Below are 144,179 nucleotides of genomic sequence, written 5' to 3' on the forward strand. Positions count from 1 at the left end.
CCAAGTGACCAGATGAGATCCCTCGGGAGAGAGTAGAAATAGAGACAAAAATGTCGAGTACACTGAGGTCCTCCAAGACTTAACAGTCAGGAGGAGGAGGAAGAGCCACCAGAAAAGACTATTGAAAAGATGCTGATATTATCTGGGGGCTTCCCTGAGTGATGACTGGGTTAGAGGCAGAGGAGTCAAAAGAGCAAGTGGACACTTTCTAGAAGCCCACAGGGCAGGACTGTTGTATCTCTAGCACTTAACACGGTGCCTGGCAGATGAAAGGTAGCCATCACTGTTGAATGAATAAGTGAATTTTTCTGAGGCTCTCCAGTACGTTCTGGCCCATTTCTAGGTATGGGAATACGAGGTGAACATTTGCATTGGCTGGTTGCCAGTGGCCCAACATCACACAACTTTTCAGCCTGCTTCATGAATTTCTGGCCCACCTTTAATAGAATTTAGGGAATTTGCTAAAGCCATTCCTTAAGTTTAAACTTGGAAACAAACAGAGATCACCAGCTTGCATTTTCCAAATCATTCAAGATAAAAATACTCAGTAAAATAAATAAATAATGAATAAACAAGCAAACAAACAAAATTGAACTTCTACAGAAAACCCAAACAGCCCCCTAAGAACCCTTGGAATTCTTTTCTTACTGCCAAAGAGATCAATCTTTTACTAAATTCTTGGTGGGTCGGGGGGTTGTGTGGTTATGAGCCACTTTTTAATCTCCTGTTACTTCCAGAAACACATAACTAGATCAGAAATTCTTACTACTGGAGCTTCCCTGGTGGTCCAGTGGCTAACACTTCGCCTTCCAATGCAGGGGGTGTGGGTTCCATCCCTGGTCAGGGAGCTAAGATCCCACATGCCTTGCGGCCAAAAAACCAAAACATAAAACAGAAGAAATATTGTAACAAATTCAGTAAAAGAGTTTAAATTTTAAAAATTAAAAAAAAAAAGAAAAATTCTCAGTACTCTTGGAATTTAATACTGCTGTGTTTGACTATGATGATGCAGCCCTGTTTGGAAGAAAAAAGTTTTGTGTGAGACTGAAGCTCAGAAGGTTAATTAAATTGCCCAATAGTCTCAAAGTATTTAAACCAGTTCTAAAGGACTCCAAAGGCCAGATCTCTTCCCCCACCCTTTGCTGACCCCAAGAAGCTTAAATGACATGGGGGTTAGAGGTGGCTAAGATTTTCAGTTTACTAGTTTTAAAGGTAAACTTCATTAAAAAAAAAACTTAACAATGTGAAGAAAATTAAAGGGGCATTTTAAGCCCTCTGAATAGTATTGGTTCTGGTATTTTCTGAATGCATTTAACATGAATGAATTTGTCTTCTTTTACAAGGAAAAATACAGAGGTGTATTCCAGAGTTGACTGTTCATGGCACATACAGTTAACGGGTGCTCATTGGCACTTATTTTTATCATCATGTGGCTGTTAGTTAAAGCAAAAATAGGTAAGATATTTCTGTAATCTAATCTGTGGAGGGATTTTTGGTTTAAATTCTCAGTTATAGATGAAATATGCGTTTGTGGTAAATGTTCTGGTAGTTGGTCTTTTGTAGTCAATCTTCTGTCAAGTTTAAGTGGATAAGTCTGGTTCTATGTCTGTTACTAATATGTATTTTATTTCATTAATACTAATGATTAAGAGTCCAATGATATCTTTTCCTCTTAACGAAATGACTAGGTATCAAGCTAGGCATCATGAATGAATGTTTTACATTATAGTGCATTTTAACAGAGGGTATTCATGGATGGATTCAGCTCTGCTAAAAAAAATAATGGCTGGCATTTTCTTTGCTGTTTTTATTGGCATCTTATTTTTCACTTTCTGGCCCATTAGGATCAAAGAAGCAGAAAACAAAAATATAAGTAAGATAAGAGAGAGAAAGAGACTTAGTTCTGAAAATAAAAATGGAAACTTTTCAGAATTCAGTATTTCCTTTATTTGATTTGAATAACTTTTTTACCAATTTGTTTATGGTAGTTGATCCAAGCAATTTTATAATTACCAAAAAAGGCTTTCAGTGGAGGCTTTATATCACACCTGAAAATTTAAGGTGAGTGTATAATTCTAAGGGTTTTTTCTTTTTTTCATCAGCAGTACTGAGTACTACCCAAAACTGCTAATTTCTGATTAGTTGTTGTATTTACATATACAAAAAGGCCCTATCCTGGAGAGTAAGAATGACCTCTCTTTAAGAGTTTATTGTCGGACCTGGCATATAGAAAATAATATGGAGAACTCTTTAAAAGAAGAATACATTCATGTGATTTCGTATTAGCTGTATTGGGCAATGGTTCATCCTACCTAGGGTCTTACATCTTGAAGGAATACCGTGGTAAGACCTAATTTCTATCCTTGATGCAAACTACACATACAGAGCACCTAAATATTTTCTCTTTGTTATAAAATAATAGATTACACATACTTTATACCTCTAAAATAGCAAGATAAGGAATTATTCCCAAATCTGCCCTTTAACATTTGTAATAGCCTTTTAAACATTTCTAATAGCTTGTTAATCATTTTGGTATGAGTATTGAAGTAAGTGTTATAAATCATAAATGGGGATGGAAACAAATGTGATTTATTCTGGGAAGTAATTTTTAGTAGTCTGTTGAATAATTTGCATATAAGAGAGATTGGTTTTTCCTAGAACTGTGCTCCTGAATGTTCTTCCAACCCTATTTTCTCACCACTTTCCTATATATTGTTCTGGTTATAGTATTACTGTTTTGAGAAGGATGTATATTTTAATTCAAATACAGTTAGACTTTAATACGGTTGCCTTCTCTCCTCATTGTGCTTCACCAATACAGCCAGAGCAATGTAGCTTATGTATATTTCCATCATTTGACAGGGTTAGTTTTATCCAGCTTTGGGGAATTACACAAACCCTCCATCTTGCAATGGGTTTCTTATATGCCATCTTAGGTCTTTTGCATTTGTGTCTTATTGCAGATGTGTGCAAGAGAGGGGATGTGACTGTGCAGCCTTCCCATGTAATTTCACTTGGGTCAGCTGTCAACATTTCGTGCTCTTTGAAGACCAAACAAGGCTGCCTGCAATTCTCCAGTTTTAACAAGTTAATCCTCTACAAGTTTGACAGAAGAATCTATTTTCAGCATGGTCGCTCCCTCAGCTCGCAAGTCACAGGTCTCCCCCTGGGTACAACCCTGTTTGTCTGCAAACTGGCCTGTAGCAGTAATGACGAGATTCGAATATGTGGGGCAGAGATCTCCGTTGGTGGTGAGCATTCCATCCTGAGTTCCTAAAAATTGGTGATCTTCTGGTATTTGTCATGATTAAGCAGAAATCCAAGTAGAAGACAGTGTTCTTTCTTCTCCCACCACAAGGATATATTTAATCTTTTTTTAAAATATGAATTTATTTATTTATTTATTTATGGCTGCATTGGGTCTTTGTTGCTGCGCGCGGGCTTTCTCTAGTTGTGGCGAGTGGGGGCTACTCTTCGTTGTGGTGCGTGGGCTTCTCATTGCGGTGGCTTCTCTTGTTGTGGAGCACGGGCTCTAGGCACGTGGGCTTCAGTAATTGTGGCACATGGGCTCAGTAGTTGTGGCACACGGGCTTAGTTGCTCCATGGCATGTGAGATCTTCCCGGACCAGGGCTCAAACCCATGTCCCCTGCATTGGCAGGCAGATTCTTAACCACTGCGCCACCAGGGAAGTCCCGGATATATTTAATCTTGATGGTAACATGAGCACCTCAATGTAAGAAGTCCAGAAATCAGTAGAACTGGGATCACATTTAGTAAGTCTCTTCTTCCTTCTCCTCTTCTCTCTTTTCCACCCCTCTCCTCCCCTCTCTCTTCCTCTCCTCTTTTTGGCCATTAAGACCATTTACCTATTGCCCGTGGGCTCCAATGGCTCTCCACAGCTGAGTCTTCATGCCTTCTTGACTTATGAGAATTGTTCAAAGCCACTGCCCCCTAAAAAGAAGAGAGATGTCTCTTTTGACTTATGCAGCCCAGGCTGATACCCAAGGCTGAGCACTTCTCCTCTCTCTGACTTAATGCACAAAAAATAGTTCTTCCATCCACCTCACTCCTGACCACTGGTTATCAGACTTAGCAGAGGTTAAGAGAGAACTATCATCATACTTAGTATCTTTTCCTGGGTTTTCTAGAAAACTGCCTGAGACAAAACTGACGTGCTAAGACTTCATGGGGGGAGGGGAGTTGTACAATTCTAGAGAAGCAAGAGTGAGGGAGTGAACTAGGAAAGGAGCAGAGCAAACATGAGGTGGTTAAGTTACTGAGCTGGCCTTGGCATCAACAGAAGATACAGCTGGTTTCTTGGTCACTAGCGACATCCCCAGAAAGAACATATGGAAATAGAGGGACAGGTGAAAGAATTAACAGTCTGCCATCGGTCAAAGTTCACCCACAGAGCACCAACTCCCCGGCACTGCTGGCTTGCACTGTGGGTCCCTCCACGCAGCCGTGGGGAGTAAGAACTAAGATGTCAGAGTTGGTGTCTGCAGCTTGAGCCACAGTGCTCAGGGTGAGCCAACAGCACGCCTTCCTGCAGCCTGCAGCCTGCAGCCTTAAAGGCTCAGCCCAGCAAGCCAGTGAGCATACATAGGCCCTGAGCAATCCCACGGCACTCTGTGCCTCTGTAGATCCAGGGAAGCTCCGAAGGGGCAGGTGAGAGGCGTAAGAAGAGTGGGAGGAATTGCTGCAGCAGGCTGACTGACCAAGATGCAAGGACAGGGTCCCTCTCATAAAGAGAGTGATATAGAGCTCAATGAGACTCTTCAGGATGGAAAGAGTCTCTTTCCCTCTTCTAGGGAAGAGGCTTCCATCCTCTTCTCTGTGACCTATAAGGAGGTGGTCGGTGCCAGGCGGTCTTCCTGGAAGTCAACCACAAGCATTGAGCAGAACACCAAGCAAATGTCTAAGCAAATCATTTGTGGGTACGGAGGCATAAACTAGGTCCTGTACTCCTCTTCCAGCTCAGGGGCTCCTGTTCACACCACTTATGGGTCACGTACTCTCAGCTCTGATAGCCTGTGGTGTAGTAAAAGGTGCCTGGGCTTTGAATCTCAACACTGCCACTAGCAGTGGACTCTTAGACAATTTCAATTCTCTGAGCCTCAGTTTCTCCATCTGTGTGATGAAGATACTAACACCGACCTCATAAGATGGTTGTAGTGATTAGATGACACCTTGTATGCAAAGTGCTTAATCTAGTACCGGTCACATAGGAGGCACTTAAGTGATGAGCGCTAGGGTTGCAGTTCCATCGGTTTTACTCTTTTCTTCATGTGTGCAGCATGCCGAGCGGCTGGGCATGTTTTGCTTGAAAGGAAGTATAAGCATTGGTTATAGACAAAATGAAAATTTTTTCTTAAAAACACCATTAGTCCTCACCTCCCTTGTCCTCAGAACACCTGAATATTTCATCCAGGTAATTCACCATCTTACAGAGCAACACACCATATTGGTATCAGACATTCTCAGCCCTGTGATGTCAGTTCCAGGTGTCCACAGTGCTGCAGGTGTTTTCTTCTTTATTAGGGGGCTAACAATGGCCTTGAAAGTCAGTATCTTTGCAGATGTCCTTAAGCCATTCCATTCCATTTCCTATCTTTGCTCAGGTGCATGAGAGTGATGCAACCCCTTTTCATCTGTTTACTTTTCCATCCAGAGATTGTGGATGCATCTGTGACAGTTGGCAGCATCAGGAGATCTAGGGAGATGGTGAGGAGTATCTGCCCCAGTGCAGCTCAGTTGGGCGACGCTGCTGGAATGTTGCTTGTGCAGCGTGCTCAGGTGGTAACCACACTATCAAATGGCTGCTCTTTGAACAAGTTTAGCACCTTTGAGGTGAAGGACTGACTGGAAGCAACACCTTTTTCTGAGTATGGCTAGTCATTCCAAGAAAAGACACAATGAACGTTGGTTTCACCCAGTGTAGTAAGCTTAAACCTATCTAGTGAGGGAGTGAGCAGCCCATTTTCTTCTTTGTGATAAGCGGTAGCCCATAGTGCCATTGCATACCCTGAGTGGGCCTGTCATAAAGTTGACTGGTTCTTCAGAACTGGAAATGGGTAAATGGCCTTTAAGCCTTCTCTTTCTGGCCCTTTCTTGGGCTTGTGCTGCTCTGCTGCCCGGAGCTCATCCAAATTGTGCGGTAACTAAACAACCAGTGCTCTACGTAACCTCAGAGGATTGGGCCACAAACTATTTGGACAATCAAGGAAATAAATGAAAGACAATAGATCCTTGCTTAGTTGTTTTCAATATATGTTTAGCTGTTGATATTTCTGAAAGCTGTTTTTCTAAGACTTTTTATTTCACATAGTAAGTAAGGCTTTTAAAAATAATAACAAGCATAATACATGTAACAATTCATTACATGGTAAACCATTTTAATTTTCAGAGACTTTGATTTCTGACCTTTCCTTAGCATCGGCTATTATATATTTGTATTGAAGAGAATCACATCTGGTTTCTCCTGGGACAGACAGTCTCTGCCCAAACCAAGTCCTGGGCTGAAGTAGACACCTTGATTTCATGGTCCAGGGAACTCACACCGAGAAAGTTGACTTGATTTGTGGGTAAGAGTTGTGGTCTTTAAAATGAGATGCTCTGCAAACTTTTAGGAGTAAAGGTGAGGGTGAGACTAACTTTTTCATTAAGCAAAAGTGCCAGGTACTTTATCTCATTTGGTCATCAAAAGACCGTATGAAGCGTTAGGGTAATGATGGTGGTTTGAACACATGCATTTACTTTCATTCCTTGTGAAATAAAGCCAAGATGCAGTAAAAAAAAATTTTTCTAGAGGCACAAACCCTAAAGGGCAAAAGGAATGGGCAGGGAGACACAGCAACAAAGTTTTGGAAGCTGGAAAACAGGTGGGCCAGTGATAATTGGCTTAGCCTACAGCTGGCAGTGAGAAACTTCAAGATGCAACCTGATTTAATGCAGAAGCTCCCACCCCAGACAGATAGAAATTGGTGATACCATATACTGCTGGGAGTGAGGGTAGCAGTGGGGATGAAAATGGGAGATTTTGATTGAAAAATCTATTTAAAAAGCAGATTCTCAGATTCCCTTCCCAATTTCATGTATCCAGTTACTTGCTGCTTTTCTACACTGGCATAGCCCTGGACGCCTGGTATCAGAGGGCCACTGAGCTAGTTTCAGCCCATTCAGTTGAGATTGGTAGTATGTACTGAAAAACAGAGGGATGAAAAGGACATTGGCATATGGCTCCCTTCAGACCTGTACCCTCCTCCTGGCAGATTAGAAAATCCTTTTCTGGAAATCAGACCAGGCTAAGAGGAAACGCCTAAAATTATTTGCAATAGAGGTTCCTAAGACACCCTAGTCAGATCACCCTGGAGTGAAACCCAGAGTCAACAAATGTCCCTGAACTGACATACCTGCAGAGCTCCAATCTATAATGTAGCGTTCCCCCTCCTATATATGAGTAAAAATACAAGCATCCGGGAATTCCCTGGCGGCCCAGTGGTTAGGACTCAGCGCTTTCACTGCCAAGGGCCTGGGTTCAATCCCTGGTTGGGGAACTAAGATCGCACAAGCCACACAGGGTGGCCAAAAAGAAAAAAATAAAACAAAACAAAAAAAACAAGGATCTGAGGAAAATGCCTAACATGGAGAACAGAAACCAAAACAAACATGTGGAACAAAGCATAGAAGCAAAGTGGAAGAAACAGATTTATTCAGGGAGAAGAAATGTTAAGAAACAAAATCTATCTTTGATACACTTAGGAATTAAGAGCAAATATTGCATGTAGAACAAAAATAGGATGCTATACGAAGGAAATATTCAGAGAATAAAAAACATCCCCCCCCCCAAAAAGAATAAGTGAAAATGAAAAACTAATAGGAGGGAAGAAAAGTAAACTGAGGAGGGTTTTTTCCTCATGTTAGAGCAAAAGGATCAAGAGTTTTAAAATATAGGAGATAAAATACAAAATTAGAGAGGAAGGTCCAACCTATGAAACTAGGGATTTTTAGAAAGAAAAAACAGATAAGAATTATCAGAGAAATAACTCAAAAATGTTTCCCAAAATAAAAAAGTTCCCAGAAGTTATGAACTCTTTGAGAATCCATAAGAATGAAAGAAAAGAGACCCCATTAAGCACAGTCTATACTCAGCCAAAGTATCAGTCAAGTGTGAGGGTAGAATAATGACATTTTTAGCCATGTTCAAAATATTTCCTCTCTTGCAACCTTTCCCAGGGAACTACTGGAGGATATACTCCACCAACACAAGTAATTAAATCAAGAAAGAAGAAAGCATTAGATCTAAGAAACAGGAGATCCAACACAGGGAAAAAAAAGAGAAGGAATTTCCAGGACACTGAGGGCTGGCAGTTCCAGAAAGATAGCTGTGTACAGGCATAAAGGCAAACCCATCTTACTGGAAAGTTCACAAGGCTCCAGGAAACTGGTCTCCAAGCAGATGAAACTAATAGAATTCTCAGTGCTTCTGAGTATGTTGAACAGTGATTCAGATAATTGACTTGAAAGTTTGGAATTATATTAATAATAAGGAAACTAAACAAATGGAAAAACAAGAAAATGACTACCTCCAAGATAAACAAGAAATTGTACATAAAATGAAAAGTTAACATAGTATTAGTCATAAGTGGTTGTATATACAGATGTATAAAGTATACATACAAACGTATACATGTATATATGTATATCTATATATACACATATGAGTCTATTATCCTAGGAAAAGAAAGAGTTTATTATTCCATTAAACAAAACTCTATGAGCTACATATTGTTATACTCACTTTATAGATGAAGAAACTGAAGCTCTGAGAAGCTCATCTGGGCAAGATCACACAGTGGGTAGTCCCCAGATCTGTCCCCAGATCTATGGTGTGTGCTAAGGACAAAAAAAACTTTTATTCTATCAATTACAGCTTTTTTTTTTTTCTGAGCAGACAGTGTCTAGGGCTTCGGTGGTACCCTTGTTTTATCTCACCCAAAGGAAGCCTCTGTCTACATCTGGGTCTCAGTAGTAGGGTAGAATGAGATGACCCAGTAACAGAGTATTTTCTCTTATCTCCATTAAATCTGAGAAACTCCTAGCTTTGAGTTCTGTCTTTGACTATAAAATGGCTTCATTTAAAAATACACACCTTATGATAGAAGGAACTATGCCTGCCTTGTTCACCTCTGCATTTCCACAGCTAACACTGCCTAGCCCGTGGAAGGTTCTCAGTGTCTGTGTACATAAAGAATTAATTTATGCATGTTCATTAAGTGCTCAAAGTGATGCTGCAGAAATTAGATTTAGGTGGTACAGCCCAGGAAGACATGACTAAGGGCCAGTGGGTAAAAGTGCCTTGGCAACAAATCTCAGGTCAATGGAGAAAGAAAGCCCCTCAGTTTTAAAGGTTTCTAATATTTGAATGGGCTTCATTCTAAAAAAGTAAACTCATCATCACCTGGGGTAATGGAGCTAGCACTGGATGTTCATCTGTCAGGGAGAACAGTAAAATATGGTGGTGAAAGGCTTGGATTCAAGTCAGCCACTCCTGGGCTAGAGACCTGATTCTGCCACTTCATCGTTTTGTAATCTTGGGCAAGATACTTCATCTCTAAGTCTTAGTTTCTTCTTTGATAAAATGAGGATAATAATAGTAGGTACTTGATGTAGCTGCTATGATTTCCAGTTGAGAAAAACCACACAGAAAACACTGAGCATAGGACTTGGCATATAGTAATTGTTTGATCCATATTCACTATTATTGCCATTGTTATTAGAAGAAATTCATGCCTAGGAGGCAAATTTGAACTTCATGGGATCTGAAATAGCTCCCAGCTCCTCTGGGTATAGGAGACATAGGGGGAGTATTGTTATCTTGTTGGCAAATAATAACAATGTAATTGAAGTATCACCTGTGTGCTATTTAAAATAGGTGGTTTTGTTATTTATTTTTAAAGTTGTTCCAGAACAGCCTCAAAACTTATCTTGTATACAGAAGGGAGAACGTGGGACCGTGGGCTGCACCTGGGATAGAGGACAAGACACCCACCTGTATACTGCCTATACTTTACAGTGAGTGAGACTGAATTTTTGCAGCTTTTTTGATAGGTCTTCTCTTAGATGACATTTAGAAGTATCGAACAGTTCTAGTTTTACCAGAGAGAAGAAGCAATAAACACCTCTAGATAATTAGATGCTTAAAGAAAAATTCTAGTGTTCATCAAGTAAAACTGGTTTATTCATCTAAAGTGTGACTAACTCAGAGTTCTCTTCAGGGCATCCAAGGCCCACGTTGTAGACGTTCTTCCCTGCTCTATAGGATTAAACTGGCTGCATTATATCCCTTCCCTTTTCTGCAGTTGTGGACTCTTAGGGTCATGGTATAGACTCTTAGAGTCTATAAATAGACTCTTTTTTGTGGTAGCTTTCCATTAGTCTTGGAGGAGTTTCTTTTTAAAGCACCTTTGCCTGACCTGAGAGTTCACAAAAAGAGAGAGTCTGGGTGATTCTTTTCCTTGGAGTTGATTCTGTAATCCTCTCCAAAGATCCCGCTGGTAGCACTATGCCTAAGTGAGTAGGAGATAAGGAAAAGGCAGTGGGGCTCAGGGTTCTGGTCTGTACTAACATCTGGCATTTCTGTGCAGTAAATGCCAAGGTGGCCATGGATCCTTTGGATGATTGGATCTGTCCTGAGGAGCTAAGATGTCAGCCAGGGTTTTGGGAATTCAGGCAGTGTAGAGATGGTTACTCATCCATACGAATGTCAAAAAGTCTCAGTCCTACCAAAAAAAAAGAGAGGGGTGAAGTATGGTCCTATTTACGACCACAGAATACAAATATTCCCATTGTGTATCCCCTAGTAGTAAAACTGACCTTAAAAATGTGAGGAATTTTAAATATATGAACATTTTGTTCCTTTGTGCTAAGAAGGCAACAGCACATAAAGTATCTTGCTAAACACAATTGTCTTTCATTTACAGGTTAAATGGACCAAAAAATTTAACTTGGCAGAAACAATGTAATGATCACTATTGTGATCATTTGGACCTTGGAATTAACCTAACCCCTGAATCACCTGAATCTAGTTACACAGCCAAGGTTACTGCTATCAATAGTCTTGGGAGTGCTTCTTCATTTCCATCCTCATTCACATTGTTGGACATAGGTATGTATTATTTCACTTTTTGTAGGTGTCAATCTTTAGCACGTGAATATTATTTTTAAAATCACTTGAATGTTCTATGTGTGATTGTTTCAAAAGGGACAGTGGTTCATGGAAAGTGGCCAGTAGGCATAGGCAAAGGATAGATGTTTCTTTGATGCAAGCAAAAGGATGTATGTCTCTAGAGCTATAGAGAGATGTTCAAAATGGGATATTCAACATTATTCTCTCTGTTGGAGAAATAAGAGTCCCCTGGCCTCAAATCCCATGAAGGCACTGGCTGCCAGTGATACCATCTGACTGAGGCAAGGGTCATGTGAGGTTATTCAGGAAGCGCAGTGTAAGCCCTTCCTGGTGGAGGTGTCTTTTCACCCCCATGGCTACTCCATTGTTCTGAGATAGGCTGCAGGTGGGCCTGCAGGGCTAGAGCAGCCAAGTGCCACCTGTAAAGAAAGTGTATCATTGTACCAATCCATCTTCCTCAGAGAATACCTACCTCCACCCCTCTCATCAGCTTGGGAGCTGGAGTGAGCCAGTCCCAGCACATTTCTGAGCAAATGTAATTGGCCCAGTTGAATCAGAGGCCAATCCCAGGCATTCCCAAGGTCTGAACATCCCATGTAGGACTGGGCTTCAGGCCTGCCTGAAGTTCTGGCCTCATACTATGTGTCTCTCTTCTCTCTTCCCAAAGCACCTCTTTGCACACATACTGCTAACTGTGAGTCTGAACACTGGTATCTACTCTACATTTTCCTGTCAAAGTTCTGCCCATTCTACCTTCCATCTCTTTACATTGATCATCTCTAGCCACCTTCTTTCCCTCTTATTCTTCTCTTTTATTCCTCTGTTGCTCTCTTTCCTATGGCTTTTCCTACCAATATTTCTTCTCCTTCTGAGGTGATCACCACTAGCCACACCTCTACCTTCTCAGCCACTGGAACTCCTGGGTTTTGGCACATTGGTTTTCTTTAAATCATTGAATTAAATGGAATCGAGATTATTACTGATGTTCATCGTAGTTTATTTAGTAAAAATGAGGGTAGATTAAAGGGAATTACTTTAATGATTTAGAAGTGAATCCAACTTTTTCTTCTTTCTAAAAGCCAGGGACTACTCTCTTGTCTATTTCACCAAGTTTAGTGGCCATGCATCTTAGAAATGAGATTTGTTCAACTCTTTATAAGCCCATGTCAATACGTAAGACAATTTCCAATTATGGAGCCTGAATCACACTTTTTTTTTGTCCTGGTTACCAGTGAAGCCTCTTCCTCCGTGGGACATCAGAATCAAATTTGTAAACGCTTCCGTGAGCAGGTGTACCCTTCAGTGGAGAGATGAGGGGCTGGTGCTGCTTAATCGACTCAGATATCGGCCCATTCACAGCAGGTCCTGGAATATGGTAATGGTCTCTAGAGTGAAGGGGAAACCAGGGAGGGGTTCTTAGTAGCAACGCCCAGATCTCTCTTTTCATACCAGCAAAATATGGAGTTTAAGAATATTTAGCCCAAAAGTACACATACACATTTGAGACATACCAGTCACTTACACTTCTGTTTATTAAGAAATATCTTAAAATTTGATCACTGATTCCGAAATTTTTTAAGCCACAGGCTTCTGTAAATCCACATTAATTTTCTACAGTTTATTTCTAGTGAGTCATTTTTCCGTGTTATTTTACCCCCCTACCCCATTATTACTTCCATTATTACTTTTTAGTAATTTTTTTAACATATTGGAAAGAGAAATATTAGGGAATGTTCAAAGAGGGGCTTATCTGAATTGAATATTCCAAAGATAAAGCTTCACACTTTGATGTAATAGTAAACATTAATTTTTTTTTTTTTTTTTTGCCATGCCACGTGGCTTGTGAGATCTTAGTTCCCCTACCAGGGATTGAGCCCAGGCCCTCGGCAGTGAAAGCACGGAGTCCTAACCACTGGACCACCAGGGATTTCCCTAAACATTAAATTTTTTACAATAAAAAATGTAAGATTATAATTCCTTCCAGTATTTTTGTAAAATATAATGGCTTCTAATAATAACAAAGGATCAGTTCCACATGTAGAGAGGTATAATAATTAAATTTTTCACTTATAATTTTTCCTATATAATTTTCTTATATACTTAAATTTTTCTGTTTGGAACCAGTTTTATGTCTGTGTTAAAACATTCATCACCTTCTAGTTGTAACCAAATAAAGAATAATCTCTAGTGTAGAAACAAGCTTCTTCAAGGCCCTTTTGAAAACTGGTAGTTTTCAATCTTGTTTTTCAGCTGGTTTCGGGATCCCCCTTGGAATCCATATAGATGGATTCTTAGACCCAGGAGTTTTTTGTTTTATTAATGAGAAGCTATTGTTTCAGATTAACATCACGTGTATTCAGTAACCCAGTCATTGATATTTCTTCTTATTGAATGACAGATTTGAAAAGTAAAAAGCGTTATCTGGTCTGGTTTTCCTACCTTTATTTAAATTAATTTAGTATTAACAGGCACTTTTTAAAATCTTGTTGGATTCAAGGTTAATGCCACAAATGCCAAAGGAAGACATGATTTGCTGGATCTGAAACCCTTTACAGAATATGAATTTCAGGTTTCCTCTAAGTTACATCTTTATAAAGGTAGTTGGAGTGATTGGAGTGAATCATTGAGAACACAAACACCAGAAGAAGGTATGTGTCTAAAAAAAAAAACGGAGGGGAGGGAGGTGGATAGAGCGGAAGAAAGACAGGAGAGTGAGAGGAAGATGTAATGATTTCCTTGGAATAGAATCTCTAAAGTACTGATACTGAATCAAAGAGTATGAGTGCATGAATTAACAAGCTCATTTTGACGTTGACTTAAGTATTGAAGCTGTCCAGGGAGATATGTTTATATTGCTAAAAATTTTTTAACATTAGGTAAGTCCTACTCCTGTTTGCCACACGTTATCACGTTGGTTACAAGTTTATGCCTCAGTAATGTTTGATTATATCTCTTATTTCTATTTCACTTACTTTCTCAGTTACTTTCTCTTATTCCACAAAGCTGCAACCAGTAATTAATTTCATTCCTTTATCATTAAACGTTGATACATTTTACCCTTTGGATTCTATGAAAATTAATATGGCTTTATAAGCCATACTAAAAGCTTGAGAAAAGGTAGACTCTGGAGACAACATTTTAAAATAAAGTTTAACATCTGGCAATCTTCTCTCCTCCCAATGTTACAGCACTGCACTTCTTCAAACCTTTGATACTCACTGCTCACATGAGTACCAGTAGACTGCCCATGGCTATAAAGAGGAGATCAAATATATTTTTAAGTCTGATGGACTTTTCTTTTTGGTAATTATTGGGAAGACAATTTTATTGAAGTATAATTGAAAAAGCAAAAATGCTTATATGAACTTTATGACAATACTAAATCTTTGGAGACATAAGAAATAGCCATCTGAATATTAGTTTTCAAAAGCACTCAGTTAGTGATACAGTATACAGCTTCATAATTTATGTAAATTTGTTTCAGAGGAAAAATAATTGACATATAATCCGTTGCTTTATTATCTGGAGATTTTGAAGCATTAATGTCAGAAAAGCTAAATCCTTATTTGTGAAACTTATAGATATGTGTGCATGTAAACTAGCCTAATGATGAAGTTACATTCATTTTCTGTGAGCTACTAGTGATTTTTGGTAACTGATGACACTTATCAGTGATACTCCAGTGACTTTCAAGGATGTAAACTATTAATAAAATAAATAATATATAAATTGTAGAATAATTGTATACTCTTCCTTTCTTCTGACAATAATTGCATTTCGCTATTTTAAAAAAATATTTTTAAATGAATTCATTCAGCAAATTATAATTTATTCCTCTCATTTTATGATAAAAATTTCTTAAATTAATGTTGAGCCACTTTTTCTCTGTTTAAATATGTGTCATTTTTATAATCCGGAGCTTACTCTTATTATCCTTTTATTACAATGTCAAAGTAATGCATTTTTAAAATACCTCATAGATTTTTAGACTTTATTTATACATAGTACAGATAAAATTCTTGGAAATAGGCCATATTTTATGTCCAAGTCCAAGGTAGTAAATAGGCTGAAAATTTTTAAGTTATATCACATTAAGCTAAAGTATAAACTAGGGAAACTCTGGGCTTGTAAATTCTTGTCATTTTTACTCACACTTGATAATGACCCATTTAGAGATGTGTGAAAAGGTTTTTCTTTCTTTCTTTTTTTTCAAGTGTTTATCTGTTGCATTAAAAACCCATCAAGGCAGGATGGTAACTTTCTCATATCCTATAAAATAAACCACCATCATAACAATGAGTGCAGCAACTTGTTACAGTTATGAACTCGTGGATGGTTATGAATTGAACCAAGGAAGCTGGCTTATTCAGAGTAATTGCAAACATTCATAAAGAGAGAAACCCATTCTCTGAGATACACCACGCTACCAAGCTCTGCTGGTTTCCTTTCAGTGTCTGAATGTCCCTTTTTTGTGTTTGATCTTTCTGCGGGTTGTTGTAGGATCTCTTTTCTCTTACTCTAAGCTTCACGGTTTTCACCTCTTACCGCTGTTCCTGTCATCAGTTTCTGTCTGAAACACCAACTGATGTAAACTTAAAAGGTGTGAATTTTTTTTTAACACTTCTTCCTTTTAACCCCTGAGATGTGTATGCATATATAACTTGGCATTTAAAAAAAAATACTAGTAAGCTTTTTTCTTTTTTTTTTTTAGTTACTGTCTAAAACTGAATGATCTTATGATAGAGCTTTTTCTTTGCAGCCTTGGCTACTCAAAATAGAGCAATATGTTATCTCCTGGTGGATTGGGCACCGTTATTTATAGCACTCCAGCAGAGAATGAGGGTATTATTCACTCCATATGGCCCTTTCCCATGTCATTAAATTCAACTCTTGTCATGGTCCTCCATGAAAAACACTTTTAAAATGACCACTAAGTAAGGGGTGGAAGGAAAGAGATTACTTTCTTATGTTTAGGAGGACAGTCCAGCAATCAGTAACCATCAGTGGGCCTGATACTGGGAAACAAGCAATCATATTTTACTTCTAGTGGGAAACAGTCTGAATTTGGGCTGCATAGTGTCCAAACATGCCTGAGAATATGCCCAGGTGTTGGGGGGAAGGCACTCCCTCATCATTTTGAACGCCCAGGAGGAGACTCCAAAATAAAGATGAATGAGCTATCCCTTAGAGTTGTATTATCAGTTAGATGTTTCTGTCTGTTCATTCACCATTTTTCAGTCTTATTTATATGTTTGGTCTTGCTAAATGTGACTGTGGACAATTAATAAAGGAAGTGTTAAATGCTCATACTAGTGCCAGAGCAGCAAAGGAGGAGTCCTCCCCCACTGTGGTGATGGCACAGGTGATTGGTGAGAGATCCCAAAGAGGGAGAAAATGCAGGGCTATCAGCTGCAGCCACCCATCTTCACATTAAGAAGCTAGACAATTATTCATTCATTTGTGATTTTGAACTATTGCTAGGATAGGTTAGGTGTGAACAATTAAATACTAGAGGTTATTTTACCATCTTAGTTAGCAAGCAAGATGGTAAGTCTAGCTTAGGAGTCAGCAAACATTTTCTATAAAGGTCCATATAGTAAATATTTTCAGCTTTGCAGACCATATGATCTTTGTCACAACTACTAAAATCTACTGTTATCACAGGCAAGCAGCCATTGACAGTATACAAATACATAGACAAAGCTGTGTCCAAAATTTTATTTTTGCACACTGAAAATTGAATTTTATAAAATTTTCATGTCACTAAAAATGATTCTTCTTTTGACTTGTTTTCAACCATTTAAAAATGTGAAAACCATTATTATTAGTTCACTGGCTATACCAAAACAGGGAATCAGGAATCAGCCAGATTTGGTCCATGGGCCATAGTTTGCTGACTCCTAAACTAGCTAAACTTGAAACTATTATACTTGCATCTTTTTGCCTAAGGCTTCAGGAAATGAGAATGAATGGTTCTTTACCTTCTAAAGGGATTTACCTACAAACATTTTCATTAGAGGGAAAATGTTATGTTTTAGATCCAGTGAGTGTCCCTACCCTTTTTTCTTCTTCTTGTGGTCTCTTCTAAGCCCAACACCTATCCTGGAAGAAGTAAGTGCCTGAGCTTAACTATTTGACAAGGTAGTGATCACCCAAATGGGAAGAACTGTTTTCCATGAAGCCCTCCAAAAGAAGCCACTGGGGGAAAAAAATACTTCTCTGGATGATCTGTGAGGAATGTGTGTATATCAGGAACTATGCCAGGTGCTCAGACATAATGGTAACCAGTCAGATCCTCAGACTCAAGAGCTTATAGTCTATCTTGGAACATCAGGGAAAGATTCCTGGAAGAGATGACACCAAGAAAAACCTGCAAAGTCCAAAGGGAATCTTGTGGCCCTCCTCCTTCTGGAACATGTGGTCTCCAAGGTTATTGCAGTAGAAGAAAAGAGCTATTTCCTCCTGGAAGTACTTGATTCTCTTGAATTCTGTGAAATCCCTCATTCCTGGTTTTTACGCTACCATGTTGGTCAGTTCTTCTTGGTCTCTTTTGCTGGCCATCTTTCTGTTTTTAATCTCCATCTGTAGGGCTTTATATTGGACCCCCTTCTTTTCCCAGCTGACCTCATTCAGTCTCATGGCTCTAAAACTAGATAGGTAGGTAAAGAGAGAGAGAGAAAGATAGAACATAGTTTCTGTCCTGGACTCTTTCCAGAACTTCAGGTTTGTGTTCCAATCACCTATTCCATATCTTCACTTAGATGTCAACAGACATTCTAAACCTCACATAGCCTAAACAGACACTTTTATTTTTTTCTCCAAAGCAAAATGTTTCCAAAATGCCTCTGTTTCAATCTTTCCTATCATGGTAATTGACACCACCATCTTCCTAGCTACTCAAGTCAAAAATGCAGAAATCATCCTTAACTTCTCCTTTTCTCCTATCCCCTCATACCAGCAGTTGACTCTTCTAAAACATATTCAAAATGCATTCATTCTTTACATTGCTACTGTGACTATCCTAGTTTAAGCTACTTTCTCATACAAAGCGTAACAATAAAATGAACACTTAGAAACCCACCATTCAGCTTAAATGCTATAAAATTACCAATATATTCTTACCGTGTCACGCTTCCCTATACGTAACCACTATTCTGGACTGTGTGTTTATATCATCCTCATACTTTTTCTCGTAGCTTTCAGAAATGTATGTATTTCTGAGCAGTGATTAGTTTTGCTTATTTTTGAGCTTAATCAAAGTTATATGTGTATGTAATCTTTTGCAACTCACTTTTTTCCCTTGGCACTCTAACGTGAGGCCTCCATTGACTTTAGTATGGATGCAACGTTTCTGCTTCTATTAAGAAACAAGCTCTTCACTTGTGATCTGGATGTTGAAAGGTTATGTTTCTTTAAAAAAAAAAAAGATGGTGGAGTATTCAGCTATGTCGAATGCTGCCAATAAATCCAATGAAATGAGAATAGAGAAGCGATCGTTAGATTTGGCAAAGTAGCATTCATTGCCGACCAGGAGCAGCAGCAGTAGTGTGATGGGGACAGAATCCGTTGGCATTGCTTGAGAGTGACTGTTAGGTGAGGGAATAAAGACAGTGACAATTCACAACTCTTCAAGAAGTTCTGTGAAGGAGGGCGGAGATGTTGGGCAGTAGCTGGAGCAGGATGTGGTATTAAGAAATTCCCTATTTGTTTTTGCTTTTAGGATCACAGATAATGCAGTATATTTGCAAGGTGATGACAAGGGCCCAGCAGAGAGGGAGACATTAATGATACAGGAAGGAGGATAATGGTGGGAGAGAGATCCTTGATGAAGCAAGAGGATGGGATCCAGAACTCAAGGGGTTGGTCTTTGATGGAAGTGGGGATGCTTCATCCACAGTAAAATCAGTAGGGGTGCTGTGTTAGGGAATTGATGGGGAAGTTTGAAAGTTTCCAGGGTGGAAAGATTAGGGAATCCCTGTCTGCTTGCTTCCTTTTGCTCAGTGAAGAAGTTGAGAGAATCAGATCATTGGAAGTGAGCAGGTGGAGGGAGGGACAGTACCAGCCATTGGGAAGGAACACCAGGGTGGATGATGAACCACCAAAAATAGTGACAGAAAGGAGTGGAAAGAGAGTGAACCAAGTGTTGAAAGTTATCAAAGAGGAGGAAGGGCAGGGGCATCTGTGTAGGGCTTCCCATGGAGACATAGCAGGTGGTAACATATAAAGGCAAGAGTATACCACTAAAAAATTGTTTAATCAAATGGGTGTTTGTAAATCTGTTTGAGTTATTTGAAACTAGATTTTAGAGAAATGTATCACAGCCCAAAGAGTGGACATGGAGGAACCAAGATGGCAAATGACTTATCTCTATCTTGTCCTGCTTGGAGCACGGTTTGGACCAAAATATTCTCATGGGTTCAATTTAGCCCACTACCTGAAATCTCTCAAGATATTCCTTTTTCATATTTGCTTTGTGTTAAATTCTCCATTTTCACTGTTCTTAGAGATCTTTCTACTCCACTCCACTGCCTGCTAAAATCTCTGTGGAGGGATCACTTTCCACTTGCAATTCAGTTGCTCTTGTTCACGCCCTTGCACTTGCCTTGGCTTCAGAGACAGATGCTAACCTCAGAAGCAGCACATGGCTTGGCCCTGATTTACTTACCACATGTACTGTTTCATAGAATCCTAGAATCTTGGGATTTAGAGTTGAAAGAACCCTCGAGGTCAGTTAGGTCAGTTAAGCTGATCTTCTGCTTAATTTAGGATGTCCTCCTTTATTCATATTGGTGATTCCCTCCTCTTTAACCTTATGGTTTTTTCCTTTACCGTGAAGGTACATTCATCTCAGGAGAACTGACTTCCATTTCTCAATATTCATATTTTTAATCATTTGTACCCATCTTTTTTTGGTCACTTGGACATATGGGCCTTTGACTTTCCTTTTCTCGTCTACCCATAAAAGTTTTATCTGTCTTTTGTTAGATAACACTGAGGTTAGGACTTTAAGTGATTTTATGACAGTTGAATGTCAAAGATTCTCTCTAATATTAGCCCTTAGGTTGCTCTAAGCAGCAGTGGTTTGACATTCCTGGTCATGAAATTTTACACTTGACACTCATACAGATTTGGCTAATGATCTCTCTCCCATAGAAGCTCACACTGCAAGTGGGCACCATTAAAATTTCAGCTTCACTTGCAATTTATCCTTTGAAGAAAATATGACTCTAGAATTTGATTCTTAGCTCTGTAATAATCTGGTAGGTTGTAGAAGCAATGAGTGACAATGAGAGGTGATGAGGCAATGAGTATTCCCTTTAAATTTCTTACCAATATGTAATTTACTGAAGACATTTAGCACCATGGAACACGTCCACTGGCTTTGACACTGAGCACACCCAAGTTTCTAAATCCTGATTATGTAGTCAATGTCTGGATTATATAGTTTGTGGAGTGTTCAGATCTTTGCTCAACACGGTGGACTGTAATGGACGAGCGGGGTCTTTGGAGACATTGAGACCTGGGCTTGGCTCTTAGCTTTGCCATTACCAGCTCCATGGTTTTTGTAAATCACGTAGCATTTGTCAACCTCCTTGTCCTCAGCTGCAAAACGGGTATAATCACATGTACCCTCTGCCTTGTGTGAGGATTAAGTGAGATCATGCATATAAAGTGTCCAAAGATTACCTGGCACATGGTAGGTGGTTAATAAATGTCAGGACCCCTTTCCTTCTGTTGCCTGTGCTTTTTTCCTTTTATGCATCTGGACTAGCAGAAAATAAGTTCTGAGCTTGACTCCTGGGTCCCTGTAATCCTGAACGATTGAGAGCACTTTCAGAATGTCTTCCGTACACATTTCCTACTTCTAATTCCCGGCTGCAAGGGTAAATACTACCACTGGTGAGAAGAGAAGGGGAAGAAAAGAAGTGAATGTATAGAAATAAAAAAAGAGAGACAAAGGCGAGAGAGGCAGGAAGAGGAAGTGACAAAGGAAGAGAATAGAAAGGTGTACCTGATGGAGGATGTAAGTTTTATAGAGAAATCATAAGCCTTCACAGAGCCAGGCAACCGCATGATGCAGAGCAAAGAGCACAGGCTACATGATAAAACAGAGCTGTGTTCAAAGCCTGGCTTCTCCGATGATTAGTTCTGGAACGTTGATCAAGTTCCTTAACTTCTCAGTACTTCACTTCTCAAAGGAAGAAAACACAGCAGCAAAATTTACTGAGTACTTACCATGTGTCAGCACTCTTCCGTTCATTTACATTCTCACAACAGCCCCATCTGATGTGTAGAATTAATGTCCTCATTTGACAGATGAGGAACCTGGCTTGAGGACATGGTAAACATTTGTTCAAGATCACAGAGCTGGGATTTGCCCATAGACGGTCTGGCTCTGGAGCTCACACTTTAACCACTGCACTGAAGCTAGTGCATAACGGGGCTGAGGAGGACGGGAGATGTAATTGAATGGGCCCACAAAGGGCCTGCCCATAGTATGTGCTGGGACATGTGCTCCCTCCCTGTCCTTCTTTCTCTTCTCCCCTCTCTGGCTGTTTGTCTTCTGCTCTCCAGATGGGACTTAGTTTCTGGAAATTTCCATCTGGTTAAATGGAACTTGCTGCTCCAAAAGGAACCCCAAGATAGCCTCACTCTAATACACTCTGAATGTCACTGTTACACAAGCAAGGTTGGTGCAATTGAAGCCTGTTTTCAGGGATTGCTTCTGCTGATTCCACCCCGGCTGTAAATCAAAACAAATCTGACAGTGGGAGAAATAAAACTACTTCACCCATTCATACACACGCGTGCACACACACACACACACACACACACACACACACTCTTAGACACAGGAGTTGATTATTCAGTTTGTTTTCAAGTATGTTCGATTGACTTTCTCAAATTAAATTAGGTAATACTTGACCATCGTCTTATGGATTGGTGGTTATTTCTTCTATGAGTTCAGCCTGTGTTTCAGCATCAAGTAGATAATATTGCCTGGTTTGTTCATTTGCTTATTCATCATTTAACAAAGAGTAATTGGGAGTCTGTTACATTCTAAGCACTGTGCTAGGTATGAGGAGTATTAAGATGAATGAGATAGGCTTCCTTACAAATAGATTATTGTCTAGTGATCATAAAACCAAATAATTATACTCCAGCATAAGTTCAGGAACGGAGATGAACACAAAGTTCATCATTTGTATTTTGTATTTTTATGGGATCAAAAAAATGTTTCCCTTATGATTTATGTTTATTTTTCTGTTGAGAATTCTTTCTGCATTCCAATAAAAAAGAATTAACCACACGTACTTTCTTTGAGTTGTTTTACTAATACATTTTTTTTTTTTTTTTTTTTACTAATACATGTTTTAAGAGTAAGTTAAGAATCTAATTTCCTCGTCGTTTTTTAAAATTTGTCTTCAAGGTAGCCTTGTTTTTTCTGACTTCTGTAGTCAAAGATATATACATGTTCATTGTGTAACAACAGAAAAAGGAAGATACTGGGACACAAAGAAAACTGAAATTATCCTATAATCCTACTCCCCCAGAATTATTTTATGAATAACCAATTGACTTCTAAAGTCTTCATGTTGTATAGATATATATGTATATATGAAACTGGTTTTTTCCCCTTCAAAACAGAGCCTACTGGAACATTAGATGTCTGGTACATGAGACAGCACATTGACTACAATAGACAACAGATTTCTCTTTTCTGGAAGGTAAGTTTGCAGTGTCCACTTAAAATTCAGGAGAATTATAGATTTGGGCTTTTTGTTTTGTTTTTATTGAGATATAATTGACATATGAAGAGAATTACATATTTGAATGATAAGTTTCAAGGCCAGAAAAAGACCTTCTGTTTCCATAGTGGCTTTGGTATGAGCCTTCAGAGTCTGTGTTGGAGCTCATTTTCTTAGCCAGATCCTCATGATACTTGATTCTGTGTCATTTATTTTTCCCAAACAAGGGTGAGAACTCTGACTTCCTGCCTCCACACAATCACATCTTCCCGTCACCCACTTCCAGTCGGATCAAGGTTCCCTCCCATCCCCGAGCATGTCCACCCTTTGACCCCACTCACTACACCTTCTCTTCTAATTCATACAATATGCCCAACAGTGACCATGCAACCTCACTTATTCATCTGGGGGGAAATTAAAGCTGTGGATGTTTAAGAATATGGTTTATTGCAAATCAAAACTACAATGAGGTATCACCTCACACCAGTCAGAATGGCCATCATCAAAAAATCTACAAACAATAAATGCTGGAGAGGGTGTGGGGAAAAGGGAACCCTCTTGCACTGTTGGTGGGAATGTAAATTAATACAGCCACTATGGAGAACAGTATGGAGGTTCCTTAAAAAACTAAAAATAGAATTACCATATGACCCAGCAATCCCACTACTGGGCATATACCCTGAGAAAACCATAATTCAAAAAGAGTCACGTACCACAGTGTTCATTGCAGCCCAGGACATGGAAGCAACCTAAGTGTCCATCAACACTTAGATGAATGGATAAAGAAGATGTGGTACATATATACAATGGAATATTACTCAGCCATAAAAAGAAACGAAATTGAGTTATTTGTAGTGAGGTGGATGGACCTAGAGTCTGTCATACAGAGTGAAGTTAAGTCAGAAAGAGAAAAACAAATACCGTATGCTAACATATATATATGGAATCTAAAAAAAAAAGGTTCTGAAGAACCTAGGGGCAGAACAGGAATAAAGACGCAGACATAGAGAATGGACTTGAGGACACGAGGAGGGGGAAGGGTAAGCTGGGACGAAGTGAGAGAGTGGCATGGACATATATACACTACCAAATGTAAAATAGATAGCTAGTGGGAAGCAGCCGCATAGCACAGGGAGATCAACTCGGTGCTTTGTGACCACCTAGAGGGGTGGGATAGCGAGGATGGGAGGGAGACACAAGAGGGAGGATATATGGGGATATATGTATATGTATAGCTGATTCACTTTGTTATGAAGCAGAAACTAACACACCATTGTAAAGCAATTATACTCCAATAACGATGTTAAAAAAAAAATCAAATGGAAAAGAATATGTTTTCTATGGTCATTGAAAAGGGAAAGGATGGAAAAAAAGCTGCTCTACCTCAGGAATACTAATAATAGTAGAAAATAATAGGAATAGGAAAAGAAAGCAGCCCTTACGAATAGTAGTAAAACAGTAGTAAACTGAACAACCTTCCAGAAAACAATGAGGCCTAATGTTATTACAAAATGTAAAAGTTTTACAGAGTACTGAAAGCTGGCATTATCATTTCACTTAATCCTTACAAAAACTCTAAGAGGTACATACTAGTATCCCCACTAACACATGAAAAAACTGAGTCCAAGAAAGGAGGTTCTTCTCAAAGTCACCCACCTACTAAGTGCAGAGCTGGGACTGAAATCCATCCAGAGCTCTTTCTGCTACAGCATGACTCATCTTTGTCCAAAAAAATACTATTTGAATTGAGCTACTGATTGGCATGTTCATAAGAAGAGGTTTTATTTCCCAAAACCTACATCCCTTTTATGACAGTTCTTCTAGTTAAGGGTAAATGAAGAGTTTTGGAATTATGAAGCTGATGAGCATGAAACCAGAAGTCAGAGTAATAAAGTCCTCTGATGGGGTTAGCTTGATAGATTTCGATAATTGCAATCTTCTTCGGTTTTAAGAAATGAGCTCTTTCTCCCTCTTTCCCTTTCTCTCTCTCACACACAATGTCTGGCATAAGAGGAGTCTACTATAAATAGCTTGGTGAGTCATAATCAAGTTCTTCTCTTTGAAACTAAAACTGCAGCTTAAAATTTATCTTAAAGTAAAGCATTGTTAATAGCAAGATTATTCCTAAAGCAAGGCATTTAGAGCAGCCATAATTTGTAAATAGTATAGAAGAACCCAGCTCAATTCCTGGCTATTGGTTTTCGTTTTCAGAAGTAAGCAACTGGTTAAAACCAATATTCTTCCTCCCATAAAGATCCCTCCTCCCAAAATGTACTTTACAGTTATCTGAAAAGATGCTCTATTCTGGTCCCATTTCACTCCTCTCTACTCTAGGGTTTCTCTCGGTAGAATGAGGGTAATGATCCTGGTACCTGCAGAGCTGACAAGGCCATCGTAGGGCCCAGTAAATGAGAAGACACAAACCCAGAAAAATCACGGGGGCCACCAAGGAAAAATTAAATGGTACTGCATCATGATTTTTATCCTAACAGTGTAAGCAACATGCCTGGTGCTATATCTGTGTATACTGTCACAAAGAGAATTTAGAACAGGCATGAGCAGGGTACCCTGAAGCCAGCGTAAGAGCAAAGTCAGAATAACTATTTGTTAGCCAACAGGTAATGTTTAGCAAGCTTGCATATGCAAATTCCTCTCTGCAGCTCATCTTGATCCTGTCCCTATTCCTCACAAAGCTTGGATCCTAAAATGAAGTCTTGAAGTTCAAAGAGGCTTTAAAGCTCTTCTAGTCTACCCTTTCTCTCATAAACATTGCTCCCAGCCCAGTCAGGACAGACAGATGTCTGGGACCTTCTGGGACAGGGAGAATCGCTTTGGAGGAAGCCCATGCCTTGATGGCATCTCTTATTGATAAGTTAGAAAATCTTTCCTTTTGTGGAGCCAGAAATGTGGGCCCAAGAAGGATGCTTTGGACTGGAATCGATTTGAATAAGAAACCAAAAATGTAAATACTAGAAGCTTCTATAACTTTGTGCCAGATGGTAGTTGTGACAGGGCACCTTCAAAACCTTCAGTGATTGTCCAGCCTGAGAAAGGAAAGTTGGACCCAGTCTTCAGTTTTATAGGGTCATTACAGGATTTAGTCCTTCTCTGTCGAATCCTGGGCTTCTTCAATTGCCTCTGCACCCACCTGGGAGAGGCAATTAAACCCCGACTGGAGTTGCTGAGATGAGCAGTCCCGCTCTGGACCTCAGAACCACGAATCCCAGACCTCTAGAGCCAAAGGGCATCTAAGCAGCATGCAGTTCCTACACTCGTTTTACAAACATGGAAACTGAGGTCTAGGGAGGGGAAGTGATTTCCCATGAGAGGATTCCATGATGTGGTGCTTGTGCTGGAAGCCTTTCCTGGGCGGAAATACTGCCCTCTGGAAGCACCCCTCTCCCACTCATCCGCCTGGGGATTCCTCTTGCCCCCCTTAGGCAGGCTTGGGAGCCTCAGGCACGGGGCTGTACTAAGACACAAGGAACTCATCTAAACCCCAGGCTAGAAAGAAACACTGTAGCCAGATCAAGTGCTTTGTGGTGGGGCCTCAGTCAGAGGCTTTCCCACACTGGGGAAAGGAAGCAAAGACATGCGTGTGGTGGGTGATTTTTCTTTTTTCACTTTGATCAATACTGGGAAACCAGATAAGGGGGACACCCCGCCACTGCAATGGGGAATTTGGGGCTTTGGCACCAAAGGAAGCCCCAAGTAAAACCCCATCAGCCGGTGAACACAGAGAGAACACGTTTCTCTTGCAGATAGGGAAAAGTGAGATGACCTTTCGTTTTTGTAGGATGTTTACACTAGGGGAGAACAGCTTGGTGCTGAATGGGTACAGCCCCGGTGCGTGTGGAGGGAGTTGAAGATGTGTGCAGGTGCGTGTCTGGAGTGGTGTGTGTGCATGTGTGTTGTATACGTGAGTGAGTGCACATGTGTGTGAATGCGTGTGAGTTTTGTATGCGTGGGAGGGAGGTGAGTGTGGGGGTGTGTGTATGTGAGTACGTGTGTGAGTGCGCGGGCATGTATGTTGTGCATGTATGTGAGTGTCTTAGTATAATAAAATACCATAGACTGGGGGCTTATAAATAACAGAGATCAATTTCTCACAGTTCTGGAGGCTGGAAGTCTGAGATCCAGCTGCCAGCATGGTTGGGTGAGGTCCCTCTTCTGTGTCGCAGACTTCCGTTGTACCCTCACGTGGTGGAAGGGGCTAGACGGCATTCTGGGGTCTCTTAGGGAGTGCTGATCCCACCCATGGGGGCTCCACCCTCACGGCCTAATCAACTCGCAGAGGCCCCACCTCCTGACACCATCACATTAGGTGTTAAATTCCAACATGCGAATCACCCTCCATAGTGAGTGAGTGTGAAGGTGTGAGTGTGTGGATACATGTGGGTATGAGTGTGGGTGTATATGTGTGGGTGTGTGAGTGTGAATGTGTATGAATGTATCTATATGCATGTGTATTTATGAAGGTGGGTGTGGGAATATGTTGAGGGTAAAGGAGACCTTTGATGTTCTGGTTCCCACATAGTTATACATGTTCCCACACCTTGGTTTCTCCAAAAAACTCCATTTCCTCAAAAATATCCTGTACTATTTTTTGCCATAGTTGCTTTTTAAAAATTTTTTATTTTTAAATTTTTGGCCACACCACGTAGCTTGCAGGATCTTAGTTCCCCAACCAGGGATCGAACCCGCGCCCCTGGCAGTGCAAGTGCAGGGTCCTAACCACAGGACCGCCAGGGAGGTCCCCATGGTTGCTTTTAAGAGAAAAAATACTTTCTATGTTGAAGCCAAAAAGTAGAACCTAATCTATGAATCAAGCAAAAACACCTGGGTGTTGTTAAAACAGTAAATGCAATAACAGGTAGAAACTGTTGCTGTGTTACCAACAGCCCCAGTGTTGGGTTAGAGCCCTTTAAGGGGGGGGGGGGAGGAGTGTCACCGATTCTTTCCCTCAGATTCCCTCTATCATCTCCTTCTGCACAAACTTTCATACCGTTTCCTTTGCTTTGACAAAGCATTTCAATCCGTGATTCCAGCACACTTTTCCTTCAGTTAATACAGCTTCTATCCTTTAAGAAGGAAGTCACCTCGAATATATATGGGGATGACATATGAAAAGATATGACGGTGGGTTAAAGCCACATTAACCTTTCCAATTTCCTCTGTAAATTTCTTCAGCGTCCTCTCACTGTCTCGATCATAGCAAGTCACAAACTTTCTGGTGGTTTGGGCCATGGGTCTGGAAGAGAAATACCTGTGTGCAGATGGAGCTGAATTCACTCCTTCATTCACTCATTCATTTATTCATTCAAGCAAACAAATACATTAAAACCCCTCTTTAGGCCTAGAGCCCGAGCTGCATGTGGGGATATGGAAGTGAACAAGCCAGGTCCAGGCTCCATGTTCTTGAGTTCACAGTCCAGCAGGAGGACAGAAATAGCAAGGGGATGGTGAGGGCCCTCAGGTGTTAAGGAGGGGTTCAAGGTTCGGCTGGGGGGGATGATGGCTAGGCAGGGGAAGGGGTGAGGAGTCAGAGAGGACCTTTCAGAATGTAGTACTGCAGATTTCAGCATCTTCCACTCTCTATGCAGCTGACTAACTTTGTGAACCACAGAACAAAGTGGAGCTCAGGCAATGAGTGAGTCACTGCAGTTAAGAGATGGAACATCAGGAGGACAGAGGGGATAGGAGAGTCTGCACATCGAAAGATAGGCCTGGCAGTCAGAATCCTACGGGAGTTTCTGCTTTTTAGTTTCTTAATTGGTTGGAAGGATTTCCAGGTGTGGGTAAAGTGAGTCCACAGTCGAGTTGCTGAGGGTTAAATAGGGTGAAGTTTTTGTTTGCTTGTTTGTTTAAACTGAATTTTAAGGATAAAATCTTTTGGAATATTTAAAATCTTAGAAAATATCATGTATAAACTTCCCCTTAAATTGTTAGTATTGATTCTGTCCAGGTGTTATTAAAGTTTTCTGACCCTAAAAAAAAAAAAAGAAGTTAATACTGGAGCTCCCCAGAAGAACAAGTTAGTCAGGACAAGGGTGGGAGAACATTTGACAGGAGACCCCCTGGGGACACGACTTTGGCTTAAAGGATCACATTAGTGAAGCGCTATCCCATAGAAATATAAAGCAGACCACAGATGCAAGCCACATGCATAATTTAAAACTTTCTTTTAGCCATATTTTAGAAAATAAAAAGAAACAGGTGGACAATTCTAATAATATATTTTACTTACAGATATATCTGGAATGTTATCGTTTCAACATGTAATTGATTTAAAAAATATTAATGAGCTATTTTACATTCTTTTTTTCCTACTATGTCTTTGACAACTGGTGTGTCTACTAAGTGCCAGTATGGCACAGTGGCCAGGGGCTCACCCTCCAGATAGCAGCCCGTCTCGGGTCAGGATAGCCCCATTTTGAAGGCTGCATAGCTCCCTCCTGTAGTGGACGACAGCGAGTCTCCTGAGCCTTAACAAGCAAGACAGAAGAGAGATAGGGAGACGTCTGGTTCCAAAGGTGGGGAAAAGACTGGGTGTTTTATATTCACTTGTTCAATGAAGTAATTCATTTGAATAAACAGCTACCCTCAAACCATAGAAGTCAAGAAGAAAGAGAAAAGAGCCAGCCCCATACACCAGTTTACAGCACAGCCTCAGCCTGTTGAGACCAGGAGCGGCTTATTCAGTACATTCACTTGGTCTCTTTCTCCCTGTCTTTGTCTTCGGTGAAAGAAGAATATTCCAACCTGTATCACATTGCACTGAAGGGGTGAAATATGAAAGGGATTCAGTAAAAATAGAAAGTATTATTTGTAACCTGGTTTATATTGATGGAGGACAAAGGTCTATTGTAAATCCCCGGGGAAGATTGCCTGCCAGGAGCCTGAGGCCCTTATATAATTATAGGAGTTATCCAACCTCAGAATCAATGTTTAAATACAAAAGCAGCAGATGGGAAGATTAGTTTTGCTGCAGTATTCAACTCTCTCTCCTTCCCTTTCCCAACCCTGTCTCATCACAGGCTGGCACAGCATTTCTGGAGATATTTTCAGACAGAACAGGTTGCTTTCCCTTGCTTACTAGTCACACATACTGTACCAGATGCAACGCAGGGAATTTGGGTTGGGTAGCAGAATGCGGTCAGTGACAAAGGTAAGAATAATTAGCAGAGAATTAACAGAAGATAATAGCTTAGCTCATTGAATCCTCCAATAAGCCTATGCTGCATATAGAATTATCCTCATTTTACAGATGAGGAAATTGAGGCTCAGAGAGGTGAAATAACTTGCCCAAGGTCATGTGGCTGATAGGTGGTGGAGCAGAAAAGCAAAAGATCTTCCCGAATAACAAGAACCAAGTCAGCAGTGTTCCAAAACTAAAAAAAAACAAAAAAGTCTTCACAGATAAAGCTGTGACTAATAAGTGTTCAAACTGCCCAGCTTTCCAAGGGATCTTGATTACAGACTCTCTTCTCTGATACAGGCTAAGCTCTAACAGTTTTTTAAAAGTTATTATTTGCATCAGGGGAAGTAAAATATTGCTTTATTATAAGTACAGTAGTTTTTTTGAAGTCCTAAGAGGAAATGATTTATCAATTCACAGAAACACCTTTCCTATAATATACTTCAAAACACAAATGGGGCACGCATTCACAAATGCATCAGACTTTTGTCCTTTCTTGGATTACATTCACCAAGTTATTTTTGATGCTGAAAGCCTTTTCAGACAGCAGAATTCTTATAATGGTTTATGAGGGAGCTGTTCACTCTTTGCTTCTCAGACAAAGCGAAGTCAGAAAGGCTACATTCACTAAGTTTAGATCATTTTCCACAGGACAGAGCAGAAAGAAGACTGAAGGGAGAGAGGCAGTGGACAGCTTTTCCTTTTTAGTGTATTCTTACCAGTAGGAGAGGGTGACAACAGCAGGACCACTGGCTTGAAACCCACTCTCAGCACTGCCCAAGAAGGGACAAGAAGTACCCTGTCTTTGAGATGCTCCCAGGGACCCCAGACTCCGTCTGGGTATCGCCCTCCTCTCTCACATCCACCAGGGGGCGCACTAAAATCTCACATTACTTTTCTGTAGGGACTTTTTTTTTAATTTATTTTTTTAAACATCTTTATTGGAGTATAATTGCTTTACAATGGTGTGTTAGTTTCTGCTTTATAACAAAGTGAATCAGTTATACATATACATATGTCCCCATATCCCCTCCCTCTTGCGTCTCCCTCCCACCCTCCCTATCCCACCCCTCTAGGTGGTCAAAAAGCACCGAGCTGATCTCCCTGTGCTATGTGGCTGCTTCCCACTAGCTATCTGTTTTACATTTGGTAGTGTATATATGTCCATGCCACTCTCTCACTTCGTCCCAGCTTACCCTTCCCCCTCCCCGTGTCCTCAAGTCCGTTCTCTAAGTCTGCGTCTTTATTCCTGTCCTGCCCCTAGGTTCTTCAGAACCTTTTTTTTTTTGTAAAGGTTTTTTTTTTTTTAAATTATGTGTAACAGACAAAGTTATTTAAGTCAATAAATTTTTAAGGAATTTCACATGTTCTGATTCTTTCCACTGCCAATCACCTTAGTTCCTCCAAACTCATAGTCTTCAAGATAAAATAGCCCTTTCAGAAAGAAGTTATCATGTGAGTCAGCCCACAGTTCTTTTAGTTAGGCTTCTTTGATCTCCAGTGAAATATGGACACACTTCAAAATTCCCCACCTGTAACCTTTGGGATCCAATTTCCTCAAGCGATTTACTTTAGGACCATGTTCAGGAGATGGATCTACCTGCAGAACCTTTTTTTTTTTTTTTTAGATTTGTAGGGACTTCTTGAGTCAGTTTCTTAACCTCTCTAAGCTTTAGCACCCTCATCAGAATGGGGAGTTATAAGGAATAAATGTGACAATAGATGTAGAGCTCCTGACTCATGGTATGGCCCAATAAATGATAGATTCCCCCTTCTCACCAACCCAAATAAACAAACACTAGAGTAAAAATAAATTTATCTGAGAAGACCCAGCTGGCTCCTCAGGCCAAGGTTTTTTTCGGTTCAGAGCTTCTCTCCTTCTGACTCAGGGCTCGTTGGCTCTGGGAAAAAAGAATTCTGGATCTCTACCCTCCCCAAATTGCTGACCTCACGCCCACTGTTGATGTTCCAGGTGCTTTGCAGCTCTGGGCCAGAAGGGTGAATGGGGATCCAACTATGCAACATGGCGCTCATACTCACCAGTTCATTGTCTCAGGCTTGCCGATAGAGGGAGCAGTGAGTCAGAGTGGAGGGGTCACGAATCCAGAAGTCAGGAGCCCTGGATTCCACTCTCAGCCCCTCTGTCTGTCCCTTGAGTGGCCTTAAGCAAGTCATCTCTTGTCCCCAGAGCTTAGTTTCCCCATTGATAAAATGAAACACTGAATTAATTGTTTATCTGTAGAATCCCTTCCTGTTCTGGGATGATATTCCATTCCGTCAGGGCCAGGTGTCATCGAGGGGTGATGGATTATATACATGATTTGCAAACTTGATGTTACTGGGTTTTTTTAACCAACCTAATCAAACTCTTTTTAGTTGCTTCAGGAGACTGAGTGCCCCTCCAGCTAAATACCTGTTTTCCCACTGGCTCATTGAACTCATTGAATCTTTTATTCTATGGACCCTGCTGGACAAGTTAGACCCATTTTCCAGTTTGGTTAAGGAGACCAGTTATCTGAGAGATGTTAACCTTTATCACCAAACTGGAGCTTGACATTTTATACAAGCATAACTCAAGGGATACCATATTTATTTGTCTAACTCCTTGGCCCCATCCTCACCTTCTCACTGATACTTGCAACTCAAAAATAATGCAAGGTGGATCCAAGCCCTTCCCTGCCCTCTGGGAACATTTACTCATCTTTCCAACCCACAGGTCTGTTTACTAGATCACTGAGATCAGCTGGATTTCCACAGCGGTCTCTAGGTAGGTTCATTGGATCCAAGAGGACTTGATGTTTCCTCCCTTCTGTCAGCACTCTACACTGCATTGCATGAGATTGCTGAGGTGTCTGTGAAGGACAATGAGCTGGTGGTAATACAGGCTGTTTCCCTATTGTCCCTTGGGTCCCTGGCAAGAATGGGGAGCTTTGTGAGCCCAGTTAACTCTTGGGGAGTGCCTTTGGGTGGGGTGCCTGGGAAGGGGGTGACAGTCCTCCCTCTGGAGCTGCACAAGGGACAGGGAGGGAAGAATGGAGTGAGAGAGAGCTGAGGGAATGGTCTTCCCTAGCCAGCTTTTGCTTTAATTTATCTTGTTTTTTCTCCTATGACAAAGGGCATGTTTATTAATAACAGTTCAGAACATCACAATGTCAAAAGCACTCACTTGTTTTAATCCACACAATGGGCCTATGAGATCAGCTGTGATGGACATTTGCAGTGCTAACTTTCTTGGTTCTTGCCAGGACACAGGATGTCTTCTAGGGAACGGCTGAACATGCACCCAAAAATGCCCCCAACAGCATGGCACTCACCCAGTGTGTTGACCATGGTTTATGATCCAGTCTTAGGCCTTGTGGATACAGAAGGGTACATAGGACATGATCTGCATTATTCAAGCTCCTAGAGCCTGAAATATAAAAAGCTGGATGTTCATGCATTAATTTATAGTGAGAATTGCAGCTGTTGGGCCAACCAGAAGGCTTGAGTCAGCAGATAGGAACATCCTCTCCCAGCATGCTAATTATTTCAGAAGCCAAATTATAATCAGAAGGCCAATTTTTTCACTTTAAGTGAAAGATACAAATTTTAAGTGAACCAGATGTTCATGTTAGCCCAGCCTCTCCTGACACATAAAGGACGATAAATGACATAGGAAACCAAATTATTAAAAGATTGCTTAGGGAGCAGGGAACCAGAGAAAGGGGCATTTGCCAATCCTAAGGTGTGTCTTTCAGTGGCTTGAGGCCACCCCACACCTCGTGGAAGTGAGAGCCTTGTCAAGAAAACTGTGGTGCTTAAGTCTGGTGAGCAATGCCTTTCTCTCCCTGCACTAGGCATCGACAGACACTGCCAGCACAGGCCTTGGCAACTCCCCATTTCCAATGCTTCTGTTTCCCATGGTCCTTGTCCAAACAGGGTTACAGTACAAATAATTAGTTTTCTGCTTATTTTCTGGGGTTGTTCCCAAGCCATCTCAACTGGAATTCTTGCAGTTCCAAAACTTGTTAGTCACACATTTATAAACAGTGTCTTAGTTTCCTAGCACAGATGGCTAATCCAATTCACTAAGTATGGATTTTACTAGTTTAGCTCTTGAAAAGCTTGTTTTTGATTTCAGGAGCAGCATTGCACTTTCTTTATAAAAATACATACGTGTGTGTGTTTCACAAATTTGGAAATGGAGACTCAGAGGGTCTGAATGTCTTGCCCAGGGTCACACAGCTGGTGATTGGTAGAGCTGGAACTCAAACCCAGATCTTCTGAGTTCAGATCCCTCACTTGTTCCATTGAATGTAATTGAGTTTTCTCCTATTAGGAAGTGTCACTTTGAAGCAAGAAAGGAAAATCAATATGTTTTTAAGAATTAGCTTTAAAAAATGTTAACTGATTTTTTTTTCTAAGTGGGGGGGCTGGGTGGAGACATGAAAGTGTGCAGTGGAGGAGATGAGAAGATGTAAATAAAAAGGTCACTCCAATGTAGCCGCCTGCTGCTGGCAGTCATGAGGTCCTAGCATAGAGCATCCAGTGACCTTGTCTGAGAGTACATAGTAAGTAGATGTGTTTTGTTGCAGAATCTGAGTCTATCAGAGGCAAAAGGAAAAATCCTCCACTATCGAGTGACCTTGCAGGAGGTAGCAGCGGGGAAAGCCACACTACAGAACATCACAGAACACACCTCCTGGACCTGGGTCATTCCCAGAACTGGGAACTGGGCTGTGTCTGTGTCTGCAGCTAACTCGAAAGGCAGTTCCCTGCCCACTCATATTAACATAACGGACCTGTGTGGGGCAGGTAAGTACCACATTTTCTTTAATATTACTTGAAGGAAATTGTTTTACTAGTCTCTTATCTCCCTCAGGTCCAGCTCAGGGCCTGGTATGAGTAGCACAGGAGTTTAGAATTTGGAGTCAACAGCCTTCAGAGGCTATCTGAAATTTCCATTTAGCCAGTGAGTGTCCTTGGACAAGTGAATTAACACCTCTGAGCTTCAATTTCCCCCTCTCTAAACTAGGGATTTTATTACCTGAATTGCAGGTCATTGTGAGATTAAATACAGAGACTAATACATAGCAGGTGCTTAATAAATACTAGTTAAGGAAATATTCGTTACATTAAACTGAACACTAATATCTGGCTAATTTTTCCAGAAGCAAGAATAATATGTGGTGTCAAGTTCTAGAAAAAGCATACCTATAGTCAAAATATGTTTTAAAACCAATAGTATTAAAATGAAATTCTGGCTGTTATGGAACTATAGTACAATTTTGCTATAATACAGCTCTTTATTACACAAATTTGGATATGTATCCAATTATCTACACTGAAAACCTCCCAACTAGCTATACACATTTTATAGTTGCATCCCCTGAAAACTAACTTAGGATATAAGCCCGTAATTCATCAAAAAAAATAGATATTAAAGCTATTTCTCAAGATCTGTATAATAAAAGTATTTCAAGTCAAGATCATTGGCCTAACTTTTTCAAAAAATGCCTGATAGAATAAAACTCTGTAATTAGATCCTTCCTTAAAATTCAGTGTAACAGTTTATCCACATGTGAGTCTAGCAATTATCATTTTGAAGAAGCTTCTACCAAAAATGATTATCTTATAGACACTGTCGAATCTTGGTTATATGTCATTTCAGTCATACATCTGTAAACGTAGAGGTAATATAGTAGATAAAAATACAAATAAATATTGATATAACCTTGGGTTGGCATATGAGTTAGGAATCGCTCTTAGGAGTAAGAGTTGCTCTTACCAAAGGCCTGACTACAGTGACTTATTTATTCTCTTGTATAAAAGAAATTTGGAGGTGGACAGCCCAGGGCTAGTGTGACAGCTTCATAACATTGTGAGGACTCCAGGCTCCTTCCTTCTGTACCTGCTGCCAAGTTGACTTCCATCTGCAAGATGGAAGTGGTCCAGGATGGCTGCTGGAGCTCTAGCTGTTTCCTTCTAGGCAACAGAAAAGAAGAAGGGAGAAGCCTCAACTCTCACTCTTGAGGAGTTTTGCCCCAGGTCACACAACTCTTGCAGTCATTGACCCTAACTGGTCACCTGATCACACCCAACTGCAAAGGAGGCTCAGAAATACATTGTTCCCTTGCTAAAGAAGATGAGGAGAGGGTATTTGGTAGGTAACTGGTAATCTCTGCCTCATGTGGGGAAGGCATCTAAGGCAGAAACCTGAAGGAAAAGATGGATTAACTATGGGGAAAAAAAGCTTAAACTTTATGCATAGTAAAGTAAAAAATTTTAAAACACCATAAATAAGGCTTTAAAATGCAAAGAGCAATTTAAGAAAAGTGTATGCTACATTTTTGGCAAAAAGAGGATTGATTATCTATATATATAAGTTTTCAAATAATAAGAGATCATGGGATATGAACAGGCAACTCAAAACATAAATATAAAATAAAAATAATAATAAAGATATGAAAATGTTTAGCCTAGTTAGCAATCAATGAGATGCAAATTTTGAAAAAACATGAGAAATCAAATAAGACCGAGAAAGAGTAAGTAGAATTAGCATAACCTATATTGGTGAGAGTGTGGGGAAAAGATAACCTTGTATACTGCTGGCAGGTGTGTAAATTGGTACAACTTTCTGAAGATAAAGTTGGCAATTTGTAACACTAACAAACTTTAAATATGAACATATCTTTTGATCAAGAAATTTTGCCTTTAGAAATGTGTCCTCGGGACTTCCCTGGTGGCGCAGTGGTTAAGAATCCACACGCCAATGCAGGGGACATGGGTTCGAGCCCTGGTCCAACAAGATCCCACATGCTGCGGAGCAACTAAGCCCGTGCACCACAACTACTGAGTCTGCGTGCCACAACTACTGAACCCCACGTGCCTAGAGCCTGTGCTCCATAACAAGAGAAGCCACCGCAATGAGAAGACCGTGCACCTCAATGAAGAGTAGCCCCCGCTCAATGCAACTAGAGAAAGCCCGTGCACAGCAATGAAAACCCAATGCAACAACAACAACAACAAAAGAAATGTATCCTAGCAAATAATAAGGCATGAGCTTAAAAAAATGTCAGCACAAAAATGTTTGTTGAAATGTTTTTGAAATAATGAAACACCTCAAACAGCCTAAATATTTAATAATAGACGATGGATTGGTTAAATATATCATGACCCTCACCCATCTTAATCCCGCTCCAGCATTAAAGTGATATTGTAGCTATGTTTTTATTGGCGTGGAAAGATGCACATAATAAGTGAAAAAGTAGGCTTTCAAAAGTATACATGGTGTGATGTCATTTAAAATATATATTTACACAAATACACATTTTAGCATCGTAAAAAAAAATCTAGGATAATGTACATGGAAATATTAACAGAAACCATATCTACAATATGGTATTACAGGTGATTTTTATATTTAAAATTTTTTTCTTCAATGAATAAGTACTATGTATATAATTTTTAAAGGGGATTCTGTTGGGGGGAAATTGAGATCTTACCACTGTTTAGTATCCTGCTCTTGTTAAGATGTAGTATGTCAAAATACGTTACTTCTTTAAACCTCACTGCAGATGGGTCTTGAGGATATAAGCCTCTTGAATTTTCTGGGCCCATTCCAGCTTCTTTATTTAGATTTGGAAACAGCTTCTCAAAATGACACATTCATTATTTTAGAGTTGGCCTCTACATTATTGATTCAACAAAAATTTATTGAGATTACTATATAAGGTAACTGGAATTCAGCAAGAGGTAAAAAATACAGTCATGGTCCTACAGTTATATTTTGATATTTTGTCCAGTGGGAGGGGTAGACATATAAACAAGTAAACTGCAGTACAGGATAAGTGTAATATTAGAGGTGTGCACAGGGCACTCTAGGAACAGAGAAAAGCTGAAGCATGGGCTTGGAGACGAGGCTACGTGTGAACAGAAATGGAGAGACAAGATGGTGTTAGCCAGGCGAAGTAGTGCAGGTGTGCGGGCGTGAGGATTTGCTTTAAAGTGAGATCTGAACAGGCATATAAGTTGAAAAGGAGAAGTGGGGTGGGAAAGAGTTGAAGGTAAAGGGGAAAGGGGATCATTAATGGAATGAAGTTCCTGGGGAGCTGAAAGATGATGGGATCCAATAGCAAAAAAGATGTAAGAGACACACTTCTTCCTCTCAGAATGGAAGGTGTTAAGTAAGGGTGAGGCTCAATAAGGAGGAACATGGAGGGGTGGTAAAGTAGGATATTGAAACAGTTCTCTAGAACCGAGCTGTGGCTAAGAGGGTCCTAGTCCCAGAAATCTCAAGAGCCTATTGTCTCTCCTAAGGCCACACCTACACCATCCAATAAGAGTAGTTGTGCACCCCAGCGAGACCTGGAGGACAGATTTGCAAACCACATGGTCCCATCCTGGAGCCCTCTTGTCTTGTGCAAATTCTGCATGATCTGTAGGAATAGTGTACCATGATTTTTGTCTTCCTCTCTTTCAATATATGTTCACACTACTCACATAAATAGCTTTCCTTCTAGGAAGAGAAAAATAATGCCCCAAGAGGCAGAATTATGTTGATTTTGAGAAAGTAGGGACAACTTTGTTGTAAAAGGTATATGCCACAGCATTGCATATCAAGAAGCACTAGAATGATTTTGTTGGTTTATGATGAAAATTGAATGTGTGCTAAACCCACCAGTCAACAAGTAAAACATATTTAATATTTCAGACCAGTCCCTGAGCTCAAGAATTCTTGAAACTATGGCAAGAAACAGAAAGCAGTACAGCCATAAATAGAGGCCCACACAGATGTCAGAGACTGAGGCCCCAGGAGGTGACGTAACTTGGCCAAGATCATATACACAATTAGTGGCAGAGCTGGACTGAAAAACCAAGCCACCTGTCTCTTAGTTGGGCACTTTTTCCAAATACCTTATGACTTCATAACTCTATTTAGAAGTTCTCAGTGAAAATGGAGATGAGAAGTCGAATGATAGAGGCTAAAGGAATAATTTTGGAAGGTGTCAGAGAGGTGAGTTGTTAGCAGAGTTCTAAAGGAGAGAGCATGCCCTGGCTAACACGATGGGGAGGAAATTCAGGCTGGTTCCTGGCAAGTGTGGTGACTCAGAGGCTGGGCAATGCCAGGTTGATTTACTTAGCTAATTGCAAAGAGAGCAGTGGTTAGAAAGGCTCTTTGGCTATTTTAGCCCATCATCTGGCAAAGGGTCTTGCAAACCCTAGTTGCTCAATACATATTACTGAATGAATACATTTTATTCTCCAAAACAAAACAAAACAAAAGCAAACTTGTGACATAGCCAGAAAATAAGATACCAAGGCAAATGAAGATAAAGAACCAGGGCTGGGGAATTCCAGTTCCTGGCAAGGTAGCCAACACACAGGTTCCAGGCTCTCACCACCAAACCCGCCCTGAAGATGCCACAGGAGAGACAGGACAGGATGGCTGAACGCCTGTGGATGGGTAATAGTGATGAAGGGGGAGGGCTGAGGTGGCACTTGCTGGTTGTACTCCTTTTTCTTCCCCTTGTTGCCCCGAGATGTCCATCGCCTGGACATTTTTACTATGGGCAGGAAAGTCTGGAGGGCAGGGCAGAGTAACTGCAAGGAAGCCCTGGAACCTGACAAAGAGTGCCTGAGATTTTCTTCTGCCACCCACCCCATGGCCTGGCAATTATAGAAGAGAATAATAGCCCCACTCCCCCATGAAGAGCAGTGCCATCCACAGAGACATGGGTAGGTTCTGGAGCTGCCAGGTACAGCTACAGGGAACAGGAGACAGGCAGAGCTTAGGGTGAATCACTACAGGCTCCCTGGCTTTCCTCTCTGAAAAGCTCCTCCACCCCACCTAAACTTACCTGGGGGAGCATGAGCTCTGGCTAAACTTTCACTCCTACCCCCACAGAAAAATAAAGGCCAAGGCTGCTGATCAATCCAAGAAAATAAAACATGATCCCAAAGGAGAAAATTAGTAGAAATCTGAGGGGCACAAATTCTGAGAAAGAAAGGAAGCAAATGGGACTACCTGTATCATAGGAAGTATAACCAGCACAAGAGAAAGAGCAAGAGTTTAGAATAAGCATAATAAGTATCCTTAGAAAGATAAGAGAGGATGCTAGGAACATAAATCAGAAATAGGTGGTTGTGGAAAAGGCCCAAATAAAGAGATTCAGCATGGAAAGTTCAGTTGTTGACATAATGAACTCACCTAATGGGTTGGATTGCAGAAAGGACTCATCTGAAGATTGAAAGAGTATGTGGAAGATTGGATGAGAAACTCTTTGAAAAGTCATCAAAAGGGGAAAAGAATCTGAAAAATGAGAAGACTTAAAACACTGAAAGAATAAAAAGAGAAGTAATGACAACCATCTAAAAGGAGTCCCAATAAGAGAAACAAAGTAAATGAAAGGGGAAAAGTATTCTAAAATATTTATCAAGAATCTTATAGAATGTACTATTCTGATGCAGGATGTCAATAGTGGGGGAAGCGATGTGTGTATGGAGGCAGGGGTGTATGGAGGCAGGGGTGTGTGGAAAATCTCTGTGCCTCCCACTCAATTTTGCCGTGAACTTAAAACAGCTTTAAAAAATAAAGTCTATTAAAAAAGAAAGAAATAAGAAAAGAAAGGAATATGAGTGCAGAATGATCAAGCAGGTGTTGCTCCCAAAAATACAAAGATAGATCAGTATCAGAAAAATGCATCAATGTAATTCATTACTTTAATACTGAAAGAGAAAAAAAAGGATATGTTCTTAACAGATGTAGAAAAGTATTCAGTAAAACAAAGTTTTTAGTAAATAAATAGTATTTTATAAAAATCTATTTGAAAGCTATGAATAAAAGAAAACTTTTTAGCTTTGCTAAGACTTTCTACCAAAAATATGCAGCAAGCATCATCGTAATAAAGATATGTAGGAACATTCTCTTTAAAATTACAAGATAAAAGCAAAAAAAAAAAAGGAATAAGATGCAATTCAAAGATTGAAAAGAGAAGATATTTTAAGTGTACAGCTAATAAGATTATTATGAAATTTTAACAAAGGCAATAGACAAATTATTAGAACTAATTAGAGAGTTCAGCAGGTCTGCCAGAATAAGAATAACACACACAAATTAATACTGGAAAAAGCAGTAGAAAATAAGATGCCATTTAAGTAGCAAACTAATAGTATAAAGTGTCTAGAAATTAACCTAAAAAAGAATGCATTAAAACTTTAAGGAGGAATTTTTGAAACTCCATTAAAAGATATAAAAGGAGACCTAAATAATTTCAAATAGACAGCATACTTATAAATGGGACAATTTAACATTGTCTAAATTGAGCTATAAATTTAATATAATTCCAATAAAAGTACGAGCTGAAATTTTTGAGGACTCTGATAAACTGATTCTAAAAGCTATACGGAAGAATAAAGTTTCTTGAATACCCAAGACCACTTTGAAAAAAGGAGAGCAAAATGAGGAGGGACTTTACCCACCAGATAGTCAGGTGTCACAGAGCCTCGTAATGTAACCAGTGTGTTCTGGTGAAGAAGCTGACCTAGACACAAACCCATGAATGTGTGGAACTTGGTGTGGGACAGGGATGAAACCCCATTTGGAAAAATTGACTCACTGTGTGGAAAAAATAATAAAGTTTATTCCCTTAAAAAAAAAAACCATTTAGCTAGATTTGAATTAAAAACCTGAATGTGAAAGGTAAGACCAAAAGCCAATGGGCGGAAATGTAGTTTAGTATCTTTGTGACCCCAGAATGGAAGGATTTCATAAACAAGACTCAAAATACGCAAACTGTGGATAAATTTACCCACATCAAAGTATGTATGTGCAACAAACACATCAGAGATTGAAAGACTGGAGTGAGATATATTTAGTGTTGAAAACTAACAAGTGATTAATATCTAGAATATAAAAGCTATTTCTGCAAATCAGGAAGAAGACAGGAAACACAATAGAAAAAAATGAGTGAAGTATGAGAAGGGGAAAGTCAGACAGTTAGTAATATGGGAAGAAAAGCTCAGCCTCATAAGAAATCAGAAAATAAAAATAAAACCACAATTAAATACCACCTTACATGTACCAGATTGGCAAAATGAGAAAGTCAGAAAATACCAAGTGTTGGTGGAGAAATGAGAATTTCTTATGCTTTTCTTGTTGGAGTGTCAAATGATTGACTATTTTAGAGATCGACCTGGCTGTATTTAGTGAAATAGGTGAATTTAGTCTATAATCAAGAAATTCTGTGCATTTAGAGAGAGAGAGAGAGGCTTTTTTTTCTTTAATTGGAGTATAAAATAAATGCAGAGGAAATAGGCAAACTACCTGAAAAAGAATTCAGAGTAATGATAGTAAAGATGATCCAAAATCTTGGAAATAGAATAGAGACAATACAAGAAACATTTAACAAGGACCTAGAAGAACTAAAGAGCAAACAAACAGTAATGAACAACACAATAACTAAAATTAAAAACACTCTAGAAGGAATCAATAGCAGAATAACTGAGGCAGAAGAACGGATAAGTGAGCTGGAAGATAGAATGGTGGAAATAACTGCCACAGAGCAGAATAAAGAAAAAAGAATGAAAAGAATGGAGGACAGTCTCAGAGACCGCTGGGACAATACTAAGCACACCAATATTCGAATAATAGGCATCCCAGAAGACGAAGAAAAAAAGAAAGGTCTGAGAAAATATTTGAAGAGATTATAGTTGAAAACTTCCCCAACATGGGAAAGGAAATAGTCCATCAAGTCCAGGAAGCGCAGAGAGTCCCATACAGGATAAACCCAGGGAGAAACATGCCGAGACACATATTAATCAAACTAACAAAAATTGAACACAAAGAAAACATATTAAAAGCAGCAAGGGAAAAGCAACAAGTAACATACAAGGGAATCCCCATAAGGTTAACAGCTGATCTTTCAACAGAAGTTCTACAGGCCAGAAGGAAGTGGCAAAATATATTTAAAGTGATGAAAGGGAAAAACCTACAACCAAGATTACTCTACCCAGCAAGGATGTCATTCAGATTCGACAGAGAAATCAAAAGCTTTACAGACAAGCAAAAGTTAAGAGAATTCAGCACCACCAAACCAACTTTACAACAAATGCTAAAGGAACTTCTCTAGGCAGGAAACACAAGAGAAGGAAAAGACTTGCAAAAACAAACCCAAAACAAGAAAATGGTAATAGTAACATACATATCAATAGTTACCTTAAGTGTAAATAGATTAAATGCTGCAAACAAAAGACAGAGACTGGCTGAATGGATACAAAAACAAGACCCATATATGTGCTGTCTACAAAAGACCCACTTCAGACCTAGAGACACATACAGACTGAAAGTGAGGGGATGGAAAAAGATATTCCATGCAAATGGAAATCAAAAGAAAGCTGCAGTAGCAATACTTATATCAGACAAAATAGACTTTAAAATAAAGACTATCACAAGAGACAAGGAAGGACAATATATAATGATCAATGGATCAATCCAAAAGAAGATATAATAATTGTAAATATCTATGCATCCAACATAGGAGCACCTCAATACATAAGGCAAATGCTAACAGCCATAAAAGGGGAAATCGACAGTAACACAATCATAGTAGGGGACTTTAACACCCCACTTACACCAATGGACAGATCATCCAAACAGAAATAAATAAGGAAACACAAGCTTTAAATGACACATTATACCAGATGGACTTAATTGATATTTATAGGACAGTCCACCCAAAAACAACAGAATACACTTTCTTCTCAAGTGCACACAGAACATTCTCCAGGATAGATCACATCTTGTGTCACAAATCAAGCCTTGGTAAATTTAAGAAAATTGAAATTGTATCAAGCATCTGTTCCGACCACAACGCTATGAGACTAGGTATCAATTACAGGAATAAAAACTTTAAAAATGCAAACTCATGGAAGCTAAACAATATGCTACTAAACAACCAAGAGATCACTGAAGAAATCAAAGAGGAAATCAAAAAATACTGAGAAACAAGTGACAATGAAAACACGACAACCCAAAACCTATGGAATGCAGCAAAAGTAGTACTAAGAGGGAAGTTTATAGCAATACAATCCTACCTCAAGAAACAAGAAAAATCTCAAACAACCTAACCTTATACCTAAAGCAATTAGAGAAAGAAGAAGAACAACAACAAAAAACCCCAAAGTTAGTAGAAGGAAAGAAATCATAAAGATCAGATCAGAAATAAATGAAAAACAAATGAAGGACACAATAGCAAAGATCAAGAAAACTAAAAGCTGGTTCTTTGAGAAGATAAACAAAATTGATAAACCATTAGCCAGACTCATCAAGAGAAAAAGGGAGAAGACTCAAATTGACAGAATTAGAAGTGAAAAAGGAGAAGTAACAACTGACACTGCAGAAATACAAAGGATCATGAGAGATTACTACAAACAAATATATGCCAATAAAATGGACAACCTGGAAGAAATGGACAAATTCTTAGACAAGCACAACCTTCTGAGACTGAACCAGGAAGAAATAGAAAATATGAACAGACCACTCACAAGCACTGAAATTGAAACTGTGATTTAAAATCTTCCAACAACAAAAGCCCAGGACCAGATGGCTTCACAGGTGAATTCTATCAAACATTTAGAGAAGAGCTAACACCCATCCTTCTCAAACTCTTCCAAAATATAGCAGAGGAAGGAACACTCCCCAACTAATTCTACGAGGCCACCATCACCCTGATACCAAAACCAGACGAAGATGTCACAAAAAAAGAAAACTACAGGCCAATATCTCTGATGAACATAGATGCAAAAATCCTCAACAAAATACTAGCAAACAGAATCCAACAGCACATTAAAAGGATCATACACCATGATCAAGTGGGGTTTATCCCAGGAATGCAAGAATTCTTCAATATACACAAATCAATCAATGTGATACACCATATTAACAAATTGAAGGATAAAAACCATATGATAATCTCAATAGATGCAGAAAAAGCTTTCGACAAAATTCAACACCCATTTATGATAAAAACTCTCCAGAAAGTGGGCATAGAGGGAACTTACCTCAACATAATAAAGGCCATATATGACAAACCCACAGCCAACATTGTTCTCAATGGTGAAAAACTGAAACCACTTCCACTAAGATCAGGAACAAGACAAGGTTGCCCACTCTCACCACCATTATTCAACATAGTTTTGGAAGTCCTAGCCACAGCAATCAGAGAAGAAAAAGAAATAAAAGGAATCCAAATTGGAAAAGAAGAAGTAAAACTGTCACTGTTTGCAGATGACATGATACTATACATAAAGAACCCTAAAGATCCTACCAGAAAACTACTAGAGCTAATCAATGAATTTGGTAAAGTAGCAGGATACAAAGTTAATGCACAGAAATCTCTTGCATTCTTATACACCAATGATGAAAAATCTGAAAGAGAAATTAAGGAAACACTGCCATTGACAATTGCAACAAAAAGAATAAAATACCTAGGAATAAACCTACCTAAGGAGACAAAAGACCTGTATGCAGAAAACTATAAGACACTGATGAAAGAAATTAAAGATGATACAAACAGATGGAGAGATATACCATGTACTTGGATTGGAAGAATCAACATTGTGAAAATGACTATACTACCCAAAGCAATCTACAGATTCAATGCAATCCCTATCAGACTACCAATGATATTTTTCACAGAACTAGAACAAAAAATTTCACAATTTGTATGGAAACACAAAAGACCCCGAATAGCCAGAGCAATCTTGAGAAAGAAAAACGGAGCTGGAGGAATCAGGCTCCCTGACTTCAGACTCTACTACAAAGCTACAGTAATCAAGACAGTATGGTACTGGCACAAAAACAGAAATATAGATCTTTGGAACAGGATAGAAAGCCCAGAGATAAACCCATGCACATATGGTCACCTTATCTTTGACAAAGGAGGCAAGAATATACAATGGAGAAAAGAGAGCCTCTTCAATAAGTGGAGCTGGGAAACCTGGACAGCTACATGTAAAAGAATGAAATTAGAACACTCCCTAACACCATACACAAAAATAAACTCCAAATGGATTAAAGACCTAAATGTAAGGCCAGACACTATAAAACTCTTAGAGGAAAACATAGGCAGAACACTCTTTGACATAAATCACAGCAAGATCTTTTTTGACCCACCTCCTAGAGTAATGGGAATAAAATAAAAAATAAACAAATGGGACCTAATGAAACTTAAAAGCTTTTGTACAGCAAAGGAAACCATAAACAAGACGAAAAGACAACCCTCAGAATAGGAGAAAATATCTGCAAACAAAGCAACTGACAAAGGATTAATCTCCAAAATATACAAGCAGCTCATGCAGCTCAATATCAAAACAACAAACAACCCAATCTAAAAATGGGCAGAAGACCTAAATAGACGTTTCTCCAAAGAAGACATACAGATGCCAACCAACACGTGAAAAGATGCTCAACATCACTAATCATTAGAGAAATGCAAATCAAAACCACAATGAGGTATCACCTGACACCAGTCAGAATGGCCATCATCAAAAAGTCTACAAACAATAAATGCTGGAGAGGTTGTAGAGAAAAGGGAACCCTCCTGCACTGTTGGTGAGAATATAAATTGATACAGCCACTATGGAGAACAGTATGGAGGTTCCTTAAAAAACTAAAAATGGAACTATTATATGACCCAGCAATCCCACTACTGGGCATATAGCCTGAGAAAACCGTAATTCAAAAAGAGTCATGGACCACAATGTCATTGCAGCACTATTTACAATAACAAGGACATGGAAGCAACCTAAGTGTCTATAAACAGATGAATGGATAAAGAACATGTGGCACATATATACAATGGAATATTACTCAGCCATAAAAAGAAACGAAATTGAGTTATTTGTAGTGAGGTGGATGGACCTAGAGTCTGTCATACAGAGTGAAGTCAGAAAGAGAAAAACAAATACCGTATGCTAACGCACATATATGGAATCTAAAAAAGTAGTACTGATGAACCTAGTGGCAGCGCAGGAATAAAGACACAGACGTAGAGAACGGACTTGAGGACTCATGGGGGGAAGGGGAAGGTGGGACGAAGTGAGAGAGTAGCACTGGCATCTATACACTACCAAATGTAAAGTGGATGGCTAGTGGGAAGCAGCCACATAGCACAGGGAGATCAGCTCGGTGCTTTGTGACCACCTAGAGGGGTGGGATAGGGAGGGTGGGAGGGAGGGAGATGCAAGAGGGAAGAGATATGGGAACATATGTATATGTATAACTGATTCACTTTGTTGTACAACAGAAACTAACGCAACATTGTAAAGCAATTATACTCCAATAAAGATATTAAAAAGAATTTTTTTAATAAATTGGAGTATTGTTGCTTTACAGTATTGTGTTAGTTTCTCCTGTACAGCAAAGTGAGTCAGTTGTACATATACATATATGCACTCTTTTTTAGATTTCCTTCCCATTTAGGTCACCACAGAGCACTGAGTAGAGTTCCCTGTGCTATACAGCAGATTCTCATTAGTTATCTATTTTATGTATAGTAGTGTATATATGTCAATCCCAATCTCCCAGTTCATCCCACCTTTCCCTTCCCTCCTTGACAAACCATAAGTTTGTTTTCTAATCTGTGACTCAATTTCTGCCTTGCAGATAAATTCATCTGGACCATTTTTCTAGATTCCATATATAAATGATATATGATATTTGTCTTTCTCTTTCTGACTTAACTTCCTCTATATGACAATCTCTAGGTCCATCCACGTTGCTGCAAATGGCATTATTTCATTCCTTTTTATGGCTGAGTAATATTCCATTGTATTAATATATATGTACCACATCTTCTTTATCCGTTCCTCTGTCAATGGACATTTGGGTTGCTTCCATGTCCTGGCTATTGTAAACAGTGCTGCAATGAATATCGGGGTGCATGCATCCTTTCAAATCATGGTTTTCTCTGGATATATGCCCAGGAGTGGGATTGCTGGGTCACATGGTAGCTCTATTTTTAGTTTTTTAACAAACCTCCATACTGTTCTCCATAGTGACTTTACCAATTTACATTCCCATCAACAGTATAGGAGGGTGAGAGAGACACTCTTGCACAGGCACACACGAGGACATGCAAGAGAATGTTCATTGCATCCTTGTTTGTGTTGGCAAAAATTTGGAAGGAAGCTACTGCTTGTCACTTGGAGACTGGACAAAGACAGGGTTGAGGCAGCAGTCTGAAGGAATGAGCTGGATTTTCATATAGCAGCAGGATGGATGTATCCTGGAAACATAATGTTGGGTGAAATAAAAAGTTAGGAAATGCATTAGATATACTCCAAACATGTTTCATGAAAATGCAACACACCAGCACAAAGCAACACTAATTCTCAAGGACACATATATATGTAAATAAACATATGGGAGGTGGATTAGAAGGATGCATATTATATTCACTAGAGCAGGTACCTTTGGGGACACAGAAATGGGAAGTGAAATGGAAGATGAAGGGGAAAATAATTTCATAAATAACACTACATAGGGTCCTGGCACCGATGCCAGTTCTCCAAGATCTGAGAAGCTGGATGAACAAAATCTGTGAACCTGAAGTTCTTTACAAGAAATCGGTTCTTGCTACAACTTTGCTGGGTTGAGTTGTTGTTTTTTATGTCTTTATCCACTGTGATTTTATTTTTATCCTTCCCCCTCTTTCCCCATAAAGGGTTGCTGGCTCCTCAACAGGTCTCAGCAAACTCAGAGGGCGTGGACAACCTCGTGGTGACATGGACACCTCCGGGGAAAGCTGCCGCTGCTGTGCAGGAGTATGTGGTGGAATGGAGGGAACTCCATCCGGGGGCCAGCACGCAGCCCCCTCTAGGCTGGTTGCGGAGTCCCCCCTACAACCTGTCTGCTCTGATTTCAGGTACTTAATTATTCACCTTCCTTCTAGAGAGTTTCTAAGTTCACCTTTTTTGAGGAAATTGCAGGCGGGAACCCAGAGTCATGCCTTCAGTTACAGGCAGCTGCATGAGAAGAAGGATAGTGATGACCTAGAGCCCATCAGGATGCACCACTGCAGCCATAGAATATACTCACAGATTGACTAAAAACTCTAGAATTTATGGAAAACTCATGTGCCTGATACAGTGCCGTATAAGATGACTGAATAATGAACCCAACAAGTATGGCTGAGAGCTAAGTAGTAACCAGTCAGTGTGATGGACACCTTGAATTTGGGAGTTCATTTAATTTTGAGAACAGTCATGTGTAGCAAGACTTATTATACCCATTGTACAGATGAGGAAACCAGAAGATCTTTCATTTCCAATTCTGCTACTTATTATTTGTGTGATAACAAATCCAGAATTATCTATATGATAATTGGTGTCTCTAGTCCTCAAATTCTGAATCTGTCAGTGGTTAAAATCAAGTGATAGAAAGTGTCAGAAAATATATTCAAATAATTGGACAGAAGTTAATCAATGTCTTTTCTTTTTTTTTTTTACAATTTCATTTTACCCTTGGAGCACATCCTAAATTTCTGTATCATACAATATGAATTTAAACTAAAAAGAAATCTCACAAATAGTCAACCATTCAATCCTGAGCATAAACAACATTGGACAATGGGAAAACAAGGTAGCCAAAGGCTCGTTTCATCATTTTTATAAATGATTGCTGTGGTGCACATCTTCCTCCCATCAGAGTCTGACACTTGCCCTTTAGCTTTCATCACAGCAATCCCTAAATGGGGCTTGCTATTCCTCACCAGTGAAAAGAATCCTTAACCTCTTCTCTCAGAGGAGAGATCTAGTCCTAGTCACGCTGCAGGCAGTTGACATTTGCCAAGCAAACATTAAAAAGCAAGGTCTCAGGTTTATTTTTTTTCAAGTTCTTAATTCACGAACTCTGAAGTCTTACTCTGTCTGTTAGCCACAGTCAGCTTCTTCTTTTTTTTTAAAATTTATTTTATTTATTTTTATTTTTGGCTGTGTTGGGTCTTCATTGCTGCACACCGGCTTTCTCTAGTTGTGGTGAGCGGGGGCTACTCTTCGTTGCGGTACGCGGGCTTCACGTTGCGGTGGCTTCTCTTGTTGTGGAGCACGGGCTCTAGGCGTGTGGGCTTCAGTAGTTGCAGCACTGGAGCTCAGTAGTTGTGACTCGCGAGCTCTAGAGCGCAGGCTCAGTAGTTGTGGTGCACAGGCTTAGTTGCTCTGTGGCATGTGGGATCTTCCCGGACCAGGGCTCAAACCCGTGTCCCCTGCCTTGGCAGGTGGATTCTTAACCACTGCGCCACCAGGGAAGCCCCACAGTCAGCTTCTAAGATTGTTTTGTGTTTGAAGTACTCAGAGGCCTCCCTTACTTACCGATGAATATGTTACCAAAAACCTATTAGTAGAAATTTCTTCTTATTTTAATTTTCCCAGAGAGAAATGATATTATTTGCATATCAAAGTTAGGTTAGTTAGATGGTCAGTTGCTTGAAAATCTTCTTCCAGGATGAATTTCAATGAACAAGGCATGGGTACATGTGTGCATGTGTGTGTGTGTGTGCTGAAACATTCAGAACATTCAGAAGCCGAAACTACAGTATTGTGCTCCTTCTATTTTTCTCCTAACTGTTGTTCTATAATAATTCAAAATCATCATAAGATAATTAACGCTAATCAGCAGTATCACCCCAAATTAAAATGTTGATAAATGTATCTTCTGTATGGCAATGGACGTGTTAATTTAATGTGTTAAAAATGTCAATGTGATTTTTAAAGTATAAGTTCAGCATAGAGGTTAAAAGTTTTGCAGCCAGACTATCTGGGTTTGAGTCCTGGCTCTGTCACTTACTAAATTGTATGATCCAGGGCAAATTGCTTAACTTCTCTGTGCCTTGGTTTCCTAATCTGTAAAATGGGGGTAGTATCACCTACCTCACTGGATTACTGTGAAGACTAACTGAAAGAGAAAACGTTTTGAACAGTACCTAGCACATTTTAAGTGCTTAATAATTTAGCTATCATTATTATTATTATTATATGTGATGGAGCTAAGATTTTAATAGGTTTTCAAGCTCTAAATCCCATATTTTCATTACACCATGACAACTATTACACCTGACCAAAGGATACACACACCCTGCTTAAGGAGACAAGACTTCCACAAATGAAATAAACAGAGGGCGCTGCATGATAATACACGAGCCAGTCCTTAACTGTGTGCCTCTTTTAGAGTCTAGCTACTCAGACTTCTAGTGGGTTGTATTCAGTTTTAATCCCTGTACTTAAAAAGAGTGCTGCCTGGATAACCCAGTGAACATCAGAGGAAAGTGAGTAAGCCATTAGGGTTCTGGAACTTTTAATGTGGAAACCACTTAGCCCATAGAAGAGAATTCTGGATTGGGGCAGTGGGGGGTGGTTGACGGCCGTTACTGGCTTCGACATGTATATAAGAAAGAGTATGTGTCCTTTGTTGTTTTGGAGAGCATAACGAAGGCCCCCTGCATAAAAATTATAAGAAGACAGATGTCAGCTCAATTTTGAGAAAGAACTTTCCTTATACTTGATGGTCTCTAATAGGACAGTTGATTGCCCCTCAAGGCAGTGTGTTCTCTGTCCCTAGAGTTGTTGCAGTAGAACCATTTTTCCTTTAGGGCTGTTATGCCCATCAAATCAGATGAAACAGCGGATAGAAAAGGCATTTACTGAACTCTAAACTGCTATATAATTGTAAACACTTATTATAAACTGTATTAGGATTTACCCCTTTCGGATAGTTTCAACTATATAGTCCCTACAGTTCTTTCCTCTTAGAAATTCTATATTCTACACACAATGCATAAAATAGATGACAAGAGAGAATGTTTTCCATACTTAGGAAGCTAAAATGTTTCCTAAGTATGACATATTCATTTGAAGAAAATGAATAACACTGGGGAAGATAACTATTAATTCAAGTTGTTCTCCCACTTGAAAACACTTGATCAACTATGAGTCTGTGTTGAGGTTATGTTCTGGAAATAAACACTTAAAACTTAACTCATACTTATCGTGAATTCAACGTAACCCTCTCCAATAAGTAAGATGACTCATTGTCATCAGATCCTTACCAGTCTTTTCCCAGCATCTGGCTGGGGCCGAGTTGGGTGTTTTGGAGCAGACGACAGTAAAGTCCACCTCCTGGATTATAAGTTGGTGGGGTCTAGGCTAGAAACAGTCAGTCCCGTCTTGTCTTGCTGAAAACAGTTCTGACCTTATAGAGACACTCCTTTTACAAATATGTAGACATCACAGTGCCTAGAAAACCTTCCCTGATGCCTAGCTACTTGGGCCCCTCTTCCGTATGGTCCCATCATACTTGCTCTGTGATTACTCCTCATTGCTGATCATTTAATGTTTGCCTTCTCCCAGACTTAATAGGTGAATTTAGCTTTCTGCAGAAAAACCACCTAAGAGGTGGTTTATAAATGTGAAGACAGAGCCTTTGCCCAAGGGTGCCAGGTATATGTGTATGCATGGGGGTTTCAAGATATAAGCCTGGAAGTTGGGGCCAGACTGTAGAAAGAAATGAAAATGTTAAGAGTATGGGCTTCATCCACCAGTAGCAAAGGCTAAGGAATTTTTGAGGTAGGGAGCAGGCAATGATTAGGGGGTGTTCATGTAAGAATTAGCCAGTAAAACAGGAATTCTTAAGGTCAGAACTGGGGAACAAGCTTGCTAGGGCTCTGCTCTTCATAGAAAGGAAAATGTCAGCTAAGTTATGGAGCCACATTTTCCTCCCTCCTCCACTAAGGGTAGGCTGTTCATAAGAAGGAACCCACAGCTTCTGATGCAGCAGTTCCCCAAGGCCTCTGCCCTGAACTCACACTTTGCATGGCAAAATGCAATGAAACCATTTGCCTAATGAGCTCATCTGGAGCTCCCACATGGCACGGTGGTTGGTGGGTCCCTTCCAGAACTAGCGACAGAGCAGCCAGGAACCAGCCCCTCCCAAATGAAATGATTCTATATATTCCGTGTTGCCCTTTGAGCTTCTGGGTCTGGAGGCTACCCACAAAGCATCTTTGGATTACAGGACTAAGCTGATTGCAGCCTTGCTCCATTTCACTTGGTTCATGAATACGAGTTGGAACTCACCCATGGCATGAGTTTTGATTTCCTCATGGTCCCTTCTGACAGTACTGGTTGCACGTCTGAGCTTCATGTACTACCTACTTGCTGGAATATTTAAGGGACAATGGATTTTTATCTAACACACACACTAGTAAATTATTTTGTGATGTAAAATTCTTCTTCCCAAAAAAGAAAATGTTAAACCCTAATCAATTGTCAGTGTAGGGGACCAGACCTACCTATGGCAGGGCATTGAACAATATGGGAGAGAGTCCTTACCCTGACCACATGAGACTGTTAGGTACAGTTAGGTACCTAACAGAAATAGTCTTTTTCCTTTAAACTTTGATTGGGAGTTTAAAGATATGTCATGGGCAGTATCTATGAGAGGGGCCTTTTCTTTACAGGAAGTAGAAATCTGAGATTCATGGACATAGGGAGTTTGGGAAGGGAAGAGTGACTTGCCAATAAACTTCATGACTGACAGAAAACTGCCAAGTGTGGCACTGTAAAAGCTAGGAAGGAGTATTAACATTCCCAGGTATCTTCCTAATCTTCCAAGCTGTGAAGCAACTGAGATCTGAGTGGAACATGGCGCGAGGAGGGGGGGAAGGGGGGGAACAAGGGGGTAGATTGCACTGAGCGCGCCTTGATTAGTCACGCCTGAATGTGTCATCCCATGCTGCCCTGTCAGAGCCTAATAAGCATCTAGGGAATTAGAAGAGCCGTTCAGGTGCTATGCCTGCAAAACACCACGCTTACTTTTCTGTAAACAGCAAATAATTTATTTGTAAAAGTCAAAGTTTCTCCTTGAAGGTGAGTTTCGTTTCAAAAGCTGTCTGTGTGGTGTTCTTTAAATCCTTGTTTCACCTGGAATAGCGTCTGTCTTTATGTCTTGCAGAAAACATAAAACCCTACATCTGTTATGAAATCCACGTGCATGCACTTTCAGGGGACCAGGGAGGATGCAACTCCATCCGGGGTAACTCTAAGCACAAAGGTGAGTCTTGGGACCTTTTGCCCAATTTTGCTGTAGTTTAATGGTCTGGATTTGGAGGGTGACAAAAGCCTCCTGTGTTCTACTTCACAGCACCATTGAGTGGCCCCCACATTAATGCCATCTCAGAGGAAAAGGGGAGCATTTTAATTTCATGGAACGAGATTCCAGCCCAGGAGCAAATGGGCTGCATCCTCCATTACAGGATATATTGGAAGGAACGGGACTCCGATTCCCAGCCTCAGCTTTGCGGTATGTGTGAGAAACAAAGGCAGCAGGGTCTTTCTTGTTTAGATGTTGGGAAAACACAAGTGTGTGCAAGTGCTAGCACCATACCTGGCACTTAGTAGGTGCTCCATAAATATATGTGAAATTAATTGCATGAAGGAAAATAGACATCTAAACACACACACACACTCACACACACAAAGTTACTGAATATGTGTTACGTGCCAAGCAAATTGAAGAAATGAAGTTAATGGACGAGGCTCTCAAGGAGCTTACTCATATGGGGAGATAGCATTTCAAAAAGCAATAAGCGTACTTTGATACTATTATATAGACCCTTGAGGCTTGCAGGAAATGCATTTGGAGAATCTTCGAATCCCCACATTTGCAAATACCATCATAGCATATTATTTTCTCCTTAAATGGATAAAATACAATTTAAGTAACTCCTTATGACCCGTGATTATGCTGTAAGACTAAAGCAATTAAATTCTGGCTAGAGCATTATCTCAAATGATTTCATCACTCGTTCACCGAGCAGTTCCAAGTCACTTGCCAGATTTAATGTTCTAATCTTTGATTTACTCAGTTTTGTTTTGTTTTTCCTGGCTTGAGCTTCCCTTTAGTATTTCATAGGCAGCTGGCTTTCTTTCAGGAGCATTTATCATAAATAAGCAACCATTTTATTCCTTCATGAGAACTATTAGGTCCAAGAAGAATGTAACAAAGCCAGCCTGAGATGTAGGTGTCAGAGAGCTGCCTGCAGAGTGATTTTTACCTGGGAAACTTGAGGAATTGGTCCTCTCTCTTGACCTTAGATCTGCAGTACTGCTTTTCTAAAAGTTATGACTTTTAAAGCTAATTAATTTCTTATTATATAAATAATACTTGTATATAGTAAAAGCATTCAAATAGTTCAAAAAGATATAAAGTGGAAATTATCCCTTCCTCCATACTTAGGCTGTTAGCAGTTCTTCGTGTGTTCGTCCAGAAAAAAACTTAATGCATACACTAGCATATATTTGGGATAGCCATCTATATTCTGATCTGCACCTTACTTTTGCCTCTCAATAATACATACTGAGATCTTTCCACATCAATCCATGTGGACTTGTCTCTTTCTTTTTTTTAACAGCTTTATAGTATTCCACTATAAGATCTTACAATAATCAGCTTAATAATCCACCATTGTTAAATACAGCGGATCACTGAACAGAACTGCTCCCCACTGTCGGGGTAAGTCAGTTCTGAAATGCACCCCCAAAGGTGATGAATCAATTGATCTCGTCATGAGCCATTTGGAATACTTCATATGAAATTTGCTGCCCCCCAATTTTTCATTTTGACAGAATTTAAACCAAGATGCTTATTTACAACAAGATCAGCATGGTTAGATGATTCTTAAATCTGCTCTTGTAGATGTTGAAGAAATTACCTACCTTTTTTGCACCAAATCTGATGAATCTAAAGTCTGTGTAAGGGTATTTTAAAATAAGTTTAAAGGGGAGCAGGTGCAGATTCAAAGCCCTGTTTTGTACCAGCTTAGATGGTTTCCCTTTTAGCACTTATAGATGAACAAAGACCTGTTCCCTATCTTCAGAGAGCTCACAGTGCACCCAGGGAGATGGAAAAGTACACAAAAGTGATATGTAAGTGCTGTAATCAAGGACTGACACCTACCTATTGCATTTGGCAACCAGAAATCATTGGCAAATCTACAAGTGCCATTTCTAGAGAGTGGTAGAGGGCAGTAGGTTGAGGAGGAGGGAAAAAGAAAGCAGAAAAAGAAAGCTCCACATCAGCAAAAGGAGGATGGAGTTCCGAGGCGTCTTCTGTCACGGCCCCTAACAGCACAAGCAGGGTGCAGTAGGAACACTTCGCCTGCCTGGGCAGGAGAGCAGGGTAGCCCTGGGGCGGGGCATCTGCATTCCCCAGGTGATTTGGGTACACAGCCACTCCTCTGGAAGTTTGTTGATACCGCCATGTGCACTGCTCTACGGGCACACACATTCTACTTAATCACTTGGGTGTTTTTGCCAACATGAGGGCAGAAGCCATGGCAGTTAGCTCACCACTGTCTCCCCCTTACCTATAATACAGCCAAGCACCCAGTAGGTGCTTAATAAAAATAGTATTTTTTGAATAACAAATGGGTGAATACTGCCCTGGGCTTTGTCAAACCAATGCAGGTGTTTAGATAAAAGCTGATTTCCAGGAGCCATGCAGCTGTTTTGCCTGGTACCACTTGACCTTCTTACTGGTGACCTTTCAGATGATTGGCAACCATCACATCTCCCTAAACTGGTGCCTTTGTCATTTAACCACCTTAAACCTAAAGTTTCAGATCCAAGAACTGAATGGCCTCCTTTATCTCTGCCGGAGATCACAGCCCAGACAAGGCAGCAGAACCAGTATTTCCTGCATGACTTCTTTCTTCCTTTACTCAACTCAACCTATTTGTCAACCAAACTTCTGACACTATCACCCTCCTCTTGGCTTCCTCCATAGTTTCTATTTTTATTCTTCAAATATACACATGTGCATGTATCTGTGTTTGCGTGTAAACTTTTTTGGCCCAGCAAATCATTCAAACTCCTTCCCTTGTGTTCCAACGGCTCATTCACTCCTGGAGTTAAGGATGCCCTAATACAGTTGGACAACTGACTCCCTGATGCTCGCCTATGCTTTGCTGCAGCAAGATGAGCAGAAAGTCTCTCCCAAATTATTTTTTTAGTCCCCTGCCTTGGGAATAAGAGACATTTTAGTGTAATCATATAGCTGAAGTCTGTGCAAGCAATTTCATCAGGTTAAAGTAGGCTTGGGAATTTTCCACATGGTACTTTTTCTCAAAAGGATGTAAAATATAGAAATTGCTCTGATAGTCACAGCTGTTAAATGATCTGCTCAGGCCTCAGCTCCTTTGGGTGGAGTGGATGCAATAATACAGGGTTCCATCTTGCTGGTCACACATAGTAAGTAGGGGTGAGTGAGTGTAAGGGGTCTGTTTTCCCTACTAGATGGTGAACTCTTTGAGGCAGATTCTGTGCCTTGGTGCCTTGTCCAGGGCAGACACTCAATAAATATGTGTGACTGTTGAAATAAATTCAGCAAACAGGGTCAAAATCTGACTTGCCCTGGGGTTTGTGAGACAGTAAATAATGTTGAGGCACAAAGTGCTGAGTTCTAGTTTCCACTTTGATCACCAGCACACACACAAGTCTGCTGAGCAAACCAGTAGGCTACACCTGTAGAAGTTCTTGCCTCAATTTTACAGCCCCCCTCAGTTTTTGAGAGGTCACACCCAGCAGATCCCTGGAGGAGGAGACTGCCTATTTACTAAAGGCTACCGATATTCATATCTCTTGGAGGAAAAAAACAGCATAAACACATTGCTCAAAAACCAAAATCTTACCTGCTGAGAACCTGCAGGGGTGTTAAAAGCATAAAGAACTGACAGTCTAGCCTTAAACTACCAAAATAAATCTAAGTACCATTGCTCTCATTTTTTAGATTTTATGTCAAATTGAAGCAGATCAGTGATCAAACCCACTAAGACCAGTACCCAGAACTTACCAAAAAATAAAAAAGGAAGTCAGAATTAATAAATGTTATTAAATGTCTATTTCATTAATTGCTAAACTTAGCTTTCTTAAAAATTCCATTGAAAACAATTTGTACATTTAATTTCCTCCCCAGGAGTTCTCAAATATACCTGATAAATGTCAGAAACATTATAGTCGTAGGAAATAAAAGAAGTTACTACAGCTAAATAGTTTCAAAAGCAAAATAATAAAAATTCTTTGAAAAGATTTTACCACAGAAAAAAATGTAATTCTTCTGATAATGCTGTGAAGTGGTGCCTTCATAAATGACAGTGCCTAGGGCCTTTTAAAGTATTAAGTATTAATGAATTAGGACTACTTTAAAACAGCAATGTGCTTTTCTCTTTCAAATTAAATGAAGCATTAACAAATAAAAATGAGTAAGAGCCCACATTCAGATATTTCCTTTAATTTGTGCCTTAACCTTTATATTTATCTTCCTTTCAGAAATTCCCTATAGGGTCTCCCCAAATTCACATCCCATAGACAGCCTGCGGCCCAGAGTGACATACATTCTATGGATGACAGCTCTGACAGCTGCTGGTGAAAGCCCCCAAGGAAATGAAAGAGAATTCTGTCTGCAAGGTAAGAACCACCCTTAGAGAGGGCAAGTCCACTGTGAATTCCTATATAGGAGTATACTCCCACTACTTGATATGGAGATTATCAGATTTTCTGTAATTCACTAATTACTTTCTTGCTGCTATACCTTTGCACTTGCTATTTCCTCTAACCAGAGTGCCCTACCATTACATTGTCTGCTTGGAGACAGTGTCTACTCGTTTTTCTAAACTCAGCAAAAATGTTGCCCCCTCCAGAAAGCCTTCCCAAATGCACATCCATATTTCCTTCATAATGCGCTATACTTGACCCCTATTCAAAACTCTGAATCCAATAGGCAGGGACTAGTATCTGTTTAATCTCTACATCAAGGTCTAGAACGGCACCCAGCACATAGTACTTGTTAAATAAATATCTGTTCAATGAATGATGAGAATAATCCCAAAAATAATACAGCTACTGCATATCAGATAGTTATGTGCCAGGCATTGTGTTAAGCTCTTTGAATACTGTATTAGTTTGCTGGGGCTCTTGTAACAAAGTACCACAAACTGAGTGGCTTAAACAACAGAAATTCATTTCCTCACAGTTCTGGAGGCTGGAAGTCTGAGATCAAGGTGTCAACAGAGTTGGCTTCTTCCAAGGGCTGTGAGAGAATCTGTTCCACGCCTCTCACCTCGCGACTGGGGGCAATCTTTGGCATTCCTTGGTTTTGAGATCTCTACCTTCATCTCACTTAGAGTTTTCCTTGTGTGTTTCTCTTTGTTCAAAATTCCCCTTTTTACAAGGATACCAGTCATATCAGACTAGGGGCCACCCTACCCCAGCCTGACCTGTCTTAACTAATTACCTCTGCAATGACCCTATTTACAAATAAGGTCACTTTCTGAGGTACTGAAAGTTAGAACTTCAATATGTGAATTTTGGGGGTGGGAGGACACAGTTCAACACATGTAACACATACGTTTACTTGTTTAATCCTGACCACAACCTGACCAGCATGTAATGTGCATGCTTTACACGCCTGTACCTGGCCATACTACCAGGCACTCAATATGAAATGAATAAAAGAATGAGAGATTATGATGCCTTTTTACAGGTGTGAGGTACAAAAAGATTACCCAAGGTCTTAGAGGTGGCAAGTGGCAGAACTACAAATCAGACACAGATTTGAGTTTCTTCAGTTAAGTTTGAGTATGTGAAGAAGTGACCCAGCTAACATGGGTTTCTCTCCACTGGCTAAATTATGCTGTTCTCTCTGGCAGCGCCCGTTTGCATCTGCTCTAAGCATAAAACAAGCCGTTCTTGCTTTGTGACATGGAGTATCAAGTTAATCATTCAGGACTTTGTTGTTCTATGCCAGATACTCCTCCACTGGGAAAAGTGACAAGCCCTCTTCTCAAGCACTCCCATGAAAGTTAACTTGTGAGCAATTAATTGGACTAAGGACTCAGCATCTTTCTACTCCAGACTTGTCCCATCTGCCCAGAAAGAAAGGCAGATGCTAAAAAAAAATGTCAGATTGTGCCGATTGTGTGGGGTGGTAACAAGGTTTCCTGCATTAACTCCCCTGTTCAGCCCTGGGAAAAGCCCCTCTCACAGGGGCTAGCAGGTCTCTGGCTGCTAGTGGCCCCTGGTCACCCTCCCTCCCACCCTGTTCTTCACTCTATCAGAAGAAGAATCTTTCTACAAGATCCCTGTTGCTGACATTCTACCTCCTGTTGCAACCCATCAGTGGTTCCCCACGGGCTTTCAAGCTAGAACTTAAACTGCTTTGTTACCAAGCCCTGCACGACCTGGTCCTGTTCATCCATCTAGCTTTGTCGTCTGCCGCACACTCATCATTCGTACTGGAAAGCAAGAGCAGACTATTTGTGGTTGCTGAAGCACTCGCTCTTTCCTCCTTCCGTGCTTGCTGTCTGTCTAGTCTGCACTTCCCTAACTTGTCCACTTAGCCAACTCCTAGCCATCCGACTCTAAACTTTTGACATCTTGCCTTTTGGGAAACCTTCCTGAGCTGCTCATGAAGCCATTTCCCATGCTGTTCTCTGTGACACTGCCTTGTTGTACATGCTGTTTTTATATGTATCCCGTGGCATCATGGTTTACTGTTTACATGTTTACACATGTCTCCTGGACTATCTTCAGAGCCCATGTCCCATTCATCTGTGTATTACAGCACCTAACCTGGCCTGTTACATGGTTTACACTCAATAAATGTTGGATGAATTAATGAAAAATTCCAACACATAGTGAAATATTTACATGTTTATAGGAAGGAATCAGAACAATTTCAAAGACCCTAGGTAGACAGAGGGCTTATCCAATGGTTTGGTAAAATTAATAGCTACCATTTCTTGAGGCCTCCTCTGTTCAGATACATGGCTGTGCCCTTTAAATACACCATCTCTAATGTTCACAACAACCTGCAAGGTAGATGTCATCGTTCACCTTTTATAGATCAAGAATCTGAGGTCCACACATCAGTCAGCGGCAGCGTTAGGACTAGAATCCAGGGCTCCCAGTTCACAACCAGTGCTTTGTATACCACACTCCCTTTCTTTCTGCACCTGTTAGAGGAAGAAGTTCTTGTAGGGCTGGAGCTCCTTCCTTGGAACCATAGTATTGGCCCCTTTGGGCCCTTTCTTCCTTCCTGAATGGGCAAAAGAGAGTTGGCCTTGTTCCTGAGTCCAGCTACCCAGGAGCTGTGGGTAAAGCCCAGCGGGTTCACACAACAGTCAGTATTTAGAAATGTTCATTGACGATAACTCAGTCACAGGGTTTGCTAACTTTTTGTTTCAGGTAAAGCCAATTGGAGCACCTATGTGGCACCAAGCATTTGCATGGGTGTCATCATGGTGGGCGTTCTCTCAGTGCGTTGCTTCCGGCAAAAGTAAGTTCATTACACCTGCCAACTTTGGTAAATTTTTTTTTTTTTTTCATATAATAGCTGTTGCTGCTGTGGGTCAAACAAATGGATACTCTCCTACATCGCTGGTAGCACACTAAATATATTCACCTTTTTGGGGTGACAGTATATGTTTAATTTGTAAAAATATTAAACATCTCACCTAGCAATTCCCAACTAGATTTATTCTAAGTATATCATAGGTATATACAGATATTTAGTGGCAACTATGTTCACTGAAGTATCATTCATAGAAGGAAAACAATTTGAAGCAACCTAAATGCCTAGCGATATGGGATTGGTTAAATAAATCACAGTATATTTCATGCTATACAGCATACTATGCATTCATTAAAGATGTAGAAGAAAATTAAATGATATGAATATTTGCTATATTGCATTTTAAAAAGCAGGTTGCAAAACATGTACTTTCATTTTTTAAAAATAGTGCATACACACTTGCACACAGACACGCAAGATATATTAGTTAGCATTAAATTTGGTTGTATGTAACATAAAAATAATATGACAAGTGAGCTAAGTTTCTCACCCAGGTAAAGTAAGTAAACTCAGGTAACGGCTGGTGTAGGAGCTCCGCAGTCGTCAGAGACCTAGGCTCCTTCTTTTTCTGCTTCACTATCCCGACACTGGCTTTCATCATCAAGTTCACCTGATGGTCCAACGGCTGCAGGAACTATGGCCATCATGCCTGCATTCTACAACTACAGGAAGAAGGGAGGTGCCCACACCCACCTTTTCAAGACACATGAAGAAGTCACACATGGCACTTTAGGTTACCTCTCATTGGCCAGAATTTGGTGAGGCAAGGGAGGCTTAAAACTGTGGCCCTTTAGCTGGGCTCATTGTTGTCCCAGTAAATCAGGGTCCCCTTTCTAAGAAAGAGGGGAAAATGGGTATTGGATGGCAGTTAATACTCTCTGCTCCAAGGACATACACTAAAATATTAATGGTGGTTATAACAGCGGATAGAATCATAGCGCTTTTAGTTCTTTTTAACTGTATTTCCTAAAATTTCTTTAAACATGTATTATTTGGTAAAGAGAATTTTTAAAATGAGTTAGTTATTCAATAGTTTTCTTCAGATGTTGTGTAATGTAGGCGAAAAGGTCAAAATAAAACTAGCTCAAAGTCATTCTACTAGTCATTGAACCTGTCTGAAAGGTTTTCCATTTATTGAAGCTCTCCCATATGTGATAGATACTTCAAAGCAGAGCTCTCTTTAGGTAAGACTTTGAAAAAGTTGAACTCAAAGAGTCAACTAGGATCACATGCATCCTCTTCAGGGAAATAGTATCAGTTAGGGTGGAGGCTTCTGCTGTTAAAGAAAAAAAAAGAGCCCCCAAATATAGTGGCTTTAATAAAATAGCTCATTTTTCTCCCGTATAATAGTTCTAAGGTATGTCATCCAGATTGGTTGGCAGCTCTGCTCCACACAGTCATTTAGGGATCCAATTGTCTTCCATTTTATTGGCCCACCATCCCTTGGGTACTTTCCTCGTCTGCATGATCTATACTAGGTCACAGGTACCTCTGCTCACGATTCTTTGGAAAAAACCTAGTCACATGGCCTCATCTCTTGTTTCAAAGGGTTGAACACGTCCCAGAAGCTTACGTTCCTTATTAAACAAAGTGTGTTAAAGCCAAATCTTTAAAAATGCTTCATATTGGTCTTGAATTTTTTTTTTAAAAACAGTCAAAATAGTTAAGTCATATGCATATGAGAAACATTTTTAGGATTTTTTCTTCCACATCATAAATCATTTTAAAATATTTTCAAAAACCCAGAAATGTGGAAAGAAGAAATAAAAAGACCCTCCGATCACCAAATACAACTACTTTTATAGTTTGGATATTTCCATATTGGTATTTTTTTCTTGGCATTTTTTTTTTTTACTTGGTTATGTCCAAGCTGTTTATAACCACCTGTATCCCGTTTTACTCTGTTTTCATTACAAGCTCTTTATAAACATTCTAATTTACTAAATATAAGTAGTAATCTCCCCAAGGGTATTGACCATATCCTCTTGTTTGCTGTTTTATCCCCAGCATGTGGCACTGTGCTGGTCATACATTAAGGATTCAATCAACGTTTGTTGAGTTAGTACTTGGCTGCTTAGTGATAGCTAAACATTACATCGAGCAAAAGTTCCATAGTTTATTTAGCAAACCCTAAGTGGTTGCACCACGAGTCTTTATCATCTATCCAAACTTCATAGAAAACTAGGCCAGACTTGGATGATGCACCATCTTTCTCCTGCAGTGTTTACGTTTTACTCATTTGCATACCCTTACACTGAAGTCACTGCGCTAAGAACCTGTGCTTCCTTGCCACCGTGTGCACACTTAACCAATGCCACTGTTTTCTTTACCTGCAGGGTGTTTGTTCTCCTTTTGGCCCTCAGACCTCAGTGGTGTAGCAAAGAAATTCCAGACCCAGCGAATAGCACTTGGGCCAAGAAATATCCCATTGTGGAGGTAAGGTATAAAGCCTTAGTGGTCAGTCGATGGGGTTCTGGTGATCGGTACATCTAAGTCTTTCGTTGTAGTTACAGGGAAACCTCAGTGTTTAGATCCTATGGATAAGCTGCTTATCACGAGTGCTAGGTTACCATCTGAGTCATCACTCCCATGCACAGGAATTTTCTGAAGCTTATGACCAAGACTAAAAGACCCGTAACTTTTCATTCCTCCTATGCCTTCTGTTCCTCTCCTCACCTCAGCTCACTTCAAAAGAAATTTAAAAAGCAAATATATTTGCCAAGCACTAGTCTGAGCATTGGCTCACCCAAATGGAAGAGCACTGAAGCTTTACTGTGATGTTACCCGTCCTGTGTGAGCACAGAACAGATAAATAGAGCCCAGACTATTTTGGTCTTGGCAGGAAGCCAGTAAGTCATTCCATTGTGCAAGGAAAAGGTTTGAAGGCAGGAGAGGTTGCTCAGCCGGCAGATGAGAGTGCTGGGAGTAAAGGACACGCAGGGAGCTGCTGCCACACAGTCCTAGGAGGGAGGAGCAGCTCACAGCGGGCAGGAGGGTCTGTCTCTGACGGAGGGTCTTGAAGTTGAAGGCATCTGAACGTGGAGCAAGACTGTGCACTGAAGGGGAGCAAAGGGGAGGAGAGGGGTGCCCACCTTCTTCCCATCACCCGGCGCCTCGGCAGCCCCGCACTCTCACATCGTATAGCCCTCCTCCTCCAAGATTCTCCTCTTCAGTCACCCATGCCTCATCCAGAAGCCAGTGGTACCAGCCGCCTCTCAGAGAAAGAGCTGGTCCCAGCCATGTCTGCCTCCGTAGGACGTTAAGTCACCGCAGTTTAATGCCTTTGAAATAAGGCCACCTCTGCCACTTACTATGTCAATGACCCTTGAGCGCTTGCCCGATGACATGAGCCTTAGTTTCATCCTCCGTAAAATAGGAATTGACAATATCTCTCATATATATTGTTGTGAAGACTAAGTAAGATGCCATGTAAAGCACATACAAAGTCATACAAGGCAAAGATCATTCATTTTCTTCCCAGGAAGATTTATACTTGAAGTCTCCTCTCTCTATTGAGGAGTTTTGTTGCTGTTAAGTTGCAGTAGCAAGAACAGTATAATAATAAATATGTATACACGTGTGTATGTCATATATATGATAGATGTTTGATATATATTTGATTATACATGACGTATAATTATATATGATATACAACAGTATTACATAATAATATATTTATGTTTATATATACACATAACATACATTACTTTCTATATGCCAGGCACTTTAAAAAAATTTTTCATGCATTAACACCTAATCTGTACAACAGCTTTATGAGATTGTAATATTATTATCCCCATTTTTCAGATGAGGAAAGTGAGGGACAGAGGAGTCAGTAACTTGCCCAATGTTAGTCAGCTAGTAGGTGGACCCTGGGTTCACATACAAGCAGGATGTGCTGTCCTCCATTATACTATACGTTCTAAAAGATCTTAAGCACAGGGTGAGAGGGGTGTTTCCAGCAGTCAACACCTCTGAGCTGAACAGACTAACTCAACAGGTGTTCACACACTGGGCCCTCACTTGGTGGCAATATTGTGAAGACCTATGGGAAGGCACTCAATAAGGATGCCACTGCTAGTATTAGAGGGGATTCAGGTACCAGGAATTGAATCAACTGAGCTCTAAGATCTCTCTCTTCCAATGCTGAGATTCCACAGTCCCATGTCCTAAAAGCCTGAAATAGCACAGTGAGAAGCAGCTCTGGGTCAGTCGCGGACACCTGGCTCCCAAGCTGGTAGCTGTGGCATCATGGTCTCTATTTGCCACTGCCTGGGCATGAGGGGATACAGAGGCATGCAGAGCCACTGAAGAGCCCATAAAAGCCTAGAAGAGATGCTGAGAAAGACAAAGAGTTAGAGAAAGTAACACATGGAAAAAATAACAGAAATTGCCATACACGTGCCCAAAGTTGTACAGTATGAGTGTGTTTATTGCAGCATTATAAATAGAAGCCATAACGTAACCTGCCACCAGGGGGCCAGGTTAAACATTTGGGTATATCTGTACAACAGGATGTCATGCAACTACTAAAAAAAAAATGAGATCTATATGTGTCTAACATCTCTAATATATTTAAAAGTGAAAAAAAGCAAAGTTTGTAGTAATTGTCTAAAGTGGGTTCTCATTTGTATAAAAAGATGATTTTATACACACACACACAGTCTCCAACATGTGCACAGGATATTTCTGGAAGCCTAAATATGAAACTGATAATGGTGGTTGCCTTTGGGGAGGCAGCTGTAGGCATGAAGCCCACTTAATTTTTATTACAAATTCCCTTTGAACTTAAAAAAAATTTTTTTACAAAACTATGTGCATATATTTCTTTTGCAAAAATAACCAGTAAATTAGAAAATTTAAAAAAAAAATTAAACATGCCATCTATGATGGCCTTGTGGCAGCCTCAGAACCCCATGTCACTTGACCCTTGAAGGGGTAGACTGTTTTTAAAGACCCAAACTGCTCTCCTGGTGACAGGCTGGGGCAGACATCAGAAACACAATAGTCTTTCACCTCCAACAAAATGTGCTTTAAGTTCTCAGACTTTACATCCCCCTACCATTTCTTAAAATGTGGCTAAAAAGCCATGGGTCTTAAAGCTCTAGAGGAGAAGGCGCAATCATAAAGGGGATCACTGGGATGTTATCCATTTTGAGCTTGTAAAAGCTTAAAATAGTTTCCATGATGTACCTGAGTTATTAGTGGTCCAAGACGCCTTGCCCCAGGACTTGTCAGCCAGGGGGGCTGCTTTGTAAAGCTCTGAGGAGCAGCCTCTATTGATACTGCCAAAGCTTTCAAGAAGGCAGAGCCTCGCCCTGTGAAAACAAGGTGATCCTCATCCAGTGAGATCTCTTCCATAGCAGTGGTCGCAGCACTTTGGCAGCTGCCAGTCATGTTCCAAGCCAGACCAATGTGCCAGGGCCAGTTTGCATAGCGATAGGAAAAGAGCAGGCTCCCGAAATAAAAGTACACACGTACCCTCTGGCTGCTCAGGGCCCTTTGCAGAAGTCTACCCTATGACAGCATTGTCATTCACTTTGGGGACAATTGCCATGCTCAAGGCAAGGGTGGGGACATCAGAGGCCAGTCCAGACCAAATCATTCTTGCACAACTTGGCATCTGACAGATGAGTGATCCAAAGGCCAGAGAGGTAGATTGAGTTTTCCCAAGCCGTAGAGTCTCAGAGTTGGGACGAGTCCTCAGGGTTTGCCCTGTCCTAATGCTATTTTCTGTTATCCTCCTCCTCCCTTAAGGCATGGTCCCTACTTGCAGATAGCTTACAGACATGTTAAAAAAAAAAAAAAAAAAGTGACAGTATAAAGCTTCTTGTGCTAAGAACCTAACAGGTGGCTTCTTTGCTGTTGTAGGAATCCAGTGGAGGGAACAGTCACTAGGGGCTTCATGAAAGCAGGCTTCAGAAAGATCTGCTTCAGAAAGATCAAGCAGTCAGCATAAAACATAGTTTCAAGGACGTAAAGAGAGCCCAATAAAGCCTGTAAAAAGAAATGTTAATAAAGTGCTTGAACTTGACTCAGGAATCAGTAATAAGTTTGGAAAGGAAAGATATGACACTGAAGAGCTAGTAACCAATTAGATGTTGAGAAAGACAAAGCAAGAAAAGTAACAGATGAAATTAGCTGTAGGGAAGACAGGATGAACGTCACTTCCAAAAAAGTTATTCCAGAGGGGTCTTTCTTAAGAGCATAACTGACAAGGATATTACCCTGCCAAAAAACCTTCAGTAGTGGTATCAAAGCCCAAACTCTTTAGCATCCCATAAAAGTCCCTTCATCATGTAACCTCCTTCTATTTCTGAAGCCTCAGTGTGCCTGTCCTAAGAAAGAACTAGCAGGTTCCAGAATAGACCAATTCTCCTTGCCCACCACCTCCTTACCTGGAAAATACTATACATCTCTCAGGATTCAGCTCTAGTGTGACCCTTTTAAAGTCTTCCGTGCCTCATCCCCAGACAGATGCAAGCTCAGCCCTTCCTTTGCACCCACCATACCCTCTCTGCTAGAGGAAAAGCAGCTAGGGCAGTTTGACTCACCAGAAACAAGTCTAGTTGAAGGCTGAGCAGGGTAGCGAATCACTCACTGGCTGGGGTTGAGAGGAGTCCACGGCTCCTGGCTGTCTGCCTCCCCAACAATGTTAACTGCTTCTCTTACCTCACAAAGTGAAGGCCCACAGTGTTCTGCCTCGAGCTGACTAGGCAGTGCAGCCTGCCAGGCCTTTTGGAACCGTGCAGAAGTCAGTCGTCAAGGCTACTTACTCAACATAGCCACATGAGCTTTTTCCTCCCCTTTCTCAGGAGAAGACGCAGCTGGCCTTGGATAGGCTCCTGACAGACTGGCCCACTCCCGAGGAACCTGAGCCCCTGGTCATCAACAAAGTCCTTCACCAAGTGAACCCAGCCTTCAGACGTCCCCATCACCCCAACTGGCCAGAAAAGGGACAAGGAGTCCAAGGTCACTATACCTCTGAGGAAGACACAGGATACAGTGCCTCGAGCCCCCCAACTCCGAGAGCTCTCACAGCAGAGATGGGACAAGGCGTGGATCTGTACAAGGTGCTGGGGAGCAAGGGCCCTGACTCAACACCGGGAAACCCAGCCAGCCCCTCGACAGTCCTCCCAGTGGACTACCTTCCTGCCCATGAGGGCTACTTACCCTCCAACATAGATTATCTCCCTTCACATGAGGCTCCCATAACTGACCCTCGGGAAGAACTGCCTCAGCACATCTCTCTTTCCATTTTCCCCTCGAGTTCCCTTCACCCACTCACCTTCTCCTGTGGTGAGAAGTTGACTCTGGATCAGTTAAAGATGGGGTGTGGTTCCCTCATGCTCTGAGTGGCAAAGCTTGAAGTTTGGAAAGTCGATGTGCCTCCAAGTGACACAGCGTGCCCCATCTCCCCAGCCACCTGCTCCAGTGGTCGTTACGTCTGGGTGCTACCATCAGGTCTGGTTGCAGCTAGAGGGCAGGCAAGCCAACTCAGGGTGAATCTCACCTCAAGATACCTCATCTTGACTTCTCCAGAGCCTTAAGATCACATCCTCTGCTGTGTGGACCTAGAGACTCCAATCTGGGTTCCTGCAACTTTCTTGGCTATGTTGGCCAGAAAGGAGAAAGGCAAGAGTGGAAACCAAAACTCTTACCAGCAATGGCAGATAGTCCAGAGGACCATTCATTCAACAACTATTTACTGTTGACCCTGAATAATAATGTGTTTGAGCTGCATGGGTCCACCTATATGCAGATTTTTTTAAATAATAAATTCTACAGTACTGCATGATCCATTGCTGGATGAACCCATGGATGCAGAACCACAGATAAGGAAGGCCAACTAGAAGTTATATGCAGATTCTCAACTGCACAGGGGAGTCGGCATCCCAACCCCCACATTGTTTAAGGGTCAACTTATAAAGCAGCTACTACAAACCAGGTCTTATGTCTAGATCAGTACCGTCCAACAGGCCTGAGATAGAAATGTTCCATGTATAGCTGCCCTGTTTGATCCAACAGATACTAACCACATTGGCCATTGATCACTTAGGGGTGTATCTCTAGTATGACTGAGGAACTGACTTTTTATTGTAATTAAAATAGTCACATATGACACTTGGCCACTGTATTGGAGAGCACAACTCTAAATGATGGACATATTAGTGACAATTACTGGGTACCTTCAAAACAGATAGACCTAGTTTTACATATGCAGGCATAAAGGACCCCGGTGAACGCCAATATAAAAGGGCTCCCAAGATGGTCATGGTTGTCCTTATTTGTAGAAGCCTAAGAATGTACCTTTTCCTTAGTTTTGCTCGTTTGTTTTATTTTGCCTTCACCCTTTTTCAGTGAAAGCAGCTTGATGGTGGAAAGCTACTGCTAAACCCACTGTAGGACCCTGGGCAAGCAGCCTCCCCTCTCTGAAATACAATGTCTTGTAAAAGAGTGGGCCAAAGCTTCTCTGACCCCTTGTGTTTCCTCTTCTTTCTGCTGCAGCTGATACTGCCTTTAGGACCAGGGCTACCTCAGGGTCTAAGACCAAACTGCCAAGATTGCACTCATAAAGTCATCCCTTCTGAAGGCATCCCGCTTTCCTTCCTCAGGAAAACTCTTGAGCTGGTCCTCAGTTCAAGTTGATCATGGAAGATAATTCTCTTTTCCCCAGCATGAACTTGGAAAACTTTAAAGATGTGGCCTCTGGCTTATCATCCTCCCTTCACCCATCACTGCCTCTATCCCTTAACTATAGGCACTTCTGCTAAGCTGACAGAGAAGAATCTTAGTCTAAATGCTAATAGTACTCTTTGCAAACGAATGGGATGAAAGGTCCAGGAACCATTTTCCTGTCAAGCCTGGGTCCTACACCCTACCACCATCCCACCCAAACACTGGAGCTGAGGCGGGTTTGGTTTACCAGATGTCCCTCAGAGCTCTAGAAATTAAAATGAGTATTTGCTCTGCTTGTTCATGTTTAACACTTCATCCATGCCTCCTGCTATTCCAGACTAACACGTTTAGTTCTTCCAAGCTTTATTTGAAAAGCTTAAGCTTCTTCCTTACATCTCCATTCTACTCTATTTAGCTGCTGTGTAGCACCCCCATACCATGGTGCCCTGCACCTCAGCAGCTTCAGTACTGGCTTGTCTGCACCCAGGATGTGGAGCCCCTTGACTGTTTGCAATGGGCCATGACAAAGCTGCCACCTTAGAAGCAGGCCAACCTATCGCCTCTTGACAATAAGAGCCAACTTTTCTTTCTTGCAATACCTGCTTTTCCTATTACTTTCCTTTTGATTACCTGATAGCCATCTTAGTCACTCTTCCCCTACCCCAGGGGTCCCCAACCCCCAGGCCATGGGCCGGTAGCGGCCCATGGCCTGTTAGGAACCGGGTCGCACAGCAGGTGGTGAGCAGGCGGGCAAGCAAGCAAAGCTTCATCTGTATTTACAGCCGCTCCCCATCACTCGCATTACCGCCTGAGCTCCGCCTCCTGTCAGATCAGTGGCAGCATTAGATTCTCATAGGAGCACAAACCCTACTGTGAACTGCGCATGCGAGGGATCTAGGTTGCATGCTCCTTATGAGAATCTAATGCCTGATGATCTGAGGTGGAGCTGAGGCAGTGATGCTAGCTCTGGGGAGCGTCTGCAAATACAGATTATCATTAGCAGAGAGGTTTGACTGCACAGAGACCATAATAAACCAATTGCTTGCAGACTCATATCAAAACCCCATCAGTGAGCGGCAAGTGAAAACAAGCTCTGGGCTCCCATTGATTCTGCATTATGGTGAGCTGTATAATTATTTCATTATTTATTACAATGTAATAATAATAGAAATAAAGTACACAATAAATGTAATGCACTTGAATCATCCCGAAACCATCCCCCCTCCCCGCACCCTACCCCCGTCCATGGAAAAACTGTCTTCCAGGAAACCAGTGCCTGGTGCCAAAAAGGTTGGGGACCGCTGACCTACCCCTTTGGCCTCAACACACAGGTCCCAGTCTCCCTTTTACCCCCTACACCTTTTCCCCTCCCTTAAAGCTCTAGGTGGTACTGCAGTCCTTACTTGCTTTCCTAAAAGGTGAAAAAAAATTTTTTTTTAAAGGGAGAGTTCCTTGACCCCTAAAGGCTCCTTCTAAGGATGCAGAGGCCTCCTCGGTGCTCCCCTAGCATGATGCACTTACTTCCTCTAGTGGACTGTAAATAGCTGGAAAGCAGGAACCATGGCAATCTCCAGCATCATGCCTGGTCCATAGTAGGCTATCAATAAAAAGTAAAAGATGTCTTCTGCTACCACTTCCACCTTGTTCCTTCTATTCCAGAAGCCAGCCCAGCTGTGCCTGCTTCCTCTTTATTGAGACAATTGCATTTGCTTGTAATCTCTTCATTCCCAACCCCCATTCTACCCTACCGTTTATTGACAGCACTACTGTAATACATGTAGCAGTTTCTTATATTAAAAACATATTTGAACATGCCTTTGGCTGCTCACTCTGCCAGATAAAATGTCCTCTTTCCGTGAATGACAGGATGGGTAACCTCATTCTGCCCTTGCCCCAAATAGTTTTTATAATCTCCCTTCCTGCCCACACACAGTCAAATTCCCAAATCAGATTGCCTAGTTTACCAGGACTAGGTAGAGCTCACTAATATTCATATAGCCAGGCTTTCATTCCTCAGGAAAATTAGCAACTCTTTAAATCCTCACTCCTGATATGTATCCAAAACCCAACCCAGAAATCTCTGCTCTATTGAAACACATCAAATTCCTTAATTCTCTGGGACCTAAATACTACAAATAGAGTCCAAGTTCATTCTCAATGAATTCATGGGAATCTCTACCAATTCCTGTGTACAGATCATTACCCTGAATTAAAAGGGCCCTCTTTTCCAGAAGCCAGAAATTCTATTTCCTGGGCCTCTGTTTTCCTTATAGGCAATAGGAAAGCCAAACTGGCGTTATCTGGTTCTTTCCCTTTAGTGCCTTTTCCCCTCCACCCTGTCCCAATTTCTCAGCTTCCATTAATAGCCTACAGCTGCAACTCTCCAATTCCCAGAGGCCAGTGAAAGAAATGCCAAACTAGGCACATTCTATTCTAGTCAACCCCCCGTGTTTGATTCTTGCTTTTCTCCATCAAGCTCTTTTTCTTTCACCTGACGTAGTTGTCATCTGTCCCAGTATCACTGCTCAGGCCCTCCAAAGGAGCCCTGTTTTTCTCTTCCTAGCCTGCAGGACACAAAGACATTCACATTATCCACCCTTATGAAAGGCTGATAGGTGAACCCTCAAATTAATCACTCTCTGGAATAAAAGAGATCAGAAAGGCCTCTTCTTCACCCTAAAAGAAAAAAAAAAAAGATAAGCAATTTAATCAATTGGCCAACTGATGATGGAAAGAAACAAGTCATATTTTTACATCACAGCCTACACGGGAATAAATTTCCAATTAAAACTTTGCAAAACACACACACCAAGTTAGATAAAAGTATTTGCAAGATATGCCAAGATAACTTACTTAATAAGGCACTCTTACAGATCAATATGAAAAAAGCCAACACTTCAAAGAAAAATGGAGTGAGCAACTCATAAAATACATATAAATGTCCAATAAGCATGAAAAAAACTCCAGCTGTAATCAAAGAAATAAAAATTAAGTACCATTTTTCCCTTACCAGATTAGCAACAGTAATGAAAAAATTAGCCACTATTAATCAGAGAACTGCGGTTGGCTACAGGAATGTTAGTTGGCTCTTTTCTGGAGGCACCTGGGCAATATTCAATAAAATTTGACTAGCAATGTAGACTAAAGAACAGTACAAATATCATAAACTCTATAAAAGATTTATCACAGCATTGATTATAATGGGGAGAGGAACCTAAATGCCCTTCAGTAGGGACCTGGTTAAATCACGCATACAATGAAACACTGAATTTCATGGAGTCTAAGACGCCACCAATTTTAGGGGACACCTCATTACTTTGCTATGAATAGGGAAAAAATGCAAATTAAACTGTAATATGCCATTGATTGCTATGGTGCACACTTCCCCGCCCCCTCCACATTTTAACATGCCTGAAATTGGGATGCATCTTAGAATTGATGCAAAGCATACTATGCAGCCTTTTAAAAACCATAAGAATGTTTGACATGGAAGTGGTTAAAATGGCTGAATAGAATCATCTCACTTTTATAAAGCAATGCAAAAAAAATCTAAATATACACCAAAATGCTAACAGTGACTACATCCAGCCACAGGTTTTTAAATTACTTTTGCATTCTTTTCATCACAAAGGCTTATTACTCTCAGAAGTGGGGAGTCAATGAAATATAAAATATTACCAATTTCTTTCCAAAGACCTGAGACAGTGGGTCCTAAAGACAGACACTAACCACTTTCTTTATGGCCCACGTCTCTTTCATCCTCCACCTCCTCTGTCTGGCACTTCCACCCTTAATACTCCTGTCAGAGGGTAGAAAAGACAAAGTAGCTTCCACACTAGGTGAGGGGGGGTGGGGATGTTAGAGTAATAACTGAAGCATGGGATCTTTGAAATACAAAGTTTATATAAAAAGCCAAATTTTGCCTTATTCCCATTCTAACAGGAATTGTTAATAATGATCAATGACCTCTAACACAGTACTTAATACATGCAGTTTTTAAGGGGTGTAAGGCGGTTCTCACCATGACTGGTTTAAGGTAGGTGTTATCTCCACTTTAGAGATGAGGAAACTGTGATACAAGTAACTTAACCAAAGTCACACAATTAGTACCTGATACCAGTCTGGTTTTAGAGCATAATTTTCAACTACTTTCTTTTCTGTGCAAGTGACTGCACAAAAAATTTGTATCGATTGGGGTTCCGACTGTAGTTGACTGTAACTGTGATTCCATAAAAATCTTTGAAGCTGTTACTAGGTAACCAAAACCTGGCATCTCTGTACTTCTAAAGTTCTAGAGCCTTCTTGGTTCTTGAGAAATCTACCCAAAAAGCATATGACACCAGGACAAATCTGGCACTCCTGAATTTGCTAACTTATCTACCCAACTAATCCAAATCCTACAATACAAGGCACACTGTGTAGGCCACAGAAGGGAAATAACACTCCAGAGAAAGTCCATTATTTTAAGGAAATTGGTAAGTATTTAAAACTATGAATCAAAACATTATGCCTTTCAAACAGAAAAGTAACCAGAGCAGTGTGTTCTCTCTTTTAATTAAAATAACTATAACCCCATCCAACTTACCTGATTTTTTCCAAACATGGCTATTTCTTAAGTAAAAAGGAAGTAGGGCTGCATTTGACTCAATTGTGTTGCTTGTATGAATTGCTGAAACATAAATGCCTTTCCTTCATTCTATGGTAATTAGCTCCACATTTTGTTAATGGTCCTTTCTTTTATTTACAAGTGGCAAAACCATTCTTAATTTGGCTCCGAGATTTCAATTGTATCTCCAAGAAACATACAAACCTATTATGTGCTACCTTGGGGTTCCTTTACATCAATTCTGGCCACTTTTCAATTTCCGCAACTGTAAGGAATTCTTCCACAAGAGACCCGGGCCTTGCCTAGGCAAGAGAATGTCAGGTGAGGCCCATAATACCTTCCCTTTTCCAATTTCAGATATTTTGCTACCCATAGGTAATTGGACCCAATGAAATACTATAAAAGCTGTTATGAGATTCTCACAGAGACTAAATTGTTTTCAAAGGCCCTGAATTTTCACCAGAAAGGTAGAACACCCACAAGCCGAACATTTTCACTAGTTCAGAAAACTGCAAAAACATTCTTCTGAAATTGGATAAAAATTGTAACAAAACACACTTGTTCCTTTAGGAAACAAAATCTAATTCACTTACTAAAATGTCAACTATGTATCTCCCTGCACATTAGCTGAGAATGTAGCCTGTGTTAACTAGAGGGTTTTTCCTGTGCTATCCAAAGCAAAGAGCCTGGAGACCCTCATCCCTAGCCAAAAAAATCTCTCAAGGTGAAAATAGGATGTCACAAGAGTTCATTTAGAAGCAGAAATCTTACTCTCCCCCATCACAAAGGGGGTTTGAAGACCATTTGCCTTTTCACAATACTGTAGAAAATACTAGTTTTCTAAGTTTTCTCTCTTTTCACTCCAACAACTGCATATGACTGGATTCCTTTGCATACCTATGAACACTCCCTTTAGACTCCCTCTGGTCTATGGCAGGATAGCTTTCAGAGCAGTTGTATAGATGGTTTTTAAAAGAAAAAAAAAAAAAACCACTTTCGACGTGCTTAAAATAGATAAAATAACTAGAAAGGATAATTCAGTCAGTAATTTCTCCAGCTACAGATACTCCTCAAACTTTTTCCTCTAAAAATCTGCAGTTATTTTTGAAGTTTAATAACTCTTAAGTAGCAAGAAACTGATATCCTGAAAAAAAGGTGGGGGGGGACATCCATGCTTTGCTGTAATTGAGGTGCTGGTTATTTAAGTTCTTCAAGTAAATATTTTCACCTGGCATTATACAGCCTCCAAAGCACTTCTCTATTTCTGTCAACGTGACTTCCAGCTCTACCATTTGACTCAAAATGCGGGCCTGAGTGGGGGTGGGCCAATCCAACTGTTCAACATTAAACACTTTTCATCTACTGGATTTTGTCGATACAGTGCCAAAGTGCCACTCAATCTTCAAGGGATACTGTTATGAACAAAACACAGTGGTCTGAAGCACACACAATATACGTGGCTGGGTATGCTGATTCTCTTCGTATAATTAGTGACCAATGAACACCTGTATTAAAAGTAGTTTTATCCAATCCAGTCTTCCATGGCATATTTAAGAAGCTACTACAACTGTAGCACCTAAGTGAAGCCTTGATAAACAAGTACACAAGATCAAGCTGAAACCAAATTATCTGTAGTTTTTAGGAAAAGGTCTTCCTCTTTTACTGGGAAAAAAAAATGTGGAAGCTTCACTGGAAATTCAGAATTTCCACAGAAAAGACAAACCACTGTATCTCTAAACAGAAAGGTTATCTGTGTTTAGTTCATTTTGCCAGTCATGTAAGCCTAAACATTTTCAGCTATGAAATAGTGTTGGGGGGGTGGGGAGGAATCTACCATCTTCGTTGATGTGTTTAGTCAACCCCTGGCAGCCTGAGCACTTTGACAAAATGTCTAAACATGTGCTCATCTAACTTTTGTCAGTATGGCTGCCAAACAAAGCAACATTTCACTATAGATTATTACACCCAAGATGTGAAACAACGAATTCAACATGTAAAAGTTCCCATAATTTCTGACATTACTCATCAGCTAATAAAAAACTTGAGATCCAATCTGACAAAATTCTGGGCAATGTCAAGAACCAAGTTCAACTGGATCACTTTACACAAAATCTCCATTCTAGGTAGATGAAAACCTGTGCCATTTCTTCAAATTGAAGCTCTTTTTAGGTCCTAAAATCTGTAAGAGAAATCAGCAACAATTGCAATTAAGGTGAGAGTGTAAACTATATACAGTGTATATTATACTATATATTGTATATAGTGTAAACAATACTGTCCAAACTACTTCCCAAATAACTTCTCAGTTCTCCAAATAACAAAATCCTAAATATTCACTAGCCCTTTGCTTTTCACATTTCCATACCAGTAACACTAAAGCAGCTATTTAAGGAATAAAGCCACGGCAAGATCAGTTCAGAGCAATTCTCATCACTTTAGGTACTGTCTGTAAATAGTTTTTAAAAATCCATAATGAACCAGAATTGTCAGATTAGTTATCAGCAAGTATCTCTTTTATGTTTTCCAAGCACAAGACTTAGAATACACATTCAAGTGCACCAGAACTGTCATACCCTCCCCAATGGGCAACAAAAGGGACAAATGTTACTGATTTAACACTACCTATGTAATTAACATCTCCAACAAAAACATAATTTGGTAAATTATTTTCTAACTTGAATAGGCCGTTTCTTACCTTTTCTTTCCTTCCATTTCAAAGCGAACTGACTTCCAGTTATTTTGTAAGACAGAAGCAAACAACTGACTCCCAGTTATTTAAGACAGAAGTAATGGCACAAAAGCTAGATTCTGCCCAGATAACCTCCTGATTTACGCTGAGAAATGCAGTCCTCAGAAGCCATTAATTCCCGCCCCAGTCAACCTATGGAGTTAGACATTGGTTTTCTTACCTATACAAAATATTCATAAGTCTCATCTTACAGAAAAGTCAAAATTAGCACAACAGAAGGATCTTAGCACTAAGTGCCACTAAATGTGAAAAACTATAATCAGGCACTAAATATACTATTTTAGCAAATTTATACTTTCCTTAACAGCTTTCAGAATTTGCAAGCTAAACAATTTTTTAAATAACAAGATTTTCTTTACTAAGAAGCTATCAAGTATCCTGCCCTTATTCTGATTAGAGGTAAGGGGTAAAAAAAAATTTTTTTAAATACTTCTAATTTCACAACTTCCCAGGAGGTAGGGTGATTTAATCTGTACCTGGAAGTAAACTTTTTTTTTTTTTTTAAGAATTTATATGTTGACCTGAGAGTGATGGCTTAGATCAGGGGTCAGCAAACATTTTCTGTAAAGGACCAGATGTTTTAAGCTTTGTGGGCTACACACATCTTTGTAGAATAATTTTTAATCCTTTTAAAATGCAGAAGCCATTCTTAGCTCAGGAGCCATACAAAAACAGGCGACATGCTGAAATCTGTTGACCCCTGGCTTTGACACAGCACTTATTTAAATGATACTCATTACTCATTTCCAATGTAGTAATGATTTCAATAATTTATATCCTAATCTCCTTCTGAAATTAAGCTTATCCTTTAGGTTACCTTTCCCTATATTACTGATCTAATGAATTCCTCTCAGCTTGACTTATTTCAATCACTTCTCCATATTTGTCTAACTTCGATCAAGTAAGATTCTGAAGCTGAGAGAACATGTCATAGGTAAACCCAGGCTGAGCAAAAAATCATTGAGCCCAAATTTCTGAAAGCTGCCACTTAACATACAGCTCAATGATAAAACCTGAAAGTTTTACAATGTTTACAGATTATCTCACTAATTACTAGATCTGAAAATTTGACTAGGGATTTTACTGCCTTGTTACTACTGTAAAGCATTCTAGTCATCATGTTCTGGGCTTTCACCAGTGAACCTGGAGATCTGGCTTGTAAGTGTTCCGACTCCCTAAACATTTATTTACACGTTAATCTCAGCAGAATTACAAATGTCTGCGTTAGAATCTATTTTCTAAGCCTTTATTTACTTTCTTTACAAAGCAGAACTACAGGCATCTGAGAGCCTGAAAATTTGCTTTACCAATCACTTCAACGTTGGGATACAGATGTCCATTAGTATACCTGATATGATCTTACCTTAAAGTCAAAATCATTCCGGTTCTAGTAGCTCCACAATTCTAAGTTTTTTTTAGCCCTTTACTATTTGTTGGTTCTTTCCATATAATGTTAGTGCTCTTAAAGATATATTTTAAAAATCCAATATACCGTATTCAGACTTTCTATGCAACTCCCTAACAGCATAACAAAATTTTTCTATTTCAGGACAACCATCTATAGCAATTCGAAAAATAACACAATCAAAATGAATACTTAATATTCTCCCTCCACACCCACACCAACAAGCCCCAAATGTATTTACGACTCGAGATATGTCCTGCCTCCACTTTTTAAATAAAATTGAGTAAACTTAGACATATAGTGCCTAGCAACACATTTTAAAATTTTTCATAACTCCGCACAGGTCTCAAAACATTATAAAAAAAGAGACCTTATCCCAATCATCAATGCAAACTGGAAACATGTTAATAAAAAATATAAGCTCTGGCATTATTTCCATTTAAAAGCATCAAAAGTTCATTAGAACATTCTATCAGCCACCAAAAAACAAACCCCCTGACATTCAGTATCGTTAACCTTCACACTCAAAAACATGGTTTGCTAAAAAGAAATGCCAATTGTCTTGTCAGTCCTTGAAATTCATTTTACAAGAACTTTCTTATAATAATTAAAATAGGTATCCGTCCCAAATGTTGACAGCCTAGTTTAATAAACACCCCACATAAACAAAACCTAAGTTTAAGGAGGAAAAATGAAATATGAGCATTACCCTTGGGGGTGCACACATAGGTCAGAAAACACATGACGATAAATGGGCTCCTATTGATTGTTTTTATGACTTTTAAGAAGTGAGCATGAAAATAAAATCTTTATTTTCAGTTATTACCCACCAATAAGAGAAAGTTAGGTTCACAGTTTTAGCTCTTGACACAAAGTGAACTAGGAGGCAAATTTACATCCATCAGATACAACTAATGGACCAACTTTTAAAATCCAGGCTATCTTGAAAGCTTGCAACATACCAGATATTGCTGTGTATTCTCTAGTGACAGAATGCCAGCAATGGCTGACAATGAGTAGAACTTGTGATGGGTTTTTAATAGCAGTGTTTTTTTATATGTTGCTAGAAATCAGGAGGTTTATAACACATTCATGTCCAGAAATGAGTTAAGATACTTCAAAGTCTAAACACACTTATGTATGAGTGTGTTTAGGAGTGTGTATGTTGCAATCTCAAGAGGGGTAATAGTCCATATGGACTAAATTAATACTTGCCTCTGGGTAGCAGGTATGTTTGTAAATATAAAATTATGTTAAACATTAGCACCAGTGCAGAACATGCTCAGCATCATAAGATCCAAAACACCAGCACAAGTTTATCCATCATTAAAAAAACACAATTACCTCCTTCCTAAGATGTCAAACTAGTAGGTAACTAGGTTAATAAATCTAATCCCAATGAACAACTCTTGTACTGTACAATTTCTCATTTAGAAGTATAGGGGAGAACTAATCAGCTAAACAGACATTTTATGATTTAAAGTCTTAAATCATAAAGTATTTTAAAAATTGGACATTACCATACATAGATAGAAAATTACTAATAATAGTGACAAAAAGATCTTCAAAACTGTAAATAAAACCCCTTTCCTGTTTATCAATAAATGTTGCAGAACACTTAAAAAAAAAAGATCCTAGAAAGCCTGTTTATTGATTATTCTCTCCATGTATGTTTTAGTCAGTGGTGATGCTCTCGATCAAGAAATCCATTATTAACCTAATTTTCTAACGGAGGAAGAGGTAAAAGATACTTATCACCTTCTGTGGAATCTATCAACTTAAGACCAAAATGAATAGCAATAGAGGAAATTCAGAAACAGTAAAATTTTTGGTTTGTATTTCATGGATGGTGCTGCTGTTCCAACCTTATAAAGTAAAGCTGTCTGCTTTCCAAATTCCAAAAATTAACATACCCCCCCTTACCATACTAACCAGTGCCCTTTGGTTTCTTTAGAACAAGGGTTGAAGGGTTGATTATGGATGTACAATTTTGATTTGGGACCTTTCACACATACAAATCATACTGAGCAGCCACTTACTTTACAGAGCAGTTTAAATATTACGCATTAGCCAAATTAACTTGTTCCACCCACCCTATTGGAGGAGGAAAAACCCAACACCCATAAAACTACTTCACTTGACAGTATGTGTCTATCAACAATAAGTAGCTTAAACAACTTTCACCAGTAAGGTGTCTAGATTGGTTTTTAAAACGGGAAAGTGACATATTTTAAAAGTAAATGTAATTGAAATTGTGAATCAATTATAAATTGAACCTAATGAACCATGCAGGAGCAAGGGTTAATAAATCAATGTGCTTTGAATTTGTTCAAGTACTGATATTTCTGTATATAAAGATTTAGCATATATAACAGCTATCATGAGAAGTGAAAAAAGACCTTATCCCCAGAAATGAAAATATTAAAACTAAGTTAAAATACATAAAGTAGTTAGTATTCCACACAGCATAAAATTTGACAATCAAAGTTTACATGTCCCAGTTGACCATGTGTGAAAATGCAAAGCAGGTATTAAAACTGCTATTATGTCCAATATTTAAAACCAGTTTGTAATAGGGGGAACATCTAAATCCTTAATTAAAAAACACAAATGAAGTGAAAGCTTTAAACTGGTACACACTGTTCACACCTATATTTCAAGTTTGGAAATGCATATTTGCAAGCAGCAATACAAAAGTATTCATGAAGAATGCATAATCTCTGAAAATTATGAAAACATCCCCGCTACCAATACATTTCCTAAATACAAAACTGACTACCATATTGTTACTTCTGTGTAGCAGGAGAAGTTCATTTTCAAAACAGATAAAATTCAGTCTTTAGGTGTGAATGGTATGAATGACAGTCTTTTTTTTTTTTTTTTTTTTTTTAAATTTCTTAGTCGTTTGGGATCCTTAAGCATGCAAGCCTCAAAGAGGAGGGTCCACAAGGAACCAGGGTTGTCTTATGGCATCCAGTTAAGCCAGAGCTGGGAATGCCTCTGGGTCATCCACATCAGGAGCAGAAGCACTTGACTGAAAAAGAAACAGAAGCAAAATTAAAGATTTTCAAATCTTATTAATATATTTCCAGTGTCTACATTTAGACACAGAATTCTAAAAAAAACTTAGTTTTATTACAATAAGTAAAATATGTCAAAGCTTTTACTTTTGAAAGGCAAAATTATGGATCAGAATAGGACTACAGTGGGGGAGAGATTGGGATTGACATATATACACTACTACATATAAAATAGATAACTAATAAGGACCTACTGTATAGCACAGGAAACTCTACTCAATACTCTGTAATGACCTACATGGGAAAAGAATCTAAAAATTAGTGGATATATGTATATGTATAACTGATTCACTTTGCTGTACACCAGAAGCACAACACTGTAAACCAACTATACGCCAATTAAAAAATAATAATAATCATAGGACTACAAATATTTGCAATGAGCCTTGTCCTGAATTTCTATCAAGATCTCAGAAAACTCCCTAGTAACAGCACGGGTTATTTCTCTAATAAATCACACAAGTAGATTCACACAAGGTATGTATATGGATTCTTACTTTGTTGTTCAGTATCCTTTTATTTTCCCCACTTGCTAAATAAGAATGGCATCAATGTGAAAGCAGGCTAAGAAACCAATTACAGTTATTTAAGCAGCACATTCTTGGCTATTTACAGTCAAAATACAAATTTTTACAAAACAAAAAAGTATTGAAAAGATCCATATACACAATGCCTTTAAAAAAGAACCCATGTCACAGAGAAAGAAATAAAAACAAAATATCACTACATTGTTATGGGTGACCATAAAATCTAGGATATTAAGTTACTACTATAATCAAACATTGGCAAACTCAATCAAGCAGATGGGTCCCCCAATTTGCCTATCAGGTGTTGAGAATTCAGGAGGACATTATGATTGTTTCCTAGGTAGACCGTAAGAGACAATAAACTAACCCAAGTTATCTCTAATACTTTAGTAATATCTAGTCATTAAAACCATGGACTTTGGCATCTGACAGATCATTTCAAATCTACCAATTACTAGGGCTTCTATCAAAATATTTCAGAAGAATTTGTTTTTTGTCACACTTAGTGCAAGGCAATGGAGATTACAGAAAATAGGACACAAATGAATCCCAACTTACAGAACAGCTCTCATGAACAAAAAACAATCAGTCAATGCCACAAAATTATACAAAGGACACAAAGGTTTTATTAAGCTGAGCTCTAAAAAGCAGTGAAGATTTGTCAAGGCAAAGTAAGTATTTGGCATTTCAGGCAGACCTTACCAAAGGCCAAGAATTACCTTGGTTCCCTTCACTTGAATTTCATCTTCTGTAAAATGGTGGGGTTTTTGTTTGTTTGTTTTTGTTTTTTTAGCACAGTACCATGACTGGCACCAGATAAGTACTCGATGAAGGGTGGTAAACTTAACTACTGGCAGCACTATTCAGTCATGTAAGTGCTTTAAACAAGAAATATAACCTAGGGCTTCCCTCGTGGCGCAGTGGTTGAGAATCTGCCTGCCAATGCAGGGAACACGGGTTCGAGCCCTGGTCTGGGAAGATCCCACATGCCGCGGAGCAGCTGGGCCCGTAGCCACAACTACTGAGCCTGCGCGTCTGGAGCCTGTGCTCCGCAACAAGAGAGGCTGCGATAGTGAGAGGCCCGCACACCGTGATGAAGAGTGGCCCCCGCTCGCCGCAACTAGAGAAAGCCCTCGCACAGAAACGAAGACCCAACACAGCCAAAAATAAATAAATAAATTTATATATATAAAAAAAATATATAACCTAAAATGCAGTTTCTTAAAGGCATGCATGTCAACCTTTTTCTTCTTCGACTTATGTCCCCAAAAGGACCTAGGGCAGTGATTTGTGGAAAGAGGTCCTCGAATTACTTAAAAGGGTAAAAGAAGCCTTAAAATTACCTTGTCAGTCCTGATGCCACGGTTTGGACGTCCACCACGCCCACGGCCACCTCGTCCTCCCCTGCCACCACGTCCTGGGCGGCCAAGGTCTCCAAAATTGATCTCCAGCTGAGATGTTATATCATTTGCTGGCTTCCGGAAATGGTGATCCATAACCGAGTCTTCAGCATGAGCCTAAAAATTTAAGTGAAAGCCACTGGGTGATTAATAGGAAAGTAATGTTGCACACTTCTAAATAATGAGTTTTCTCCTAAAAAGACCAAAAATGCAACCTGCACTTTGTGTGAAAAAATATAGTAACACCTCTACAGGTAATAAGTAAGCTTTGGGATCAGCTACAGTAATCTAGGAGGAATAACTCCTTTCACATTTCTCTATTTCATATTCCCTTAACTTTAAATTATAGATGATATTAGCAAGTCTTGATTAGAGATATAATCACAACTATTCAAGTGGCTGGGCCCCATCTCAAACCTATTGAATCATCATCTTTAGCAGTGAAGTATGAATAAGTACATTTAAAATATGCCCTGCAGATTAGCATTCCAATGTGAACCTCTGAGGAAGACTTGGATAGATGGTATATATTTCTATTAGAGATATTACTGAATATATAAGTTTTAAAGAGAACTTTTGCTCTATACTCTTCCAACTATGACTTGGGAAAGAAATTATATATAAACTTCTCAAAATGCTTTTCTGTTCATATTTAACTATGTGTTCTTCCATATAAATTGGAGAACTACAAATTCAAGTGAAACACAACATTACGTAAGAAAGGAACCTTGAAAAGCTGTGCACAAATAAAACCATGCCTTAAATTTACCACAGGAACCTTCTTAAAAATGAAGTCATATTTGTGAAACCCAGATCCTAAGCTACATAATGGACTCTGCAAAAAAAGGCCAGAGAATTTTACACTGCTTTATCTCTGATCTCTTTTGTATGCTTGGGGTGAATGGGTTTTAATCTTCTAGTTAGAAACTTCTTATACTAATTTGAAGTATGTTTTAATTTTTCTAAATACATGTATAATCCTCTTTTCTGAAGGGATATTTCACTCTTTCTAAATGGCTTATAATATTACAACTGTTAATAATTACCTTTTAAAGTACAAATAAAATTTGTATTTGTACACAGATTTTCATTCCTTTAATCATCCAATATCCAAATTAAATGTCATCACTTTATGTCTTCCTTTAGGTTAAATTTAAAGGCAATAGAAGATTCTTTTTAAAATATTAATTATAAAGGAGCATAAAACACAAATGCAAACCCACAAAATCACTAGCAAATTAAAGTCAATGATATATACTAAGTCTCTGATTTTAAACGTTAGCTATTGCAAAGCAATGATATCAATTTATCAATTAAAAGCATTTATAGATTTCCAGAGCACAGAAGCAAAAAAACTTAAGTTGATATACTACTGAAAACATCTTGAAGGTTTTACTATAATAATAAAGAGGAAGTCTGGATGTTCAGGTTACATCCCCAACCTTCAAGTTAACTAGTAGGATAAATTTCCAAAGTTTTTTTTTCTAGAGCACTGTATGACAATGAGGAAATAAGAGCTCTGGTCTCAGCTGTCAATAATTCAGTCCTCCATTTCTCAGTTTCTTTCTTTCCCTAACTACTTCATATTTGCTGTGAAGATGAAGGTAAGTAAAAGAGAAAGAGTACTTAAAGCATTGTATACAACAAACTTGAAGACCTATCATACCGATCTTCCTCAAATTACAATGGTGTTGCATCCTGATAAAGCCTGAATATCTTTAAGTCCAAAATACATTTAATACACCTAACTTACCAAACATCACGGCTTGGCCTACCCTACCTTAAATGTGCTCAGGACATTTACATTAGCCTACAGTTGAGCAAAATCATCTAACACAAAACCACAAAGCCTATTTTATAATAAACTGTTAAATATCTCACATAATTTATTAAATGCAGTATTGAAAGTGAAAAACAGAATGGTTTTTAGTGTATCAGTTGTTTACCCTCATGATCAGGAGGCTGACTGGGAACTGCAGCTCGCTGCCGCTGCCCAGCATCACAAAAGAGTAGCGAGTACTGCATATTCAGCCTGGGAGATCAAAATTCAAAACCTGAAGTATGGTTTCTACTATATGTGTATTGTTTTCACACCATTTTAAAATCAAAAAACCAAAAAGTTCTAAGTTGGGGTCAATCTGTATTCAAATGATGAGGCCATATGCCAGTAAGGCTGGATTTCATGTACACACATCACAAAGGCAGCATAACTATAAGGGTCCAAACATATAAAAGTGGCTTGATAATGAAAATGTCCTGATTTCAAGGTTATTCATCACTAATTTCACATTTTATAATTTTCTAAAATTTCTAATTATATACATCACCTTGTGTAATAGTTATTTCTTAAAAGCTCAATATAAAATAATACTTAAAGCTGTGACACCTAACCTGATGTCTAAAAAATGCATGAAGAGGCTTCAGGGTATTAATGATAATAATGATACAATATATCAAAACATTTTATATCTATGTGTCCTATTCTGGAGAAAAGTTCCGTCGGGACCCCAAAAAGGTCATGAATAATTGTCTCAAAGGTGCCAAAGTAAATCTCTTTCACATTAACCTAAACAGTTTAATAATTAGTTCAAATGAACAGTCTCCCCAAAGTGAACTTTCATGGTTCTTTAAATAAAGAATTCTGTTTTACACAGATACACAAAACAACTTTGTCTGCAAGAATTACAAAAAAATAACCAAAAGCATTCTAATGAAGATGTTTTTTCTTCCCTACAGAAACTGACACTTAAGATAATATCCTCATTTATACTACCTTCATGAAGTCAATGTTTAAAAAATCATCTCCAAACCTCTATTTTATTTAAAAATATTTCCAAGTTTGTTTCACAGCTATTTTCTTGTTTAGAAATTTAAAATGTGGATTTTTTTGAATCTTTTTATTACAGGTTGCCTTCATAACATTTCAATTTAACTTTGTGACTAAAATCTCATACTTACACAAACCCTAAAAGGATACAGCAGTGGGATTTTCCTCTAAGAATGTGCCCCAAGGCTTAAATAGAAGCTACCAAACCAAAAGTCACACACGTTTTTCTCAAATATTTTCATTAGTTTCCTTGTTTCCTAAGGAAAGGAAACTCATAAATTAATTCTCTGGTCTTTACAAGACATCACTCCTCAGGTAAAGAAGGATAATACCATTTACTAAAGATTCCTGGATATTATATATGGCATACGCAGACAGTTTCCCACATAAAAATGCCAACCGCCTAACCTAATACAAGTCTTAATGACTCCCAGTTAGGTAAGATTTTAAAAAATATTACACAAATTTGAAAGAATAATTTCTTAGACTATATGATAATGCAGTTTATTTTCCTCTTGGGGCAATTTATCTGCCTCAAATAATCCTATGTAAAACTTTTCTTTTTTATAAACAGATTACCCACGTGAAATTTTAACACAAAAATTGTAAATGCAATTCAAGACATCTGAACGTTTTCAAACACGACAAAACTTCATTTTACCTCTTCACTCTTTGACTTATGAAGAACAAATCCCTTCTTCCACTGCCCATCAGCACCTTCATTTGGTTTTCGGATATTAAATTCTACTTTTGCCCGGTCCTTATTTTGAATAGCCTTCCACTCATCCAAAGTCATTTCTTTTGGGCCTTCTTCCTTTACTTCTTCAACTTCATTCTCCCTGTGTGAAAACGTTTAAGTTTTACACGTGGTAAGGGGGCTTATAAAATCATATAACTTACAATTATAAGTAAGGAAGTTAATCTTGGCTGGTTGGTAGTCTTCTAGATTACCCAAGGACAGGAGAATCACAGTTTTCTTTGTAACCCAGTGGCTAACATGTGACTTGGCAGAGACCAGGAATCCAATGTTTGTTGAATTAGTGAAAGCGTGGATAACTAAGGAACATACAATTCATCTTCATAAACTCTTAAATGATCATCTATCAGTAACACAATCTTGAATAGGCTATATCAAACCTAGAACACATTTTTTAAAACCATACTACTGTTTTTAAAACTTACACTATGTGATTAAAATCGTTGACCTAACTTCTCCTAAAACACATTTTTTAATTTCTATAATTTTCCACAATACATAATTTATAACATATATGAAGGTAATCATCTAGGACATCCATAAGCAACCAAGTTTCATATTCTAGAATATAAAAGAACTGTTCCCCTATCCTTTATTTAACACTTAAGGCAAATCTCTAATTTCTAAAAATCCTAACTTTATATACTCCAACTTTCAAACCAATCGGTATATGAAAAGGGGACTACAGTTTCACTAGTGATGGAACTTTCTACAAAATACTGGTTTCAACGCTTAACACCAAATCAGTTATTTCTAAATATAATTCTCAGGCTATAACTATTACATATTATCCCTTTCCCTTTTTACAGAAACAAAGCATAGGTCTAGGAATCCACTATTTAATCTCAATTTCCAATTGTCACCAAACAAGTTGTTTGCTATTTTGGGAGCACTGCTTCTTTCCAAAGATAGCAGGTGATTCAGTTAGCCTTGCTCAAATATCTCCTGTCTGTGCTACTCTCTACTGTTTGACAAATCCCATCTTAAAACTTCCCAGACCAAGCTTACACTGAATTGATGAGATCTAGACTGTAAAGTCCAACCCTGTCAGTTTACAGATCAGAAAACTAAAGACTGAAAAAAGGTCCTAGCTATGCGTAAGCTGTAACACAGCCAAGAAAAGAACTCAGCATACCTTTATCATATCATGAAACCATGACAACTACCTTCAAGGGTTGTTATAAGGATATCAAATGAGACAAAACAGAAGCTCTAGAACTATACATAAGGGAGCTAATCAAATTCAGCCAAAGCTGTGTTTCTTAAATTTACACCTGCACATGCAAGACATAATACTATGTTCAGATTCTCCCCTATTCTGGAGTAAGACTAGAGGCTGCTCTAATGTCATCATCATGGTCTTTAGACCCAATACCCCCAATTTTAGTCCTGGGAACTGAGCTAAGGATTTGCTTCCAATACCCTATCAATAACATCCTTTCCTTCTGGTAAACAGTTATAATCTTGTCAGATTACTCTTAAAGTGAGTTAAACATGAACTCTTCATTAAGGGAACAACATTTATGTTGAGCTTTGTAAAGTACTTAATGTTACATAAGGTTCATCTATCTCACCTATCACAATTTCATTGTTTACCACACAAAATTAAGACTCCATAGTTTCGTATAAATGAATTTATATTACCAAGTTCAACACATCACTTAACACCATGTATTTTTATCTACTCTCTCCAACAGTAAATTCATTATTATTCCTTATTCAAACAAATCCACAAAATATGATTTTCCAATCATTAATAATGGTTCACTGTAAGAACAATTCTTTCTGGAGAAAAAGAAAAGTTTAGAAAAGCATCGCCTCCCTAAATGATTTGAATATGCCCTGGTTAAGAATTACTGACCTAAATAATCTGTAATGCAAGACTTTAAACCACATACTGAAAGAAATGCCTGGCATATAACTTTTGCTTGTATTGACGGAAACCAGAGGAAGGCATTAAATTATTTCTACTAGCATAACCTGAGTCTTTAAAACTCTCCCACACCCTTGAACAAAAAATTTCAAAACTGTCTTCTAGTGAACTGATAACATATTCTGGTGCTTGCTCTCCTCACACATTTTAAAACAAGCCAATAATGCTATGTTCCAAATTCTATGTTGATGGAAAAAAAAAACTTCAAGGAGATGGAGGAACTAATTTTAAAATGGTCATGTTTTCTCGTTTTAAACTGTATTAGAATAAAATCTGTACAGTTACATAGAGTCCAAAGTACTTTGAACTATGAGTTCCAAATATTTCTCAGGTTAAAACGGCTATTTTTGTGCTTAGGGTTAACAGGATTTACTGAAATACATATCTTTCGTATCTTTTTAAGATAACAATGGTAACTTCAAATAGAAATAACCATTTCTATTTGTCAAACCTTTAGAGACTAACATATACATTTGTAAAGCACTCCTCTAAATACTATTTGAGGGAATGGAGTACAATAAAGTCTCTCCTGTTAAAAAGCAAATAAATAACAGCATTAAGCCTATAGGTTGTTTTCTTGTTAAACCCCAAACATTTCAACGCTCGAGCATTACTGCTACTGTACACACAAATCACTTACTTATTTTCAGTGTCCGCAACTGGATGTTCTTCACCTTCAGGTGTTTCCTCAGTCACATTTGATTGCTCCAAGTCACTGCAATTATAAGATATTGGTTTCTGAATGTATTTGGGGGACTCTCTAAGGAAAGAAAGAAAAAAAAAGGCATCTAGGTCCATTTACATGTAGCTGAAAGTCTTCACAGAAATATTTTAAAATTCTCACATTCCCAATGTCTTTTCCTACTAAATTTACTCCCCAGTAGACCACTGAGAGAAAATAATTTAAAAATGTATACTGATCCAAGTTATAGCTCAAGTACATTACTCAAAAAGTAGTATGACAGCAGTTAGTTCTAAAATAAAGCCTTACTGGCTTTTCAAATTTTTGTCATCACCAAAGGGGTCAATAACTAGAATGAGAACTAGTAAATAAGAAACATACAATAACATAATGCCCAAATAACCTCAAAATAGGATTTCAATAAAAGCTATGTATCCATATGAAAAGAAAAATTAATACCACATATTTTTGAAACGTAGAAAAACTGGTCATTTGATACATTATAACCCAAACATATCCAAAAAAGCATTCATTATCTTATAAGGAAGTAGCTCTGAGATAAGAGCATCCATCCGTGTCCCAGGGACAAGTAAAAGTTTAATGGGCAAACCTCTAGTAAGGTATAAGATCAATTTTATTAGAAGTGTTTATTTAAAAAAAACAGAATACCAACGTTAATTCATCTTTGACAGTTCCCCAGTTGTGAGATCCGCTACCTCCACGCTTGTCCTCATGCTTCAGGCCACTGTAATGTGAAAAAGAACTAACAAAACTGAGTTAACATAATACTCTTTAGTTTTAGAAATTCAAATTTTGTTTTATTAAAGAAGTAGCTTCAAATATAAAAGTATAATAAAAACCAATATAAGACTTACGATCTATCGCTTCCACTATGCCTATCAAATTCACGTTTGCCACGAGAATCAAAGCCATCTCCCCGGCCCATTCCTCGTCCACGACCTCCTCGACCTCTTCCAAGACCACCACGGCCTCGGATAGGCCGGTCAATAATCGGTCTATAACAAATAAAAAAATATTATATACTTCTAAGGTTTCTGGTAAAAGGAAGAAGGGAAATTCAAAGGCTCAAAAATGCAGGAACATATTTACTGGCTCATATCCCAAAGGAAATCAAAACTAGGAAACTCCCCAACATAAGAAAATTACTTGGACATTCTCTAAAACTTTACTACTAATGCATATACTTCTTCATTGTTACTCATTTCACATTATAATCGAGTAAAACTGCTATTCACCAATATACATAAAAATTAAAATAAACACATGTAACCTTCATAACTGAAGTGTTTCATTACAAGAAATCTAAGTTTGAATACTGAAAACTGTTACCAAAATGTCCCAAGAATAACAACACACACTTATATGTTTCGCTAGAAAAACTGATAAAATTAACTAGCCACACTGCTTCCTGGCAATTACGCTCAATTTATCTGTGTTAAGATGTGACTCTGTAAACTGACAAAACATGAAGAGATTAAGAAACAATCTTGCCTATCAACTGAAAATTCTCCTCCTTCACCCTTTTCTTCAAGTGGCTTTTCAAATCGTCTTTCACGAGGTGGTCGCCTTTCTGGTCTCCTATCAATTATCTTCCCTTCACCCTGAAGCTGTTGATCAGGTCTTCTTCCAACGCGTCTTATTCCTAAAATGATTTTAAAAAACCCATGTAAGCAAATTATTTTTTGCAACACAAAAAATTTAGGCCTAGACTGTTAAAAGAAAAAAAAAAAACTACTCTCTAAGTCCACTAACTAGCACTTCCCACTGAAAAAGGCTAACGCTGGGCATCTCTAAAGTGTAACAAAGTACTTCAGAAAAATTCCTATTTAAATAAACTTGTTTCAAACTTCCATTCAGTTTGCCAAATAATTTTTTCCCCCAAAGCATTCTCTATAACTGACCTGGAAGTCATTTGGGTAGCCATTATTTCTCTCACTTTTCAAGATGCCAGTCTCTTAATTTAAAATTCTAAATTTAAAGAAATTTTAAGCAAATGATACATTTTGGTTTTACAGATACCAAAAATAACACCATTAGCCATTCATAAATAATAACCAAGCAAACCAACACAATCACCAGGTAAGGACCCTCAAAAAACCCCAGTGAAGACATTATTTTATTTTATATAATCTGGAGGGGGAAAAAAAGAACAACAGAGTAAAAAGACTGATGATTCTATAAAATTACAAAACTGAAAGGAAAACAAACGGCACTTAAGATTACATCTTTGATGGATAACAAGGTCTTACTGTAGAACATGGGGAACTACTGATATATTCACTATCCTGTGATAAACCATAATGGAAAAGAATATATTAGAAAAAAGAATGTATATATGTATAACCGATGAATCACTTCACTGTACAGCAGAAGTTGACACAACATTGTAAATCAACTATACTTCAATAAAAAATAAATTTTAAAAAATTTTCTCTATAGTTGAAAATAGCTATTTAACAGGAAAAAGGTACCATCTTCCTCTCCTGTTGCAGTCTACATACATATATATGTATACATATACATACATACCACACCTAACTTTTAAAACATACTGTTATGCAACCAACAGGAAATAGTCCACTTATTTTATTATTATGGAGATTTTTCTGGTTTGCCTTTTCAAGTATCTTCGTTTCCAAAGAATCTTTAAAAACCACATACACAAAAGGACCCCTTTTAAGCAAGACACAGAAATAGAAACTTGTGACACTAAGTGATGGCTGAAGCATTTACTGATTTCCCCCTTCATTCATTACTTTTTTCCTGTTAATGTCAGAGGCCAAAAAGGCAACCAATATGCGTTACTGGTAGCCTTAAAGATAGTTAAGTAGATTGATAGTTAAATTCATGACTAATATTTTAGGTATGCTCTAATTCCCAAACCACAATTTCTGACAAAGTCAAAAAGCACCTGAGGAATTGTTTTCACAAGAAATTAAGTTGGTTCACTCTGGTTCTTTCTAAGAAAGTGTAACACCACCAGGATGCCCCCAATTGTTCAGCTGCTTGTAGCCAAAGTCAAACGGTAAATGTCAAACTCTTCAGTGAAATTTTAAGGTCCATTCCACATACTCTCAGGACAGACCAGAAATCTTAGATCTTACACCAAGGCATTTAAAAAAAATTTCATCAGAGGTAGTGTATTAGGGTGGAGCTATGGAACCAGTCCTTATAATATCCAAGCCACACACCCAAATGAACAATGGCTTGCTTCCCCACCCCAATATCCAGTATCAGGCTTACAGAATCTAAAACACTTACAAATAAATCCACCCAATGATTGACATTTAAAAATGCAAGTGTCTCTTGATTTTCACTAGATTCCAGGCTTCTAACATTAAAAAAACAAATGAGTAGGTGGTGTCAATTCTCAAGTTCCTCAAATGGGCAAAAGACAAACTACAAAATTCGAAGAATATAAACATCAAACACACATCTAAGGCACGTCTAGGATTGTGCCAGGACCTCTATTCAAAGGCAAGGAACACATGATCAGGTTAACAATCCATCCCACTACAAGAGGCAGGGACTTTGTTTACAGGTCTATCCTTCCCCAATGCCCAGAACTGACTAAGTAGTAAGGCCTCAAAACGATTTTTTTTCATTCAATATTTTTATAAGCTTGTGTTTTATGCAATTTAAGGTTAAGTGTGCTCTGAAATGCTGACCTAAGGAAAATGTTGATAGCTAATAATGGAAGTTTTCCCAAGGAAAGACTACTGAATGTTGAACTCGGTCCTGGCTATAAATTTATGAAATAAATTTTTAACTTTGTAATTTAAAATACCAGGTTCCCGGTAAGAGCTTATTTCAAAAATGGGCTTTATGATCAAAACATATGAGGGGTTTAAACCATGCTTTATGTTTCGAACATTCAAAATGGGTGAACACACTTCAGATTCCATTTTTTCATGTACTTTCTTTGGATTAGTGTGATGCAGGAGGTAAACTTGAGCACAGTTTAAATAATACACAAGCCAGTGTTCCTTAACATAGAAATTAGATTTATTATTGTGCTACAGATTGCTATAAAACTTAGCTGAATGAATATTTAACCTAAACGATGTATATACATGCTTTCTAATACTCCAACTTGTGCTTCCCTCCCCAACCTGTAATTTTAATGCAACTGTTTTATTTACCAGCTAGGTTCTTCACCCCAAGCCTCACAAACCTCTCTGTATTTTCTAAAAGTTCTAAACCAAAACCTAACACAATTGTTTTGATTTTTTTAATTTAAAATAGTTGAATGTTATCAAATTCGACTAAAGCTAATGAGAACTCCTTTCAGAAGCACGTGGCAAAATTTCAATTTTCAACACATAAAGGAAACCTTTAAGCTTCAAAGCTTAAATCCTACACCTACTTACTACGGATCGTGTACACTTTTTCTAATCCCCCACACTGTTTTGCTTTTTCATCCATCACAAAAGACAAACCAGTAACGAGTGAGAGTGCAAAAACCAAGTTCATAACAATCCTGCGAAGTTTACAGTGACCTGGAAGCAACTACTACCCGCCAATGAAATCCTGACCATGCTTCACGCACATGGGGAGAAAAAGCTGCACTCCAAAAGGCTCTGCGGCGGCTAACGCTGTGACAGCCTCGACACTCTCTGCACCACGAGGCCCAGGCCAGGCCACGCCACATGAAACACTGCATGCGGGGGGCCCGGCCGGGGAAAAAGATCGTGACCCGAGGACAAGTTTCAAGATTTCCTGCCATCACCAATCTTCATTCAGAATTCCCGCTTCTGCTCAATCCAAGGTGGCCAAATTTCTCTCCCTCCCAACAGCTTGACGCACTCCAGCAAGTTATTAAGTTTGCAATAGTTGTGCGGGCGAGGGGATAACGATAAAGCACAGGGAGCACGTAAAAGGGCACCTTACTCCACAACATCCGATAGGCTCGAACGTAGGGGGGGGGGGCGTAGGTGGAAACTCCGACCCCCAGCTTTTCTCGGGGGTACCCCACGCCACCCTGGGACAAGACGGCAGGGCAGGAACCTAAAAGACACAACCGCACCTCAGAGCGGCGGGCTGAGAGAGAGCTCTGAGCAGGAAGAAGCCGCGGAGGCCCCACCATCCCGTTAACAACATAACGCTCCGAGAAGGAGCTCCCTTCCCCGAACCTCGGCCCATGCGCTCGCCCGCCAAGGAATCCGGCGGGAAGACAACAGCCTCCCAGGATCCCGATCACGCTCCTCCGCTCAGAACCTGAGGCGGGAAGGGGTGGCTCCAGGATCCTTGCAGGTGGCGGTTTGAACTTGGGGCTACCACGCTCCCAGCACCTTCGCAGAACCTGGCTTTTGTCAGGCGGGGGAAACGCGGGGAAATCGGCGGCCAAGTCTCCCGCGGACCCTCGGAGCCTCAGAAGCCAGTGGTAGCCGCCAGTACCCTCGTTCATTCCCTCCATCCCGGGTCTCCCCCACCTTCCACCACAGCTTTACCTTCTTTCTTAAGCGCCACGGGCGGCTGCGTCTCCTCCTTCTTGTCAACCACGCCGACGTTGGGGGGCAGCGGGTTCTTGCGCTCTTTCTGGGACTCTTTACGCAGCTGTTTGCCCGCCGCGTTGGAGTTTGTCTGGGCTGCGGCCTGAGCTGCGCTCTTGGCCCCAGGGCCCCCAACGCCGCCCCCGCCGGCTTCTTTTTTCTTGTTCTCTGCTGCCTTCAACACCTCGAAGGGGTCCGATTCGTCGTCAAATAACTGGTCGAATCGGTTGGTGACCACGCAGCCGAAGCCTTCCTGTAAGTGCCCAGGCATGATGGTGGCTCGGCGGCGCGTTCCTCCACGGATTGCAGCGGGCCGCGCCGAGCCAAGAGCGCCTGCTTCAGTTCTTCCCACAAGATGGCCGGGCCGAGAGAGGGGGGCCGTCTTCTCTTCCGGCGCCAGGCACACATCCGGGAGCGGCCAGCGCCGCGCGGCACCATGGGGTGTGTAGGCCGCAGTCGCCTCTCCCGAGGCGGCTCCCAGCGTTAGGACTACAATTCCCAGAACACACGGCGCGACAACTCTTCGCGCGCGCCTCAGAGGCGGGACCTCACCGAGGGAGTGGAGCAGCAAGCTGAGGGAGGAGAAGAGCGGTGGTGGGCGGAGTCCTGCCACCTGCTCTCGCCACCCTTAAATTCTCCGGGTCTCGAGCTGCGCTGAAAACAGGAAAACGTGACGGCGTGTTTTGCTCGGGAAAGTTCTGAGCCTTCGGTTTTACGTCCCGCCTCCGGCCCAGGGCTAACTTTCCCCACCTGTCCGGGAGGTCAAGGTGACTACCAGTCTTACAAGTGGAGACTCACAAACTTCCAGGGCTGGCGGGTTGCTGAGGTGCCGCACTTGCCTCATGAGCGCAGGACCCGCTCTGTGTCAAGTCCCTAGCTGATCAGTTGCTGGAGTCGCCCTCCTGCAGCTCCAATAATGAATTGAGGCTCTTCTGTTTAATGTGAGGCGGAATACGCTTCCTCTCGCGGGGACTGAACTCGAGCAGCAGAATCAACCCAAAAGACAAGTTGAACTATCGTATGTGAGTGTTGCGCTCTTTTCTTGTGTGAGGAATGCCGTGTTGCCACTAGTGCTTTAATTGAAGTAAACTCCTGACACTGCAACACTAGCCAGACGCTGGGCAAGCCTCGAAAAGGCACTGTTTGTAGAAACACTTTCTAGAGTCAATCCAATTGTCCTTTAGTGTCCGGCAAGCCAAGGATTGGGTGTCAGTAAAAAGTGCTCAAGAAATAACACTTTAGAGCATCTGAATGTGTGGTGTGCTGAGAGGTGCAGTGAGGGGAGGAAAATAATATCAGCAAATTAACTGTCATTACTAAAAGCATTGATATTAGTTGAGAATATTAAAGTCCATTAATAGAGTGTCAATGCATATTCAGGCATATTTGGTAACGCTGTAAGTGTAAATGTGTTATCATAATTTTAAAACCTTTTTCCATTAACACAAGCTATAGAAAAAAAATGCATCTCTATGTTCCAGGTGCTATGAATAACCTTAATGTCGACAACAACTTGTTAGGTAAGTGGTTGTCCCATTTCACAGATGAAACCATTTCAGAGGTGAAATGACTTACCACATTCACATCTTTGTAAGTGCTAGTGCCAGGAGTTAACCCAGTCTTCTGACTCCACTCTGAGACTCTTGACATCAACTCTTTAATCCAGACTCTGACTTCTGATAGAAGTCAGTCAATATAAGTTAATTTACAGTATTTAATGAGATTTAAATATTGTTGCATGTCAGGCAGGGTATGTCACATGGCCAAATGTAATCTTATCGATGTCTGAGCAGATTTTAAATCAATTCCTTAACAGGGAAAATCAAAGAGTCGTGTTACAGGCATGTGGCAGCAAGCCTAGTGGTTTTCTTATTTCTAAGTCCAGCCCCCATTTCTCAAAGTCACCTATTTCTCTGTCACCTCAGTCCCTGCCACACACACTCCCATCTCACACAGGGACCCCACCTCCTTCCACGAGCTCTGGCTCCTACCAAGACAAAGGACAAGGAGTGTTTGACTGTACTCTTCATGCCCCTTTGAAAATAGCTCAAGTGCCATTTGGAAGATCTCCCTGCTTTAACAAACTCTTTCTCTTTACCAAGGGCTGTTAATATCTGCATCTTTGAGACATCTGCTACATCTCCTCCTCTTACCCCTTTCTGACCACTGCCACAGCAATGTCAGGAGCTCAAACCTGATATTTTATTAGGTACTTGGTGTACTTTACATGTGTGATCTCATTTAAGCCTCAAGCCAACTCTATGAGAAGGGTATTATTATTGCCTTTTCAAAGGGAGGAAAATGAAGCACAAAGGGACTAGGTAACTTACCCACTCCTACCACAGTCCGGGGGGTGGGGAAGGCCTGTCCTTAGTTGTTTTTCATCCTAGGTACAGGTCTCTGATTTCCTCAGACAGATCTTTATGACCACCAAGCATTCTTACAACAAGAATACTTAAAGATATGCTACACGTAGGGAAATTGTATGGCTATGAATTTTTGAGTTTCAGTCATGCTCCTCAGGGGCTTTATCTATTAATAGAACTTAAAAATATGAATAAACGTTTGGGGAAAATGGGAAAAATTTGTAAGCACTTTCAACTTCCTTCTCTCCCTTTTGTCTCTTCTGGAATTTTGGTTAATCCAGGAACGTTTTAAAGCCCATTTTTAAAGTATACAAATAAAGCTCCAAATGCTAATTCTTTTACATCTCACAATCAATTTTATTTTATATGTAATTATTTTTGCAGATGTTTCCTTTCTTCTGAGAAGTTAAAATAGTCTTTAAAAATATTTAAAAGTTCCTGCTACTCTCAATAGAAAAAATATTGGCCAAATAAACCTCTAGAGAGAAGGAAAAGGAGACTTCTTGCAGACTGTTATTCAAATGAATGGCAGGAGTTGTAAGGTGACAAAGTATAAGATATCACTGATTAGAAATGTAGCCTAAAATATCAGCTCTCTGTAGCGATGCTTGAATCACATATTGTTCTCTGAAAAATACTTATGCAACTTCACAGCCTTATCTATAGCAAGCTCTCTAGAGTTTTCTAGCAGTAAATGCTGAAAACTATCCAAATACCTTGATTAAATATCCAATATAGTTGCCTAATGTTAATGCAACTGAGAAATGGAATATTATACCTCCTTCCGGCCCTCACTTGTTTTTAGGATGCTAATAGTCAGTTATCAACCACATTACAACTTGTTTTTTACCCATTTCTAAATAATCTCAAGCCTCTGTTACTAACTGTTGCTATATTATAATAATAATTACTAACAAGGACTACAGTTTGAGCATTTGCTATGCACTTGACACTGTGCTGAATACCTTGCATGAGTCATTTCCTTTAATTCTCAGAACAGCATTATGGAGTAAATAATATTACTCTACTCCCCTTTTACACATGGGGAAACTGTGGTTAAGTGCCTCTCCCAAATTCACATTGCCTAGAAGAGTCCAGACAGTCTGATCTCACAGCCTGTTATACCTGTGAGTGGCATGATAGAGAGAACAAAGTCTTGCATGGCTACCACCTGTAGCAAAAGAAAACTATTATTCTATTATAACACTTTGGGGACACTGGATACAGGTATCATATAAATGTAAATAAGAGAATCTGATTTTCAGTGTACTCTATATAATACATTTTTAAAACAAAAGCAATAAAGGTGGCTCTTATGAAGAAAAGGGCAAATCCGCCATGTCTGAGTATGGAATGCTAAATATAATATTGCAAGTCTGGGCTCTTGCTAAAGTTAGGATATCAAAGCTAAAAATAGAAATATTACACTCTCTATTTTGTCACCTCAAACTTTCTTTGAAGGTTGATACTCTTGATTTTAAGCTTCCCTTCCTTTTTTCCCCTACATTGTACTCTTAAAAAAAAAAAAAACAGCACAGCTTTATTGAAACATAATTCACACACCATAGAATTCACCCATCTAAAGAGTACTATTCAAAAGTTTTTAGGATATTCACAGAGTTGTGCAGCTATTACCATTATCTAATTTTAGAACATTTTGATCACCCCCAAAAGAAACCCATACTCATTAACTGTCACTCCCCCATCCCCTCCACCCCCAGCCCTGGGCAACCACTAATCTACTTTCTGTCTCATAGATTTGCTTATTCTGGACATTTCATAGAAATGGATTCATGTGGTCTTTTGTGACTGGCTTCTTTTCACTGAGCATAATATTTTCTAACTTCATCCACGTTGTTGCATGTATCAGTACTTCATTCCTTTTTGTGAATAAATAATATTCCATTGTATAGATGGACTGCATTTTATTTATACATTCACCGGTTGATAGACATCTGGGTTACTTCTGCTTTTTGGCTATTATGAATAATGCTGTTATGAATATTTGTTTGCAGACCTTGTATGGACATATGCTTTCATTTCTTTTGGATATATATCTAGGAATGGAATTGCTAGGTCATATGGTAACTCTGTTTAACATTTTTAGGAGCCAGACTGTTTTCCAAAGAGTGTACACCATTTTACAATCCCACTAACAATTATGAGGGTTCCAAATTCTCCATATCCTGTGTGTTTGTCTTTTGATTATAGCCATCCTAGTGGGTGTGAAGTGGTATCTCATTGTAGTTTTGATTTGTATTTCCCTAATGGCTAATGATGTTGAGCATCTTTAACATGCTTATTGGCCACTTGTATATCTTCTTTGGAGAATGTCTATTTAGATCTTTGCTATTTTCTAACTAGTCTATTTATTTTTTAATTATTGAGTTATAAGAATTCTTCATATATTCTAGATCAAGGGCCTTATCAGTTATATGACTTACATATTTTGTCCCAATTCTGTGGGCTGACTTTTCACTTTCTTGGTGGTATCCTTTGCAGCATAAAACCTTTTTAATTTGATGTGGTCTTTTGTGATGAAGTCCAATTTATCTGTTTTTCTTTGGTCACTTGTGCTTTTGTTGTCATATCTAACAAGCCTTTGCCTAACCCAAAATCACAAAGATTTACTCCTGTGTTTTCTTCTAAAAGTTTTATAGATTTTTAAAATAGTATTGGCTCTTACATTTAGGCCTATAATCCATTTAAAACTAATTTTTTTGTTCGATGTATTCCCCTTCCTTTTAATTTAAATTAATTTTGAATATGTCAAACCCAAAGAAAAATTTTAGAAGGGAAAAAAAGGTCGTTATTTTTCATCTTACTATTTTAAAAACATTTTATTTTGAACTTTACAATAAATAACAAGTTTTTAGGTTTAAATACATCCAGTGAAGTTCCAAATGCATCTGTATAAACCCCTTTGAAAACAGAAAATATATTTCACACTTAATACTATTTATTCATTTTGATAATAAACATTTAATTCAACAACTATTTATTGAACATCCACCTGTGTGTCAAGCAATGCTCTGAGTCCTAAGGATTCTGTGGTGAACAAAACAGGCAAGGCCCTGGTCTTCGTGGAGTTTACATGCTGGTGGAAAAGAAGCAAAGAATAAACAAGTAAATAAATATGTCACTGACATCATTTTCAGAGAGTGGTACATACTATGAGAGCATAATGTGAGGAAGGGACAACTGTTTTGGATTGTATGGTCAGAAAGCCCTCTGAGCTAAGGCCTGAACAATGAGAAGAAACCAGCCTTGCAAAGACTTTAAGAAAAAGCTGAGGAAACAGCAAGCAAGAGAACGTGAAGTAGGAAGGAGCTTGTGGATTCCAAGACAAAAAATAAAAGCAAAACCAACAATCTCTGAGTGTGTAGCCAGATGAGCATGAGGTTGGAGTGGTGAAGTGGAAGACAGATCTTACAGTGAATACAAAGGTAATTTAGTCTGTATGTGCTTTCAAATTGCTTCTAATTTTCTCTGCCAAGAAGAATCCCTTGGGCTTCGCTGGTGGCGCAGCGGTTAAGAATCCGCCTGCCAATGCAGGGGACACGGGTTTGAGCCCTGGTCCGGGAAGATCCCACATGCCACGGAGCAACGAAGCCCATGCGCCACAACTACTGAGCCTGAGCTCTAGAGCCCGCGAGCCACAACTACTGAGCCCGCACGCCTAGAGCCCGTTCTCTGCAACAAGAGAAGCAGCCACAATGAGAAGCCTGCACACCGCAACGAAGAGTAGCCCCTGCTTGCCGCAACTAGAGAAAACACGTATGCAGCAACAAAGACCCAACGCAGCCAAAGATAAAAATAAATAAAATAAATAAATTTAAAAAAAGAAGAAGAAACTAACATGGTAATAAAGCTTACAATATAAAATATTCTGGGGACTTCCCTGGTGGTCCAGTGGTAAAGAAACCACCTTACATTTCAGGGGACGTGGGTTCCATCCCTGGTCAGGGAACTAAGATCCCACATGCCATGGGGCAACTAAGCCCACGTGCCATAACTACTGAGCTCACGCGCCTCAACTAGAGAGGCTGCATGCCGCAAACTACAGAGCCCACGTGCCACAACTACAGAGCCCACATGCCCTGGAGCCAGGGTGCTACAACTAGAGAAGAGAAAACCCACATGCCACAACTAGAGAGAAGCCCGTGCCACAACGAAAGATCTTGCATGCCTCAGCGAAGATCCCGCGTGCCGCAACTAAGACCTGATGCAGCCAAAAATAAATAAATAAATAATAAATCTTTAAAAAATATTCTGTAATCAAAATTCTCATTTGTTATTCTGAAAGAAGCCAGGTCAACACATTCTTGAAGTTTTAACCTGATACTTTAGGCATTGAGAGAACAAAGGCATTCTTACTGATCCAATAGGAGCTCAAACATTGCTTTTTTTCACTAAAAGTTCCCTCTCCATACTCTGACTGTTCTTGGCTTCTGTGAAGAAGGTTAGAGGTAACAGTACCAAACAAAGATTGTTGGCAGAAGGTTTCTTCATGGTGATATCATATTATTTACCAGGAGCTACCAAAAAACCGAAATAGTACATGTGCAGGTGGTATCCGTAAAATTGAAAAATCAGAAGAGTTAATTATAAGTGCAATGCTCAGACATAATAAGGACTGAATGAATAGGAGCCATTATCACAATAGCATAAACCAGTCTTCAGAGACACTATTCTTGATTGCTGGCTGGAATCTCTTAGGTTTCTGCTGCTCCCAGAATAAACAAATGGTGAGGATAAAGGAGATGGATCCTTGTGGCTGACATTCACATGTGGAGATTATGTGTAGAAATTTTGGAGTAAATTGTTAGGCAGAGACACAGGAGTGAGGGCTACAAGGCCTTGCTGCCCACTATCACCACAGGGAGTTTCTTCCTCTAGTGCCAACTTTGTAGAGATTGGGTTTGAGTTTGTTAAGGGTATTCCTTTTAAATTTAAGCTGGGGCCTCTGCCTTCCTAGAAATTGCATACAAAATTTTGCATATTCCCAGAATAGACCTTGCTTTCATCAGATCTTTTGAAGAATTTAAGAGCAAATCTGTAGAAACAGAAAGCAGATTCGTAGTGGCAGCCTACCCCCGTGGAGGGGCTTGGGGACGAATGGGCAGTGACTGCTAATGGGTGTGGAGTTTCTCTTAGGGGTGATTGAAATGTTCAAAAATTTGGGAGTTCCCTGGTAGTCTAGTGGTTAGGATTCAGCTCTTTCACTGCCATGGCCCAAGTTCAATCCCTGGTCATACAGCTGAGATCCCACAGGATACTCGGTGTGGCCAAAAAAAAAAAAAAAAGTTCTAAAATTAGCTTGTGGTGATGGTTGTACCACTCTGAATATACTAGAAAACATTAAATTGTAAACTTTAAATGGGTGAATTGATGGTATGTGATGGTATCTCAGTAAAGTTTTTTGTTTTTTAATGAATAGCTAAGACATTCAAAAGACTAAGGACCACTGCTGTCTGGCATGAACCTCTGATTGTGTCTTATTTTATAATCCCAGAATACAATGATCATGCGTACTATGTGCCCGGCACTGTACTAGGTGTTTTACATGCTTATGTTATTATATAACAAACTTTGAGGTAGGATTGTTATCTACACTAAACATGAAACCAACAAATGGTAGAGACTAGATTTGAATTCAGTTGCATCCAGCTCCAAAAATTCATGTTCTTTCCATTATGCCACCTGTACTCCTCAAACTTTTCCAACTAAGTACGCATCATAGCTAGAAGGATATTACTTTTGAGGGCAATGTAGGATATTCTGCCCTTCCATTCTGTTCTAATCAGTCATCACACGCTAACAATTCTTCATATTATCTCCCAAATATCTCTTCTTCTCCATCCCCATGGCCAGCACTGCAATGCAGGCCTTCCTATCTCTCTAGGAATATCACTGTGGCCCTGACTTCAAATCTCATCAGGTTTGGATTATCTGATCATATTACTCCGAGACTTGACAGCTTTTCATGGCTCCCTGTTACTTACAGGATAAAGTCCAAAGTCCTCAGCAAAGCCCTGAAGGCCTTTAATAATCTGGTGGTATCTTCTTTCCAGCCTCCTCACCTTCTTCTTGCCTTCCGCCCCATGCACCCTATTCCTTAAGCCAGGTAAAACTACTCACTCTATCCCATGCATGTGCTCCATGCTCTTTATACGCCTTACAATTCACATCCTGTTCTAGTAATATGTGGCAAATTCCTTCTCATCCATCAGGTCTTACCTTCAGTTCACTTCCTGTAAGAAGCCTCCTCCGACCTTCAAATGTCATGCACCCCTATCCCCTCTTATGCTCTAATATAACTCATTTCTACTCTATTTGCAGTACTTATTACATTGCACTGTCATTATTTGTCTATTTACCTCTTATAGTAGTTTGTAAATATTTGCGGTGGGGGTGTTTTGTTTAGCTGTTATGCCCCCAATGCCTGGTGCTTAGCACATGAGTGGATCTGTTGACAGAATGTGCCCTATATTTCTCACTAGATTTCAAGTGCTTTTATTTGCAGTGCCTGGCATACTTCTATTTCCTAAGTAGCTGTTCGATGATACTTTGTGCTTATTGAGCATTTACTTGTGCCATGCACAGTACTTAGTATTTAATATAGATTAACTCATTTTAAATTCATAATAATTGTGTGAGGTCGGTGTAATCATTAACCCATTTTACGTAAGAGATCTGAGGCACAGAAAGATTCACTAACAAGCTGTGTGACCTTGAGCAAGTAAATGGCAAAGCCACAATTCAGACAAAGTAGTCTGGTTCCAATGTCCGCACTCTGACGCTGTGCCATACTGCCTGTGTGTGAGTGTCTGTCAAGTGAAGGAATGAATAAATAGAATCCTTTCCAACCTCTACAGGAGCAAAAGGAGTTGTTAGCCAATTTAAGGAGGGAAGATAGAAAGTCCATTAGGAACTGGAATGCACTTAATTTCTCATGGGAATAATGTCAGATTTCACTGGGATTGGTTGAAATACTGTGAGAGCTTCAAGCATATTACAGGCAGTATAAGCAATTGTGAGTTGGCCAGTCATGCTGGGAGGTGGTAGAGGCTGGTCTTGATCCTGGGACTGTGTGAAAAAAGGCCCTCCCATCAAACCATCACCCCACTGACCTGGGGCCTGGTTCTTAACCTCTCTAAGCCTCAGGTTTCTTATCTGTTAAATAGGGATGTAATTGTTAGAGATCTCTTAGGATTGTGAGGATTCAATGAGTTAATACTTGTAAAACACTTAAAACAAAGCAAGGCATGTAGTTAAGCGCTAAACAAAAAAAAAAAGGAGGAAAAAGTTTTTTCTTGGGGAGGTTCACTAAAGCCAAATAATCATTTCAGTGGTTTATGAATAGCTGCTAACACCTTTCTAAATGAGTAGAAGAGGGAAGAGAAAGCATCCAAACTTAAGCCAATTCTACTTTTTATCAAGTTTGGGAATTAAATGTTAGGAAAGAGAAGGTCATTGTAAACATTTGCTAAAGGGAAATGTTGGGGACACAGCACAAATAAATAATCACCTTAGAGATTCTCCATAGCTCATTAAGAGGTGCCTGACCATATATTTATACTTACAGAATACCTCTCTTTTGAGGAATTTAAACAACTTTTAAAATTAGATGGAACCTTTCTAGCTCAAGGGAATTCTGAATTCTGTTAATTTTAAGGGCTCTGTTTCCTCCATTCCCTCAATCTCCTTTTCCCCCCTTTCCCCTCTAGCTACAAAATTTCCCTCACAAACAGCTTTTTAAGATGCATTTCCACTAGTAAAATCCCCAAGTTCTTTTTTGTTTATTTTGAGAGGAAATGGTTAAGAATGAAAGTAAAAGAAAACAGAGAAATACTCAGTCCCCTTGGCTGCCTGCCAGGAAGAATTCCAAATGTCAGATGAGAGGCCTTGCTGAAAGCTACCCAGCCACAAGCACGAGGGATTGGCCTACCACAAGATAATCCTCGAGGGAAATTTATAACAACAGCCTAAAAATTGGATGGTTTTAGGAACTCCAACAAGGTCTCACAACCAGACTTGACAGTAAAATATTAGGGTCTTAAGCTCCCAAATCAGTTGCTAAAAAGAGCCTGAGATCTCAGGTCACACGCAAAGGATTCAAATATGTGAATGCTTTAATCTGTCTGGGAGGCCATATAACACAATGGTGAAACACAGGCCCTGGGGCTACAGAGATCTCTGTTTGGATCCTGGGCCACTGTTTATCTCACGGATGATTTTGCACAAATTGCTTATTCTCACCAACCTACTATTTCTTCATCTATAATATCAGAAATAAAACAGTACTCATCTCAGAGGATTGAGTGAGAATTAAATCAAAAGCCCCTAACACATTTAAATACCCTGCTCAGTAAATGTTAATTACCCACTACTACAAGTAGTAGTTGACAAAACGTCAGCCCTCAACATTGAAAGGTAGAAACCAGCAACTTCTTTTTTTTAATTAATTAATTAATTAATTGTATTTATTTATTTTTGGCTGTGTTGGGTCTTCATTGCTGTGCGCGGGCTTTCTCTAGTTGCGGTGAGCGGGGGCTACTCTTCGTTGCAATGTGCGGGCTTCTCCTTGTCGTGGCTTCTCTTGTTGCAGAGCACAGGCTCTAGGCGCGCAGGCTTCAGTAGTTGTGGCACGTGGGCTCAGTAGTTGTGGCTCACGGGCTCTAGAGCTCAGGCTCAGTAGTTGTGACCCATGGGCTTAGTTGCTCTGCGGCACGTAGGATCTTCCCGGGCCAGGGCTCGAACCTGTGTCCCTTGCATTGGCAGGCAGATTCTTAACCACTGCGCCACCAGGGAAGCCCGAAACCAGCAACTTCTGATACAGAGGCTGCAGGACGATGCTACTCTTAGGGTGTTTTCATTATTTCTACACCAGTAAGTCACCCCAGAGGATCTAGGTAGGTCTAATAACTCAACCATGAGTTTGGCAAAGGGAACCTAAAAGGTAATAACCTAAACCAAAGACAAGTGATATACTTATTAATAACAGTAACTATTTGTGCAGCTAATACATTATCCTACTTCATCATCACAATAGCCCCTAAGGGAATATCATTAGTCCTAATTTATAAATAAAGAAACTGAAGCTCTCAGTTTTCCCTACCTAATAGGTGGTGGAATTGGGATTTGTCCAAGGATTATCAAACACTACACCTTCTTTTCTTTCATCTCTACTATAAGACCTTTTAGTTGAAAGCTGCAAGATTTAGCAATGTAATCTAGAAAAGCTCGTTATTTTTACTCAACATGAACTGTGGCAAAACCTCAAAAAGTAGTTCCTCCTAGCAGCCCCTACCCCACCTCAAGATCAGAACCCCCCTTAGGCACACCTCTCATCCCCCAAGCACATACTTGGTTTGAAGAGATTTTGAGCAAGTCCCATTTTAATCATATTAGACAGATACCAAAAACCAGGGCGGATACCCCAAAGCTGTCTTGTCTAGCCACACTTGGTCATGAATGCCTGCCAACAAGGCAGAACGCATTCAGGGAAGCCTGAAAGAGGCAGAGCACTCAAGGCAAAGCAGTGGGGTGCCCCAAATAGCCCTGTGGCAGAGTGTATTTTCCAAAGATGAACAAAACAATGTTTCATGCCACGTGCTCTCCTGCCATGTGATCTTCCAACTCCCCATCAAGAGGTAGAGTCCAATGCACTTGCCCTTGAGTCTGGGCTGGTCTTCATGACTTGCTTGACCAACAGAGTGTGTTGCAAGTGATGTTCTGGTTTTTCCAAGGCTGAGTCGCAAGACGTATTTCAGCTTCTGCCTGGATCTATTGGACCCCTCACTCTTGAGATACTGTCTCTGAGAAATTCAGGCCATGCAGAGAAGTCATGTGTGGGGATTTCAGGTGACAGCTTCAGCGGAGCTCCCAGCCAACAGCCAGCATCAGCTAGCAGCCTTGTGAGTGAGGCATCTGGGATATCCAGTCTAGTCAAGTCTTCAGATGACTGCAGCCTCAGCCAGGACCAGCTACATAATTTGTAAGGCCCAGTGCAAAATTAAAATTCTGGGCTCCCTGTTCAAAAAGTATTTAGAGAATCAAGATGGCAACAACAGGACATTGAACCAAGCATGAGGCCCTTCTAAGAATGGGGTCCTGTGTGACTGCACAGGTCACAGCCAGGAAACCCACTCTGGCGCTAGTAGACCCTGACTGCAACCAGTTGAGAGATCCTAAGTGAGAACTTCCCAGCTGAGCCCCGTCAACCCATGGAACAATGATAAATTGTCATTTCAATTCACTAAGTCTTGGGTTGGTTTGTTATGCAGCAATAGATCATGAGAACATTCCCACCAAAACAACTGCGGTTAGCCCTAACCAAAAAATGCTAAAGATAGCAAGTCTGTGAAAGGATCCTCTGCTGAAAAATCACACAGAAGGTTGATTTTATACAATAAAACACATAAATCCCAGATCCAGGAGTAAGGCTTCCCTGGGGTCAGAGAGATTTTTCTCCTTTGGGCAGACTCTGGGAGAAACAGGCAGGCAGTATAGCTGCCTCAGAAACAGCTGAAAGAATTTAATAGCATTACCATTAAAAATAAAAGTCAAAATATGAATAAAGTATACTCTGCAATTAGATTTATTGCAGCAATGGAAAGAAGTTAAAAATGAGGGAGCCAAACCATTTTGGTTATCTCTCTAAGGTATCAGGGAGAATGAAAAAGGTTTGGGGGGGATGCATGAATAGTTTGATTTTCTGAAAAAGTTGACTTCTGCAAACTACAGCTTAGTTATTAATACTTCAGTGATCATCCTGGGCTAGATTCTGGAATAGCATGTTCAAGGAATAGTTTGTGAATTACTAAAAGAGGAAGAACTGATCACTAGGATCCCATACTGATTCATTAGGAATAAATCATGGTAAACACAGGGCTTTGTTTGGCACATAGCAGGTCATCAAAAAATACTTGGTGTATGAACTAATTTTATTTCTTTTTTTTATGGAGTTATGAACTAATTTTATTTCTTTTTTTGATGGAGTTACCACACATTTCATAAAGAATTCAAGGCATTTAGCAAAGCATTTCATGAATCTCTTGAGGGAAAGAGAGAGAAATGTGGGCCACAGGATAGTGCAGTTAGGTGATTTGTAACTGATTAAACAATCGGCTACAAATGCTTTGTAAAAGACAGAAGGAGTAGACTACCTGGCCTATCTAGCATAGTGGAATAAAGCTTGGATTTTAATGTCATTGTTCTGCCATTTACTAGTTGTAAGATCCTGGGCAAGTTACATAATTCCTTTCGGCCTCAAGTCTCCTTGCCTTCAGAGCGGGAGTAATATCCCACATGGGATAGGCATGGAGTAGTTAAACAGAAAACCCCAGGTCACTTGGCCCCAGAGAACCAGAGTGGGTGGTTCCTCTGCCAGGGAGACAGTTACAGCGAGAGGCAGGAAACAACCCAGGAGGAAAAGGCTTTTGAGTAAGAGGAGAGTCTTCTGGGCAGCACTTGGCTCAGAAGGCAGTCTTCTTTTCTTTTTTTTTTTTTTTAAACTTTTCTTAATGGCTTTCTTTTTTAAAAAAATTTATTTATTTTATTTATTTATTTGGCTGCGTTGGGTCTTCATTGCTGTGCATGGGCTTTCTCTAGTTGTGGCGAGCAGGGGCTGCTCTTCGTAGTGGTGCGTGGGCTTCTCATTGCGGTGGCTTCTCTTGTTGCGGAGCACGGGCTCTAGGCACACAGGCTTCAGTAGATGTGACATGCGGGCTCAGTAGTTGGGGCTCGCGGGCTCTAGAGCGCAGGCTCAGTAGTTGTGGCTCATGGGCTTAGTTTATCTGCGGCATGTGGGATCTTCCCGGACCAGGGCTCGAACCCGTGTCCCCTGCAATGGCAGGCGGATTCTTAACCATTGCGCCACCAGGGAAGCCTGACTTCTTTTCAACAGACTTTAGACACAGAGGTCCCTAACAGCCTGTCCTTCCACCACGGGTCTGAGAAGAGTCCCTGGCATTCCAAAGCCTTCAGAGGGATTTTTTTTTTTTTAAATACAGCAGGTTTTATTAGTTATCTATTTTATATATATTAGTGTGTATATGTCAATCCCAGTCTCCCAGTTCATCCCACCACCACCGCCCCCCCCCGCCACTTTCCCCCCTTAGTGTCCATACGTTTGTGCTCTACATCTGTGTCTCTTTCTGCCCTGCAAACCGGTTCATCTGTACCATTTCTCTAGGTTCCGCATATATGTTTTAATATACAATATTTGTTTTTCTCTTTCTGACTTACTCTTCGGAGGGATTTTTGACTGGAGGGAGAGTCATGGCTCCTGATATGTGTGGTTCTCTTCTATTACTACTGTGTACAGAAACAAAACGTAAGAATAATATAAATTTAGCAATAGAAATACATAATGCAGGGAAACTCCATGCTTGAAAGACCCAACTTTGAGCAGCTTCAGAGACTGAGAGTTCTTTGCAGTTGGCAGATCAGCATTAAAATAGAAGAGCAAACAATCCAGGGACAGTCCAGGAGGCCTGACACAGGGCCTGGACTCACGTTCAGAGCCCTCCAGTGTAGACTTTTCATGTTATCTCCAAATAAGGTTATATGTTTGATTGTCCTGGAGGTATATTTACAGAATTGAAAGTGGGTCATGTTCATATGCAATTTTAAACTAGTGTTTCATTGCTGGACCATACCACCTGTAATGTGTAATATTTTTAATAAAATTAATAAACCTAATAAGACAATTCTGTAATTATTTTGTGCATAGCTTTTTATCATACATTAACAAAACTGTTACTAAAAACCACTTAATGTAGACATGGCCACAATTTTTATAACTCTCTTTTAGCATTTTTAAAAAACATACCAAGATTCTCAAAAACCACACATGGCCTGGGCTTCTCTCAGCCTCTGAGAGAAGGTGGACGAAAGCCAGGTTCAGCATCATGACAGTAAAAGTAGATGATTCATGCCAGGACAGCATAGGTGCCACTCCCTGGCTGAATTTCTTCGGAAACAGAGATAAGACTTGGTGATGCTGGCCTGAGCTTTATGAGTTATCGTTTGTGTGTTTGGAGGCTCTTCCTCTGTAAACACTAGTTTTCACCCTTTAAAAGGGGGGAAGTGTTGTACTTAATGCAGGAAGCTATCTCAGACGATCATCATGTCCAACATCTAACCCCTTACATAAAAATGTTATGCAGCTATTAATACCTGGGTGAAGAAAGGTAGTCTTTAATTCCGTATCCAAAACTTTTGCCAAAGGTTTTCAGGATTCAGAATTTTTCAGATATAAGAAAGATAATATGTGCATATAAAATATATTATGTAACACTCTAGTGGGATATACAGCAGACCCGTAATTGTAATCAAACATTATTTCTGCACAAAAACTTATGAATATTCATACTAAGTGGGAAATAAAGACTATAAATAGCCACATAACATATGAGCTTAGTTCAGGTTTTTGCCACTAAATGAATTCAGATCAGATTATGTCTTGCCAGGAATGAGTTACAAAACTAAACCAAACCAAACTAAACACCACCAACTTTCAGCTTTTAGAACTTCTCTAAAGATTTAAGTTATGCAGTTAACTCCAGTCCCACTCCAAAGGTATGTCTTCATATTAAATGGAATTTATGTATATCTAAATCTGTTTCAGTAATACTTAAACTATAAATTGAGCATGTTAGAATATGCCTTGCCCTTTGCTTTTTCATCACTGATCATTTGTTTGTTTTTTCTTTTATAAGTTCCCAAGGTAAAAGAAATCCTTCGGGTACGAAAAAAGAAAGGTAGCTAGTAATTGCATAACTAGTTTTCCATATACAAGTATACCATGCTATTTTTAAACACCAAAACACCAGGGTATTTGTTGGTATATTTTTTTTAACACCTGAAATTGAATCATTTGTTTTGGGGGAATGTATCCAAAGAATTATACACTGCATTAAAATCCCAAGTCAAACAAAGGTACATGTATTCTGACAACACCACTCCTCTGCTTTAAAAACTCTTCCAAGCATTGTTAGCTTTGTCTTAAATTTCCACTTCCCAGGTTTCCAGAGAGGTTGGCAGCTTTTCTAATGTTTATTAGGCGTTTGTACTTCCCCCAGAACCTGTTTCTGTCAGAGGGAGTCCTTTCAGAATGCACGGTAGGGAGGGTGAGTGGTGTGTGGAGGGGGTTTACAGACAGTGTATAGGTGTGGTCCAGGGGATGGGGAGGAGGGGATTAGGAGAGGAAACAGGAAGAAAGTAGAGAGGGGAGGAAAGTGTTAGGTCCAACTCTTGTCTTGTCCCTGGAGCCTAACCACCTTTTCTTCCTTGGGGCTACCTTTCCTCAGCACTCCTTCCTTCTGTCTTACAGAGTCAGATCCATTTTCTCACCTGACTCTACCATACTCCTAGGATAACTTATTTTAATTGGGATCTTCTTCCTTAGGCATAGGCATCCTCCCAGAAGAGAGTAAAGGCTCAAGGGTAGAGATGCCCAGTCCTAGACCCTGGTCTTTTCCACATGGAAGAACGTCTGAGGACCAAGTGTAGAGACAATGAGGGCATATCTTAGCCAAGTATGGAGATACCAATCTTGTCATTTTGCTCTGGTGTTGCAATCCCTGCAGTTTTGAGTACTCCTTATACTCAAGAACTGGCATTTGTCACCAATTTCCTAGGAGATCAAATGATATCTAGTAGAAAAATCCCAGTGGGTCTACTTCAGTCTTCGACTGTCCTCACTAATCCAAACAGATAAAAAGCATGCTTTGAAGGCAGGCTGAGACACCTTGAAGTATGTATTTAGCCTCTTTGAGTTTTCTCATCTATAAAATGTGGATTTAAAATACCCACTGCCTGTAAATCGGCGTGCAGTAGAGATAAAGAATGTAGTGTGTCTAGGGCAGTGGCAATGCACGTTAAATGTTTAAAATGTTTATTTCATTTTTTCTCCTGATAGGAACTTGTGGCCCCAGCACACTGATGGAGAAGTTATAGAAGGTAGACAAGAGAAAGGAGAAACATGGGGCCCCATATTTATAGGTCATCTTAGCTAGACCCAAAGAGAAAATTGACTGATATATCTTTTTTAGATATGAAAGGTGTTGAAAGGGGAGAAAAGGACAATTTACTAGAATCTAATTATTTTCCCCAGTTTATCTGTCACTTTAGACACATCCCTTGCCTTTATCTCATTTTTATTACCTTCATGACTCTTCTAACAGGAACATGCCACAGCGAAACAGCAATAAAGTATCATCTTTGTGATCTTCCTTGAAGGCAGTGGGGCATGAGGTCAATGGTTAGTGACCAGTCTAGAATCAGATAGACTTCTTTCCAGTACCAGCTCGGCCATTTATTTTGTGACTATGGACAAATCTCAAAGCCTCTGTTTCATCATCAGTAAAATGGTATAATCTTAACTCATAGGGTCACTAATTTGCTCACCAGTATTTTTTTGAACACCTACTTGCCAGGCACTGTATTAGATGTTGAGGACAGACAGTTAACAAAACAAAATCCCATCCTTATACACCTTGCATTCTAATGGGAGACAAGAATATACCAAGAAACTTAATTATGTCAGGTGGTGACTATGGAAAAAACAAAGCCAAGTAAAAGCACTGGGGGTGAGGGAGCAGGTTATTCTCATATAGGGTGGTCTGAAAAGACCCCATAAGTAGGTGCCCTTTGAGTAGAGACTAAAGAAAGTGGAAGAGTAAAGTGTATTCTAGGCTGTTGTAAGATTTAAATGAGATAATGCTGATAAAATCTTAGCACAGTATCTGGAATACACTAGGTGCCATATCAATATTAGCTGTTTAGATTATTAAAGAAGGTATTGCATTACAGGAAAGATGAAAAGTTTTCTAGTTCCATGTAAGACACTCCTGAGGGACTCTTAACCATTGCAAAAGATGGGGTGATGGCTTTTGGGACTTTTTACACATACATTTTATTGCTAGCAATAAAATGCCAATTCTAAGAACAAAAGTACTTCTGTATTAGTGGGATGTTTTAAGCCAGCAAAAAAGAGTGTGGGGTAAGATATACTCCATAGAAAAGTGTTCAGATTCATATTCTCTGTAACAAATACTCCCTATTCTGCAGTTTGCATGTGTGCTGAACTATTCCCCATCATCAACAACAATAATGACAATGATGACATTAATTATGCTGTTTATAGGTTTGTAAAAGCTTTTCTTTCAAAGACCTCAAGTGTTTTATGGACATGACCTAATTCACCCTTACAGCTTCCCCAAAGGAGGTCTAGTCCCACTTAATAGATGAGGAAACTGAGGTTTAAAGAAGCTAAGTAACTTCTTCAAGGTCAAACAATTACCTAGGCAACTCTGATCTGGATCCCAGACTTAATTTTCAGGTCAGGTCCCTTTTTGCCTGACTCTTTTTTTAAATTAATTAATTAATTAATTTATTTATTTATTTATTTATTTATTCATTTTTGGCTGCGTTGGGTCTTCGTTGCTGTGTGCAGGCTTTCTCTAGTTGTGGCGAGTGGGGGCTACTGTTCGTTGCGGTGCGCGGGCTTCTCATTGTCGTGGCTTCTCTTGCTGCAGAGCACGGGCTCTAGGCACGCACGCTTCAGTAGTTGTGGCACGTGGGCTCAGTAGTTGTGGCTCGCGGGCTCTAGAGCTCAGGCTCAGTAGTTGTGGTGCACAGGCTTAGTTGCTCCGTGGCATGTGGGATCTTCACTAAAGATCGAAAGCTTGTGTCTAAAGCTTGAACATGTGTCCCCTGCATTAGCAGGCAGATTCTTAACCACTGCGCCACCAGGGAAGCCCTTGCCTGACTCTTTATCTCTCTGCATCTTGGAGGTGACTAGGTGGGTGCAATGAAAGGAAGCCATGATGTCAGATGTCAAAGTGCCCCTCCCCTGCTCATCACATAGTCAGTGATCAGTAAATCTTGTTTTGTTTTGTTTTTTAAACCCTTTAAGAAGGGACTTCTTTATTCTTCCTCTTTCTTTCTTTCTTTCTTTCTTCCTTTCTTCCTTTCTCTCTCTCTCTCTCTCTCTCTTTTTCTTTCTTTTTTGGCTGTGTTGGGTCTTTGTTGCTGCACGTGGGCTTTAGTAGTTGCGGCGTGTGGACTCAATAGTTCTGGCTCGCGGGCTCTAGAGCACAGGCTCAGTAGTTGTGGTGCACAGGCTTAGTTGCTCCACAGCATGTGGGATCTTCCCAGACTAGGGCTTGAACCCGTGTCCCCTGCATTGGCAGGCAGATTCTTAACCACTGCACCATCAGGGAAGTCCCAAGAAGGGACTTCTTTAATGCTACCAAAATATTAAATATCTAGCACACTTCTCTGCTCTCTGATAACTACCTCATGCTTATATGTCAAGATGGTATCAACAAATAAAAACCTTGGTTGATGAGAGAGGCCTAGTTTGGAAATACCCATTTGCTTTTAAATACAGATATTTGGTTTCTCTCTGTGAAAGTCAACAGAAACATAGCAAGGAAATTCATTTTTGTCGCTCATCTCCTCTAGGCTAAGCCTTTTACATATGTCATGTGTTGTTAAATCCTCACTTTTACAGGAAAAATGATTGACCACACTTTACAGATTATAAACAAGGTATCCAAAAAGTTAAGTAATTTATCTAATGTCACATAGCTTATAAATGGCAAAGATGGGATTCAACCCCACGTCTATCTGACATCCAAGTCTAGACATCTTCCATATGGCCAGACTGCAAATTTATGTTGCCTCACTCAAAGTACCTGCAGTCTGATGATCCAGTGTGCGTCATTTATGACCCATTTTTCCCTTTACATGAAATACTAGCAAAAAAATGAAATCGTCAGGTAAAATTTGAATAATGTAATTTTGCTGTTTTTAAACTTTCCTCTTAAAAGTTTATCAAGTTGGTATATGCAGCTAAAATTTGGAATTTTGAAAGCTCTATCTGGATTTTAAGTATCTATCCGTTTGCTCATAAACGTGGACAATTGGTAGCTTCCCAAACATTTCAGTGCACCTCTTTTTCCTGTGGTGGTGACAGCTGGATTTCACAGGCAGGCACCTCTGGAGACTTGAGGAAGTTCTGAAATCTGGATTTCAGTGACATCAAGACCTTCTCAGGTGCCTGAGGTGATGTCTTGTAGTTAAATGCTGCAGACTTTGGAAAAAATTTCACTTATAATTCAATCATTCTTATTATTCAAACTGGTAAAGTGATGTTACGAGTAGATAACTTATGTATATATAATACCTAAGCAATCATCAAAAAAGCTATGCAAAGAAATATACTCCAAAACACTGCAGATAAATTGAAATGAAATTCTCAAAAATGTTCAGGTAATACACAGGAAGGCATAAAAAAGAAAACAGAGAAATGGAACAGAATAAATAGAAAATAAAAATAAAATGGCAAACTTAAGCCCTCACATATCAATAATTATATGTAAATGGCCTAAATACACCAATCAAATGACAGACTGGCAAAGTGAATTAAAAAATATGATCCAAATATGTTGTCTATGAGAAACTCACTTCAATTATAATGAAATAGGTAGGTTGAAAGGAAAAGATAGAAAACGATATGTCATGTAAACATTAATCAAAAGAAAGCATGATTGTCCATATTAATGTCAGAAAAAGTAAACTCCAATAAAAAGAAAATTACCAAAGACAGGCACAATAAAATAATGATAAAAGGGACACTATACCAAAAAGACATAGCAATCCTAAATATGTATGCACCAAACAACCGAGCTACAAAATGTGTGAAGCAAAACCTATAAAATTGAAAGGAGAAATAGACAAATTCACAATTATAGTTAGAGACTTTAATATACTTCTCTCAACAATTGATAGTACACCTAGACAAAAAATTAGCAAGGACATAAGAGAACAACACCATCAACCAACAGGATCTAATCAACATTTATAGAATACTCTACCTCACAACAATAGAATACACATGCTGTTCAAGTGCCCATGGGTCATACACCAAGATAGACCATGTCCTATGAGGTTTGCTATAAAACAAACCTCAACAAAATTTAGAAAATTGAAATCATACAGAGTGTTTTCTCTAACCACAATGAAATCAAATTAGAATAAAAGAAAGATTACCGAAAAATCTCCAAGCACTTATAAACAAAACAAATCCATTTAAACAATCCCTGGGTTAAAAAGGAAGTCTCAAGAGGAATAAAAAGTACATAGAAATAAATAAAAATACAACCTTTTTGTTGTGTTGTGAGATGCAACTAAAGCAGTTCTTGGAGGTACTCTTTCCATCCTGTGAATACCCCAGTACTTTGCATGTTCCTTTAGCAAAACACAAAACTTCCTGTTTTAAAACCATTCCTTCTATATCTTACTTGTTTGTTAGGTTGTGAATGGACAGTATCTTACTTATTTCTCTCTGCCCTCATCTGGCTTAGTGCTCAGTAAAAGTTGATTGAATAAATGAATGACTAGACAGAGCAAGGTACTTAGCTGAATGGAATTGCAGCCAAACCAATTTCTGTGTGGAATCAAAGTGTTTATGGTAATTCAGTGCAAGGTATGTGGGCCCTTACGCAGTGGGGCTGCTGCATAGACACGATTCGGAGCTGCTGCCTAGTTTGTCTCACAGGAGAGCCTCCTTGGATTTTAGCTGCCAAATGTGGCAAGTGCCTATGAACAATGAAAGTAGAGAAAATTCAACATACATAATTCCATATCTCTGCCCTCAGTAAAAATAGTTTCTTTAGTTAGTTAAATCAGATTCAACCTTCTCCTTATTCCCCTGCCTCAACTATAACTTTTCCTATCCCTTCCTCTATTCCCCTATGAATAGGTTCATGAAACCATAAAACCATAGAATTGAGAAGGACCATAAAGGTCATCTAGTACAGCTTCCCATTCAATAACTGAATACCCTATAGTCAGTAGAGGGGTGAGCTGCCAGTTTTTCTCACAATTGACTCAACTCAGAACTCTCTGGGAAGAGCATTAGTAAGAATCAAAATGTAAGGCATAAGCTTAGTAACTGAGGAAATGACCTAAGAGAGAGTTTGTGAACCCTCCCCTTTCAAAACAAATGTTTCTACTAACCACATAAAGGCAGGCCTATTCTTGAAAGCTAGCTGGGGTCGAAAGTTGGAAACACGTTCCAAAAGGTGAATGTGCTAAAATCGCTCAATAGTCCTGGGCTTCCCTGGTGGTGCAGTGCTTGAGAATCTGCCTGCCAATGCAGGCGACGGGTTCGAGCCCTGGTCTGGGAAGATCCCACATGCCGCGGAGCAACTAGGCCCGTGAGGCACGATTACTGAGCCTGCGCGTCTGGAGCCTGTGCTCCGCAACAAGAGAGGCCGCGATAATGAGAGGCCCGCGCACCGCGATGAAGAATGGCCCCCACTTGCGCCAACTAGAGAAAGCCCTCGCACAGAAACGAAGACGCAACACAGCCATAAATAAATAAATAAATAAACAAACAAACAAACAAACCCAAAGTTTAAAAAAAAAAAAAAAGTTGGTGTGTTAAGGTGCTCAGTTACGAATAATAATTTTTTAAAAAAAAAGTCTTACCTGTTATGAGGCTGGTTCTGTATTCCTAGAGAACCCAAGAGTGTGATAAAATCCCTAATTATCACAGTCTTGACAGTATATTTCCAGGATTCTGTAGATGTGTCTAAATGTGTGTGTTTTTACCCTTACAATTGATAATGCAGTCAATTGGTTGACATATCCAATACGTTGTGTAGTTACATTCCTCATAGGGAATGAGTATATGGCACACTAATTTTCGTACATATGTCTCTCTTAGCTTTCGATCATATCTTGGTGTACTTGTAATTCAATTTATGAGCCTTTAAAGAGTATAATCCTTCCTGGAAATCTGGCGACTATCCCTAATTAATGCCGCCATCTGGTAAACTCTCTAGATGGTCAACTAGCTTTGTGGCCCAAGTCACATCTGACCTTACCCCAGGTCTTTCCATTCAGATGAGAACAACATCCTAACAAAAGATCCTACTGCCTATACTTGACTTCTGTTAGAGAGAGGGAACTTCGTTTTCAGGAGGTTGCTTCTTCACTCTTTGATTGGTGCCTTTAGAAATGCTAAAGCTTGCCTCCTTTTCCGTTTCTTCTCTTTGATCCTTGTTCTATCCCTTGGGGCGATGCTGAGAAAATTTAAGCTCTCGTTTAGTTAAGCCAATGATAAAGACCTAAAATAGCAAAGTAAAATTAAATAACAAGTGACAACAATGATATTATCTCTACATTCCTATTTTTCTTTTGCGATAATTAAAAAGAAAGAGAAGTACAGATACAGCAATCATCACCCCCATTGAGAACAATCCAGGGAGTAGGAGCCTCCCAGGATCTAGATCTGCAAGTCAGCAGCAATTACCCTCCCACTCTGAAGTCAGCAGGGCCAAGGGCTGACTTTATCCTCACCAGCCTCATTCAAGGTGCATAGGAACTGGCATTAGTACAGCCTACTTAATAACACATGCTCTCTGTGAGGATACTGGACTCAGAGGGGAAGGACCAGTGAGACCTGTTTGTCAAGGTCCTAAAATGGGAATTTGCCTGGTTATACACACAACAATGAGTACCAGCGACATTAATAGTGTCAAGAGTGATGGGGTCAAAAGCTTGACTCTTGGTCTGCTGTTAATTATTAGATGATGTACCCCCAAAGTAGGTGGACAGAATTCACGTTTCTAACTTAGAAATAATCTACCTCTTACCCTAGCCTTAAGATGTTTGTTTGGCTCAAATTACATTTTGTTGAAGGTGATTTTGCATTAATTAGAGAGTGTTTAGGGCTTCCCTGGTGGCGCAGTGGTTAAGAATCTGCCTGCCAAGGCAGGGGACACGGGTTCGAGCCCTGGTCTGGGAAGATCCCACATGCCGCGGAGCAACTAAGCCCGTGCACCACAACTACTGAGCCTGCGCTCCAGAGCCCGCGAGCCACAACTACTGAAGCCCACATGCCTAGAGCCCGTGCTCTACAACAAGAGAAGCCACTACAATGAGAAGCCCGTGCACCGCAACGAAGAGTAGCCCCCGCTTGCTGCAACTAGAGGAAGCCCGCGCACAGCAATGAAGACCCAACACAGCCAAAAATAAATAAATTAATTAAATAAATGTATTAAAAAAGAAATATTAGAGAATGTTTAGACTTTGAGAAGGTTATGGGTAAGTTTATAGAAATTGTGGATGGCAGCTCTAAAATGTTCTGAGCAGCTGCCTGGAGGTGATGATTGAAAACTTTAGGTTCCTCACATAGGTGAGTCCGTCTTTTCTACATTTGAACTTTCTCCCTCCTTCTCAGCTTTTAATTCCTGTTGAGATGCTGAAGTGGTCTCAGTTTGGAATACCAAACAGCACATCTGGGAGGCCAACTGCAGGCTTTGAAGCATTTGTGACTGTGGCTCCTAGAACAATGATAATAATTGACACAGGATGACCACCCAGGCCTAACAGACTAAACATCTTTCCTAGTTCTTTCCCTTAGCAACACCTTCCTCCCAATCACCCAGGCTGAAAGACTGGGGCTACTTTCCTTCACTTTTCTCTTTTCCCACCTCCCCTTGATTTTGCTTTGAAACTTTTTTGTATGGTCCCCTCCTATAGAAACCTACTACCGTTATTCTTGACCTTTCCTATGCATCATTGCAAAAGCCTTCATCCTAAGAGACATCAACTGTTAACTGTGGTTATCTCTGGGCTAGAGACTAAGAGGCACTTGTACATTTTTAGCTATACATTTATACAGTCCTTGAAACCTGTAACTGGCATGAACTGCTTTTGCAATCAGAAAAAAATTTTTTTAATTCAAAAAGGACAGGGAAAAGGATATGTTTCTCAAAGAGGCCTCTCTGATGTGATGGGACAGGAGTGGGAGAGAACATTTGAGAACAAACACATTTCTGCAAGTTTTTTACATGTAACATAACCCGGAACCAAACTTTAGTTCCTGTGCTAAAGCAGCACAACTGTCTTCTATAAATAGTCAGAAAAACTCTGTCTGGATTCTTATACAATATCATCTGACAGACAAGATGGAAAAGGCATGTTAGTCAGGGACTGACAGAAGAAAAGGGAGTGAAGGAATGAGGAATAGAAAGTCCTAAACAACTCATAACAGGAATTAGTCCTTAAAGGGACTCCTCAGCGTTAAACCTGTGTAATAGGAATTGTTTTTTTCCTGAGACTCATCATTTAGACTCACTGGTTTGCAGTCACCGAGGAGAGCCAGCATGTTTTCCTGACCTACCTCCCCTTTCACATATGATGGTGCTATTTATGGAGCTGCTTGGCTGAGCCGCCTGTCCCAGGGGTCCAGTCTCAAGGAGGCCCTGTGTACTTTGTGACACGTTCCCCTCACGTTGAGCAAGTTTCAAGACTAGCTAGTAGCTGCTACTAGTTTTTCAGAAGAGGTGCTAACAGGGCAAAGGAGAGGGCAACAGAGAAGACTCCTGGGAAGAAGAGCCTTCATCTGGCTTCCTTACTTCCGACTGGACCCAGGGTGGAACTGCAGCACGCCAGCTTCTCACGAGCCCAGGGCCTGAAGGTTGCAGCCATCACTGGGCTGCCCTCCAGGCTCCTCTTAGCTCATCTTCCCTGAAATTAGGGCTAGTGGGGACTCTGGAATTAGGACACAGACTTGTGTTTGCTGAAGTGTGGAGAGGGTTTTGGAAGCCTTTTCCAAGCATGCCTTCACTAATGAGTCCCTGTCTCAGCAGGAGCACATGGGTTATATTTACAATGAGTAGGGAACTAAGAAAAGAGTCACTCAACATATGTCTTTTGAATGACTAGTAGAACATGGTGGTAAAAATCATAAGCTCTGTAGGCGGCCTCACTGGGATTCAAGTCCTACTTAGCTGTGTGACCTTTGCAGAATTGAAGCTCTCTAAGTAAGAACACCTACTTTCTAGTCCAGACTGTAGTTTAGTAACTGAATTTGCTTGGCCAAGTTGTTTCATTTCTCCAAGTCTCAGTTTTCTTATCCATAAAGTGGGATAATTATACCTGTCTTGTCTACCTTAAAGGGTTATCAGTGGGATCAAATGAGATAATGTCATAAAAGCCCTTTGTAAATTAGAATATACTGTACAAATGCAAGCTACTATTACATTTAATTCTAGTGCCTAGTGAATAGTAAACTGGTGGAATCAACAATCCCATTGTCACCAACCTGAATCTTACACAGCAATTTCCCAATTCCACCCACTCTACCTTCTAGGCACTTCTACCAACCTCCCTCCATGACTTCAGTAAAAGACAAGAGAGAGCACCATAATAATTTGCTTAATTAACTTTCTCAATCAGAGCCCTCTGAGAATGTATCCAAGAGAAAAGGGGAATGTATAGCAGAGTATGTACTGTTTCTTTTAGGTCAGCTCTTTATTCCCCTATATATTTTGGGGTGTTGTGTTTGTTTCGGTGCTGTGAGTCTGTGGTTGTTTTCACGCTGTTATTTGGGTGTACATCAGCAGGCTAGGGTTCTGGGCTCCTTTGGCCACAGTTGGCTAGGTGAGCATGCATGAGTTAAGTTCCTCTCACTTTCTCCCATCTGTAAATTTAGGGGCTAAAGTAGATGACCCATTGGCTCCTTCCAGTCCTAGGGGGCTATAATTCATCTCGAATCAGGTTCCCCGATTCCTCTGCCCACTCCAGACTTCAAACTTTTTGCTATTAGGCATGTGTGCTTTATGCTGGGACGAGATGAAGAGCAAAGGAAAAAGTCACAAACACAGCAATCACAGGAGGTAAATGTTAAGCTTCTTTCCACATCTTCTTCCCATCCTCTCTTGTATCTCTTCTCTGGAGCAGGTTAAAAGGCCCCTTTTAAAAGAGGTGAAAGCCAGAGTTGAGAGGTTGAAGTGGATTTGGAGTGAGAAACTGTCAGCCCAATTTATCGTGTTTTTTGTTTTTTTGTTTTTTTTTGGCTGCGTTGGGTCTTCCTTGCTGCACGCAGGCTTTCTCTAGTTGTGGCGAGTGGGGGCTACTCTTCCTTGCGGTGTGCGGGCTTCTCATTGCAGTTGCGGAGCACAGGCTCTAGGAGCACAGGCTTCAGTAGTTGCAGCATGCAGGCTCAGTATTTGTGGCGCGCAGGCTCAGCAGTTGTGGCGCACAGGCTTAGTTGCTCAGCAGCATGTGGGATCTTCCCGGACCAGGGCTTGAACCTGTGTCCCCTGCATTGGCAGGTGGATTCTTAACCACAGCCCAATTTATATTTTCTGCAACTTTGGGCAAGCTAATGCATTAGCTTCAGTCTCAGTTCCCTCATCTTTACAATGGGGCTAACACCTGCCTTATTTGTAGGCTTGTTGTTAGGGGTTTTAAAAAAAAACAAAAAACCCTGATTCTGGTATCTGAGGGCACCTGGGTCACTTAGATCCAGGTGGACTAAATGTAAAATAGAATCACAATGGCACAGAGCCTAGAATAAAAGCATCGCTTGCTGCCTACCCATCCTTCCCTTCTCCACAGCAAATTCTTCCCAGGACTTCCTTGTTGAGTTAGTTGTCAAATGTTCCCATTCTCAGATGATTCAGGCTTATGTTCTTTAAAACGCCTTAGATGTCTAACACATAACTACCACTGCATTTAGAAACCCCTAAGCAGAGCCATGGAATTTGGAACTGCCTGCTGCAGCTAAGCTCCATAGGTGCAAGACACAACTGCCAGCCACTCCTCGTTGCCAGTCAGCTCGATCCAATCGCACTAACAGTGACAGGCCGAATATAGGCCAGCGGCAAGTGTTCATGTTGGCTGGGGTAAGCCAGCTCACATACTTAAGGAGCACTAGCTAGGACAAGTCACTTCACCACGTAGCCTAATTACCTTAATGGGTTCAGGGCTGTCTACCTGGAGGAAGGAAACAACTTGCAGGATTCTGTGAACATATTTTCTTCTTTGTACTCCACACCCTCCCCACGGGGGGGATCTCATCCATTTCCACGCTTTTCTGATGACGTCTACATTTCTGTCTTCAACCTAGGTGTTTTACCTGAGGGCTAAACTACTATCTGTTGACTGCTTATCTCACTTGCATGTCCCACTGGCACCTCAAATTCAACAGATCCCAGGCTGATGTCCTCACCCACCCATCCACACATCAGCTTCTTCTTTCCTGGTGCTTGCCCTCTGGCGAGCCCTATCCTAGGGGATGATACTCCATCCACCCGACTGTCCAAACAAAGAGATGCCCTTGACTTCTCCCTCCCACAGCCCTCTTTGATCAAGTCCTAGTAGTTCTACTCCTTAAACCTCTGAAATTCATCTGCCTCCATCCATCCCTGCTGCCACTCACCTAACTCAGCTTATGATTATATTTTGCTTCAATTCTTTATTTTTTTAATAAATTTATTTATTTATTTATTTTTGGCTGTGTTGGGTCTTCATTGCTGCGTGCGGGCTTTCTCTAGTTGTGGCGAGCGGGGGCTACTCTTTGTTGCCGTGTGTGGGCTTCTCATTGTGGTGGCTTCTCTTTGTTGCAGAGCATGGGCTCTAGACACGCAGGCTTCAGTAGTTGTGGCACACGGGCTCAGTAGTTATGGCTCACGGGCTCTAGAGTGCAGGCTCGGTAGTGGTGGCGCACGGGCTTAGTTGCTCCGCGGCATGTGGGATCTTCCCGGACCAGGGCTCGAACCCGTGTCCCCTGCACTGGTAGGCGGATTCTTAACCACTGTGCCACCAGGAAAGCCCTGCTTCAATTCTTGCAAGAGCCTCTCAACTGGTTTTCTTCTATTCCTGCCCCCTCTAATCTTTATTCCACAACAGGGATGTTCTGAAGTCTGCAAGTCTGATCATGCCATTTGTTCCCTTGCTTGAATGTTTAAATAGCCTCCCAGCGCTCAGAGAAGAAAACTCAAGTCCCTTGACACGGTCTTCCAGGTTCTGTGTGATCTGGCCGAGCTCACATCTCCAGCCTCACCTCTCACCACTCCCTCCCTTTCATCCCATGTTCCAGTCCAGCAGTTCTCAATCCTGGCTACACTGAAAGTCACCTGGGAAGCTTTTAAAAATACCCAATGCTGGGCTTAATCCAAGACCAAATAAATCAGAACCTCTGGTAGTGGAGCCCTACCCGACTACTTCTCGGTTCCTGCAGTGCACCATGCCCTCTCTTGTCTTCCTTTGCACGTGCTCTGGGCTTTGCCTGAAACACTTCCCCTTTAACCTCGCCTCCCCTCCTGCCATCTGGGTGACTCATTCATCCTTTAAGCCTCACCTGGAGCATCATGTTGTCCTCCAAGTAGCCCTCCCTGAGCCCGGTGCTTCGAGTCTGGGTTAAGCATCCTTTCTCCTGTGCTCCCAGATAAGTCACCCTGTACCTCTCCTCTGGCAGTAGCATCTCTCACACTGTATAATCCTTGTCCGTACACTCTGAGCTCTAGGAGGGCAGGGACTGGGCCTGCCTTGCTCACCCCTGCATCTCCAGCATCTAGCACAGTATCTGGCACATACAATGTGCTGAGGGCATTTGTGGAAATAATTTAGTTAATTTTATAAGGCCACCCTGGTTACTCCAGACTTGCCAGTCCCTCATAGCAGCAGGGTCTCTAGTCATATCCATTTCTGAGTTCCTTCTTGCAAATATTTGAGAATCTGGTAAGTGACCACTTTTAACCACCATAAATTGGATTTCCTCAAATGAAAAATTCCCCACAGTTGAGGCCTGAGACATATCTGAGGAGAGGCAAAGAAAGGGTTTCATAATTTCAGTTTGCCTGGGTCATAGAACTATAGCCAGAAGACATGGGCAGCTTCCCCTGTTTGCACTAACTCCACCCCACACCATACAGAGAATCAGGCCAGGAATTACTCGTGATCGTTTCCAAGGATTGCCTCTCCAGATGCCTGAGACCTTGAACAAGAAAGGCTAAAAAACTGAAGGGGTTGTAATAAACCCTGAGTTGATAACCCCAAAGGGTAGAAGCTGGCTTCTTAAGCATCTAATAAGTGAAAACATGGATGAACATCCCTCCAACATACCCTACTCAGAGGGCCTCTGCTCCCCACTTCCAACAGCTTTAGAAGCCCACCCATGGACACCAGACAGCCAGAGCCTGAAGCCCAAAGGCTGGTGTACAAGGTTCCTAGGGAGTCTGGAAAGCTCTTAGCTCTTCTCCAACCTGCACCGAGCTGGTTCTATCCAGTCAGAACTATGCACTACCAGCAAGAAGACCTGGCCAGGTCCCAACTTCAACTCATAAATGAACCAAACAGAGTAAAACTAACCAAGTAGGAGTAAGGGTGGGGGAGAAGAAACAGTAGGAGGCAGAGGCAAAGAAGAAACTTTAATTATGGTACTGGTAGTAACAAGACCGGCTAATGTTGATTGAACACTTAGGATGTGCCAGGCCTTGTGCTGAGCTCATTTAATCCTCACAACAAACCTCAAACCCCAGTCACTGGTGTGGCCGCCACCCTGTGTTTTTAGCCATGATGCCAAAAGTCTGTGCAGGGAGTCAAGTTGAAAGGAAGCTGATGGGCTTGGGGATTTGGGAAGGGTTGAACAGCTGGAATTCCTGCTTTAGTGGAGGTGGGGTAAAGGACACTTGGAAGATGTAGAATTTTAAAGAGATCAGAGGGGTTCCAAGCTGGTGATGGTTGAGCAGGAGCCCCAGAGTATGATGATGAAGGCCAAAATAAGGCTCTGGTATCTGGGTGGTGTAGGTGGGAGATGAGAAGGAATCAGGTGTTGTCATCAAAGATGGCAATGGGGGAAAGTGTAGGGAGGTATGAGCTTTATTCTTCTGGTTTATAATTAGGTATTGAGCTTGGCTGTGCGTCAGGCAAGACTCTAGACTCTGTGGATAGTGATGAATAGGAAAGCTAAAGCCTTGTGATCATGGGGTTTATGTCCCTGTAGGAGTGACAACAACAATCAAGGAGCAAGTACACAAGAAAGAGGCCAGAAAGTGATTAAGTGCTGGCAAGTGATGGAGTGTGTACGGATTCAGATTTGGACTGTGTGGTTCAGGAAGTTCTTCTCGAGAAGGTGACATTTGAGTGGGATGTGAAAGGCAAGAAGGAGTCAGCCATGACAAAATCAGGGGGAAGAGCACTTCAGATACAGAGACCAGCTGGTGCAAAGGCCCTTAGTGGGAATAAGCCTGGAAGAAGACCAAGACCAGGGTAACTGGAAATAATGAACACCCAGAGAGTGGTGCGGATGAGGTCTGAGAGGCGGGCAAGGGCCAGATCATGGGAGACATTATTGTCCACAGCTTGCCATTTGGATTTTAATCTAGGATAGTGGGAAGCTGTGAAGTGCTTTAATTAGAAGAGGAATGGCCTGGTGTGTGTGTGTGTGTGTGTGTGTGTGTGTGTGTGTGTGTGTGTTTATTAAAGTGATCTTAACTGTGGAGCGGCAGTGAATTAGAGAAGGGAAACAGGGCCCCAACAGAAATAAGCTGTTTTCCACAAGAGGTTTTTGGGTTTTGTTTTGTTTTGTTTTTTCAGATCTTGAAGTAGAATGCATTTCTAAGGGTCAGCTCCCAAGGTCAAGAGTAATCTGAGGAGTCTGTCTGCTCCCTGTGGTTGTTTGTGAGGAAGTCAGAGAGAAGCACAGACCAAACCTCTTATTATGGAGGAGAGGGTGTGTGTGTTTTTCCTTTCCCCTGAAAAACAGACAACCGAAGAAGTGTATTTATCTGAATCTCTCCCTGCAGAGGATGTGCCACCCACCGTCCCCTCTCCCAAGGTACCTGGAAGCCCTTTCCCAGTATCTCTGTCCTTCCAATGGTTTAACAAATTAAGCCCTGTCTAATTTCCTAAGTCGATTTCCCCAGGCCTCTCACTTGGGGAGTTCCCTTTCCTGTCATAGGAACCAGCAAACTGACTTCGTTTTCCTTTCCTGCCCCCATCACTAGGGCAATGGACCTGGGAGTCACTTCCCTGACTCCACACGACCCCCTTCTCAGGCTTCAGATTGTTCCTCTGGGCCTCCATTCCTCCTGCTCCTTTGGTGGTCCAGACTCCTCATTTTCACCAGATTTCATGCTGGACAACATGCTGGAGTGAAGGAGGGAGTGACTCTGGCAACCTGAAGAGATACTTTGCATCCCTGGCAGCTGCTGCCCTGGCTCCCCAGGCCCGGAGCAATAGGCAGGTTGTGCCTGGTCCTAGCCAGAGTTCTATGAACCACCTACCACGAGGCTGCGGGCAGAGCCGCTGTGACAATGTGGATGATTCAGAGCAGGGAGCCAACTTCTTCTGACTCTTCCTTTAGTTCTGGTTGCCATGGCACTGCACTGAAGGCCAACATACAAGAGCGGCTCATGCTGAGTGAGGACACACCATGGGCTTGACTCTGCGCTAAGGTCTCTATAGGCCCGTCTCATGAGACCCTCACAATTTTCCTTCAGAGAAGGGATCTTGATCTCCATTTTTATAGAGGAGACTCTGAGAGGTTGAGTAACCTGCCTGCCTAAAGTAATAGAGATAGGATTCTAACCCAGGAGTCAAGCTCCAAAACCTCAAGGGGCTTAATCATGATGCGCCTACCATAGCCTTAATCTTCATTTCTCCTTCACCAGCATTGCAATCTCAAGGTAACCTTCTGATGCAGTTTACTTTCAGGATCTCAGTTACAAAAAATTTCCCATCATGAACTCAACTACCCACACCAAGATTCTTTCTCAGTATGGGCCCTGGGGAGATGAGGAGGTTCTGATTGATGATGTCAAATCTGAGGTTCCATGTTTCTCACAAACAGCCTTGTTTTCTCAATTAATGGTCTTCTAAGTGCCACACATGAAAGTGTTTCCAGTGTTTGGAATTATAAATATAATGTCAATACTTAATTGTTCTTTCCAGATTTCTTTTTGCATAAAACATACTTTTTAAAAAAAATTTTTTTTGGATGTGTTAGGTCTTCGTTGCTGTGCATGGGCTTTCTCTAGTTGCGGAGAGTGGGGGCTACTCTTCATTGCAGTGCGCAGGCTTCTCATTGCGGTGGCTTCTCCTGTTGCAGAGCACGGGCTCTAGGTGCACGGGCTTCAGTAGTTGCAGCACGCAGGCTCCGTAGTTGTGCCTTGCGGGCTCTAGAGCACAGGCTCAGTAGTTGTGGCACACGGGCTTAGTTGCTCCACGGCATGTGGAATCTTCCCAGACCAGGGATCGAACCTGTGTCCCCTGCATTGGCAGGCAGATTCTTAACCACTGTGCCGCCAGGGAAGTCCACAAACATGCATTTATTTTACTATCAGGAAGGAAGAAAAGGAACAGTAGGAAATAAAACAATAATAAAATAGGGGAAAAAAAGAAGAAAAGAAAATAAATTGTTCAGACTTGTCTCTGGCCATCGAAGCTAACAAGTTCCCTGTGCAGAGGATCTTACTGCAGTCACATAGACCCCATCCTTAGACTTTAATTCTGGCCTGGCTGAAGACCAAGCCTTCATATCTGTAGTACATGGTCAGCACCCTTGAACAGAGATGGAGCTCAACGAAGATTGGTGGGTTAAATCAGATGTGGTCCAGGATACACGAAGAGTGCCAATATTTGGCCAGTTTGAGATTAACAGTCCCACAGATTTATTCCCTGTTGAGGTGTGAGATCATTTTTAGTGAGACTCAGATTTTAGAGACTTGAGAAGAAAACTGATGTCATGATTCAATGAGTTCCTGAAGAAACACATGGACTTTTTTGGCCATATATTCTCAGCTTTTGGGTTCATTTGGCATAATGCCATGCTAACTTTGAAAGCAAATGTCAAGCAGAATTATTATATATGTAGAAATTCACCTCCAAGGGACTTATGTTCCTCATCTGGAGAATGAGAGGGTAGACCAGATGCTCCCTAAAGGGCTTTCTAGCACTTGTGCGCTCTGGTTTATGTATTTCAGACATAGTATTTCACTTTTTTGTTTACTAAAAACTGAAAAGAGTGAAGAAGGATAATACCCAGCCTCCAACTTCCCACCCCCATTACAGCTGACCTACAAATTGGATGTCTAAAGGATTATGTTACCTTGGCTAAATAAAAGGAATAGGTCAGCATTCTGAGAAGATGCCTGGACTGTGGCCTTCTAGAGAAGCCCAATGCCCAGGCATTTGCAGCGACTGCCCTATGTCACAGACAGAATTATTCCATGCCTTTTGAGTGTACACAGGAGAAGGAGTTAAAATAAAGTACTAAACCATAGCCAACGAAAATATTCAAGCACTTCTAACTTTGTGTTTTCACCCAGAATGTGTATGTTGCTTTTTGGTTCTTTCTGTGTTTTCTTTTTCCTTTTTGTTTTTAAAGCAAGTAATCTATAAATAACATTTACTTAGGCCTCTTTTTTAAAAAAATCACCCAATATTGCAAATAAGCTCTCCAATACTCATGTATGTGTGAGGTGATATTTAGTGACAGAACCATGTAGTGGTTAAGAGTTGAAGTCTTAGATCTCTGTCTTGCCACTTAATTAGCTGTGTGACCTTGAGCAAGTTACTTAACCTCTCTGAGTCCTTGTCTATGAAATGGGGATATTAACAGTTCTTTCCTTCCTTCCTTCCTTCCTTCCCTCCTTCCTTCCTTCCTTCCTTCCTTCCTTCCTTCCTCCCTCCCTCCCTCCCTTCCTTTCTTCCTTCCTTCCTTCCACAAGTACTTTTTTGAGTACCTGCAATGTGTGACTCAAGGCTCTGGGGAATAAGTACAGGCGTGAACAAAGACAGAGTTCCTTTTCTTATGTACCTAGAATCTAGTTGAGTGAAACAGATAATAGATAAATATGGATGCCAGGTGGCAAGTGCAATGAACAAAGCAGAGTAAGGGGTATGAGGGGTGGAGAGAAGCTATTTAGAAGGGGTGGTCAAAGAAGGCCCCTCTGAGAAGGTGATGTTTGAGCTGAAACATGAACGAAGTGTAGAGAAGCAGATTCCAGGTGGGAGGAACAGCAGATGCAATGACCCTAATGTGGAAGGTATGCTTTGAATGAATGTTTGAGGAAAAGTAAGAAGGAACATTACTCCATGTAAAGCCTTTAAGTTTTACTCTAAATGAGTTGAGAAGCCACTGGGGGTTTGAGCAGAAGAGTAGTAACATGACCTGATATATATGGAAAAGGATCATCTTTCCAGATGTTTTAACATGTCATTTGACCATGTGTTTAAGGAGTGACTTCTCAGGCATGTGGTGAGATTGACATGAGTTTATGAGGTGGTGTGTATATGAATTGCTTAGGCCAGTGCCTGGCAATAGACTGCATTCAGAGGGCAGCTTTTATTATTACTCTAAGAGTGAAGTTGATAATCTGTCACCAAAGTTCTGCACTGATGATGATAGGGCATCTCTTGGGGGCCAAGGAAGCAGGGAGAGAATACCAATGTTTCTTGAGCACTTACTCTGTGCCAGGACTGTACATATTTAGCTCAGATACAATATAGAACAAAGCAGTGTGCTTTGAGAAAGGGAAACAATGGCATCTGACCCTAAAATAGCTCCTCTACCTTGTACCTGTCTTGTCATGGTGCCCAAAACTAGTCATAACTTTGGGTTGAGGTCACTATGAAAGTGTACATTTTGACCTGGGATGGTAACACCAGGCCCTATTCATCCACTTTCCCTTGATGTAATTTCATGGATCAGATAAACTAGTTGACCACCCCAGTGGCTCTGGAGTCTGAGGGCTTGGGGTAAAAATCCAGCTCAACCACTTACTAGCTGTGTGGCTTTGAAAAAGTTACTAAATCTCTCTGTGCTTCAGGTTTCCAGTCTCAGGAATGATAGTGATAACTATCTCTTAGTGTTTATGTGAGCCAATGTGAAGTAATGCATGCAGAATGCTTTATCCTACATAACTATATTATTTGCACAGTTTAATTAATTAATGAGCCAACCAGAAGAGCTTTGAGGGGGTGGAACACAGGACTGGTAAGTTTTCAGGAGAAAGCAAAGGACCATTTTCAAGAGAAAGCAAAGAAACAAAAATGTTATGGTGCAACTATAAGAAGTTTTGCAGGATGAGCACTGCCAGGAGTGGAAGCAGCTGGTAAAAAGATGCTAAAACATTAAAAAAAACTAACTTAAGTCTTTGCAAGTTCTCACTATGGAGGCAGAAGATTCAAGTGATCCAGCAAGAATTTTTGATCAGTATGCTACAGGGTAATGAATGATAGGGAGCCAAACAATTAGATGGGCTATAAAAGGAGTTCAAACAAGGCAGCAAGAAAAACACTTAAATGTGGGAAAGGACAGAATCAGAAAATTCAGAGTAAGAAATGCAACTAGAAAACAAATTAGTGAAAAAAATGTGTGCCAATCAAGTTAGCAAAAATTTTTTAAAAATACAAATTCCCTTGCAATTATGACAAAATGAGGACTTTCTCATACAGTCCTTAAGTAGTCCTTCCTCAGTATCCGTGGGGGGATTTGCTCCAGGAACCCCGCAGATATGAAAATCTCACGTCCCTTATATAGAGTGGCATAGTATTTGCACGTGACCCATGCACATCCTCCCCTATACTTTAAATCATCTCTAGATTACTTACAATACCTAATACAATGTAAATGCTTTGTAAATAGTTATAATTACAATGTACAGACATACCCCTCATTTTACTGAGTTTTGTTTTATCCTGCTCCACAGATACTGTGTTTTTTACAAATTGAAGGTTTGTAGCAACCCTGTGTCGAGCAACCTGTCGGTGCCATTTTTCCAAAAGCATTTGCTCACTTCCTGTCTCTGCATCACATTTTGGTAATTCTTGCAAGATTTCACATTTTTTCATTATTATTATATTAGTTATGGTGATCTGTGATCAGTGATCTTTGATGTTACTATTGCAAAAAGATTACAACTTGCTGAAGGCTCAGATGATAACATTTTTTTTAACAATAAAGTCATTTTAAATTAAGGTATGTACTTTTTTAGATATACTGCTATTGCACACTTAATAGACTACAGGACAGTGTAAACATCACTTTTATATGTACTGGGAAACCAAAAAAATTCATGTGACTTGCTTTATTGCGATATTTGCTATATTGCCATGGTCTGGAACCAAACTCAAAATATCTTGGAAGTATGCCTGTAAATGCTATGTAAATAGTTGCCAGTGTGCGGCAAATCAAGTTTTGCATTTTGGAACTTCCTGGAATTTGTTTTTTCCTGAATATTTTTGATACAAGGTTGGTTGAATCTGTGGATACAGAGGGCCAACTATATGCTGCTGAAAGGAGTGTAAACCAATAAAAACTTTTGAGAAAGCAATGTAGTCAAACATCTTTATTTCGTTTTATTTTTAAAAATTTATTTTATTGAAGTATAGTTGATTTACAATGTTATGTTAATTTCTGCTGTACCGGAAAGTGATTCAGTTATACATATATATATGTTCTTTATCATATTCCTTTCAATTATGGTTTATTATAGGATATTGAATATAGTCCCCTGTGCTATACAGTAGGACCTTTTTGTTTATCCTTTCTATATATAATAGTTTGCATCTGCTTATCCCAAACTCCCAGTTCTTCCCTCTCCTACCCTTCTCCCCCTTGGCAACCACAAGTCTGTTCTCTATGTCTGTGAGTCTGTTTCTGTTTCACAGATAGGTTCTTTTGTGTCATATTTTAGATTCCACATATAAGTGATATCGTATGGTATTTGTCTTTTTCTTTCTGACTTACTTCACTTAGTAGAATAATCTCTAGGTCTATTCATGTTGCTGCAAATGGCATTATTTCATTCTTTTTTATGGGTGAGTGGTATTCCATTGTATAGATGTACCACATCTTCTTTATCCATTCATCTGTTGATGGACATTTAGGTTGTTCCATGTCTTGGCTATTGTAAAGAGTGCTGCTATGAACATAGAGGTGCATGTATCTTTTCGAATTATAGTTTTGTCCAGATATATGCCCAGGAGTGTGATTGCTGGATCATATGGCAACTCTATTTTTAGTTTTTTGAGGAACTTCCATACTGTTTTCCATAGTGGCTGCACAAATTTACATTCCCTCCAACAGTATAGGAGGGTTCCCTTTTCCTCACACCCTCTCCAGCATTTGTTATTTGTAGACTTTTTAAAGATGGCCGTTCTGACCAGTGTGAGGTGGTACCTCATTGTAGTTTTGATTTGCATTTCTCTTTTTTTTTTAATTGAAGCATAGTTGATTTACACTGCTGTGCCAATCTCTGCTGTACAGTAAAGTGACTCAGTTATACACATAGAGACATGCTTTTTTTATATTCTTTTCCATTATGGTTTATCACAGGATATTGAATATAGTTCCCTGTGCTATACAGTAGGACCTTGTTGTTTATCCATCCTATATATAGTAGTTTACATCTGCTAATCCCAAACTCCCAGTTCTTCCCTCTCCCACCCGTCTCCCCCTTGGCAACCACCAGTCTTTCTCTATGTCTGTGAGTCTGTTTCTGTTTTGTAGATAGGTTCATTTGTGCCATATTTTAGATTCCACATTTAAGTGATATCATATGGTATTTGTCTTTCTCTCTCTGGCTTACTTCATTTAGTATGATAATCTCTAGTTACATCCATGTTGCTGCAAATGGTATTATTTTGGGTTTTTTTATGGCTGAGTAGTATTCCATTGTAACATCACTCACCATTGGGGAAATGCAAATCAAAACCATAATGAGATACCATTTTATACCCACTAGGATGGTTACACCAAGAAAGACAAATAGTATCAAGTGTTGACAAGGATGTGGAGAAATTAGAACCCTCATACACTGCTGCTGGGAATGTAAAATGACGCAGCCAATTTGGCAAACACTATTGTCAGTTCCACAAAAGGTTAAACATAGAGTTACCATATGACCCAGCAATTCCACTCCTAGGTATATACCCAAGAGAAATAAAAACATATACTTGTACACAAATGTTCACAGCAGCATTACTCATAATAGTTAAAAAGTGGAGACAACACAAATGTCCATGAAGTGACAAACTGATAAAATGTAGCATATCCATATAATAGAATATTATTTGGCAATAAAAAGGAATGAAGTATTGATACATGCTGTAACATGGATGAGTCTTTAAAAAATTATGTTAAGTGAGAGAAGACAGTCACAACAGACTATATATTGTATAATTCCACTTACATGAAACATCTAGAATTGGCAAATCTATAGAGACAGAAAGAGTGGATGCCTAAGGCTGGGGTTGGGGTAGGGCTGGGGATGGGGAATGACTGCTAATGGCACAAGGTTTCTTCTTGGGGTAATAAAAATGTTCACAAATTGATTATGGTGATGGTTGCACAATTCTGTGTATGCTAAATACCACTGAACTATATACTTTAAATGGGCAAATTTAAATTTATATGGTATATGAATTACATCTTAATAAAACTTAAAAAACACATTTGTGTAAAGTATATAATAATAGAAGAAATGTTCATAAAATGTGTGAATGATTTGAGATCGTGTTTTGTAAACTACGATTATAATTATTTGGAAAAGAGATAATACGTTCTGACAAATTATGGCAAGAGATGCACTAAAGTGTTAATGAAGGTTGCCTTTGGATTGTTGAACTGTGGTTGATAGCTTTTTTCCCCCTTTGATGAGCAGGCCTTACTTTCATAATAGGGGGAACTTTTTAAAAAAAGAAATGAGGAGGCCTTATTTCCAAAACTGTCCTTGGGCATAATCCTTATGAAATATTGCCAACCACAAAGCAACTGAAGACAGTTTCAATGTCATTCTTCAGAAAATAGTCTGATTGAGACCAAAATGATGTTTTCCCTCCTACCTCCTGTTCTTCTACCCCTCAGGCCCATAAAAGAAAATCATTTAGAAAAGTCATGAGCCAGTGCAACCTGGAAATGTGCTGGCAGCCTCCTGCCCTGGAGTGGGGGGCAGACAACTGCTCTCCAGGGCTTCGGACAGTGAAAGTGGGGTGAGAGAGGCATACGTCTCAGCTGGGGGCAGGAGTTACGGGCCGTGCCAGGCACAAGAAGTTTTATTTATTCCTGGAGCACACAATCCGTGCTTATCTCTACTGAGGAAACCAGCTTTTCCTTCTCACCTCCCGAGAGGAGGAGCCAGCGCTGGCCCACGTCCCTGGACGGGGTTACACTTCCCAGCTGGCCCCTCTCCAGGCAGCCAGTTGTCCATCTCTATCTTAGAGGAACAGCTTTGACGAAGACCTTGGCCCTGTTTGGAAATTCCCTTTCCTTTGCTCTCCCAAACAAAATTAATTTGAAACGGTTGGGTTCATCTGACATTTTTTCCTATGAGGAACATGTGTTCATGTGAGGGGGGGGTCTCCTAGAGACAGTCCCCAGGCTGTCTGCTTGGAGTCCACAGCCCTCCCCAATGCTGGTGATCTGCAGTGCATTCAGAGGCATGCCTCTGGGATGGAGAGGGACCTGGGGGCCAGGTTTCTGGGAAATGGTTGAAAGATCTGGGGCTGCTCAGCATGTCGAAGAGAAAACTCAGGGAGATCCTGAGAGGTGTCTCAGTGAGCTGTTACCACGAGACAGGTTTATTCTGGAATAGCTCAGAGAAAAACTGAAACCAAAGTGGAGAAGTTGCAAGGAGGAAAGTTGCCTTAACAGAAAGAATTTTAATAACTAGAATTTTCCAACAAGCAACAGTCTTTATAGTGGAGGAGATAAGTTTCATCCCAGGAAGTCTATTTAACAAGTTTGTTCCTGGCATCACCAACTTGTGAGAACAAAAAAATTTTTTCAGCCATTATGTGGTGGTTATTATGGTGGCACTGTTCTAAGTACTTTACATATGTAATTCCTGGAATAGTCACAACAACCTTCCGAAGTAGTATATTATTATCTCCAATTTACAGATGAGGAAAAAAAGGCTCAGAGAGGTTCAGTAACTTGCCCAGGGCCACACTGTGACTCAAACCCAGGTAGTCTGGCTCCAAAATCCATGATCTTAACTACTATAGTGAGGGCACATTTATATGAATACCCCAAGATATGACTACAGGCCCCTGCATGTCGAATTATAGGAGTTTCTCCCCCTCATCCAGAGGTGCCTGGGTCATTTCCAGGAGTCCCCATGGAGTACCTACCTCCGCCTACAACCTAGTGCATATGGTATGAGCACCTGTCATACACTGTGGCTTCCCTCTTGGTGACATCTTAGCTCTTGACACTATTTAGGCAGACTTGCTCCTGCCTCTGCCAACTATACTAATTGTTAGAACACCAATGTCTGTGCCAGTGTCTGCTTCCTCACAATGCACCCTGGCCCCTTGGGCTCAGCATCCCTGTGTGTACCAACGTCTGTGCCAATGTCTGCTTCCTCACAATGCACCCTGGTCCCTCGGGCTCAGCATCCTGTGTGTCACTGGGTCCTGAGAGCTGTGGAGAATGGTCCCACTTCTGTGCCACAGTTTGTCATATGAGTCCCCAAGAAACACTACTTTTGGCCAGAGTCTTCTATCTCTCAACAACAAGATGTCTCTCTCAGCTTCTGGCCCTCATCTTCTTGGTTATAGGGTTTCAGAGAAGTCCAACAGTTAGATTTGGGTCAAATTAATACAATATCCTGTCCCTCCCTGTCACCTTTACTTCTCTCTCAACGTTCTCTGTCACCTGGACAAGCAAAATAAATAAAACTCTCTTTTCCCCCAGTCACAAAGCACAGAGCCTCCGTGCACCAGTTGAAGAGATACTCTGCAGAGAGGCCACCTAGCTCCTCCCCAGGCCCTGCCTAGCCAAAAAGGACCTGTGATACCTGTGAACAGAAGCAGAAAGGCTGTTGGTCAGGAGTGCAGGGGAAAGGCGTGCTGGACCAAGTTGGAGGCTGGAAAAAAATGGTAAGGTCTTGTCAATTCTAAAGTGTTAGAACCCTAAGTCCCGAATAGTTTGATAGAAATGGAGTTGTTCAGCCTGTTTCCCCAAGTAGCCCCACTGGATTTGGGGAACAGTAAGCTGTGTTTCTAGGTAAAATTTTTAGCAGTTTCTGGATTCTACTTCATTTATGGAAGGTGAAGAGTAAAGTATCTGGCTATGTCGTACAGCTCACCTTTAGGCGAGTGAGGAAACTGGCGTGGAGATTTATTGATGAGGAGCAACTAATGGTTTATCCAATAAGCCATTTCCTTCAGGGAGAATTACAGAGATGAGCTTCCTGTGTTTGTACCCTAGTCTCTCTCATGCTCTAGGTAAATGTAGCAAGGATTTATTTATTTATTTTACTTATTTATTTTTATTTTTTTTGCTGCGTTGGGTCTTTGTTGCTGCGTGTGGGCTTTCTCTAGTTGCGGTGAGCGGGGGCTACTCTTCGTTCCAGTGCACGGGCTTCTCATTGTGGTGGCTTCTCTTGTTGCAGAGCACGGGCTCTAGGTACGCGGACTTCAGTAGCTGCAGCACGCGGACTCAGTAGTTGTGGCTCGTGGGCTCTAGAGCGCAGGCTCAGTAGTTGTGTCACACTCACGGGCTTAGTTGCTCCGCGGCATGTGGAATCTTCCCGGACCAGGGATCAAACCCGTCTCCCCTGCATTGGCGGCAGATTCTTAACCACTGCGCCACCAGAGAAGTCCAGGATTTATTTAATTTTTTAACGTCTCCACATTATCCAAGAGGTCTTCTTATTGTCTTTTATGGGTAATATGAAGGGTTTGGGACATTCAAATTCTCTGACGTTTCTGTGATAGCATTTGACTGAAAGAGGGGAGAGAAGAGTGAAGCATATGTCACTGTGGGTTATGGAGAAAGGGTGTGGTAGCCAGCCTCAACGTTACCTTCAGTATTCCTTGCCTCCTAGTGTTCATGTCTTGCATAGTGTATGTTCCCATGTTGAATCCATGTTTGTCTTTATGACAAATAACATATGGCAAAAGTGACAGTGTGTGACTTCCTAGGCTAGGTCATGACTTCCACCTTGGTGCCTTGGATTGTGTGCTCTGGGGGAAGTCAGCCACCATGTTGTGGAGGACACTCAAGCAGCCATGTGGAAGGGCCCATGTGGGGAAGAACTGAGGCCACCTGCCAAAGCTAGCACACACTTGTCAGCTACTTTTATTGAAAGTAGATTCTCCAGCCCCAGTAGAGCTCTCAGGTAACTGCAGCCCTGGTTGATATCTTGACTGCAACCTCAGAAGAGATTCTGAGCCAGAACTACCCAAATTTCTTCCTGACCTACAGAAACTGTCATAGACATTGATAATTTCAGCCACTAAGTTTTGAGATAATTTGTAGCACAGCAATTGATAACCCATGCAAAGAGCAAGTCCGATCATGTGAAGGGCTCCCTAGCATAAGCCCTGTGGGTTGGGCACCTTCATGCACTGTATCCTTGGGAAGCCAGGGGGCAGTTTCCTTGTTCTGTAGTCGGAGTTGGCAAACTAGGGCCCATGGGCCAAATCCAGCCCTCCCGGGGCTGAATCTGCCCACGTCATTTGTTTACATATTATCTACGGCTGATTTCTTGCTACAGTGACAGAGCTGAGTAGTTGCGACAGACTGGATGGTTCACAAAGCTGAAAATAGTTTCTACTAACCCCTTATAGAGAAAGCTTGCTGACCCCTGTTCTACAGGAATTTACAGTCGATAGCGAAATGTCTCTCTCACACATATACAGATCCACACGCTCTCCCCACACAAGAGCCTGAAGCACATGCATGCTACTTCATCTGCCCACAGAGTCCTCTTTTCCTTCTTCATCTGGCCAACTCCTACTCATCCTTCAAACTCAGTTGAGATGCCACCTCCTTCACTCAACCTTTACTTGGCAAAAGTCCTCTCCTCCTTTGAGGTTGGTTTATACATCACCTTCTTCCCTTGTTACCCCAACCCAAGCAAATTCTAACAGCAGTGTTTTCTTTAAGAATTCTAATCTCTTTAAGAGATTAGAATTCTATTCTCTTTAAGAATTCTAATCAATCACATGATGGAGTTTTGTTTAGTGTCTTTCTCCCCCAGTGGATATGAGCTCTCAGGGGCAAGGACTGTGTGATATTCATTTTATAACCTCAGAGTAGTATGCCTTTATTTATTCATCAGAAATACTTACTGAATGCTTATTATTTGCCAGATCATTGATGGCACCAGGATACATGGAGAAAGAGACTGAGTCCCTGCCCTCAGGTTGCTCTAGGATGGAAGTGGAAGAACAAACTGGTAGTAGGATTCAATGTGATGGAGATGTGTGAAGCTTCACTGTGAGCATATTTGCAATAACCATATAAACATATGCAAAAAATAATTGGTTTTCAACACTTTCATAGCATTTACTATGTGTCAGACACTGTACTATGCACTTACATATATTATAATTTATTTAGTCTTTATACTGCATGAGGCAAATATGTACTACAATTATTTCCATTTTATAGGATATAGAGACCCAGAGAAGTCAAGTAACACACCCAGGGTCACAGAGCTAAAAATGTCAAATGAACTTCAGAGCAATTATTTAGTTGAATAGTTAAATTCCAAGTCTCAGTAACAATGCAATTGTACGGAATTGGGATAATGCTATTCTTTTGTCTCAGTATACTATGTGGATGGTTTCTGTCAAGCTGGAAATTCCTGCTCCAAAGACTTTCTGACAACTTGTACTGTGGTTGGCATTTTATTTCTAGGAATTGCCTTCTGGGAGATTCTGCTGTTTTAATGATTGTGCAACCCTGGTTTTCTCAGTGAATTGTACCATTTGCCACTTTGAAGTCATTCGAGTTATCAGTTTTACTTTCTTAGGGCTCTGCAGGGAACAAACACATTCAACAGAAAAGTTACTGCCCTGCCCCAAATGTATTTCAGTGTTTTTTCTTGCCAAAGTCAATAGGACTATCCATTGTCTACAGCTGGGGTGTGAGATGGGGCCTTGGTGCCTTCTCTCTGCCATCATTTGTCTCCAGCCATGATCTGAAGCTGTGGCTTAATTGGTTCAAACTTTGGATATCACTCAGTGGATTGTGTCCAGTGGCTAATGATGCTGGTTCTAGCTTAAAGAAAACCCTTGCCCCCTGTAGTAGAAATCACTGAATCCATTCTATTTTTCTTTCTAGGACTGAAGACTTTGGAGCTCCAAAGCTGGTTACTTTTCAAAATATTTAAGTAGGTTTTTTGAACCACTCTGTTCAGGTCACGCTTCCGTGCTTGGTTCAGCCTTCCTCCCAGAAGATGTGGGTGCTTTGTGATAAAGACTGGGGCTGGGGAGTGGGAGAAATCCTCTGCTGAGAACAGTGACAGGTGCAGAAAGCAGGTCTGTCCCCTATCCAAGCTCAGCGATTCCCTTCAAAGGGAAAGATGTAGGGTGAAGTGGTGAGGAATGGGTGTCAATGTGGGCAGGAGAGGGAAAGGCCAATATATCCACTCATGTTTTTCATCATATTCACCAGCATTTGACAAGTCCTGATGGAATCAATTATGTGCCACACCTTGTTTACAATCAGGTCCTGAAGTTTACAGTGGTGAATGAGACAGACATGGTTCCTGCTCTCCTGAAGCAGTGAGGAAGATCAGAAAACAGATGAAAGGTTTCTAAAAATCATTAAAATTTATGGTAAGTGCTGGTAGGAACTAAAGAGTGGGCTATTACAGAGAATAATCGAGAATAAGGGATGGGACGGGACATCTATTTCAAATGGAATTATCAGATAAAGGCCTCTCTGAGGATGTAAAGGATAGGACTTGAAGGATAAAGAAGCCCAGGGAGAATTCTGGGCAGAGGAAATGGATTGTGTGACGGCTCTAAAGCTGAAGTTGGCTCAGGCTAAAAGAAGCTAAGCTACTCTTGGGGGCCCTCCAGCCTTCCTGCCTGGACTGCTTTCTCCAGAAAGTGTCCGTCTGCCCTAGGCCCAGTGCTTCCCTTTGTTTCATCCAAACATGCTCCTGGTAAGAGCATGAGAGCCAGCTTTGCCAGGATCCACAATTCACTTGGGATCTCAGCTTCAGCTATAGCTCTGAGGCAGAGTAGCAGGCATTCATCAAGAAAGGAAGATGCTTTGGGACTTGGGGTCCCTTCTCTTTTATTTTAGGGAGAGCAAACCTGGTTGAATCTTACTCTTACAAACTATTTAGGTTCTCTGAGTTCAAATCCTGGCTCTGCCACCTGGAAGCTATAACTTTAGTCTGTTACTTAACTGCTTTGTGTCTCAGTATCGTCATCTGTAAAATGGGTCAAAAGGCAGCATCTGCCTCACAGGATCGTTATGAGAATTTAATAAGTTAATGTTAGCTAAGTGTTTAGATCAGTACCTGGCACTTAAACATTCAACAATAGTGTTGCTGTTATTAATACTATTATCATACTTAAGCTCTTATACCCCACTGACGCCTTGTATGGCAGAGGAGGTGATATTATGTATTCCCTTGGTCCTGGGCTTCCTGGAATCAAGGTATAGCCTTAATTATATACCTCAATTCAGAAATCATTTTTATACCAGGCACTGTGTTGGACACTTTACCATTTCCTTTGATCCTCCTAATAATCTTAAGAAGCATGTATTATTATCCCCGTTTTATAGATGCAGAAACTCAGGTTTAAAGAGGTTAGCTAACTTACCCAACACCGTGAAGCTAATATGATTCCTAGGTCTGAGATTCTGACTCAGCAGGCCTGGCTAAGGCCTCAGAATCTGCATTAAAAGTACCTCTCCCAACCTTCCCAATTCTGATGAGGGTGACCTCTTTATCGTACTTTGGAAAACTATGGCCTAGATGATCTCTAAAAATCCCTGAGGCTGCAAAGTCTGTGAATATGAGAAAGTCCATACATTCGAGTAACACAGTTTAGTGGGGAAGGCAGTTTGTGGCTGATAATGTTTGTTTATAAGAGAATTAACTCAGGGCATTTTTCTGACATGGTCATTGTCTAACAGGCACACTGGGACTGAAAAATGTGTCCCCCCCCACCCCCACCCCCCCCGCCTCAAGTGTTTTGCATTATGTAATCCCTGTTCACAATTTCTCATCTACCATTACAAAATAAAATAAAATAAAAGTGGGCTGAAAACCAGAAGTCAAGTTTGGGGCAACTCACTTTGCAGTCAAACTTGACTGAATCGAAGTAAGTTTATTTGCAGATGTTATTTAAACCACTTGCTATGAATATTTATACGTCGCCTTGCAAAATTATCAATGTGCTTGATTATGGGGTTGTATTAGTTATTAGCAGTTATGTAACAAATTACCCCCAAACTTAATGGCTTAAAGCAACAAATATTTATTATCCCACAGTTTCTGTGGGTCAGGAATTCCAAACCGACTCACCTGGGTGGCCGCGCTCAAGGTGTTGCTGGGGCCGCAGTCACCTGCAGACTTGACCGGACTGAAGGGTTCTCCTGCAAGGCGGCTCATTCATACGGCTCTTGTCGGGAGGGAGCACAATGCGTTTTACGAGCTGGGCTCCAAAGTGTCACACTGTCCCTTCTGTTTGGTCCTGTTTCTTAGAATCACCAAGTTCAGCCCCCCCCACACAAGAAGAGATTTAGTCTTCACCTCTTGAAGAAGAGAATATCACAGAACTTGCGGACGTATTTCAAAACCACCATAGGAGCGGTACCCATACCTCCCTGGGTGTTTTCTGTTATATACAATCTTTGGAGCAGTCTAATGTCTGCTTTAGTCTTTTATGTACTGAGGAATTCAATAAAGAATCCTAAATAATTATGAATTGCTTTTGGCACCAAGAGTTTTGGATGAAGGGTTATGTTTCTATAGTATCATGATAAGCTTGCAGTATGGTTTTTTTTCAGTTTAAATAAGCTAAAGAAATCCAGAGTGTTTTGAAATATTTTCAAGCTGGAAGGAACCTCATGGATTATCCAGTAACCAGAGTTTATAGTCTCATTGCCCTTACTCTACAGATGAGTAACTTGAGACTCAGAGAGGAAAAAGAAGTATTTGCTAAGAACATACATACTATGTTTCAGACACTGCTAAGTGCTATAGATATATCATTTTATTAAATTCTCCAGCTTTCTTGATGAGGAAAATAAGGATCAGAGAGGCAAGTAGCATGTCCCTAGATTAGACATCTAGTGTGTTTTGGAGACAGGGCTAAAACCCGTATCACCCAAATGCCAGCCAGAGCCCTGCACATGTAACACCCTCTCTCATGACCCCATGGGATATGACAGCAGGCTGGTAAGGCCTAGGTACCATATCCCTGGAGGATCAAGATGAAGGGTTTTCTCTCCAAACATCCAGGGTTCTCTTTAGTCTGTACATCTCACCT

At 40.3% G+C, this 144,179-nt stretch overlaps 2 protein-coding genes across 7 annotated transcripts; one reads left to right on the forward strand and one right to left on the reverse strand.

Annotated features, from left to right (window-relative positions):
- The first annotated feature begins 1,379 nt into the window (after window positions 1-1,379).
- On the forward strand, window positions 1,380-68,936 carry IL12RB2 (interleukin 12 receptor subunit beta 2). 3 transcript variants are annotated; one of them, XM_068538007.1, is made up of 15 exons: window positions 1,380-1,455; window positions 2,967-3,254; window positions 9,964-10,078; window positions 10,987-11,171; window positions 12,425-12,567; window positions 13,690-13,840; window positions 22,842-22,921; window positions 34,715-34,934; window positions 48,845-49,045; window positions 54,127-54,225; window positions 54,316-54,474; window positions 58,500-58,637; window positions 61,416-61,506; window positions 63,918-64,017; window positions 68,397-68,936. In XM_068538007.1, exons 1-15 carry the CDS (start codon window positions 1,380-1,382, stop codon window positions 68,934-68,936), a joined length of 2,586 nt encoding a protein of 861 aa, XP_068394108.1. The 3 variants fall into 3 exon arrangements, with proteins under 3 accessions (XP_068394108.1, XP_068394109.1, XP_068394110.1); XM_068538008.1 differs by lacking the exons at window positions 54,127-54,225; window positions 54,316-54,474; XM_068538009.1 differs by lacking the exons at window positions 61,416-61,506; window positions 63,918-64,017 and having other exon boundaries at window positions 68,397-68,422.
- A 10,873-nt stretch (window positions 68,937-79,809) lies between these two features.
- SERBP1 (SERPINE1 mRNA binding protein 1) lies at window positions 79,810-96,118 on the reverse strand. Of its 4 annotated transcripts, none has more exons than XM_068540081.1 (8): window positions 95,698-96,118; window positions 91,739-91,889; window positions 91,102-91,242; window positions 90,900-90,971; window positions 90,185-90,259; window positions 87,516-87,693; window positions 83,971-84,144; window positions 79,810-82,054 (listed from the first exon to the last, which is right to left on the reverse strand). In XM_068540081.1, exons 1-8 carry the CDS (start codon window positions 96,008-96,010, stop codon window positions 81,998-82,000), a joined length of 1,161 nt encoding a protein of 386 aa, XP_068396182.1. In that variant the 5' UTR covers window positions 96,011-96,118; the 3' UTR covers window positions 79,810-81,997. The 4 variants fall into 4 exon arrangements, with proteins under 4 accessions (XP_068396182.1, XP_068396179.1, XP_068396180.1 ...); XM_068540078.1 differs by having other exon boundaries at window positions 90,185-90,304; XM_068540079.1 differs by having other exon boundaries at window positions 90,900-90,989.
- Window positions 96,119-144,179: the final 48,061 nt, after the last annotated feature.

Source organism: Eschrichtius robustus, chromosome 3 (genome assembly GCF_028021215.1).
Source record: "Eschrichtius robustus isolate mEscRob2 chromosome 3, mEscRob2.pri, whole genome shotgun sequence".
Lineage (NCBI taxonomy): Eukaryota > Metazoa > Chordata > Mammalia > Artiodactyla > Eschrichtiidae > Eschrichtius > Eschrichtius robustus.

Coding starts and splice junctions, on each gene's coding strand:
- SERBP1 (XM_068540077.1), bottom strand. CDS start 96,010: ATGCCTGGGCACTTACAGGAAGGCTTCGGCTGCGTGGTCACCAACCGA. Junction 91,890..95,697: donor CGTGGCGCTTAAGAAAGAAG/GTAAAGCTGTGG, acceptor AAATCATTTTAG/GAATAAGACGCGTTGGAAGA. Junction 90,305..90,899: donor ACTGTCAAAGATGAATTAAC/GTTGGTATTCTG, acceptor TTCTTTCCTTAG/AGAGTCCCCCAAATACATTC.
- IL12RB2 (XM_068538007.1), top strand. CDS start 1,380: ATGGCACATACAGTTAACGGGTGCTCATTGGCACTTATTTTTATCATC. Junction 10,079..10,986: donor TATACTGCCTATACTTTACA/GTGAGTGAGACT, acceptor TTTCATTTACAG/GTTAAATGGACCAAAAAATT. Junction 12,568..13,689: donor ACAGCAGGTCCTGGAATATG/GTAATGGTCTCT, acceptor GTTGGATTCAAG/GTTAATGCCACAAATGCCAA.